The following is a 127,370-nucleotide window of genomic DNA, read 5'->3' as shown; positions in this document are numbered from 1 at the left end:
TCTGAACCCTGGATATCCGTATCCCTTCTCAGTTCCCAAATAATAGAGGTCAAGTCTTTTTTTGCAAAGTCCACTTGTACTTTATTTGTCAGCTGTGGAACTGGCAAACTTATTTTCAATACAAAATTTTAAAAGTTTCCAACTAGCCCTGCAGCAAGCTAGTCAGATTGATTGTCTTCAGTAAATACAGTAGTTGAGTTTTCATTCAATTACAGATTGCCGTAATTCTTCAAATCATAATACACAGGATAAAATAACTAAGTAATTTAAACAAAAGAAAGATGGTGAATAGCAAAAGCAAGCAGCAAAGGAAATAGGTTCCAGAAAATAGATGAGGTGATCCCAGGATGAGCTTTCCATCCCGGTAAGTGCTCTTAAGGAGATTATTATCTTAAGGTCTAGCCTTCTTTTTACTTCTGATTGGCTTTAACTAATTTATAATTTACTCAATTCGGCCAAAATGACTGTCCATCAATTTAAGAGATATATGTATTTAAATGTATTGGTGCAAATTTCCCAGTTCATTGCTTGCCTATTGTCCAAATTATCCACACCTGCATCTAACATTAATTAGAAAAACACAGTTTTCGTTAAGACATTATCACCCTAGACTGGCTGTTACGATAGAAACGGGACTACCCATACTGGGACAGCAGTACCAGTTCTTACACTGCAATGGGGCCTTTTAGCTAGTTGATGCCACTGACCTTGCAGCCTCAAGCAACTTGCAGATGTGAAACCTAAGTTTAAGAAAGAAATTAAAGTATATGATCTTGATTAACCCTTAGTGGATTCCCAGCTCTTGGCGCACTCAAGTAACGCTTAATATGATTATAGTTAATTATTCTTAATGAGTTCACATTTAACCCTTTTACCTCTATCATCTTCCCTTACTCTCATGGTTATAGCTAACCCTAGAAAAGTCAATTTCTATCAATAGGTTTAAAATGGACATTGGCACTAAATCTGTTTGAGAGCTAGATTCTGCTATACTTGTATTTTTATCAGCACATGGAAAACTGAGCACAGAACTTAATGGGATGACTGAAATGTTTACATAGACACTTGTGTAAATTATTTGAGCTGCTAGCCGATGAGAGTAGAGGCGGTATAGATGACAATAGTTAATTATGTAAACCCCAACATCATGCATGTTAATCTAATAGCATTATCAAAAAGGTGTTTTCATTTTTATTTATGTACATGAAAGGATACTCGCTCTGGGATACAAAATATCTGTCAGTAGGCAGATCTAAGGGGAAAACTTAAAATTAAATAACTCAGTGGAGGAGCACTGAATTATTCTGAATTGTTTTGTGAATTAAAATCTGAAGATTATAGTTTTATTGCAAAACAATTTAGAAACTATATTGTCATGTTTAGGCATGTAGGTATGTCTATCCAGAGTGCCACTACAATCTGTACGAAAGAAACAATGTATTGTTCAACAGCACATGATGAGACCTGGGAAAATATACTGGATTCTGTGATGTAATCGTCAGCATTTAAGTCTAAAAGTGGAGTTATTTCAAAATTCTGGGACCCATAATAAACTTGGTGGCATTAGGTGTTTGTGCAAAAAACAGAAACATTATAAATGAAATAAATGCTGAATTAGATGAAGGAAAATCCATCCAAATTCATGTCAGAGAGAAAGGCCTGAGTGAATGATGTAAAAGAAGCCACGGAGAGAACTAGGAAAACATGAATCAAGCTAAATGCAGACAAATGCATTGAAAAGGTGACAAAATGGCAATTCTTCAAAATGGTGAACGGAATCAAGCCTGGTTCAAAAATAAAGTCACAGCTATCACGGAGATGGAAGTTCCAAGAGACAAGAAAGAGCTGAGAAGTTTCCTTGGCTTAATTCAATCCAAGAGTTATTTCATACCTCACATGTCAGGAAGCAAAACAAGCCTATAAGAACTGATGAGAGCAGGTGCTGTGACCCAGTGGTCAGAATCACATGAGAGGAGCTATAACAAACTCCAATAATTAGTTGGCAAGGAAATTAATCTGACATTCTACAACGGGGAAATTTTTTTAATTTGCAAGTAAATTCTTCTAAAGTAGGACTGGGAGCAGCACTGGTATAAGAGGGAAAATCATTAGCATTCACATCAAAGGCTTTAACATCAACTGAGACCAGAATCACAGACAAATATAGTGCAGAAGAGGCCCTGTGATCCATTGAGTCCGCACCACCACATGAACAGTACCCGATCTGCCAATCCTAATCCTATTTGCCAGCACTTGGCCCATAGCCTCAAATGTTAAGACGTGCAAAGTGCTCATCCAGGTACTTTTTAAAGGATGTGAGGCAACCTGCCTCTACCACCCACCCAGGTAGTGCATTCCAGACCGTCACCATCCTCTGGGTAAAAATGATTTTGCTCAAAACCCCCTGAACCTCCCGCCCCTCACCTTGAACATGTGTCCCTCATAATCGACCCTTAAACATTGAAAGAGAGCTTTTGGAAATAGTGTATGGATTTGAAAAATTCTACACATCTGAATGTGAGAAAATTCATAGTGGAGAGTGATCATCATCCATGAAAGAAAATCTGTCCAAAGCACCAGCGAGAAGACAGAAATTACACTTGAGGTTTCAGAGTTATGATTTCACTCTTGAAATGCAAGGCAGGACATGAAATGGTGCTGGGAACAGTACTTAATAAACTAAATTGGGGAGACGATATTAAGTAAACTAATGGGATTAAAGCTTTGGGACTTGATGGGTTTGGTGGCCTGCACTCCAGGGTATTAAGGGAAGTGGCAGCAGAGATAGTGAATGCATTGGTTATGATATTTCAGAATTCCCTGGATTCTGGAAGGGTCCCAGTGGATTGGAAACATAGGCTAATGTGACGCCCCTATTCAAAAAGGGAGAGAGGCAAAAAGTAGGAAACTATAGACCGGTTAGCTTGACATCTGTGGTGGGGAAGTTGCTTAAATCAAACATTAAGGAGGAGATGACTGAACATTTGTCCACCATTGGACAATCTCATCCTTCAGTAGGGTTGAATTGCCTAATTCTGCTCCTAATTCCTATGCCTCTGTGGCAGATGCCCTTCCTCATGTGTTACCACAAGAGAAACATGAGCAAAATGATCGAGGTGCAAAAATCCTTCACATGATGAATGAAGCACCCAGGAAAACTAAGTCAAGTTAGAGATGGGACCAGTTAAAATGGAAAGTTAAGATGCTTTCTCAGCAATGATTCAGGAATGGCAGACACAGCCAGCAATATGGCATTATTTATTTTTTCTTTATTTGTTCATGGGATTGGATTGGATTGGATTGGATTTTTTTATTGTCATGTGTACCGAGGTACAGTGAAAAGTATATTTCTACAAGCAGCTCAACAGATCATTCAGTACATGGAAGAAAAGGGAATTAAGCAAAATTCAAGAAAATACAGGAAAATACATAATTGGGCAACACAAGATATACAATGTAACTACATAAGCATTGGCATCGGATGAAGCATACAGGGTGTTAATGAGGTCAGTCAATAAGAGGGTCATTTAGGAGTTTGGTAAGGAGTCTGGTTAGGAGTCTAGGGATGTAGGCATCACTGGCCCTGCCTGCATTTGTTGCCCATCCTTGAGGGCATTTAATAGTCAACCACGTCTCTATGGGTCTGGAGTCACATGTAGGCCAGACCAGGTAAGAATGACAGATTCCCTTCGCTAAGGACATAAGTGAACCAGGTGGGTTTTTACAACAATCAACATGGTCGCCATTTGACATCTCATTCCAGATTTGTATTGAATTCAAATGTCACCATCTGCAGTGGCGGGATTTGAACCTGGGTCCCCAGAGCATGTCTCTAGATTATTAGTCCAGTGACAATACCACTATGCCACTGCCTCGCCAATTATTGGTCTATCAGAGATGCCATCTCACTAGAAATTGGTACTCAGCTGGCTGGATGCAGAATAATAATTCCCAAAATAATGTAGAGAATTTCTCTGGAAGATACATGAAGCTCCCTTGGAAATGGCGAAGTGTAAGCACAGAGCCAGATCAACTGTGTAGTGGATAGTTATCTACAACGACATTGAAAGAATGGTGTCTCCATGCAGTGTTTGCCAGTAATACAGAAATATATAGCAGAAAGAGAAGATAGCTAGTGAAGTTGCACCCAGACTTTGGCATACTGCGGGAGCGATTTGTTTATGTACAATCAAGAATAGTATTTCCCAGTAGCTGTCTATTTAAAGTTCCCATTCATCCACAAGATAAGAACTAAGAACATAAGAACTAAGAGCAGAAGTAGACCGTCCGGCCCTTCGAGCCTGCTCCGCCATTCTATAAGATCATGGCTGATCTTTTCGTGGTCTCAGAACCACTTACCCGCATTCTCGCCATATCCCGTAATTCCTTTATTTTTCAAAAAAACATCTACCCTATCTTTAAATATATTCAATGAAGTAGCGTCTACTACTCCTTTCGGTAGGGAATTCCATACTTTAACCACTCTCTGAGTGAAGAAGTTCCTCCTTAATTCAGTCCTAAATCTGCTCCCCCTAATCCTGAGGCTATGCCCTCTTGTCCTACTTTCACCTACCAGTGGAAACATCCTTCTTCTATCCATTCCCTTCAAAATTTTATATGCTTCTATTAGATCCCCTCTCAACCTTCTGAATTCCAGTGAATATAATCCCAATCTACTCAGCCTCTCCTCATACGATAACCCCCTCAACTCCGGAATCAGCCTAGTGAACTTCCTCTGCACCCCTCTAGTGCTAGCACATCCTTTCTCAAGTGTGGAGACCAAAACTGCACACAGTACTCCAGGTGTGGCCTCACCAGCACTTTGTACAACTGCAACATTACCTCTCTACTTTTAAACTCAATCCCCTTCGCAATGAAGGACAAAATTCCATTTGCCTTCCTAATTACTTGTTGCACCTGCAGACCAACCTTCTGTGACTCATGCACAAGTACACCCAGGTCCCTCTGCATAGCAGCATGCTGCAGCTTTTTACCATTTAAGTAATAATCTGTTCTATTGTTACTCCTACAAAAATGCATGACTTCACACTTATTGACATTATACTCCATCTGCCAGACCTTTGCCCACTCACTCAATGTGTCAATGTTCCTCTGTAAGGTTTTACAGTCCTCAGTACACTTTGCTTTGCCACACACCTTCGTGTCATCTGCAAACTTGGATACCTTACACGTAGTTCCCAACTCCAAATTGTCTATATAAATTGTAAGTAATTGTGGTCCCAACACTGATCCCTGAGGCACACCACTCGTCACTGATTGCCAGCCAGAATAGCACTCATTTATTCCCACTCTTTGTTTCCTGTTAGACAACCAGTCCCCTATGATGTGAAAGCTACAGCAACCACCCACAGCAGTACAAGTAACAGTTAATGAACAAGGGAATTCAGAAAGGCTAATATGTGATAATGGAGCCCAATTTACCTCCAGAGAATTTAAGGAATTTGCTGAACAGTAAAGGTTCAACATCATCACCTCATCAACATTGTACCCAAGGGAACCTGTTTTCACAGAAAGGCATATCCAAGAAGACCTCAGAAAGTGCCGAGAGACAAAAGAAGATCCAAACCTCACCTTATTGTCACTCTAAGTTACACCCCCCAATTCTGACATGAAATATTCTGCAGAGCTTCTCAATGGCAGAAAGTAGAAGACAAGTTTGCCAAGGAGGACATTCTCCAAATAATCAGGAGAAAGTCAGACAACACCTCTCTGATGCATAGGTAGAATAAAGTCTATACTTTAACATGCATGCCAAATCCTTTCCTAAATTATTGACAAACTGTGCATGTATAGGATTCACGTATATGAAAACCTAGAAACCAGCAAAGGGGTGAAGCTGGGACTCCATGATCGCACGTCATTACGACTGAAACTGGTAAGCAGAAAGGAAAGAACAGAGTCCATATTCGACATACACTAGATCTGTTCAAGCAGAAAAGGTAATCTACAACACTAGCAACATCATCAACATCACCAACAAGCGAGACAACAGCAACAGCAACAAGCGGTACAACATCAACATAATTAGCAAGTGACACAGCAATAGCAATATCAAACACAACTCCTACAATGCACCACATTGTCAGTACAACATGCCAACAACTCATTGCTGATCCACGAGATGGAGGCACAACATTGTAATACCTGAGCAATAAGGTGAAGAAAACAAAAAATAATTTAAAGTTCAGAAATACACATTTAATTATAAAAATTGATTGTAAATTTTCTTTAGGTTAGATGCATACTTGTTAAGGATTGAAGGGTTTTGTTGATATGAAGAGGCAATATATTTTTTTAAAGATGAATGCTATTTTGTTACATTATAAATTCCTAAAATAATTTAGCAACTATATTGTCATGTGGAGGTGTATATGTATATTCAAAGTGCCAATTACGCACGGTTGCATTACGGTGGATATTTGAAAGCACCAATATATTCTCCTGCACGCACATGGTGAGATCTAGAAAAATACATTCATTGTAAATCCCAGGAATTGTGTCTAAAAGTATGATTATTTCAGCTTCTGGGAACCTCAAACACAACATATAGAAAAAAAGAGCTAAGTAAAACATTTACGTTAAACCTTGCTACAAAATAAAAGTGGTGTCAGCACAAGGGAAGCGGCTGCTTAGTGAGTAGCTGGTGAGAATGTATCTAAGTCTTAAGTTTATTTTTGTTAAGCCAGTTAATAGTCTAATAAATAGTCTCATAATGGCAGGACATCTTGGTTCTGTGCAGTGCACATCGTGTCTCATGTGGGAACTCTAGAACATAGAACATAGTACATACAGTGCAGAAGGAGGCCATTCAGCCCATCGAGTCTGCACCGACACACTTAAGCCCTCACTTCCACCCTATTCCCAGAACCCAATAACCCTTCCTAACCTTTTTGGTCATTAAGGGCAATATATCATGGCCAATCCACCTAACCCGCATGTCTTTGGACTGTGGGAGGAAACCAGAGCACCAGGAGGAAACCCACACAGACACGGGGGGATGTGCAGACTCCGCACAGACAGTGACCCAGCGGGTAATCGAACATGGAACCCTGGAGCAGTGAAGTCACAGTGCTATCCACTTGTGCTACCGTGCTGCCCCATAACTCTTGGACATTTCCTGCACACAATGCATAGGGGATTTACCAGAATTGTTCCATGGATGAGGATTTTAGCCATAAGGTTAGGTTGGAAAATCTGAGGTTGTTCTCCTTGGAGCAAAGGAGATTGAGGGGAGTAAAAATGGAAAATGTTGGAAAAACTCAACAGATCTGGCAGCATCTTTGGAGAGAGAAACTGAGTTAATATTTTGAATGCCTGTGACTCTTCTTCAGAGTTACAGAGCTATACAAGAAAATCCCACCCATAGACTACAAAAGGTGCTAATAGTGGCATAAAGGTAAGATAGCCGAATCTTTGTCAGAGCTCTGTGAAAGCAAAATTTAAGAACAAGATGGCCCTGTGGAGTGGGGGGGGGGGGGGGGGGGGGGGGTTTGGTGTTGGGACAAAAAATTGAATTAAAAAAGGGTGTCAAGATGGAGGAGAGTGCTCATCATCTGAAGTTATTGACCTCAATGTTAAGTCCAGAAGGTTGTAAAGTGCATAATTGGAAGATGAGGTGCTGTTCCTACAGTTTGTATTGGTCTTCAACGTAATATTGTAACAGGCCAAGGACAGAAATGTGGGTGTGATCACCACCACAAGGATCAAGGGGAAACCATCATAACCTCCCCATGGGACTCACAGAATATAAACTTAGCAGAAAGGGAGCAGAGGCCACTCACCCAGAACTCTTTATGAACTATGATAAAAGCTTGACTAAAGCAGGGCCTGTTGTGGTTAGTTCTCCCAGAAAGGCCTTTACTGTCTAGAGCAGAACTTTGTAAGTAGTTAAATAAAACTATGTTAATTTACTGCCAGCTTTCTCTGAATTACTAAAGTGGTGACGAGGATTAAAGGAAACTCCAGACTCACTCGGAGATCCGCCGAGTTGCTGGATGTTTGCTGTGCAGGATGTAGCATTGTAAAAATTTAAGATGCCATTATTTGGAAAGTTCGAAGCCTTTGAAGAAGGCCTGGAAGACGGGAACCAGTATGCGGAGCGCATGAAGTATTTTTTCCAGGCAAACGGGATTTTGGGGGAAGACCGACAGAAAGTCCTCCTTCTGACCAACTGCGGGGCCCATAAGTTTGGGATCATAAAGAATATGAATTACATGGCGGCACTGGACTCCAAATTCTGTGATGAACTGGTCGATTTGGTTTTGGAACACTATGACCCCAAGCGTTCCAAAATTATGCAATGGTATCCTTTTAATATGGTGCTGCGGTCTCCTGGTGACACAGTCATGGACTTCTTGACCCATCTGCAATGTCTGGGTGAACACTGCAAGTTCAGGCCATTCCTCTCCAAGATGTTGAGGGATTGATTCTTGTGTTGCATTAAAAATATGGACATACAGAGGAACCTGTTGGTGGAAACCACCCTTGATTTGAAATGGGCCTTGAACTTCCCTATCTCGAGAGCACGCAAAGGAAGGTATGCAGGAGTCCATGTAGCGTCTGTAGTTTGGTTCCTTTTTAACTCACTCTATATCATGAGATGGTGCCGGTCTGGCCAGACTTCCTCAGAAAGGGCAGCCCGGAGACAAGTCTGCAGCAAAGTTCGAATCTCGGATGCTACCGCTGACCGGTGGGATACCTCTCTCAGGGAAGAAGGGGAGAACCGGCCGCATTGCCACCTGTGTATCTGCAAACTCATGATGGTCAGGGCCGCCAATTTCAGCACAGTGAACACCGTTTGCGCTAACCTCCAAGGTCGGGTGGCATGGTTGCGCAGTGGTTAACACTGCTGCTTCACAGCTCCAGGGATCCAGGTTTGATTCCCGGCTTGGGTTACTGTCTCTGCGAAGTCTGCACATTCTGCACATGTTTGTATGTGTTTCCTCCGGGTCCTCCGGTTTCCTCCCACAAGTCCCGAAAGGCATGATGTTAGGTAATTTGGACATTCTGAATTCTTCCGACTAGCCTCCTTCTGCACTGTATGTACTATGTTCTAGAGTTCCCACATGAGACACGATGTGCGCTGCACAGAACCAAGATGTCCTGCCATTATGAGACTATTTATTAGACTATTAACTGGCACCCGAACAGGCACCGGAGTGTGGGGACTAGGGGCTTTTTACAGTAACTTCATTGCAGTGTTAATGTATGCCTACTTGTGACACTAATAAAGATTATTATTATTAAAAATGTGGTGTGAAAATTAGTTTTGGTAAGCACTTAGTCATAGAGTCATACAGTACTAACAAATCAACACTAATCCCACTTTCCAGCACTTGGCCCACGGCCTTGAATGTAATGACATTTCAAGTGCTCACCCACATACTTTTTTAAAGCTTGTGAGGTTTCCTGCCTTTACTACCCTCCCAGGTAGCATATTCCAGATTCCCACCACCCTCTGGGTGAAACTCTTTTCCTTAAATCCCTCTAGACCTTCTGCCCTGCACCTTAAAATTGTGCCCCCTCAGTTTTGACCCTTCAAGTAAGGGAAACAGCTGCTTCCCACCCTGCCCATAAGCCTCATAATCTATACGTCTCAATTAAGTCACTCCCCCCCCCCCCCCTCCCCCAACCTTCTCTGGGGTGTATGTGCACAACACATTGAAAATGGCAGGGCAGATTGAGAAAGTGTTTAATAAGGCACACAGAATCTTGGACTTTATGAATAGAAGCATAGAGTACAAAAGCAAGGAAGTTATGTGAACTTTTATAAAACAATGGTTCAGCCTGAATTGGATAATTTTATTCACCACACATGAGGAAGATGCAAAGGCATTAGAGAGCGTGCAGAAAAGATTGACGAGAATGGCTCTAGGGATGAGGGACTTCAGTTATATGGATAGTTTGGAGAAGCGAGAACTGTTCTCCTTAACGAAAGTTTAGAGGAGGGTTTCTTGGATTTGCTGCACAGTGAAAGTCTTGTCTGTGGAGTTTCCCGATGGGTGAATACTGTACTGCAACTTTGGAAGGAGCTCTTTGCCTGGAAGTGATTGAGGAGGATACTTTCGGTGATCTTCCCTATGGCAGACAACAGGGACATTCCTTTGTAGTTCCCGCAATCTAACTTGTCTCCCTTCTTGAATAGGAGTTACGATCACAGTATCCCTGAGATCCACCGACAGGTCCAGATGAGGGATTATGGGTTGTACAGCTCTGCCAGGAATGTATTTCTGCTGCGTCTCAGAATTTCAGCAAAGGCTTTCTTGGTTTTCAGCTATAGAATGGCTTTTGCAACTTTGCTCCGGACTGGGGTGCCGCCAGTGTTGAGCCGAATAGGGTATTGAGGAATGGAGTTAAAGGCATTCAAATTGAAGACGAAGTGTAAGTTAAGGAGTTCCCCTCCATGCTTGGCTCTCCGTATGGTGGGACCTTGGATGCTTGGACAAAGTTAGCTTTACAGCGCTGAAGAAGCTGTTATTAGTGTACCCGAGTTGTTGCATCTCCCGTACTCTTTCGACCCACCACTTGTACTTGATGTCACTGGTTTTATGCTGTCTCATGCCGCCAGATACGTGTAGAACTACTGTTTTTCTCGGGAGGTGTGGTGAAGTTTCCAATCCGCAGAAGCTTTGCGCTTAGGCTCAATCAGGTTTTGTACCTCGGTCATTTTCGCCAAACCAGTCACATTGTTTCCTGGTAGTGAGGTCCATGCTAATGTTTCACAGCACAGCCTGGCTTCCAATCGGCTTGGAACCCCTTGCCGTTTGACCAGGTCCCCGTTCTGTTGATACCGTGTGGTAGATGTACAGTGTTTTAAAAGAAAATCACGCACAGGCATCTTCTCCTTGTCCAAATGAAGTTAGGGATCTGAAATCTGACAAGCCCATCAGTGATCACCCTGAGCACCGTACTGTCATCATAGGTCAGGAACCCAGGCGCCTCGACATCGACATTGTCACCCTAAGTGAGACACAATGTGCAGGAGAAGGCTAACTTCAGAAGCAAGGTGACTCCAGAAGAGAATGAAACTGCCACAGCATGGGCTTCCGTATCAAAAGCAAGCTTGTTTGGCACCTCAGTAACTTCCTCTGTGGTTTAGAGTGCTTCATGACTGCCCCGCTCACCCTAATGAGGAACATAATGCAACTGCCATTAGCACACACAATTCTACACCTGAGACAACAGATGAGGTCAAGGAGAGCTTCTACACCTACCTTTAGCAATCTCAGTACGAGCCCCAGCAGGGAGAAACGGATCCTTGTCGGAAATTTCAATGCCAAAGTCGGGAAGCACGTAAGTCCCTGCAAGGGTGTGATTGGCATAGATGAATTAGGGAAATCGAACTCCAGTTGAGTCTTCCTCTTGACAAATGTCGAACATGACCTTGTCATAACCAACAACCTATTCCAGCAGCACAAGATCCCATGCCAACTCTCACAGTTCAAATACTAGCAACTGCTCAACTGTTTCATTGTCTGAGCAAGGGACCGTGGCGATGTCCACATCACCCTGCACCATGACAGGTAACTATGACAGTTGTGCCAACCACCACCTTATCTGACCTACCATCTCCATCAGCCTGGCCCCCGCCGAAAAACGGAAGCAACAGAAGCAATGCTGCAAGCAAATTAACATCGAAGGCTTCAAAGATCCCACCAAGGTGGTCCTTCTGAGTCAGCACCTCACTGCTGACCTCGCAACTTCAGCCACCAGGAGCTACAGTGTGGCCATGGTGTACAATATTACACGAGACAGCAGCCAACTTTCCGGTCTGAAATTCAGAATTGACAATGTGCTCACAATCCTGACACAACCCAGTTCAATGGCCAGTCTTGGGACAAGTGAAGGGTGGGATAATAAACGTGACCCCCCCCCCCCCCACCACCTCACTGTGGAAGTTGAGGCCGGTTATGAAAGGAGAGAAAAAACACATTCCAGGCACATTCCATTGACTATGGCCCAAAGTAACCAGATGGCGAAAAAGGAAAATGCGAGAATGAAAACGTTGAGGTTTGCCAGGTCCTGAGGAAACATGTCGGAGGCGGGCTATTTGAGACTGAGGTGCTGATTGAATAGACAGCGCGTGTGTGTGTGTGTGGGGGGAGGGGTCCTCCCGCCTGGCCGGGGGGAGGGGGGGGGGGGGGGGGGGGTACTTCCCGCCTGGCCGCCTCTGAACCACTGAGCGGCCGCCGACTGGCCACGTGGAGAGCCGGTTGCCCGGCGACGCTAAACATCAACATTCCAGAGGAGGGGAGCCAGATTCCGGGCTGCGAGGGCTGACCTGTCCATTCAAACCGTCTCAAAGTGAATGCGGGATGGCGGGGTTGGTTCAACCCTTAACGCCCGTCTACACCGGGAGGTTTACCGATCTGGATCCCCGGCTGGATACAGTGTGTACCGCGCATCCTTCACCCCCTGCCTAACTTGTGCTCAATGTCAACCCGTGTTGACAATGCTTGCCCGTGTCAACCGCGGTGTAACTGCTGTCTATTTACTTCTGCAACTATTCACCGAAACATACCGGTCTTTATTTTGTTTGTTTGCCGCGAATGGAGAACGGAACCCAAAGATGGTGATGCTGTAGCCCGGTTGGTAACGAATGTTTCTTTTGCAGGCGGGGAAACTCGTACCGATTACTGGAAGCGCTGGGGAATGCCTGACAGAAATCCAGCCCAGGGTATGTAAACACGCTGCAACCGCGCCATTTCAGCAATACAGAAAGAATACTGACCTTTGTGTTTGCTAGACAGAAACATATTTATCCGCCAACATTCAAAAGTGTAGCAGGATTTAGAGTGTTCACGCGTACCAAATTAGTTAACGCTAGTTTAATCAAGAGCTTAAAAAATGTGATGGCTCCAAAAGCCAGATATCAAAAAAACAGATAGTTACAGAGGATTCGGTTACTAGTTTTTTGAGGGAATAAGGAAAACGTGACGGTTTTTACAGGTTTTAATGTCTGTTGAAAGGGGAAAACGAATCAATTTTTCTCCGAGGGGGAAAAAGTGGATTTCGTAATATTAAAGATGACCCATTGTGCTTTATAGCACAGACTTGACAATTAATCGATTTTTAGAGGAAAAACAAATTAATATTTAAATTTTCAACAAACCAAATGTTACCTCAACAACTATTCTTCCATTCCAAACATCCCACCATTCCAATTCACAAAGCACCTCCTCCAGACCAAGGTCATAGATAGACTTCTCTCCAGCCTTCCAAATTCAAGCTGGCATTCTTCACTGATGTTCACTTGTCAATTAAAGTTGGCACTGTTCATTCCCTGCAGTTTAGATAAACTGGTGTTCTTCCCTCCACTCCACCATTTCATTTATCCTTGTATCCCAGGAGCAGCAAACCTGTAGGCTTATCCCTTTACAGGCTGACTTCCCCAGGTTCAAGAAGTCATAGATGAAACATTGTGCTCCTCTGGAGGGGAATCCCCAAAATTAATATTCTATTCTACATATTGTTTGAGAACAAAGGAACAGGCCATCTTGGACTGGGTGTACTGCAATGAGAAAGGATTAGTTGGCAATCTATTTGTGAGAGAACCCTTGGGGATGAGTGACCATAATATGATAGAATTATTTGTCAAGGTGGATAGTGAGGTAGTTGATTCTGAGACCAGGATCCTGAATCTCAATAAAGGTAACTATGATGATATGAGACATGAGTTGGCTATGATGGACGGGAAACATTACTGAAAGATAGGACAGTGGACAGGCAATGGCAGTGTGGTGAATGTAATTTAGTAATTCACACTGTATTTACCAATACCATTGTAAGCGCAGTAGCATTATCCGACCACTAGGGGGAGTAGCTCTGGGAATGCTCAGGAGTTTGTACAGGGCTCCACCCTTGGCTCTGCCCACGACTCCTCCCCCTGGACTACTGTATAAATACCCTTGTCCAGAGCCAGCCTGCAGTTCATCGAGAGTTCAATGGGTAACAGGCTGGCTCCGTAGTAAGTAGATTAAAACCACTGTTCATATCTTAAAGCACGTGTCTAGTGAATTGATGGTTCCATCAATTTAATCTACTTGAGAACAGTCAGGATCGATCATGGAATCAGCCCTCAAGCCTGGACGCCTGGAACTCGACCCACAGGATGCAGAGGCAAAAGAAACCTTCTCCCACTGGCTGCGGTGCTTTAAAGCCTACCTGGCAGAAGCGAGCACAGCCGAAACAAGAGAGGGACAGAAGTTAAGTCTACTGCACGTGAGGGTGAGCCACAGAATCTCTACGCAACTAACCTCGACCGGTTCATATACTGCAGCGCTAGCAATACTCGATAAGATGTGTGTAAGGCCCATTAACAAAGTTTACGCACGCCACGTGTTCACGACTTGCCGGCAGCAGCCTACAGAATCACTCGCTGAATTTTTAAGAGAGCTCAATAATCTATCAAATGACTGTAACTATCAAGCGGTTACCGCGGCTGAACATAGAGAACTTGCTGTACGCGATGTTTTTGTAGCGGGCCTCAGGTTAATTATGTGCGCCAACGACTGCTGGAAAAGGGGGCCCAAGACTTAGAAACAACTGCGGAAATTGCTACCACGATGGAGGCCTCCTTCCGTAGCCTCACCTCGTTCCCCGCGGACCCCACGATCCAATCATGGGCCCCCCGATCAGCGACTCCCCCAGGCCTGTGCCACGCGGCCGCCCAGACACCATGCTGCCCCAGCCAGCCACAATGCTGCTCCAGCCAGCCAGTATGCTGCTCCAGCCTGCCATTTCTGCGGCCAGAATCAGCACCCGCGGTAGCACTGCCCGGCTCGCAATGCGACCTGCAGAAACTGCGGGCGGAAAGGCCACTACGTGAGAGTGTGCCTCGCAAAAAGAGCCCCAGTTTCCAACTCCCCAGTGGCACAAAGTAATCGCTCCCCACACCTGCAGGCCCACGGGGCCCGAAATGCTGCAGCCTATGCCCCGACCCCGCCCCCTCCCGCCACGTGCGATCCATGGGGGCCGCCATCTTGGCAAACCTCCACCACGCGACCGGCCACGTGCGACTCATGCGGGCCGCCATCTTGGACGCTATCTTCCTAGCCGCTCGCCATGTGCGATCCACGTGCCCGACCTGCATCTCCACGCTCAGACAACTCATCGGAAGAGTACGACCTCCCCGGGCGCTTGTCACGTGGCCCGCAACTCGGCGCAGTCACCTTGGATCAATCATGCCCGAAGCATCTGCGAAATTCGATGGCAGAGGTTCAAATCAGCGGGTACAACACACCATGCCTTTTTGACTCCGGGAGCACTGAGAGTTTCATACACCCAGACCTGGTAAGACGCTGTTCGCTCCCTGTTTTCCCCGTGCGGCAAACTATCTTGCTCGCTTCAGGCTCCCATTCTGTCCAGATCCAGGGGCGCACCGCCGCGACACTCACAATCCGAGGCGTTAGCTACTCAAAATTTCAACTCTACGTTTTGCCCGACCTCTGCGCGCCACTCTTATTATGCCTAGATTTTCAGTGTAACCTTAAGAGCCTCACCCTCAGCTTCGGCGAGCCCCTGCCCCCACTCACTATCTGCAGCCTCGCTACGCTGCGAATCTCCCCCCCCTCCTCTCTTCGCCAATCTCACAAAGGACTGTAAACCCGTAGCCACTCGTAGCAGGCGATACAGCCTACAGGATAGGGTATTTATCAGATCAGAGGTCCGAAGGCTTCTCAGTGAGGGGATTATAAAGGCCAGCAATAGTCCCTGGAGAGCTTAGGTGGTGGTCGTTAAGCCCGGGGAAAAATTCCGCATGGTTGTCGACTATAGTCAGACCATAAATAGATTTACGCTCCTCGACGCGTATTCCCTCCCCAGGATTGCAGACATGGTAAATCAGATCGCTCAGTATTGGCTCTTTTCCACGGTGGATCTGAAGTCTGCATACCACCAGCTCCCAATCCACCCGAAGGACTGCCACTACACGGCATTCGAGGCCGATGGCCGCCTCTTCCATTTCCTCCGGGTCCCCTTCGGCGTCACTAATGGGCTCTCGGTGTTCCAACGAGCAATGGACCGAATGGTGGACCAGTACGGGCTGCGGGCCACGTTTCCGTATTTGGACAATGTCACCATCTGCGGCTATGACCAGCAGGACCATGACGCCAACCTCCACCATTTTTTCCAGACGGCACAGAAATTAAACATCACCTACAACAAAGAGAAATGCGTTTTCTGCACAAACAGACTGGCCACCCTCAGCTACGTCGTGGAAAACGGAGTCCTGGGCCCAGACCTGGACCGTATGCGCCCCCTCTTAGAACTCCCCCTCCCTCATTGTCCCAAGGCCCTCAAGCGGTGCTTGGGCTTCTTCTCCTACTATGCCCAGTGGGCCCCTCAATATGCGGACAAAGCCCGCTCATTCTTTAAGGCCACACGATTTCCCCTGTCAGCTGAGGCACGCCAGGCCTTCAACTGCATCAAGGAGGATTTCGCCAAAGCGGCCATGCGGGCGGTGGATGAATCCACTCCATTCCAGGTTGAGAGCGACGCCTCAGAGGTAGCTCTAGCAGCCACACTAAATCAGGCAGGGAGACCAGTCGCATTTTTCTCCCGTACCCTCTCCGCTTCAGAACTCCCGTACACTCCTCAGCCGAGAAAGAAGCACAAGCCATTGTGGAGGCTATTCGTTACTGGAGGCACTACCACGCAGGTAGGAGGTTCACCCTCATCACCGACCAAAGATCGGTTGCCTTTATGTTTGACAACTCGCAAAGGGGCAAAATAAAAAATGATAAAATTCTTCGGTGGAGGATCGAACTCTCCACCTATAGCTACGATATTAAGTATCGACCCGGGAAGCTCAATGAGCCTCCGGATGCCCTATCCCGTGGGACATGCGCCAGCGCGCAGATTGACCGACTGAAAGTCATCCACAACGACCTCTGCCACCCGGGGGTCACCCGGCTCGCCCACTACATCAGAGCCCGAAACCTGCCTTTCTCCAACGAGGAGGTAAAAGCGGTCACCAGGGACTGCCTGATCTGTGCGGAGTGGAAACCATACTTCTATAGACCAGACAGGGCCCATCTGGTCAAGGCTTCTAGGCCCTTTGAACACCTCGCGATTGATTTTCAAAGGGCCACTCCCCTCAACTAACAAGAACGTTTACTTTCTAAACGTCGTAGATGAGTTCTCCCGTTTCCCATTTGCTATCCGTGCCCCGACATGACCTCCCACACATTCATTAGGGCCCTGCATAGCATCTTCACCCTGTTTGGTTTCCCCAGCTACGTGCACAGCGACCGGGGTTCGTCCTTCATGAGCGACGAGCTGCGTCAGTACCTGCTCGACAAGGGCATTGCCTTGAGCAGGACTACCAGCTACAACACCGGGGGAACGGGCAGGTGGAGAGGGAGAACGCGACGGTCTGGAAGACCGTCCTACTGACCCTCCGGTCTAGAAAGCTCCAAGTCTCCCAGTGGCAGGAAGTCCTCCCAGACGCGCTCCACGCTATTAGGTCCCTCTTATGCACAGCGACCAATCAGACACCTCACAAGAGTCTCTTCATTTTTTCCAGGGGCACTACCACGGGGGTCTCACTTCCGGCATGGTTGAGGACACCGGGCCCGGTACCCCTGAGGAAACACGTCAGGGCATACAAAACCGACCCACTTGTTGAGAAGGTGCGTCTGCTCCACTCCAACCCCCAGTACGCCTTCGTCGAGTTCCCTGACGGCCGTCAGGACACAATATCCCTCCGGGATCTGGCACCCCTCAGAAGGACCCCTCACCCTACACCTCATGCTGCCGCCCCCTCACACTTCCGAGCCCACAAGCTCGCTCCACCAGTTCCGTGCACCCGCACCGGCCAGCCCCCAGCGCCCCCAGTCCCCGGTCGAACCAGAAGAGTGTGAAGCTCGGACACAGCCCTCCCTGGAGTCCGCCATCGTACCCCAGCACACAACACCCATCCAGCCACCGCAAGAGGCTGCAACCCCGGTGCTCCGCAGATCACCGCGGACAGTTCGACCACCGGACAGACTTACTTTGTAGACCACCACCCCCGCTGGACTTGATTTTTTTGCAGGGGGCGAATGTGGTGAATGTAACTTAGTAATTCACACTGTATTTACCAATACCATTGTAAGCGCAGTAGCGTTATCCGACCACTAGGGGGAGTAGCTCTGGGAATGCTCAGGAGTTTGTACAGGGCTCTACCCTTGGCTCTGCCCATGACTCCTCCTCCTGGACTACTGTCTAAATACCCTTGTCCAGAGCCAGCCTGCAGTTCATCGAGAGTTCGACGGGTAACAGGCTGGCTCTGTAGTAAGTAGATTAAAACCACTGTTCATATCTTAAAGCACATGTCTAGTGAATTGATGGTTCCATCAGGCAGGCATTCAAGAAATGAATAGTTGAACTTCAAAAGTTGTTTATTCCTTATTGGTGTAAGAGTATAAAGGGGACTGTGGCCAAAATGGCTTAGAAGGGAAATTAGAGATAGTATTAGATTTAACGAAGAGGTATACAAATCAGCAAGAAAAAGCAATCCATCTGAGGATTGGGATCCGTTTAAAATTCAGTGAAGGCGGAATGGGATTGATTAAGAATAAGAAACTACAACATGAAAGTAAGCTAGCGGGGAACATAAAAATTGACTGTAAAGGTTTCTATAGGTATGTAAAGTCAGAAATGGGGGAATTCTTAACGGGGAATAAAGAAATGGCTGAGGAACTAAATTCATACTTTGCTTCTGTCTTCACATGAAGACATGAGTAATGTACTGGAAGTTCTGAGAAACACAAGATTTAGTGAGGAGCTGAAGCAAATTGTATTAGTAGAGAAATGGTTTTGGAGAAAATAATGTGATTGAAGGCGGATAAATCTCCAGGGTCTGATAATCTTCATTCCAGGGTACTTAAGGAAGTAACCCTAAAAATAGTAGATTCATAGGATTTTCCAAAATTCTTTGAACTCGAGAATGGTTCCTACAGATTGGAGGGTAGCTAATATAACCCCACTATTCGAAAAGGGAGGGAGAGAAAACTGGGAGCTATAGACCAGTGAGCCTAATGCTGGTAGTAGGGAAGTTGCTAGAGACCATTATCAAGGATTTTATAGCACAGTATTTGGAAAGCAGTGGTATAATCAGACAAAGTCTGCATGGATTAACAAAAAGGAAATCATGCTTGACAAATCTACTAGAACTCTTGGAAGATGTAACTAGTAGAATGACCAGGGAGACTGGTAGATGTGGTCTATTTAGACTTTTAGAAAGTTTACGACAAGGTCTCACTTGGCAAATTACTTTGTAAATTTAAAGCACATGGGATTGTGGGTAGTGTCTTGAGATGGATAGAAATCTGGTTAGGAGACAGGAAGTAAAACATTGGATTAATTGGGCCTTTTCCGATTGGCAGGCAGTGACTAATGGGACAGCGCAGGAATCTGTGCTAGGACCACAACTGTTCACATTATATATTAATCATATGGACGAGGGAACTAAATGTATTATCTCCAAATTTGCAGATGGATGGGAGGTTGAGTGAGTGAGCATATGCATGACAGATGCAATATAATGTGGATAAATGTGAGATTATCCACTTCAGTAGAAAAAATAGAAGGCAGATTATTATTTGAATAGGTGTAAATTGAGAGAGGTGTAAGCGAGTATACATACCAAATGGTATGTTGGCCTTCTTAGGAAGAGGATTTGAGTTCAAAATAGGGATATTTTACTGCAATTGTATCGAGCATTGTTGAGGTGAGGCCACATCTGGAGTATTGTGTGCAGTTTTGGTGTCCTTATATGAAGAAGGATGTTCTTGCTATGGAGGGAGTGCAGCAAAGGTTTACCAGGCTGATTCCTGGGATGGTAAGATTGTCATATGAGGAGAGACTAAATCGGTTAGGATTATATTCATTGGAGTTAGAAGAGTGAGGGGAGATCTCATAGAAACTTACAACATTTTAACAGGATTAGACAGGGTAGATTCAGAAAGAATGTTCCCGATAATGGGAGTCCAGAACAAGGGGTCATAGTTTGAATATAAGGGGTAAACCTTTTAGGACTGAGGTGAGTAGAAATATCTTCATCCAGAGAGTGTTGAATCTGTAGAATTCACTTCCACAGAAAGTAGTTGAAGCCAAAACATTGTATAATTTCAAGAAGTGATTCGGTATAGCTCTTGGGGCTAAAGCGATCAAGGGATATGGGGGGAAGGCTGAATTAGAGTATTGAACTTTATGATCAGCCACGATCATAATGAATGGCGGAGCAGGTCCGAAAGGCCGATGGCCTCCTTCTGCTTCTATTTTCTATGTCATGGTCTAGTTACTAGGGGGCCTTGGCACTCAGGCACCAACAGAGAGAAACAACTGTTGGAACTGAATCTAAATACTTTAACGTACTTATACTGTATGACATAATTTAATCCCTCTGTGGTGAATGTATTCACCATAATGCATGCATGATACCATAACCTGTGACCTGGGAGTGGTGATATGAACTACTTCCAGGTACTGTACTGTAACCCCGGTATGGCTCCGCCCACACCGGGGCCATATATAGGCCAGCCTCTTGTGGGCGGCATTCATCTGTACTACTGACTCTGGCTAGGCAAGTTCATGACTAATAAAGCCTACTGTTCACGCTCTCTCTGCCGCACTGTGAATTGAAGGTATATCACCTTCCTTCTTGACCATCCACTGTAGTGAAACATGCCATTGATATCTAAAGCAACTTCATTACAGCTCCCTTGCACAGCCATTATACCCACCATCAAAGCCTTATCTCTTCTACTCACTCCAGATGCCAGTGTCAGCAAACCTAATACAAAGATCATGGCCGGGATTCTCCGGTCGGCGACACCGAAATCGCGTTCGGCAATCGGCTGGAGAGTCCCCGTTTGCGCCAAAGCCGGGGGGGGGGGGGGGGGGGGGGGGGGGGCGGTGCCGCTTTTGCGATGCTCCACCCCCTCAAAAACGGCGTACTTGAACAGTACGCCACATGCTGTATGGTCGGCCTCAGGACATCACCTGAGGCCCTTCTCCTTTTGCGCCGTTGTTTCTGGCGTCAGCACTTAGTCTTCAAATCGGAGAATCTAATCTCATGACATTAAGTGAAACAACTTTAAGTGAATCATAGGCTCCCATTGGAATCAATGTTAATGCCAGAGTTAAGTTCTTTCGGATATTTCCTGCCCAGAAAAACAGTGTACAATTTGAAAGACTGTGCGATACATGTACAGCACTGTGCATTCCTAGATGAAGTAATTTGTAAAATAAATGCATCATGGAATATTAAATAAATAAAATGCTACATATAATATTTCAAAAAGTGTACTCACCTATAGTACTTTTAGTTTCACCAAGCTCCATCTAGTGGCAGATGTTGGTTGATGCAGATAACAGCTGATGTTCCAGGACTACCTGCACCCACCAACCTCTGTTACTAGATGAAGCCCAGGACTTCAATATGAGTTCAGAACTGGAGCCCGGAGCAACTGAAGGACAGAATCAGAAGACTAGGGTAAGAGCAGAGGGCAGGAGGCAAGACTAGGCGTGGATGGAGTGTAATACTAGGTTTAGATAGGGGAAGCAAGACCAGGGATGGATGGGGGAGGTGAGGCTGGGGGTTGATGGAGGAGGTGAGGCTAGGGGATGATGGGGGAGGCTCGGCTCGGCTCGGGATGAATGTGGGAGGCAAGGACGAGGTGGGGGAGGCAAGGCCAAGGAGGTGGAGGGGGCAGACACTGTCTGGATATAAGGGAAGAGCAGAAGTGAAAATAATATTGACAGAGGGCAGGATGAGAAGCACTTCGGAAAAGGTTGTGTGAGCAGGCGTGTCACAGAAGAGAAAGCATGTGGCAAACAACATTAAAGTGAAACTGGCAACGTTAAACATATTTATCGACACACTGCTTCTGGCTTGGGAAAGATAAATGTAAAATCCTGGCCAATGTCTGCTAAAATAGCAAACAAAATCATGCTATATGAATGTGGTAAATATTGTTCTCTCTCTATTATTGCCGGCTATAATTTCCGGTGTTATCACAGAATGTTCCAATGTTCACTTAACTATCGGTTAATTTATTTAAATTTAAATCAGGCATCATATCCTGATAAGTATCAGATCAGGTGCTACAGTTTTCTTATTGCTTATTTTCACAGGCTGTTACCCCACCCGTGGTAAAGAAGTTTTTGAATAGTAGCAGTCCCAAACCTGGGAAAGCTACGATATTCCATGGCAAAGCAGCTGATCCTGATATTGCATCACAATTGGAGCATGGGCTTCCTAGCAAAATTTCTACATCTGTAAGTACTAATTGAAATGTAGCATTATTACTTTGGTTTCATTATTAATAGATACTGTACTCTTTTTCTATCCCTGTTACACATTTATGTTTTTAGATATAAGCAATTGAAAATGTAGTAAATTAAGGTACTGGCACATAGTGGCTATTTTACTGGATGAGTAATCCAGAAGTTTTAACTAATGATCTGGAGACATGAGTTTAAATCCCATCATGGCATCTGGAGAATTTAAATTCAATTTGTTAACTAAACCTGGAATAAAAAGTAATGTAGACCATGAAATATTGGATTGTTATAAAAAAACTATCTGCTTCATCAATATCCTCAAGGAAAGAAAATTTGCCATGTTTACCTGGTCTGGCCCATATGTGACTTCACACCTAAGCAATGTGGTTGACATTTAAACTGCCTTCCGAAATGGTCTAGCAAGACTACCAGAAGACCTTGATATCAAAATTGCCAGTTTCCAGTGATTCATTATCAGACAGTGGCAAAAACACCAGTACCCATTATGGTACATCAGCAAAATGGACAAAACACCCATGAACTTCGATTTCCATGCAACCAAACTATAGAGTGGAAAGGTTCAAAAGTAGTTCTAATGAAAATCACAGGACGTGGGAAGACACGGTTTGAAGTGGTACTAGCTTGCATGGTTAATGGGATGAATTTAAAACCAATGGTAATTTTCAAATGTTAGGTAATTTAGACATTCTGAATTCTCCTTCTATGTACCCAAACAGGTGCCGGAATGCGGCGACTAGGGGCTTTTCACAGTAACTTCATTGCAGTGTTAATGTAAGCCTACTTGTGACAATAAAGATTATTATTATATTATTATAATCATTCTAAAAAATGAAGTTCCCTGCAGGAGGTTTTGTTCATGTCCATAACAGTAGTTAGATGGACGAGGATGGAGTAAAGCTGTGGATCAATAGTGTGTGGAATAGGTGTCCGCTGGCTTACGCAAAGACCATGGCTAATTAATGTAGGACATGTTCATATCAAGAGGTATTTGCAAAGAATGTACACTCAAATTGCAGTTGTACCAGGGATCTCACATCCGTAGTTCAACCTTTGGAAGCATGCCTAACCAAGCCTTCAAGGATCATGTTGCACCAACTAGAATAGGTGGATGGTTGATGGAGAAAAAACCTTTACAAAAGAGTGGAAATATGCATGCTTCTCCACTTGGAGTTGGAGCAACTAGACAGATGGGATGGTGGTGTTGTGCTGAGAGAATGAGTTTGATATGTGACCCCCCCCTTCCCCACGACTGAATGTGTGACAGCAGTGAAGAGAGATGACCATCACCATACCCTTTGCAGCCCAGTACAGGTACCGCTGCATCCAGGGACATCAACTGGAAAACACTAAGCTGGATATTTTTCTTTTGAAGCACACAGCCCATGACCTTCCCTGCAGCGGTGGTACACTGTGCTTCCAACAATTGCTTCTGCTGCATGCCCGCTGCTCTTCTGTACTGTCTCCTTTATATGCCTGAAGACTGAGGTCCAGATGGTCCGGGATTGCCTATCATCTATGACTTATAGAATAGAATCATAGAATCCCTACAGTGCAGAAGGAGGCCATTCAGTCTATTGAGTCTGCATCAACCCTTCTTGTGAGCACTCTATCCTTGCACACTCCCCCCCGCACCGATCCCCATAACCACATAACCTAGCCTGCACATCCCTGGACATTAAGGGGCAATTTAGCATGGCCAATCCACCTAACATGCACATCTTTGGATTGTGGGAGGAAACCAGAGCACCCGGGGGAAACCCACGCAGACACGGGAAAAATGTGCAAACTCCACACAGTCACCCAAGGCCGGAATTGAACCCACGACCCTGGCAGTTGGGAGGCAGCAGTGCCAACCACTGTGCCACCGTGCACCCCTATTTTCCTTTCCATTTTGCAGCAGGAATGTCTGCACTTTGTGATTCCTGCCTGCCAGTACCTGAACGTAAACAGGAGCCTTGAGATTGTTCCCATTTCTAAAGAGGACTTTGGACAACAGTGACGTTCACAAAGCACTGACACCCCAAACTGTTTAATGTATGCCACAGTAGCAGGCACCAATCCCATAATATGAGTCTGCATATATCTCCTTCCAGTAATACGTGTGCTATCCCTTAGATCCCTTTGTTTGTCAGAGTTTCATGCAGCCTGGTCAGGGTCAGGCTTCTCTCCCACTTCCATTGATTCTCTTCTTCATCCACCTCCTGGCCCTTCTGCATGATTTTGTGAACCCTTGCCCTTAACCCACTTACTCCTTGCACAGTCCTCCTTCTACACTGCTCCCTAGTGTTTGCCTTTCCACCTCCTCTTTGCCCCGGTTGAACTTCGGACCTTTGCTGTGGTGGTGAGCTGCGGGCTGTCTTGTGCACACCACTCTTTGGCAAGCGGGTTTGATGCACGCATAATTTCCCACTAGCAAAATTAGAAGGCCTGATGGGATTCCGACAGGCTGCTGTTTTAATGAGCACTCATGAGATGCAAATGGCGTTCGCACCACCTGCGTGGGGGAAGACTAGCCTGACATTGGGAGAATTGTTACGCGATTTTAGGCCTATGGGATTTTCTGCATCCATCTGCCACCAAAACCACCCCTAAGGTTACAGAGATCTCATAAGTCGATGGTTTGTGTAGCTTCAGGCTGAGCTCAGTGGCCCCTCAAGATCCAGAGTTGAGGCAGTTTAAAGATGTTGGTGGTCGATTTATCTTTTCTTTCGGAAACAGCAGCTGCTGGGGTTGACTTCTTTAAAAAAATCTCTGCCTGCAGCAGGTGCACAGTCAAACAACTGACAGGGCTCAAAATTGCAAGTTGGATGGGGAGAGCGAGGGAGGCCCACACAGAGATCTTCCACTTCAGAGTCTTTTCTGCCACTGTCTCTGTTCAGGAGAAAACCATTTCTTAAAAAAAAACAAAGATTATCTGGTTTGTGACAGGTTCCTCTTAGATCTGGCACTGTCAGATGCTAGTGACCTGAATTTGGTCATGGCTGGTGAATTCAAATAATAATAATCTTTATTATTGTCACAAGTAGGCTTACATTAACACTGCAATGAAGTTACTGTGAAAATCCCCTAGTCGCTACACTCCGTCGCGTGTTCGGGTACACAGAGGGAGAATTCAGAATGTCCAAATTACAATGGTTTCAACTTGATTAGATTGCGGCTGGATGAATTTCTCTCTCAACCAGAGTCCTTTGTCTGAAGTGACACTCAGCTGAGTCTGGATGTTCTGCAAATGGCTCAGGAAATGTGGTTCATTCACATTCTTCTCGGATGATTATCTTTGATGGGATCCCGCAGACAGGTTGGCACCATGTAATGGCTTTGGAATTTGTCATGTAGAGTGATGCAAATGAAACTGTCTGACTGGAATGTTGCTTCTGTCTTTTCAAAATTCAATCTGTGATTTGCATACAGTAAATACACAAAGTCATTTTTGACATAAGCATGGCTTCACAACAATTTGCAGAGTTTTTATTTTCACATTTCAAAATGCTGACGAATTGCATCAACACTGGTGTGTAGGTTGACTCCCATTTTTGGAAGGACTTCTCAAGGCATCAAAAGTTGACTTATACCAATAGTTTTGTTTTCCTGCTTTCAGGTACAAAGGCAGCAATTGTCAGTATGGTGATCGAAAACTGGTGAAGGTGAAAATGTGAAATGTACATTCTTGCTCATTTTTAACCTCAATCTGCAAATGAAAAACAAATAGGGTGTGTGCCAAGCAGAAGAAGAATTATTGGAATATTGTGGTAGCTAATTGGATAGTGTCAAAATCAGACACAGGGATTGCAATTTGGGGTTAACCTGTTAAACCTGTTGAATGCAATGCTGGCAAAATGACAAATACATGCTGCCTATTCATTTAATCATCACTGTCCAACCATCTCTAACCACCTTTCTGATTGTTGGACACATAAACAGGAGGCCAGTATCATGAGGGCCAACACCACATTAAAACAAGTCTGTACTGCTTAACACTCGCCTGCACCCTTTTAAGAGGGAGTGCTTTGTGGTTGGAGCAGGTACGGGGAGTTGGGATTGAAGAGGGAATGGCAAAACAGGGGAGCTACAGGTTTAAGGATCTTGACACTGCACTGGGGGTCTTGGTAAAGGAGATTAGATGAATTTATCTACTGGGGAGAAGAAAATGAAGGAAAGGCAGTGGAAGTGGATCACTGCAGGTCAGTGCCAGCAGTCTAGGACTGAAAGTTAGCATCACCAAGAAGTTCAAGTACCTCACACAAGTGGTCAAGGCCAGTAAATTAATCTTCAAATACTATATCCTGCCAACCGTACTGTAGCTTCAGATCGCCACACTCTCACACTCTCATCACCCACCTGTCAAACAATCTCTGTTAATCAGCACAGATATCTAATATTCATATGCTTCACTTCACTCTCACATATTTAGCACTGCTGCAAGCCTCAAACCTCCATCTCACAGCTTGCACACTCTTCCACCAATTCAACCATGATGGCCACAAGAGCCAAACGGATAACGTGAAGCTCACTGACAAACTTCTTCATCTTTGTAAGCATATGGTGACACACAGTTGGAGACAACAGGCATTAACCGGGGATGGAGTGGATGGGTTGGCAGGAAGTTGAGGTGGAAATCAGGTGCACCTACATGCCAGATCTGTTGGAGTTGCTGCTGGCTTGGCCTGGCCAGAGGAGGGACTCAAAGCATCAAGGTGATGATATTCACTATATGATCCTCCTCACATTCCAATTTTCCCTCATCTCACCCTCCATTGATGATATAAAAATTCACCTCTCACATTCCCTCTACAGCCTCCCCCTCGCCAGACCACAGATATAACCTTATGTTTTTTCCTTTCAGAGATACAACCTGCCTAGTAGAGCAACGCCTAATTGAGGCGAAGAATGAAGACACACTATCATTTGATTTAGCACTCGCAACTAGCATGTGGGTGGGGATGCACAGGCTTAGGAACTATGAGTTGCAAATACTCCACATCACATCTCATTAAGGTGCTAGTGTACACTATTTATGCAAGTGTTGTAACATTGACAATCATGGTGCACCATACAACTATATATGAAATTATAGCTTCTTAATCTTGCATTCCCTACCACTTCTTCCAGGTGCTTCCCCAACAGCTGCAGCAGTGATGGAGGCAGCTTGCTGACCATTTTGCCCTGTTGTCTTGGATGACCTTGGCAGGTGTCGTCTAGAGACCTGAGGCGTGCAGGGCCTTGGCTTGCTTTGGCTGTCCTGCGGTGGCAGAGGAAGAAGCTGAAGGGGTCACAGGCATGGGGGATTCTGAAGGGTTGGACACCCTCAAAGAATGTGAATGGAGGTCCTAGGTTCTCCACAACATCTACCAACCTCTCCTTGGAGACCTCCATGCATGCATAGTTCGGAATCACTTCATCAGAGAGCAGGCAGATGGACTCCTCCGTCTCATGTGCCACTCTGTTGAGGGCCTCTGTCACCTCTGCCTGATGGCTCCCTGGCTCTTGTTGCATCTCCAGCATCTCGTGCAAGGCTGAACCCAGAGGCTTATCATCTGACTTGGACTCTGCAGATGCCTCTTCTCAGCAGTCTTCCAGGTGCTAATGACCTCTCTGACCTTGCCTCCTCCTTCTAAGGACACGTCTCCATGTATTGACCACCAAAATGTTATACCCTGCCTGAAGTAGATCTAGTATCCACTGAGGTGAAGTGTGTATCTCTGTGCTGGTGGATGGTGTAGGTGACTGCTGTGACACCTACAGGTGCACTTTCTTCCTCCTTCCCCATCTCTTTGGTCCTCTGTGAGCTGGAGGACGTGCTGGACAGGGCTTCCTCTTCTGGTCTTGCCCACTTTCTGCTGGCACCTTTGAGTGAGCGAGGAGAGAGTGAATGACTGCCTGAGCTGTCTCCAACATGGAGGAATGATTGACCTTTGGGTTTCCATGTGACTACTTTAAGCATGGGTCGGTACTGGATGGAGGCCGCCCGCTGATCTCTCCACCTGCACAAGTGCATCCGGTTCCTCCCCTGCCAGCTTGGCTGCCCCTTCCTTAAATTCTTGAGGTCATAACTCCTGTCTTCTCGCTCTCTCCTGATGTGCCTTAACATTTCCTGCACAAAAAGAGAAGATGGGGTTGAGAGCAATTGGGTTTCATATATCTTTCCCGAGCTCCCAGTCTTAAAAATAACTCACTGGATTGTGTGTCATGTGATTGAAGCAAATGCAGGTTGTTCTTAAGAGTTCTGGGGCAGCACCCTCCAGAGCGGTGAGCCTATGCAGATATAAGGATAAGGTTCAGAGAGGCGTGTCATTAGCGGTGCTTGTTGGTGCCCTCAATGCCTGAGCCCAATCCCTCCCCTGACAGATAGCATCTGTATTCTTTGTGTGGAAAGGGTCAGGGACCCACAGTAGCCTCTCCACTTTCAGAGTAGCTGGACTACAGTGCGCTATGAGACATCACCGTGCCACATTGAATAGCTCCTCTATGCAAGAGCTGCATAGATGGTGCCTTTATCACTGAGGCCCATGTACTCCTTACCATTCGGTGAGCAGAGTGTGAGCAGTTGAGTGTCCCTTACCTTGGCGGCGGGGATGAGGTCATTTATCCATTCCTGTCATTGCAGGGCATTTCTCCAATGGAAGCCATAGGCACTGACCACACTGAAGACATCCTCCCTTGCAGGCATCTAACCTCTAGGTACAGCATACTTCTCCAGGGCTAAATTGCCTGCTTTGAAAGCAGACCAAGGCAGGCCAGCAGCACGGTTCAATTCCCATAACAGCCTCTTCGAACAGGCACCGGAATGTGGCGACTAGGGGCTTTTCACAGTAACTTCATTTGAAGCCTACTTGTGACAATAAGCAATTTTCATTTTTCATTTCCTGACCTTCACTTCATTGAGCAGCACATCACAGGAAGCAACACTGAATCTGGGGACTGAAGCTCTCAGGGATTCATTTGCTTTACCTCGTCCTTTAATGGGGGGTTTGTTACAAAGAAGTTTATGTGGCACCCAGATATGACAGAATGGCATGTGCCATCTAACTTGTCCTGCTGCGCAATACGCCATGAAATCCCCAAATGCATAATTATTAGGCCAGCATCATGCGATTTGGCACAAATTCCTACCAGGCTCGGCAGTGAGAAACATTCCCAGTTCCTGCCCCCCTCCGCGGGATGTAGGCCAGGAATGGAAAATCTCAGGCTATATAACCTCTTTGTGGGAACACAGAATGAGGGCTGTGCCTGCATGCAGCTGAGAATCAGAATACATTTTACTAAAGTAGGGCAGGAAAAAAATCAAAAAGCTAATTAAATAATAGTTAACTTCAATGAAACCTAATAATACTTGAAAAACACTTTTCAAGACTGGGCAGGAAGGAATATTAAAGATGAACTTGTGGGGAAACTTTTACTTGAAGTGGGGCAATACGTCATGTTAAGAGTTAACTAAGCTGAAAATCTTATTTAAATGGCGGCACGGGTGGCAGAGTGATTAACACAGCTGCCTCACACCGCCATGGACCCTGGTTCGATTCCAACCTTGGGTCACAGTCTGTATGGAGTTATCACATACTCTCGTGTCTGCGTAGGTTTCCTCTGGGTGCTCTGGTTTCTTCCCACAGTCCAAAGATGTGCAGGTCAGGTTGATTGGCCATGATAATTGCCCCTTAGTGTCCAAACGATAAGGTCAGGTTAAGGGAATAGGGTGTGGTGTGGGTGTGTGTAAGATGCTCTTTCAGAGGGTCGATGTAGACTCGATGGGCTGAATGGCTTCCTTCTGCACTGTAAGGATTCTATAAATATTTGCCTCACGTGGTAGTAACTAACATGGTAATATTCAAAGCTGAGAAAAGGGGGAGTAAGGGCTCTTTCAACTTCATTGACAAGAAATATCAGTTATGGTGAGCAGGTCCACTGCCGCCTGTTTAATGCACTGTTGATCTTGGAAGTTTGGCTCAAGGATTTAATACCACTTCTATTATAGGCATTAGAGGAGAAGTAACAGAGTTCTGAAGGTGAACAATTTAAAAGATTGTAAGCAGAGTACACCTTTGCCCCTATAGAAATGCCTCATCACTGTAACTGAGCAAATGGAGTTAGCAGCAAAATAAAGTTTTCCAGGCAGTATTTCACTATTCAGATCAAAGTCTGCTTTGCACAGCAAGCATTTTTAAAAAGTATTTTTATTCAAAATTTTTAACCGTTAAACATTTTTAACATTTAAAGCACACAACTGTACAAAATAAAACAAACACACCCCCCCCCCCCCCCCCCCCCCCAACCCTGCCACCAGCTGACGGCAACCAGCTCCTTGAAATGTAGTATAAACAAACCCCACCTCTTATGGAACCCCTCACTCCCTCCCCCCCAGAGCAAATTTCACCTTTTCCAAGTGCAAGAACTCCATTAATTCCCCCAGCCATACTGAGGCACAGAGTGGAGAAACTGACCTCCACCCCAACAGGACCCACCTGCGAGTGGTGAATGAAGTGAAGGCTGAAACATCTGCCCCGCTCCCGTCTGCAACTCTGGCAAGTCTGACACCCATGTATGACCCCCACGGGACTGGGCTCTAAGCCCACATGCACTATTGTGCGACATGGTGCTGAAGAATGGCCTCCAACATTCCAACATTTCTCCAACTTCGGGCAGGACCAGAACATGTGTACGTGATTGGCTGGGCCCCTTCCACACCGCTCACAAATATCCTCCACTGTCTCGTACAACTGGTTCATCATCAACTTCATCAGATGCGCCCTATGTACTAACTTTAGCTGTATCAACCCCAGCCTTGCGCACGAGTTTGAGGCATTCAACCTCCACAACACCCCACACCACAACCCCACCTCCAGTGCCATCCTCAACTCCTCCTCCCACTTGGCCTGAACCCCCTCCAGAGATGCCATATCTTCCCCGAAATCCTCCCATAGATCTCCGAGATGACCCCCCTCCAGCCCTGTCATTGACTGTATCCCCCCAACAATGAGGAGGGCGGTACCAACTGAAAAGTCGGAAAATCCTTTTTTGCGAAATCCTGCACCTGGATTTACCTGAAAGCCTCCCCCCGTGGGATCTCACATTTCCCCCCCTAGCTCCTCCAAACTCGCAAAGCGCCCTTCTAAAGCAAGCCCTTCATTTCCATTATCCCTCTCTATTCCCATCCCCAAAACCTAGCATTCATCCTTGTTGGCTTAAACCCATGGTTCTCTCGGATCGGCATAAACTTCAACACCGCTCCCAACCTAAAGTGCTGCAGAAATTGCCTCCATATTATTAGCATGGCCATCACCACCAGACTCCCCGAGTACTTCCCTGGGGCAAACTGGAGCGGTGCCGTCGCCAGCGCCCGCTACCCCGTCCTCTTACAAGAGCTTGCCTCCATCCTCACCCATAAAGCCTCTGTCTCCCTACTTTAGCCCTGCATCTTCTCAGCGTTCGCCAGCCAATAATAGTACAGCAGGTTTGGAAGGGCCAGGCCCCCTGACTGGCACACTCGCTGAAGTACCGTCCTCCTAATCCTTGCCACCTTACCTGCCACATAAACAATGAGACCAACCTATCCACCCCCATTAAAAACAATTTTGGCAAAAAGACCGGTAGCCACTGAAATGAAATTTAAAAATGCAGCAAAATGTTAATCTTAACCGCCTGCACCTGGTTTGCCAACAATAGCGGAAAGCTATCCCGCCTCAGTAAATCTGCCTTGACCTCACCCACCGGACAAGTGACTTTCAATGTACGGAGCTGAGCTCAGTCCCCAGCCACCTGCAAGCCCAGATACCTAAAATGGGTTGTTGCCACCCGAAATGGCAACCTCCCGCCTGACACCCACCCCTGGAGAAGCCACCACAAAACTCTCACTTGTTCCCAGATTTAACTTGTAGCTTGAAAAAGCCCCAAATATCCAAAGCAGTCCCATTATATCCCCCACTGAAGAGCCCGGGTTGGAGATGTACATCAACAAATCATCAGCATAGAGGGACATCCTATGCTCCATTCCCTCCCCCCTCCACTATCCCCCTCCATTTATCCGTGCACCTCAGCGCTATGGCCAAAGGCTCTATTGCCAGGACAAACAGAAGGAGGGACACCCCTGCTTCATACCTCTAACAGAAGGAATCCTGAATTAATCTCATTTGTGCGCACACACATTATCGGATCCTGAGACACCAATTTCACCCACGCCACAAATTTAGGCCCAATCCCAAAACTCTCCAGCACTGCAAACAAATAGCTCCACTCTACACGATCTAATGCCTTCTCCGCATCCAGTCCCACCACCACCTCCAACTCCCTCCCTTCTGCCAGAGAAAGCACAACATTCAACAGATGCCGCAATTTTGGTGACAACTGTCCTTTATGAACCCCGCCTGATCCTCCCCAATCACCTTCGGAAGGCCAACCTGAGCACTAGCATCTTCACCAAAATCTTGGCATCCGCATTCAATAGAGATATTTGCCTAAACGACCCATACTCCACTGAACCCTTGTCCTTTATAAGCTGCAATGAAATGGATTCCTGTCCCATTGTCTCTGGCAGTGCCCTTTTAGCCAATGTGTCCTCAAAACATCTCTGCCAACTTATCCAGAAACCTTTTCTTAAAACTCCACTGGGAAACCAATAAGCCCCGGTGTCTTGCTCGTCTGCATCTTCCCTATCGGCACCCGCACTTCCTCCACCCACACTGGCTACGCCAACCTTACCCTTTCCTACTTCGGGACATCCCAAAATTCCTGAAAACTCTCTCATGTCTGACTCATCTTCTGGAAGCTCTAACTTACACAAATTCTCATAGAACACATCAAATGTCTTGTTCACCTGCTCCGGTGCCACCACCAGCACCCCTGTCCCATTCTGGACCCAAACAATGTCTCTTGCTGCCACCTTCTGGCGGAGCTGGTCTGCCAAAAAGCAGCTGACCTTCTCCCCGTACTCGTGCACGGACCTCCTCGAGCACCTCAATTGCCTGTAATTCCTTCCTCCTCACCAGAAGATCGGGAGTCGGATCCTCTGCATACCCTCTATCCAACTCCAAAATCTCCTCTACCAGCCACTGCCGCTCCTCTCTTGCCCATCCTTCCACTTCAGTCTTAAAGGAGATGACCTCGCCCCTCACCACTGCTTTCACGCCTCCCAGGCCACTGACTCTGGTACCTCCCCATTTCTATTAAACCTTACATAATCCTCAATTAACCCATTCTCCAAGATCACATCTATAGGGCAGCACGGTAGCATTGTGGATAGCACATTGGCTTCACAGCTCCAGGGTCCCAGGTTCGATTCCGGCTTGGGTCACTGTCTGTGTGGAGTCTGCACATCCTCCCCGTGTCTGCGTGGGTTTCCTCCGGGTGCTCCGGTTTCCTCCCACAGTCCAAAGATGTGCAGGTTAGGTGGATTGGCCATGATAAATTGCCCTTAGTGTCCAAAATTGCCCTTAGTGCTGGGTGGGGTTACTAGGTTATGGGGATAGGGTGGAGGTGTTGACCTTGGGTAGGGTGCTCTTTCCAAGAGCCGGTGCAGACTCGATGGGCCGAATGGCCTCCTTCTACACTGTAAATTCTATGATCTATTCTATAATCTATCGAATGTGAAGTGTGGCCTGAGATAAGAATCGCAGAATCGTCCCAATTCAGGGTATATATTTTAACAAGCACCACCAACCTCCTCTCCAAAGCACCTGCTGCTATTACGTACCTACCCCCCTGGTCAGCCAGCACCATATCCATCTGGAACCTCACCCTCTACAGCAAGCATTTTTAAAGAACATCCAATATCTTAACAACCCAGTGATTAATAATTAGCTGAATGGGTGGGAAGAGGCAAGCAATATCCTCACAGTCTGAAAAATTGCTTCTTATTTCAGACTTGGCAGAAAGCCTATTGGAGTTTTTGCCAGGCATGAAATTCCTTTAATGCCTCTGACAATCAGGCAGTTAGCTCATTTCAATTATTATCCAACACTCTACCCACACGGTATCAAGACAAAGCTTTCTGTGTTGTTGCTGAGTTAAAATCAACATGTAAAGATGTAATACAATAGTGCTCTAGAATGATAATGTCAATCAAAATGGGCAGCACGGTAGCATTGTGGATAGCACAACTGCTTCACAGCTCCAGGGTCCCAGGTTCGATTCCCGGCTTGGGTCACTGTCTGTGCGGAGTCTGCACATCCTCCCCGTGTGTGCGTGGGTTTCCTCCGGGTGCTCTGATTTCCTCCCACAGTCCAAAGATGTGCAGGTTAGGTGGATTGGCCATGATAAATTTCCCTTAGTGTCCAAAATTGCCCTTAGTGCTGGGTGGGGTTACTGGGTTATGGGGATAGGGTGGAGGTGTTGACCTTGGGTAGGGTGCTCTTTCCAGGAGCCGGTGCAGACTCAAAGGGCCGAATGGCCTCCTTCTGCACTATAACTTCTATGGCCAACCCAATAAGATTTATTTTCAGAATTGTCTATGATTATCAGAAAACACATCAGATACAGAGTAAAATACATCAATCTTCTAACCCTCGGTTATATTCAATTCATGTTCAATAACAGCCCAATCTACTATTTATATCCAACTTTTAAAAAATGTTCATGGGATGAGGGCATCACTGGCTGGGCTAGCTTTTATTGCCCATCCCTAATTGCCCTTGAACAGAGTTGCTTGCTTGGCCATTTCAGAGAGCGTTTAAGAGTCAACCACATGGCTGTGGATCTGGAGTCACATGTTGGCCAGACCAAGTAAGGGTGGCAGATTTCCTTCCCTGAAGGACATTAGTGAACCAGATGGGTTTTTATGACAATCCACAATAGTTTCATGGTCATCATTAGACTTTTCAATTCCAGATTTTGATTGAATTCAAATCTCACCATCTGTTGTGGTGGGATTCAATACAGGTCCCCAGATCATTACCATGGGTCTCTGGATTACTAGTTCATGACAATACCATTATGCCACTGTCGCCCCATAAACTTAAGGAGAAAATGGAGGGGATTTCCAAGGGTCTACTAGCCAGGTCTACTAGATGAAGAAAAGTTTGAAAATTGAGCAGGCCAAAGTGCACTCCTGTTGAGAAACCTGTCTGATTTTCCTTCTATTAATTGAAGTATCTTGCTAGAACACAAATGCAACATGTGTTTCGGCAGTATTTGTTGAACAGCCTGTGAGCACTAGAGACAGCAGGATTGCGAGTTTTACTGTCATAGTAAAAGTGTGTTTTGACATACCTTGGCTGAGCTTTGCAGTGACCTGCAGAAAGCACTTCATTAATTACCAGTGTGAATTTTGCAACTGCAAACCAATCAAAAGTGGGCATGTGATTACTTTGAAGTAGATGTATTAGTGCAAATGTCTTAAACATGCCTAAACTTGCTGTTAGGCTGTGGAGCTGTTCTATGTGTGATCTGAAGATGAGAGTAATGAATTACATTCAAAGCAAAGCTCAGAAGTAAACCTTTATTTGGAAACCTTGTTTATTACTGATGTTTCATGAAACCATGCATGATTTAGGCAAACCTAAAAGGTCAGGAGGCATGTGTTGGAACTAATGACATAGGTAGAAATAGTGTTGATGTTATTAGGCAACCCTGTGCCGGGCCAGAGAATCGCCGTAACCGCGCCACGCCGCCCTGACGCCGGCACACGATTCTCCGAGGTGCGGAGAATCGGCGGCATTTGTGCCTGCGCGTTTGGTGCGGCGCCGGTCACGGGCCGCTGTCCGCAACCGGGCTGCCGATTCTCCGGGCCGGATGGGCTGAGTGGCTGCGTGGATATGGCAGAGTCCCACCGGCGCTGTTCACACCTTGTCGCTGCCGGAGGGAACTCTGCTTGATGGGTTGGGGGGTTGCCTGTGGGGCGGGAAAAAGCGCTCATTCACCTGGGAGGGCCTCCGATGGGGTTTGGCTCGCGATCGGGGCCCACCGATAGGCGGGTCGGCCTCGCCACCCCCCCCCCCCCCCCCCCCCCCCCCCGGGGCCTACCTTGTTGTGCAGCCGGCCCCTGAACTCCCACACCATGTTGCGTCGGGACCAGCGCACTGAAGAAGTCGCCCACGCATGCGCGGGTTGGCGCGACCCAACTGCGCATGCAGGCAGGATGTAAGGCTGGAGTGGCGTGAACCTCTGCAGCACCATGCTGGCACCCTGTGGGAGCCTGAATCCCTACTGCCCGCACCCATTTTGCGCCATCGCAAAATGCGACGACATTCACGACGGCACAGACACTTAATCCTGCGATCAGTGAATCGCGCCCAGGACCTCAATGGTGGTAATCTTCCAGTGTCACTACTTTTAGTGAGTTTAGAATAGGGAGTATTTCAGATTGTTGGAACATTGGGGCCTCTTCTGGCGATGTGGCATCTGTATATGATTGATGATTGCACCCAAATGGAGCCAGGACCAATGTTCTCACTGAGAGGTTAGAAATATAGAAAATAGGTGCAGGAGTAGGCTATTCGGCCCTTCGAGCCTGCACCATCATTCAGTATGATCATAGTTGATCATGCAAATTCAGTATCCCACTCCTGCTTTCTCTCCATACCCTTTGATCCCTTTAGCTGCAAGTGTCACGTCCAGCTCTCTTGAATGTATCCAACAAACTCGCCCCAACAGCTTCCTGTGGCTGAGAATTCCACAAGTTCAAAACACTGAGAAGAGTGTTATGTTTCTTAAATGAATGCTAGAAGTCGTTCAGTAGTTGAAAGATGGTTTATTGTGCTCCACAGTAAATGACTTTGTTAGCTTTTACTTACAGAATAGCACTTGTAAAGATACTGCTTTTCTATGCTCTGCAACTAGGCCTGACCACACTCGCAGCCCTGAGCTCAACTTCCGTCCCTGTCCTGCTCCACCGTCTCTCTAGCCAAAGTGAGCAAGGGCGGGCCTTCGGCATCACTCTTATATGTCCCGGTGCTGCCCCCTGGTGGTACTTCAATTTCCCATCAGCCCCTTCTGTACACACTCAGGCGAGGATCACTACATCCTCCTTTTCCACTTTTTTTTTCTTAGTTGCAGAGCTGTAACTAAACACAAATTCAAACACAGTTAGGTTTATATACAAAGACAAGGCAGAGCAATGATATTGTCAGTCCATGTTCATAAGTTCAGACGGTTGGGTGCACGTCTGATCCGGGTAGACCTCCTGAGTGGGCATGGAGATCCAGAGTCTTTTACGTCCATTTGGACACCTGCTGCTGGAGTGCCAGGATGTTGCATGACAGCATCCCGCAGATCTAGTGTTGGAAATACCTGTCGACGGGGTGTAACTTTTAGAAGGTCTCGACGATTTCGTCAAAACAGTGTTCCATCGTCAGACTGCACAACGTAGGATCGTGGCGATATTTGGCGGAGAACCGTCGCCATGTTAGATCAGCCCCCAGCCGGGTGTCGCAACCTCACTGTGTCGTTGATTGCCAACGGATGCAGTACGTTTGCCTGCTGGTCATAGTGCTGCTTTTGCACCTGACGTTGGTGACGCATCTTATCCAGGACAGGCGAGTGATCGGGATTGGTGGATTGTAGTGCCGGTAATGTTGTCCGCACATCTCTGTTGAAGAGCATTTGAGCCGGTGATAGTCCAGAGCTCAAAGGTGACGAACGGTATGACAAGAGGGCCAAGTGTATGTCGGACTTTGAGTTCACAGCCTTGCTGATTAGTTGTTTAATAATGTGGACACCTACCTGTTTATTGGCGGGAGGTTTGCGGGCCTGGGGGAACTGGAAGATAAATTTGGCCTTCCCCAAGGGAACATGTTCAGATACTTGCAGGTAAAGGCGTTTGCTAGGCGACAGGTAGAGGGATTCCCTCTGCTGCCGTCGCGGGGGACGATGGACAGAGTGCTTTCGGGGGTGTGGGTCGGAGAGGGGAAGGTGTCTGACATCTATAAGGTAATGCAGGAGGTGGAGGAGTCGTCAGTGGAGGAGCTGAAGGCGAAATGGGAGGAGGAACTTGGGGAGCAGATAGAGGACGGGACTTGGGCGGATGCCTTGGAGAGTCAACTCTTCCTCCTCATGTGCGAGGCTTAGTCTCATCCAATTTAAGATGCTGCACCGGGCCCACATGTCCGGGACTAGGATGAGTAGGTTCTTTGGGGGTGAGGACAGGTGCACCAGGTGTTCGGGGAGTCCAGCGAATCATGCCCATATATTTTGGGCATGCCCGGCACTGGAAGAATTCTGGGCGGGGACGGTGTCGAGGGTGGTTGGATCCAGGGTCAAACCAGGGTGGGGACTCGCGATTTTTGGAGTTGCGGTAGAGCCGGGAGTGCAGGAGGCGAAAGAGGCCGGTGTCCTGGCCTTTGCGTCCCTAATAGCCCGACGAAGGATTCTGCTACAGTGGAAGGATGCAAGGCCCCCAAGTGTGGAGACCTGGATCAGTGACATGGCGGGATTTATAAAATTGTAACGGGTCAAATTTGCCCTGAGAGGATCAATACAAGGGTTCTATAAACGATGGCAGCCTTTTCTGGACTTCCTGGCTCAAAGATAGGTAACTTGGTCAATAGCAGCAGCAACCCGGGGGGGGGGGGGGGGGGGGGGGGTTCCTTATTGTAGTGTCTATTCTGTAACTTTATATTGTGTTAATTTGCGTTGTTGTTAAAATGCTGTGTTGTTCATGGAGGTGGGGCGAATGTTTATGATTGTTAATATTATTGTTATTTTTGGTATTTTACTATGGTGCGTTATTGTTGTATAAATTCAAAAATTTTCAATAAAATTTATTTCAAAAATAAATAAATAATGTGGACACCTTTCTCCACCCTGCCATTCGATTGCGGAAAGTGTGGACTCGACGTCACATGCTTGAAGTTGTAGTGCTTGGCGAAGTCCATCCATTCCCAGCTGGCAAAGCAAGGACCATTGTCGGACATGACCGTCCGTGGGATGCCATGCCTGGAGAAGGTTTCTTTGCAGGCCTTGATGACTGATGCCGCTGTGAGATCCGGGTGTCTCAGTTGATGAGCAGAACATAGTTGCGGCCCATGGCGTGGAACAAGTCAATGCCAAATTTGTCCCACGGTGACGTGGCCATCTCATGCTGCTGCAGTGACTCCTTGCATTGTGCCGGTCGATGACTTTGACACGTGTCACAGGTGAGCACCGTGTTCGTTATGTCCTCGTTTATCCCTGGCCAGTAAACGGATTGGCGTGCTCTCCTTTTGCACTTTTCGGCACCAAGGTGCCCCTCGTGAATCCTGCAGAGCATGTCCGCCCGGAGTGCCAGTGGGATGACAATTCTGTCATTCCATAGTATTATGCCATCCACCACGGACAGTTCAGTCCTGACATTTTGGAACTGTGGGCTCCGCCCTTTTGGCCAGCCATGCTGAAGGTTGTGCATGACTTAAAGGAGGGTGGCATCCTCCTGTGTCGCCTGACGAATTTGCTGCAGCCTCTCGTCCGTTGCTGGGAGTGTCTCCTTGCACCACTGTACATGAGCTTCCACATCATTGATGGAAGCCAGTGGCGGGTTGTCAGCATCCATGACTCGTGATAATGTGTCAGCTATTACAAGGTCTTTGCCAGGGGTGTAGACTAGCGTGAAGTCATACCTCCGCAACTTCATCATCATGCGTTGTAGGCGCGGTGTCATATCATTTAGATCTTTGTCGATGATGTTTACCAGCGGCCTATAATCAGTTTCCACGAGAAACATGGGGAGACCGTACACATAGTGGTGGAACTTGGTCATGCCTGTGATCAGCCCTAGGCACTCCTTCTCTATCTGTGCGTACCTGCACTCTGTGGCGGTCATCGCTCGTGAAGCGTAAGCCACTGGGACCCAGTCCGACTGTTGCAGTAGCACAGCACCAATTCCATGTTGACTGGCGTCGGTGGAGATCTTTGTAGGTTTTGCCGGGTCAAAAAATGCCAGCGTTGGAGCTGCCATCAATTGGTGTCTCAGATCATCCCATTCATCTTGGTGATGTTGGGTCCAGGCAAACTCCGTGTCCTTCCTTATCACTTTCCTTAATGCCGTCGTCCGTGAGCACTGCTTTCTTGTCATGTGGTCTCTGCATGTTCGGAATTGCGGCGATCTTCTCAGCGTCCGGCTTCACCCCGTGCTCTGATATTGTGTCACCCAGGAAGGTCAGAGAGGACCGTGCAAAGGTGCACTTGGCCCGGTTGAGCTTCAGTACAAATTGGTGGATCCTTTGGAAGACTTGCTTCAACCTCGCAATGTGGTCTTCCTCTGTCGTTGACCATATTATGATATCATCAACATAGACACGGACGCCTTCAATGCCTTCTGGCATCTGCTCCATTATTCTGTGAAATATTTCGGTTGCAGATATGATGCCGAAGGGCATCCGATTATAACAGTACCTTCCAAACGGCGTGTTGAAGGTGCACAGCAGGCGGCTGGACTCATCGAGCTGCATTTGCCAGAAGCCCTGTGAGGCATCAAGTTTTGTAAATATGCGAGCTTGTGTCATTTTGCTCGTTATCTCCTCTCGCTTGGGGATAGGGTAGTAGTGTTCCATGCAAATGTTCTTGTTCAAATCCTTGGGATCTAAACAGATCCTGAGTTCACCAGACGGCTTCTTAACACACACCAGCGAGCTGACCCAGTCAGTCAGCTGTGTGACTCGTGTGCCTTTAGATTGGAGACATTGGAGTTCAGCTTTTAGCTTGTCCCGCAATGGAGCCGGCACCCTCCGTGGGGCATGAACGACCGGTATAGCATCCTTTTTGAGCAGGATTTTGTATTTGTAGGGTAGCGTACCCATGCCAGAGAAGACGTTGGGATACTCGCTGAGTAGCAGCTGTATGTCATCGGCCATGCGTGATGAGTCAGCCGCGTGCATGAAGATCCTTTGAATTAGCCGCAATTCCTTGCAGGCTTGAGCACCAAGCAGTGAAGTTCTTTTGTCGTCTACAATTTCAAATCGTAGTCCTGTTGTGACTGTCTTGTTGGCAACTTGTAGGTGGCAGGATACCTTTGAGGTGATCTGGTTTCCATTGTAATCAGTTAACTTGCATGCGGCAGGTAACATCTCGTGCGTCCCTGGTACGGATGCGAGATCTTTGCTCGTCATCAAGTTTGCGGACGCTCCCGTGTCCAGCTTGAACGTGATGGGGAAGTCATTGACTTGCACCGTAGCACTCCATTCGCTTGTGGAGTCGATGGCATGCAAGTGTCGAGGCTTTGTTGTCAGCTCCTGTGGTTCCGCTGTGGCGTTTATGCTTCCAGTGCCGTACGTGTTCTCCCAGGAGTGGAATTCTTCGTGGTCGGGGAAATTTTCTTCGGGTGCAGGAGTGTCCATTACATCAACTGTGCGCACTTTAAAGTTTCCATGCCTTTGCATTGTGGAGTAATATTTGGCTGTGGACTGACATTGGGAGGCATAATGGTTCATTTTGGAGCATTTTCTGCACCTTTTTCCTTGTGCAGGACATTGCCCTTTTAAATGGGCGGAGCCACAGCGATGACGTCATGCGTATGTTGCGTACTTGCATGCGCAGCGCGACTTTCAGTCTGGGGCCGGTCTTGCGAGAAGTGCGCATGCGCGTACCGAGTACTTCCGGGGTCGCGTCTTTCGGGATGGCGCGCATGCGCAGACGGGCCGGCGACCGGAAATTCTTCGGCTGTGACCCCTAGTTCTGGAGTTCCCAATATTGGGAACATTCTTCCCGCATCTAGCCTGTCCAGCAGTCCCATCAGAATTTTAAATGTTTCTATGAGATCCCCTCTCATTCGTCTAAACTCCAGTGAGTACAAGCCCAGTCGATCCAGTCTTTCTTCATATGTCAGTCCTGCCATCCCGGGAATTAGTCTGGTGAACCTTCGCTGGACACCCTCCATAGCAAGAATGTCCTTCCTCAAACAAGGAGGCCAAAGCTGCACACAATGCTCAAGGTGTGGCCTCACAAGGCCCTGTATAACTGCAGCAGGACATCCCTACTCCTATACTCAAATCCGTTCGCTATGAAGGCCAGCAGGCCATTAGCTTTCCTCACTGCCTGCTGTACCTGCATGCCAACCTTCAGCGACTGTTCCACCATGACACCCAGATCTCGTTGCATTTCCTATTTTCCTAAACTACCACCATTCTGATAATGTTCTGCCTTCCTGTTTTTGCCACCAAATTTGATAATATCACATCTACCCACATTATACTCCATTTGCCAAGTAATTGCCCATTCAGCCAGCCTGTCCAAGTCACCCTGCAACCTCTTTGCATCCTCCTCACAGCACACACTGCCACCCAGCTTAGTGTCGTCTGCAAATTTGGAGATATTGCGTGCAATTCCTTCATCTAAATAATTAATGTATATTGTGAACAGCTGGTGTCCCAGCTCTGAATCGTGCGGTACCCCAGTAGTCACTGCCTGCTGCTCTGAAAAGGACCTGTTTATTCCCACTCTATGCTTCCTGTCTGCCAACCAGTTCTCTTTTCACTTCAATACATTACCCCCAATACCATGAGCTTTAATTTTGCTCACTAATCACTTGTGTGGGACCTTGTCAAAAGACTTTTGAAAGTCCATATTCACAACATCCACTGGTTTACCCTTGTCCACTTTACTGGTCACATCCTCAAAATCCTCCAGAAGATCAATACCATTGGGAAAGGTTTAAACTAATTTGGAAGGGAGTCAGGAAATTGCAGAAAGGAGCCACAATTAGGTCAGAGGACAGAGATACATACAGCAGTAAGATTTGAAATATCTCAAAATTTTCAGAAACAAGACTGACTAAAGTAACAAAAGTGACAAAGGAGACATCAAATTACATATACGCCAGTGTCCACAATGTAAGTGAGCTGCAGGAACATCGGCTTATGATATGTTTGATTTGCCTGAGACATGGTTCAAAAAAGCCTAACTATGGATTCTTAATATTCCTGGTTACAAAGAAATTATACAGAAGAGAAAAGAGTAAGGTTGGGGGCATGGCAGTATTGATTATGAATATTACAATTCCAAGTGGAAAAAATATACGAGATGGTTCGAGGAGTGAATCAATTTGGCTTGTGTTAAGTGGGCAGTGTTACACAGATGAGCAAATTTGTTGATAAGTATAACAAAAATATAGTGTTAGCAGACTCCAGGTAGCCTAATATTGACTGGAAAAACATATTGCTAAGGTTAAGGAAGGCATGTATACAGGAGAACTTTCTTGATCAATTTGACTTCAGCTTAACAAGAAGGATCTGGTTCTGGAAACTTAATTCTGGAAAGGGGAGGATGGTACAATAGATCATTTAGCTAACAGTGATCACAACATAATTCAGTTTAGAGTAATTATGGGAAGAGACTGAAAAATATACAATGTAAAAATGTTGAACTGGTGAAATACTAATTTCAGGATCTAAGAAGGGGCTAGTCTGCATAGAATAAAAGGTAACGGTCAGATAAAGCTGCAATGGAGCAGTGGAAAGCATTCAAAGAAGAAATAATTGGTACAAACCAAGCATATTCCTTTGAAGGGAAAAGACAGAGCATCTAGTGCCCTGGATAACAAAAGAAGTAAAGGTTAAAATAAAGCAAAACCTTGGGCTGGATTCTCCACCGACGGGATGCTCCATTTTGCCGGCAGCCCGGGGGTTTCCTGACGGCATGGGGCTGCCGCACAATGGGAAACCTAATTTACCGGCTGGCGTAATGGAGCATCCCGCTGGCAGGGTGAAATAGAAATGTAGCGCGACGAGGCGCAGAATTCAGCCCCAATGTTTTGATTCATTCAAGAGATAAGGGCTTCGCTGGCAAGGCCAACATTCATTGCCCATCCCTAATCTCCCTTGAGAAGGTGGTGGTGCGCTGCTTTCTTGAACTACTTCAGTCAATGTGGTGTAGACACACCATGCTGCTGTTGGGGAGAGAGTTCCAGGATCTTAATCAGGTGACAGTGAAGGAATGGCGATGCATTTCCGAAGCCTGGATGGTGAGTGGCTTGGAGGGGAACTCCAGGTGGCGGTATTCCCATGTAATAGCTGCCCTTGTCCTTCTAGATGGTAGTGATCGTGGGTTTGGAAGGTGTATCTAAGGGCCTTGATGAATTCCTGTGGTACATCTTGCAGATGATACACGCTGCTGCCACAGTGCATTGGTACTGGAGGGAGTGAATGCTTGTGGATGGGGAGCCAATCAAGTGGACTGCTTTGTCTTGGATTGTGTCAAGCTTCTTGAGTGTTGTTTGAGCTGCACTCATCCAGGAGAACATTCCATCACACCTCTGACTTGTACCTTTGTGAAGTCGAGAAGTAAGTTATTCACCACAGGAGTCCTAGCCTTTGACCTGCTCTTGCAGCTACAGCATTTATATGGCTAGCCCAGTTATGTTTCTGGTCAATGGTAACCTCCAGATTACCAGAGTGGGAGATTCAGCTTAGGCAATGCCATTGAATGTCAAGGGGTGATGGTTAGATTCTCTCTCATTGGAGATGGTCACTCCCTGGCACTTTTGTGACGCAAATGTTACTTGCCACTTGTTGATCCAAGCCTAGATATTGTAAAGGTCCTGCTGCATTTGGACATGGACTGCTTCAGTATCTGAGGAGTTGGGAAAGGTACTGTGCAAATCATTGGCGACATTCATTTCTGACCTTATGATGGAAGAAAGCAGCTGAAATGGTTGGGCCTAAGACACTCCCCTGAGGAACTCTTGCAGTGATGTCCTGGAGCTGAGATGACTGAACTCCAACAACCACAACTGTCTTGCTTTGTGCCAGGTGTCACTCCAGCCAGCAGAGTTATCAGCTGATTCCCATTGACTCCAGCTTTGTTCGGGCTCCTTGATGCCACATTCGGTCAAATGTGGCCTTGATGTGAACTCTGGAGTTCAGTTATTTTCTCCATGTTTGAACTAAAGCTATGATGAGGTCAGGAGTTGAGTGACCCTGGTAGAGCCCAAACCGAGTGTCAGTGAGCAGGTTCCTGCTAAGCAAGTGACGATTGATAGCACCGCAAAAGACAGATGACAGGTGCAGGATTTAATCAGTGAATTAATAATTACTAAAGAGGAGAAATCTGAGATACTGGATGGGATAAAAATTAATAAAGAGGAAGACTGGTTGAACTTTAAGTGGATTAGTCACCAGGCACATGTGAGGTGCATGTGAGGATACTGAGGGGAATAAGGGTGGCAATTGTGGAGGCATTGGTCCAAATTTTCCAATCCTTCTTTCATATGGGGTTGGTTCCAGAAGACTAGAGAATTACACAACTTTGTTCAAAATAGGATGTAATGATAAACCCAGCAATACAGGTTTGGTCATTTTTCAGTCCAGGTTGCTGGGTGGGTACAGATCCTGCTGACCTCGGAAACAGATTATAGATGACTACTGCGGGCAGGCAGTTTCTTAGGTGGGCTGGTTAAAAAACTTCAAACCATGACACTTAAACAGACCTTATCTGTCCTTCACAAGCATTTTTATGTATTCCATTAAGTTGTAACTGCCACACTGTAGGCTAATGCCTTAAATGGAGTCTGTTTGAACTTGCTGAATTCATGTTTCCCTCAGGTGTGAATCACATCCACCCCCCCCCCCCTTACAGGCAAAAATGAGACCCCCCCCTCTACAGGCAAAAATGAGATCTGCCAGAAATGCAATGGGCCGTCGGCATTTGGGTCTTGTCCACCATTTTAAAACATCCACTCCTTAGTTTATGAACTCAAGGAAATTATGTCAAATCTTTATGAAGCATTGGTTCGGACAGAACCAGAGTGTTGCTGCCAATCCTGAGCACCACACTTTCGGAAAGGTCTGAAGGCTTTATACAGGGTGATCTACAAAAGATGAGATGAGGGTTTTCAGTTTTGCGATTATTTTGGAGAAGCTGGAGTTCATTCCTTGGAGAAAAGAAAGTTCAGAGGTGATTTAATAGAGATGTTTGAAGTTGTGAGGACATAGAACATACAGTGCAGAAGGAGGCCATTCGGCCCATCGAGTTTGCACCAACCCACTTAAGACCTCACTTCCACCCTATCCCCGTAACCTCTCCTCACCTTTTTGGTCACTAAGGACAATTTATCATGGCCAATCCACCTAACCTCATATCTTTGGACTGTGGGAGGAAACCAGCACACCCAGAGGAAACCCACACAGACATGGGGAAAACGTGCAAACTCCGCACAGACAGTGGGGAATCGAACCTGGGACCCTGGCGCTGTAAAGCCACAGTGCTATCCATTTGTGCTACCTTGCTGCCTGGACCAAGTCGATGAAGAGAAACTATTCTGATTGGCAGAAGAGTCCAGAACAGTTAGGAGCTGCAACATACTGCCTGAGAGAGTGCTGTGGTCATATTCAATTTCAAAAGGGAATTGGATAAGTTGCTGAAAGGGGACAAAAACTGTAGGGCAAGGAAGCGTGACTGGCTAAATTGCTCTTGCAGAGAGCCAGCACAGGCATGATGGGCTGAAAGGCCTTTTTCTGTGCTTCATCTATTCTATGCTTACCATGGGGACGATTATCCAATATTGGGCCCAAGAGTTCACGCCGTTGTGAATGCCGTCGCGTTTCATGACAGCGCAAACCGGGCCGGGTTACGTACGATTCTGGCCCCCATAGGGGGCCAGCACCCCGACCAACATGGGGTCGGTGTTCAGGGGCCGGCCGTGCCAGGAAGTAGGCCCCGGGGGGGGGGGGGGGGGGGTGGGGGGAGAGGCCGCCGGCCGATCGGTGGGCCCCGATTGCTGGCCAGACACCATCAGAGGACGCCCCCGGTGTAGGAGCCCCCCGACCGTTCCTGCCGGCAACGACCAGGGGTGAACGGTGCTGGCGGGACTCTATTGTATCGGCGCGGCCGATCGGCCCATCTGGGCCAGAGAATCGGCTGCCCCACCGATTCGAGCGGCCCTCGGCCGGCACCGCGCCAAATGCGCCGGCGCAAATGGCGCCGAATCACCGCACCTCAGAGAATTGCGCGCCACGTTGGGGCGTCGTGCGCGGTTGCGGCGATTCTCCGGCCCGGCACGGGGCTCGGGGAATCGCCCCCCCATATTTCCTTCTCTGTTTTATCTATATTTCTGCACATTTTAAGGGTCTTGTAAATTGCAGAAATATTTATGCCACGAAGTTGAGATGACCAACATTGTGTGAATTCAGAGATGATATTTGATTGTGGGACGCACCTGTATATTGCAATATTCAAAACACATTTCGAACAGTTCATTGTTGGACTATAGTAATGACTGCAGTTTAAAATCATGGTCAGTGAACACCAACATTGGGCCACGAGCAACAATAAGTAATTCTTTCCGATTGAGCAAAAACTGAAATAGACCAGGCATGAAAATACTGTGACTAAAAGAACAGGTGAAAGGCTTCGAATTCTCTGGCAAGTAACTCTCTCCTGACTCCCCAAATCATTTATAAAAACAAATTTAGAATACCCAATTAATTTTTTCCAATTAAGGGGCAATTTAGTGTGGCCAATCCACCTAGCCTGCACATCTTTGGATTGTGGGGGTGAAACCCACGCAGACACGGGGGTGAATGCGCAAACTCCACACGGAGAGTGAGCCAGAGCCGGGATCGAACCTGGGACCTCGATGCAGTGAGACAGCAGTGCTAACCACTGCACCACTGTGCTGCCTGCCAAATTATGTTTACCACTCACAAAGCACAAGTCAGAGGTGTCATGGAATACTCTCCACTTGTCTGGATTAATGCAGCTGCAACAACGCTCAAGAAGCTTGACTCCATAAAGGACAAAGCGGCCCGGTTGATTCACACCTCATCCGCCACCTTAACATTCATTCCTTTTAGCCCCTGGCCATGGCGTTGAGGGAGTCAGGGAACTGGAGGGGCCTGGTGCGGGGTGGGGAGGAGCATTGAGTGTCGCTTTATGCGGATGACCTGTTGCTGTATGTGGCAGACCCGGTGGGGGGGGATGCCGGAGGTGATGAGGATTCTTAGTGAATTCGGGGGCTTCTCTGGGTATAAGCTGAATCTGGGCAAGAGTGAGTTGTTCGTGGTGCACCCGGGGGGATCAGGAGGAGGGGATTGGTAGGCTCCCACTAAAGCAGGCAGGGAAGAGCTTCAGGTACCTAGGAGTCCAGGTGGCTGGGAGCTGGGGGGCCCTGCACAAGCTCAATCTCACAAGGTTGGTGGGGCAGATGGAAGAGGAGTTCAAAAGGTGGGCTATGTTACCGCTGTCACTGGCGGGGAGGGTGCAGTCCGTTAAGATGACGATGCTCCCGAGGTTTTTGTTCCTGTTCCAGTGCCTCCCCATCCTTATCCCGAAGGCCTTTTTTAGGAGGGTCAACAGGAGTATTACGGGATTTGTGTGGGCGCATGGGACTCGGAGGGTGAGAAGAGTGTTCCTGGAACGGGGCAGGGATAGGGGGGGGCTGGCGTTGCCCAAACTCTGTGGGTACTATTGGGCTGCCAACGCAGCGATGGTGCGTAAGTGGGTAATGGACGGGGAAGGGGCAGCATGGAAGAGGATGGAGGTGACGTCCTGTGTGGGCATGAGCCTGGAGGCGCTGGTAACGGCGCCATTGCCGCTCCCTCCAACGAAGTATACCACGAGCCCGGTGGTGGCGGCTACCCTCAAAATTTGGGGGCAATGGAGACGGCATAGGGGGGAGGTGGGGGGCTCAATGGAGGCCCCGATATGGGGTAACCATTGGTTTGTCCCAAGGAGCATTGATGCCGGATTTCTGGGCTGGCACAGGGTAGGGGTTAGGAGGTTGAGGGACCTGTTTGTGGAGGGGAGGTTCGCGAGCTTGGGGCAGTTAGAGGGGAAGTTTGGGCTCCCCCTGGGGAACATGTTTAGGTACATGCAGGTGAGGGCGTTTGCCAGGCGGCAGGTGGAGGGGTTCCCCTTGCTGCCCCCACGTGGGGTGCGGGACAGGGTGCTCTCGGGGGTGTGGGTTGGAGGAGGGAGAATTTCGGACACATACCGGGTAATGCAGGAGGTAGACGAGGCCTCGGTGGAGGGACTGAAGGGGAAATGGGAAGAGGAGCTGGGCGAGGAGATTGAGGAGGGGACGTGGGCGGATGCCCCGGAGAGAGTGAATTCCTCCTCTTCCTGTGCGAGGCTTAGCCTCATACAGTTCAAGGTGCTGCATAGGGCCCACATGACTGGGACGAGGATGAGTAGGTTTATCGAGGGCGAAGACAGGTGTGCTAGGTGCTCGGGGAGCCCAGCGAACCACGCCCATATATTTTGGGCGTGCCCAGCGCTGGGGGAGTTTTGGAAGGGGGTAGCAAGGATGGTGTCGAGGGTGGTGGGATCCAGGGTCAAGCCAGGCTGGGGACTCGCAATATTTGGTGTTGCAGTGGAGCTGGGAGTGCAGGAGGCGAAAGAGGCCGGTGTTCTGGCCTTTGCGTCCCTAGTAGCCCGGCGGAGGATCTTGCTCCAATGGAAGAATGCGAGGCCCCCAAGCGTGGAGGCCTGGATCAATGATATGGCGGGGTTCATTAAATTGGAGAAGGTGAAATTTGCCCTGAGGGGAAAAGTACAAGGGTTCTTTAGGCGGTGGCAGCCTTTCCTGGACTTCCTGCCGGAACGGTAGGGAAATAGGCCGGCAGCAGCAGCAACCCAGGGGGAGGGGGGGAGGGGGAGTGGGGGTGGGGGGGGGGGGGTTTGGTTCGGTGTGAGGGAGAACTGTGTACATGGGTTTGTGGGATGTGGCGGGTGATATCTCTTTCCCTTTTGTTGTTTGGGTGTTTTTTGGTTTTTTCTTTTGTTTGCAGTTGCTTTTGAAGTTGGGTGGGTGTTGTTCTTGGGTTTTTACCGCGGTTGTTCTGTTAATATTGTTGTGATGTTTATATTTTGTAAAAATCTTAATTAAAAATTATTTTTAAAAAACCCAAAACATTCATTCCTTTTACCACCAACGCATAGTGGCAACTCACCAAGGCTCCTTGCACAGAACCTTCCAAGCCCATGAAGGATAAGGGCAGCAGAAACTCGAGAAAATTACCACCTGCAAATTGCCCTGCAGGCCACTGTCCATCCTGACTTAGGACCACATCGCCAGTGCTTCACTGTCGCTGGGTCAAAATCCTGGACCTCTGTTACCAACAGCATGTGGTGTGTATTCCCACAACATGGGACTGCAGGGGTTCAAGAATGTGGTACACTATCACCTTCTCGAGGATAGTTAGAGGTGGGTAATAAATGCTGACTTAGCCATTAATGCCTACATGGCATCAAAGAATTAAAAAAAACAATAAATCTGTTTTTGGATACCAACTGAGGGAAAATTGTTGGTAACAACACCGGGAAACTCACTGGCCTCAATTATTATTATTATTATTATTATCATGCAATGTTTATTGTCCATCAAGACAAGCAAGTGAGACCTCAAATTTGGAACAGTACTCCGCCTGATGCAACAGACCCCCACAATACAGCATCGAATGTCAACCTCGGTTATGTGCTGATGTTCCCGGGTAGTCTGAAATCGATAACCGTTGGCTCAAAAATAAGTGTGCTAGCAACTGAGCCAAGTTGCAAGTGGAACCCCGGAGTGCAAACCCTGCATCCAACGAGGTTAAGAATTGGGAATAAATAAGGAGATTATGAATTAAAATTAAGTATATTATAAAATGTGTTGTTTCACTTTGGCATTTAGGCAGCATCACTGTTAAATCCACCATTGAGGACTCGGGTTCAGCAAATATTCTTTGACAAGATTAATGCAACATATCCAAGCAACCAGCGAGCTCCATTGGGAAAGTCTCATGATCAAGCGCCAGGATTACCCAAAGGGATGGACATATATAAGACCACGTTTGGTAAAAAAGGAGTCCAAGGTACTAATAATTAGAATAAAGAAGGAGTACACGGACAGAAATATTAGGCAAGCTACAATTACTGGTGGAATTTTATGGCGGGAATTTCCAGTCCTACCGAAGTCGATGGACTTTTGAATGGCTTGCCTCATTTTCCAAGCCCATTGGTGTGGGAAGGAGAGATTTACAAAACTGGTACCAGGGATGTGGCACTTGTGCTCTCTTCAGTTGCTGAGTTTCCTGAGTCATGGAAAACCCGACCTGCAGCTGTTAAATCCAAATTGATGTCAAAAGCTGAAGCATTTAACCACATTTAAATATAATAATTGTTAACCCGACTATCGAGTCCCCATTACGGGCTGGTGAGGATTAAAATTACTCTTTGTTGGAGCACTGTGCCATGAGTGATTGGTATCCTCCAGTACTTGTCCAGTTTGCCATTATTATTCTACACATGTCATGACAGTTAGATGTCATTTGCGTAGTCAACGCAGCCAAGTATGATTCTCCGCATGGATCACAGGGTGTATTCAAATGCAACAACCCTGGAAGATATCTTTCCCCTTCCTTAAATCAGAAACACTAGGGCCACTGATAGCGACATAACACAAATCTGCCTGACATCAATACAAAGAACAAAGAAAAATACAGCACAGGAACAGGCATCCCTGCTTCCACCACCTCCTCTGGCAGCGCGTTCCAGGCACCCACTACCCTCTGTGTAAAAAACTTGCCTTGTACATCTACTCTAAACCTTGCCCCTCGCACCTTAAACCTATGCCCTCTAATAATTGACCCTTCTCCCTTGGGGAAAAGCCTCTGACTATCCACTCTGTCTATACCCCTCATAATTTTGTAGACCTATATCAGGCCGCCCCTCAACCTCCGTCGTTCCAGTGAGAACAAACCAAGTTTATTCAACCGCTCCTCATAGCTAATGCCCTCCATACCAGGCAACATCGTGGTAAATCTCTTCTGCATCCTCTCTAAAGCCTCCACATCCTTCTGGTAGTGTGGCGACCAGAATTGAACACTATATTCCAAGTGTGGCCTAACTAAGATTCTATACAGCTGTAACATGACTTGCCAATTCTTATACTCAATGCCCCGGCCAATGAAGGCAAGCATGCCGTATGCCTTCTTGACTACCTGCTCCAGCTCTGTTGCCCCTTTCAGTGACCTGTGGACCTGTACACAATGAACCTGGGATAGCCCTGGTTTGTATAGCTCAGCAGCTCACTCAATAAATATGCTGAATATCTGGAGGAAGCACCTTATCTGAGCGTTTAAGGAAACTATTTAATATTGGTTTGACCCAATTTTAAAAATATCAAGAATCCATTGGAATAATTTATTGTTGGCTGCTAATTCCTCATTCCTACTTGAAAACTCTTACTTAACATCAGTGCAGAATGAATGCTTATAGAAGAGTCTTTATATTAATGAGAAAAGGACCACCCACTCCTCAACAAAGAACTTTGGCCCTTCCTCTCCTTGTGAACATGAAATAATTGAGCATTTGGAAAGCAGGGACATGATCAATCCAAGTCAGCATGTATTCACTAAAGGGAAATCATGCTCAACAAATCTTCTGGAATTTTTTGAGTTTGTGACCAATAGAGTGGACAAGGGTGAACCAGTGGATGTTGTGAATATGGACAAGATCCCACACAAAAGGTTGGTGAGCAAGATTAAAACTCATGGTATTGGGGGTATTGTATTGACGTGGACAGAGAAATGGTTGGCAGACAGGAAGCAGAGAGTGGGAATAAACAGGTCATTTTCAGAGTGACAGGCAGTGACCCGTGGGGTACTGCAGGGCTTAGTGCTGGGACTCCAGCTGTTCACAATATACATTAATGATTTGGACGAAGGAATTGCATGCAATTTCTCCAAATTTGCAGACGACACTGAGCTGGGTGGCAGTGTGTGCTGTGAGGAGGATGCAAAGAGGCTGCAGGGTGACATAGACAAGCTGGATGAGTAGGCAAATACTTGGCAAATGCAATATAATGTGGGTAAATGTGATGTTATAAACGCAGATCATTATCTGAATGGTGGCAGTTTAGGAAAAGGGGAAGTGCAACAAGACCTGGGTGTCATGGTGGAACAGTTGCTGAAGGTTGGCAGCAGGTACAGCAGGCAGTGAGGAAAGCTAATGGCATGCTGGCCTTCATAGCAAACGGATTTGAGTATAGGAGTAGGGATGTCTTGCTGCAGTTATACAGGGCCTTGGTGAGGCCACAACTTGAGCACTGTGTGCAGTTTTGGTCTCCTAGTTTGAGGAAGGACATTCTTGCAATGGAGGGTGTCCAGCGAAGGTTCACCACACTCATTTCTGGGATGGCATTGATGTGACCATCAATTCACTCGAGACACGATAGGAAGTAAACTGTGGCTTTAATAGACTTACAACTGAGCCTGCCTGCGACCAGAAGAACTGAGGGAAGACTCATAAGGCTGCAGCATGTTATACATCCGGTAGTGGGAGTGGCCATGGGCGGAGCCAAGGGTGGAGTCCTGTACAAGCTCCTCATCTCCCCCTGTGGGCAAAGCCGCGCAACTGCTCACAGACAGAGCCCACAAGGACACAATACTATACAGTGTGAATTACGCAATGTACATTCACCACATTCACCCCCTGTAAAAAAATCAAGTCCGGCAGGGGCGACGGGTCTACAGGTTGAGCCGGTCTGGTGGCCGAGTCGTCCTTTGGGATAGGCGGAGTACTGGGGTTGCAGCCTCTTTGGATGGCTGAGTGGTGACGGGCGGTGTGGATCTGAGGGTGGACTCCAGGGGTGGTTCGTTCAGAGCTTCGTTCCTGACCGGTGCGACGGGCAAAGGGGGGCGCAGGAAACCTGTAGGCGTGGGGGCGCAGGGCGTGGGGGTTCGGGTGGGGTGTAGTGTGAGGGGTACCTCGGTGGTGGTGGTGGTGGTGGATCCTGTGGGCACCAGGTCCCGGAGGGAAACGGTGTCCTGACGGCCGTCGGGGTGTTCTATAAAGGCGTAGTGTGGGTTTGAGTGTAGCAGTAGTACCCTTTCTACTAGTGGGTCCGTTTTATGTGTCCGGTGTCCGCAACTAAGATGGGAGCGAACCCCCCTGGTAGTGCCCCCAGGGAAAACAAATAATCGCTCATGAGGGGTCTGGTTAGTGGCAGTGCACAGGAAGGACCTAACTGCATGGAGGGCGTCGGGGAGGACCTCCTGCCAGTGGGAGGTCGGGAGATTCCTGGACCGTAGGGTCAGTAGGACGGTCTTCCAGACCGTCGCGTTCTCCCTCTCCACCTGCCCGTTTCCCCTGGGGTTATAGCTGGTAGTCTTGCTTGAGGCGATGCTCTTGTCGAGCTGGTACTGACGCAGCTCGTCGCTCATGAAGGATGAACCCCAGTCGCTGTGTACGTAGCTGGGGAAGCCGAACAGGGTGAAGACACTGTGCAGGGCTCTGATGACTGTGTGGGAGGTCATATCGGGCCATGGGGTAGCAAACGGAAAGTGGGAGAATTCGTCTATGACGTTGAGGAAGTACACATTTCGATTGGTCGAGGGGAGTGGCCCTTTGAAATCGATGCTCAGGCGTTCAAAGGGCCGGGAAGCCTTTACCAAGTGGGCCTTGTCTGGTCTATAGAAGTGCGGTTTGCACTCCGCGCAGATCAGGCAATCCCTGGTGATGGCTTTTACCTCCTCGGTAGAGAAAGGCAGATTTCGGGCTTTGATGTAGTGGGCGAGCCGGCTGAACCCCGGGTGGCAGAGGTCGTTGTGGATAGCCTGTAATCGGTCGTCTTGTGCGCTGGCGCATGTGCCGCGAGACAGGGCAACTGGGGGCTCGTTGAGCTTCCCTGGCCGATATATGTTGTCATAATTATAGGTGGAGAGTTCGATCCTCCACCACAAGATTTTATCGTTTTTTATTTTGCCCCTTTGCGAGTTATCGAACATGAAGGCAACCGATCTCTGGTCGGTGATGAGGGTAAACCTCCTATCTGCGAGGTAGTGCCTCCAATGCCGTATGGCTTCCACAATGGCTTGAGCTTCTTTTTCGACTGAGGAGTGTCGAAGTTCTGAAGCGGAGAGGGTTCGGGAGAAGAAAGCTACTGGTCTCCCTGCCTGGTTCAGAGTGGCGGCGAGAGCGACCTCTGAGGCATCGCTCCCCACCTGGAAGGGGAGGGATTCATCCACCGCCCGCATGGCGGCTTTGGCGATGTCCTCCTTGATGCAGTTGAAGGCCTGGCGGGCCTCTGCTGACAGTGGGAAGAGTGTGGCCTTAAATAGTGGGCGGGCTTTGTCTGCATACTGGGGGACCCACTGGGTGTAATAGGAGAAGAATCCCAAGCACCTCTTGAGGGCCCTGGGACAATGAGGGAGAGGGAGCTGTAGGAGGGGGCGCATACTATCCGGGTCGGGGCCAAGGACTCCGTTTTCCACGACATAGCCGAGGATGGCTAGTCTGGTAGTGCAGAAAACGCATTTCTCCTTATTGTGGGTGAGATTGAGTTTCTGGGCGGTTTGGAGAAATCAGTGGAGGTTGGCATCGTGGTTTGCTGGTCATGGCCGCAGATGGTGACGTTAGTCAGGTACCATGGTCGGCGCAGGCTTGGAGAGCTGAAGGGCCTGTTCCTGTGCTGTATTGTTCTTTGTTCTTCTTTGTTCTCTCAGAGAGCTGTGAACTTGTGGAATTCTCCACCACAGAAAGCTGTTGGGGCCAGTTTGTTGGATATTTTCAAGAGGGAGCTGGACATGGCCCTTGCGGCTAAAGGGATTAAGGGGTATGGCGAGAAAGTGGGAGTGGGATACTGAATTTACATGATCAGCCATGATCATATTGAATGGTGATGCAGGTTCGAAGGGCTGAATGACATACTAAGGGCTGACTGGCAAACTGCTGCACCAATTTTCTATGTTTCTATGTCCAGTCTCATATTCCTAACAGATATCACTTTCCGTGATGTTGGCACTCAAGCCCATGCCCATCGCTTCCCCAACTCCTCTTTAAATTTTCTCCCTTTTGCAGTTTGGTGAGACCATGTGTGAAATACCTTGGGTTATTTTTATAAGTGAAATGTGATATGTAAATACAAGTTATTGTTAAAAGGTAGTAACTTCAAAAATTGCAACACCTTTTCAAGGTCAATTATGAATAAATGCTGGCTTAGTCAGTAATATCCACAAACTGTGAAAGAATTAAGAAAGCGCTTCTTCAACACTGTCAGAAGGTGTTAGCCGAGTGTGATGTTCTCAAGTCCTGGAGCTTGAGCAGTCTTCTGTCTCACAGCACTGTTGCCAACTGCAAAAACTGACACTTACTTTGATGTTATAAACGTTTGGAGTGTTAAGCATGTGCAGCAGTGGTGTTGTGGTAACATCGCTGGGCAAGTAATCCAGAGGCGCAGGCTGATGCTGTGGGGACATGGGTTCAAAATGCCCCAAAGCAGCTGGTGGAATTTACATTCCATTTAAAAAACCTACTCTTATTCATGGTGCACATGGAACTATCAATTGTCATAAAAACCCATCTGGGAAGGGAAAACTGACCTCCTTACCCAGACCTGCTTTCTTGAGACTCCAGACCTACCTCAATGGGGTTGATTCTTAACTGCCCTCTGAAATGGCCCAGCAAGCTACTCAGTTCAAAGTCAATTAGGGATGGGCAACAGATCCTGGCCTTGCCACCGGACACCCACATACCATGAACAAAAGTAAGGAAAAAAGCGTTATTACCTCTTAGAATTTGATTACTTAAGTCTACTTATTGAAATTTTATTTCAGATATCACTGCTGGAGAGCTTATAAATCCACCAAAGACTCGACAACAAGTTTATGAAGAATCAATGCAAGGACATCCACTCTATGTGGTAACACATAATGATTATAATGTTGGTAAGGAAACACGGGGCTGAATTCTGACCCCCAAAAATGGGGTTGTAGAAGCTGTGTCAAAGGTTAAAATCTGTAAACAACTGTGGCAGAATTTTGTGTTCCCTGCTGGTAGGTTTGTAGGTGGGGTTCGGCTATCATGACCTTCCCACTGGGCTCTCGCCCGGCCAAACCTCTCCACAATTTATTAGAGGGACCAGTGAGGCCTAGGCTGACATCCCTGCACTTGTGCCACTTGAGGACCTTAAATGGCCAATTAGTCCACCCAGCTTCAATTCTTAGGCTGGCAGGAGGGCAGCGGTGAAGCACGAAAGGTGATCCAGATCAGGCCTTGGGTGTGAAGATCACACCTCCACTATCAGGCTTCTTTAAACATCAGGCCTCCCCACTTCTAAATGGTCAGGCCTCTGCAGATGCTTCCCTGTTGCTTGGCCTCTGTACCAACCTCCCTAAAAAGTAAGGTTAATGGGGGGGGTTGTTGGGTTACGGGTATAGGGTGGATACGTGGGTTTGAGTAGGGTGATCATGGCTCGGCACAACATTGAGGGCCGAAGGGCCTGTTCTGTGCTGTTATGTTCTATGTTCTTTCTGCTCCCGCTACAGTACAGAAGGAGGCCATTTAGCCCAACGAGGCTGCACAGCCCCTTCGAAAAACCACCCTACAGAGACACCCAAGCAGACACAAGGAGAATATGAAAACTCCACACAGAGTCACCTGAGTTTGGAATCGAACGCGGGTCCCTGGCGCTGTGAGGCAGCTGTGCTAAGCACTGTGCCAACATGTCACCCTGCCCTAAAGGTAGGCTTCCTTTTAAAAAATAATTTAGGGTATCCAATTTTTTTTCCCAATTAACTGGCAATTTAGCGTGGCCAATTCACCTACATCTTTTTGGGTTGTGGGGGTGAGATCCACGCAGGCACGGGGAAAATGTGCAAACTCCACACAGTGACGGGGGGCCGGGATCGAACCCGGATCCTCAGCGCCGTGAGGCAGCAGTGCTCCAGTGTGCCACCGTGCCGCCCAAAGGTAGGCTTCCTGCCCTAAAGGCCTCCTGCTTGGTACGCGGGCTGACTGAACAGGAGCCCCACGTTAGTGGCTGCAGAGGAGTCCAAACGAGAGGCAGAAAGAAAACTGGTTTATTGCAAGTGAACTATTTACACAGTAGACTTCAGGTCCTAGCGGGAATTACACATGCTTGCTTCGCATCTGGTCTGGCTTTAATATCCTTTAACTCCACTGATGTTGTTCCCCCCCCATCCCCAAGCGGGGAAGTTCGTATTCCACGATGCTCACGGGGAGGCTAATTGGTCCATCCCCATAGTTCTTGTGTGGGTTACTACACCCCCCCCCCCCCCCCCCCCCCCCCACAAAATCTGAAGATCCATCAGAGGAAGGTGTAGAAGGAGGGAGTCTTCTTTTTCGCCATGGTTGCGTGCCCCATGGTTGCGTGTCTTGCCCCTGCAGAGCTGGGTCAGGAAGCATATGTCTGGAAGGCGAATGTCGTTTCCTTGCTGATCGCCACGATGGAGCCACTACTGGTGGCTGCTCTCTGGTGTTTCACCATCAGAAACCTCCGATACATGGGTCTCCATATCTGAGTCCGAGTCCTTGACCTCCCCTATCTCTGCATTGGGTTCCCCAGGAGGAAAGACTCTCGGAATCTTTGGTGCCGTGGCTGTCTGACTTGAATTTGGTACTTCCGGAGGAGCTTCGCGTTGATTCGATCTCTTGCATCTGAGTTGGTCGATGTTCATCACTTGATCTTGAGCATGAACATGCTTTGAAACTGGCCCTGTTTGTCGAACTATCGTTTCTGGAACCCACTTTATGCCATCACTGAAGTTTTAAAAGTAAACTTCGTCACCTGGTCCAAACTGTCTGGTTTGCTTAAATCTGTCTGGGCAACAACCTTGCTGTTCCTGACTGTGGCATACTTTCCCGCCAATATCTGGGAATGTGAGGCTGAGGTGGTTCTGGAGTCTTCTGCCATTAAAAGCTCAGCTGGCGCTGTGCAGTCGCTGCATGTAGGGTGGTATGGTAATAGAATAAAAATCTGGCCAGTCGAGTGTTGGGAGACCCTGAGGTCTGCTTCTTCAAGCCTCTTTTAAAAGTTTGCATTCTCCCTTCGGCCAGCCCAATTGAAGCCCAGTGGTATGGGTCCGTGCAGATGTGTCCACCCTGTTTGCCTTCATAAAACCGCTGAACACTTTGCTAGTAAAAAGCGTGGCACTGTCAGTGACCAACAACTCCAGGATCTCGTGTGTTTGGTGCTGTCGGTGACCTACATCTCCAGGACCAAGAGTGTATGGCGCTGTCGATGCCCAATATCTCCAGGATCCCGTGTGTATGGCGCTGTCGGTGACCAATATCTCCAGGATCCTGTGTGTATGGCACTGTCGGTGACCAACATCTGCAGGATCCTGTGTGTATTGAATGTGAGTTGCAGATTTTTAATTGTTGCCTTCGAAGTAGTGGACGACATCCTGTGGACCTCTAGACACTTTGACTGGGCATCCATATCAACATAAATCATGGAAAGGACCAGCAAAGTTGACATGAAACCATACCCAAGACCGACCTGGCCATGCCATTCCCATGGATGAAGAGGTGCGGCGGGCAGAGGCTCCTGGTAAATGCTGCACTGCTGAGCCAGTCCTATCTCCACATCCAGACCTGGTCACCAGTCGTTGCTCCGGGCAAGCATTTTCATTTTTGACATGCCTGGGTAGCCATTGCGCAGGTCATGCAATATAAAGTCCTATTCATTGTGCAGGACCATGAAGTGAGTCCCCATAAAAGGATGGCGTCTTCCATGCTAAACTCAGATATTTTCACCGTAAAAGCCGTTAACTCACTTGGCAGTTTCCAATGTTGACCACTGTATTGCACAATAGGGCAGACTTTTGAAAAAATGGATCTGATTGTGTCCATTCACATATTAGGGCCACCGTAACTGACAACGTACCCATAAAGTTTACTGTGGCTCCCACTTTGTCGGTTCTGGGGGTGGGCAGGGAGGGGGGGGCAGGGGGGAGTCGGAGATCGTGTCGGCAGTGGAAGTCTACTCAGTGTATCTGCATTCGCCATCTGTGTGCCCGGTCGGTGCTCAAATGCATATTCATACGCTACCAATAAAAGGGCCCGTGTCTGGATACGAGCAGACGCAATGGGCGGGATAGCATTATCCTCCTTGTATTATAAAGCAACACCCAAACACATATTGATGGAACCTTTTGACTGTGAAAAACAGGCAATTCTTCATTCTCAATTTGACTGTAGTTCCTCTCTCGCCAAGGCCGGTGTCCTGGAGGCAAACGCAATTGGCCGCTCCCTACCATCGTCCATACGGTGTGACAAGACGTCACCAATGCCACACACTAGGGGCTGGTTTTGCACAGGGCTAAAGACCTGGCTTTTAAACCAGACCGGCAGGCCAGCAGCGTGGGTTCAATTCCCATACCAGCCTCCCCAAACAGGCGCCGGAATGTGGCGACTAGGGGCTTTTCACAGTAACTTCATTTGAAGCCTACTTGTGACAATAAGTGATTTTCTTTGCATTTCATTTCATTTTCATGTGATCACATGTGGTTTGACGGGATCGTAGTGCGTGAGCAGGCTAGATGAAGTCAGTTTTGTCTTTACTAGAGTAATCACCTCTTCGTGTGGCGCTCTTCACGCCCATGGCTGGTTTTTCTTTAGTAGGACGTGCAGGGAGGCGAGCAAGGTAGTGAGTCCAGGGATGAATTTTCCGCAGTAATTCACGAGCCCAAGGAATGAGCACAGCTCAGCTGTGTTTTCTGGAGTGGGAGCCTGTTGGATCTCTCGAGGTCTGTGCGGTAGCCTAAATAAATGACCTTCCTGGTGAGGAAAAAGCACTTCTCTCTTTTTAGATTAATGCCTGACTCTGAAAAACCGCAGAGCGCATTGTCCAGATTGTTCAAGTGTTTTCGCTCTGTTGTACTAGTGGCCAATATGTCATCCAAATAAACTACCACAAGCGGTAGGCCCCTCAAAATGTTTTCCATGACGCCCTGGAAAAATTCTCTTGTCCTGCTGCAGTAAATGGGAGATTTGGCTGAGCGCCAAATTCTCCATCCTCTCTAGCAACAGTAGCAGGGCAGATTCACAAAGAAGAATCCCGGCCATGGTCTCACCAATAGGCTATACAACTGAAGCGTAACCTACCTACTTTTGTATTCCATACCCCCTCCCAATAAACAATAACTTTCTATTAGCTCTATAAAAGATCGACAAAATAATGAGGAGCATGAGTAGATAGTCAACATCTTTTCCCAATGTTAGAGGAGTCTAGTACTAGAGGGCATAGGTTTAAGGTGAGAGGAGAGAGATACAAAAGAGACCAGAGAGGAAATTTCATCACACAGAGGGTGGTGAGCATCAGGAACGGGCTGCCAGAGGCAATGGTAGAGGTGGGTACAATTATGTCCTTTAAAAAGGAGCTGGTTTAGCACAGTGGGCTAAACAGCTGGCTTGTTATGCAGAACAAGGCAGCAGCATGGGTTCAATTCCCGTACCGGCCTCCCCGAACTGCCGCCAGAATGTGGTGACTAGGGGCTTTTCACAGTAACTTCATTGAAGCCTACCTGTGACAATAAGTGATTATTATTATTAAAAGCAGTTAGACAGTTACATGGGCAGTGTGGGTATAGAGGGATAAGGGCCAAATGCAGGCAAGTGGGACTAACATAGTGATAGAAACTGGGCGGAATGGACCAGCTGGACCGAAGGGCCTGTTTCCATGCTGTAAATATCTATAACTCTCCTAATTACTTCCATATGAGCCTTTTGCTGATTGTTTAATGATTCCACTGCATAAGCAGCAAGCTTTTATTTACAATCCTTGACAGTTCTGTGGAGGTTGAAATGCTGTCAATGGCAACAATCAGTACAGTACTCCTTCTTGAGGGGTTGCAGACAGTGTAGGTAGAAGGTAAAATATTAAAAAGATTAGGTATTTTTTAATTCCATGTTTTTAGTTTTAGTTTTTGATTAGTTTTTGAGTCATATATGTTGTAGTGGCATATTTTTAAGGATTATTATACAAATTATCAAACAACAGGAATAGAATTCTGTTTTCATAGAATTTACTGTGCACAAGGAGGCCATTCGGCCCATTGAGTCTGCACCGGCCCATGGAAAGAGCACCCTTGCCAAGCCTCCCCCCCCCCCCCCCCCCTCCCTCACTCCCTCCGTAATCCAGTAACCCCACTCAACCTTTTTGAACACTAAGGGCAATTGATCATGGCCAATCCACCTAACCTGCACATCATTGGACTGTGGGAGGAAACCCATGCAGACACGGGAAGAACGTGCAGATTCTGCACAAACAGTGACCCAAGCCAGGACTCGGACCTGGGACCCTGGAGCTGTGAAGCAGCTGTGCTAACTACTATGCTACCGTGCTGCTCTAGTTGCACAAGTTGATGCTGGTAAAACCATGAAGCTGCTGGTTAGCTGCAGTAGAGGCATTTGTCGTGAGTTTTCTTCTGTATAATAAATGTTATTGTATCCAATCGTCCTGAAGGATGGTTGTAGTAGCCTAGCTAGAGCACTTCAGTATACCGATCTGACTCTCAAATTCCACTCCAATCATATGCAGGCCTGCTAATGTTAACAGCTGAACAAATTTAATCAGCCTGCTTATACAAATAAATCCATTCTCTAGATTAAATGACAGCAGAACAGTTTCACTCCGTGTAAGCTATTTCTGAGGTGTTCTCTGAGGAATCCAAATTGACCCATAAATTTCAACTCAACAGGAAGCAGGCATTGCCCAAGCCTAACCACCCCCCCCCCCCCCCCCCCCCCCCCAATACATTGATACTGAGGATAGGGTACCCCTGTTTCTCCAGCACAAAATTAGTGTTTGTACCATTTGGCCTTGTGTATACTTTTACTGTTTTAATAAAAAGATATGGTTGCTTTGATACAAAGGGAGTTTAAGAGAAGATCCTAAGGGATCCATGAGGACACTGGACCTCTGCCTGTCTTATCAGATATGATTGAACTTTACAGTTGACTTACTGGGTTTCAGGAGAAGAGAGCATGGACATCGAGCAGTGTAGAAATGTGGATAAAGATGAACGATGTGGGATAGGGAGCAAGAACGTTTAACAGTCATAATGTATCAGTGAATAAGGTCCCCTCATATGCATGAAGACACTGAAAGGCTTTCCTCCTGGCCACGGTATCTAAAACAGAGGTGAGAAGACTCAGGATGAGGAGCCAATCACAGAGCTGAGATGAAGGGAAACCTTTTCACTCAAAGGATTGTTAATCTTTGGAATTGTCAAAGGCAGGGGGTTCTTAATTCTGTATCGTTGAGCATGTTCAAGACTGAGATTGAAAGTATTTGAATCAAGGGGGAGCAGGCAGGAAGGATGAAGTAAAAGTTCAACCTTTTAAAAATAAATGTAGAGTACCCAATTCATTTTTCCAATTAAAGGGTAATTTAGCGTGGCCAGTCCATCTACCCTGCACATCTTTGTGTTGGGGTGAAACCCACGCAAACACGGGGAGAATGTGCAAATTCCACACGGGCAGTGACCCAGAGCCGGGATCGAACCTGGGACCTCAGTGCCGTGAGGCAGCAGTGCTAACCACTGTGCCACTGTGTTGCCCCCATAGAAGATCAACCATGATCGTGCTGAATGACAAAGCAGGCTTGAAGAATTGAATGATCTCTCTTGCTCCTGTTTCTTCTGTTCTTCTTTTTTTTGTTGCATATTGTTAAAACCATATTTTATCAATATTCAGAAGTGATCTCCTGCAAAGGAAAATTGGAAGATTTGAATTTCCATGCCGATTTTACAGCTGTACATTTACCTGTCCAAGCCATTTGCTTTTATTATGTTTGTCAGTAAAATCTTAGGTAAGCCCACTATCTAACTATACATAGCTGAACGAGAAACAGAATACATAAGAATGTAGGAAATAGGAGCAGAAATTGGCCATTCAACCCCTCAAGCCAGCTGCATTAAATGAAATCATGGCTGATCCTCTACCTCCACGTCATTTTCCCACATTATCCTCACATCCCTTGTGGTTATAATATTGAGAAATCTATTCCACAGAATCCTTACAGTGCATAAGGAAGCTATTTAGCCTATTTAGTCTGATCCAACCCTCCAAAAGAGCACTCAACCTAGGCCCATTCCCCCGCCCTATCCCCATAATGCCACGCATTGATCATGGCCAATCCACCTTTGGACTGTGGGAGGAAGCTGGAACGCTCGGAGGAAACCCACGCAGACACAGGGAGAATGCCCAAACTCCAGTCATCCAACGTCAGAATAAAACCCCGGTCCCTGGTGCTGTGAGGCAGCAGTGCTAACCACTGTGCCGCTGTGCCGCCTATTTACCTCTGTTTAGAACATACTCAACGACTGAGCCACCATAGCCCCCTGGGGTAGATAATTCCAAATATTTACCACCCCCTGAGTGAAGAAAGTCTTGGTCCTAAATACCCTGTTCCTTATTCTGAGATTGTATTCCGTGGTTGTAGACCTCCCTCCCCTGCCGACCCCTCCACCCCTGTGCAACCACCCATCCACCTCCTAACAGGGGAAGCTGCCTTTCTGCATCAACCCTATCAAGAATTTTCTGTGTTTCTATGAGATTACCTGTCATTTTTCTAAAATTTAGAGAATATAGGCACTGTCTCATCAATCTCTCCTCATAGGGCAATTCAGCATCTCAGGAATCAATCTGGTAATCCTTTGTTGCATTCCCTCTATGCAAGCATATCCTTCCTTAGGTAAGGAGACTGAAACTGCACACAATACTCCCAAGCGCGGTCTCACCACGGCTCTATACAGTTGCGCAAACAGAGTTTCAATTGAGGTTTTAAGAGGCAGTACGCAGATCACATCAAAGTGCAGTGTGCTGTTACCTGCCTGTTTCTGGAGAATTAAATTAAGTCCACTGCAGTAAAGTAACACTGTGCAAACATTTTTTCCTTTACATTCCTTAATTAGGCCATTTAAATTTCTTACGGAGAGGAGCAGGGGTGGGGGGTGCATAATTTAGACAGCACTTCTTTCTCTCATCACCAATTACAGAAAGGTGTGTTGATTTACTTCTTCCTTTATAAGTGCTGGCGCTTTTCCCAACCCCTCTATTTTGGAGTCATCGAATTTCTATTAATAACCTCACGGCAAACTTGAGATAGGATGAACTCAGAGGGTTCGTTTATTTGCAGTCACTCAAAGCGCTGGCTCACCTTTGCATTCCTACAGTAAGAGAGATAGTTCACTGATTGCAGTACAAAGACCAGGGAGAAAAAAAATGGTGTTTGACCTGGGTTCCAGAGTCCAGAATCAATTTCCTATGAGGTGTTCCTTCACGGAGGTATATAAGCTCAAAACCAATGCTAGTTAATTCATTTTTCCAATGGTTTTAACTTCACATGATAAGATAGACAGAGATGAATCAATCCTTTAGACAATGGTACAGAAGTTCCATCAGAAACAATGAGGATGTGGCCAGATATTCAATCTGGGCAGAGCTTCTATCTGTGTGGCTGCTGGTAAGATGGGAAAATGGCATACCAAGGTTTTGCAGTACAAAGACAATATTATTGGTTACGCAAGTTAGAGATCCATATCACAAGACTCCTACCTCTTCACAGTGTCTTTGACAAAGGTTGTGTAATCCCCGTCTGGATCCTGAGAAGGTTAAATGCCTCAAGAATTGAGATGTCTTAAGAAATGTCTTAAGAATTGAGAGGAAAGTGGCAGGGGCCCCTTTGTCCTAGCAGACGATCCGACTCTGGTTGGCCAACCCGAGTTATGAAATACAGATGGCCTTTTATAGTTCTCTTTGAATTTTGTCTGTGCAACCACAATGTATCATAAGTGTCTCTTCAGAGATAATGTGTAAATTTCTTGAAACTTCCAGATAGCTTCTTTTGTTCAGGGGGTCACAGACATACATTGATCCAGCTATTTTAAAAGGTTTTGGACCAGTTTTTGAGGCGAAACATTTTATAAAAAGGTCATAGACCCCCCCTCACAGATTGTAGCCAATTCATTTAGTATAAAATATGGAGGATGAACTATAGTTAAAGGGTGAGAAAGATCAGAAACAGTGGTCAACGTAAAAATATAAATTGAGCCATATATGTCCAAAGCTATGTTGTTCAATTATACATCTGCTCATATTATTTTCAAAACAATTTTTTTTGTGATTGTTTGGGATATCCTTTTATTTTATTAGCTAAAGGTAGTTCCTGAATTATTATAATCTGACTTATGAATGTACCAGGGGCTGGTTTAGCTCACTGGGCTAAATTGCTGGCTTTTAAAGCAGACCAAGCAGGCCAGCAGCACGGTTCGATTCCTGTACCAGCCTCCCCGGACAGGCGCCGGAATGTGGCGACTAGGGGCTTTTCACAGTAACTTGATTGAAGCCTACTCGTGACAATAAGCGATTTTCATTTCATTACATTTTCATACACCAACCTGTTTGACATTGGTTGAATGACTGTTTTAGAATGTGAGCAATTATAGCTGACACATAATAGCGGCCAAAATGATAATATAGGTGACAAGATTTAAACAGATTTTTTGAACTATTTCCACAGGGGAGCAGAAGGACAGAAAATATGACTGGTCAAGACACAGCAAATATAGCACATTTGGAATAGAGACGCCTTATTTTAATGATGGAAGATTAACAGCAAAATCATTAAATTGGATAACTGAAATGCAACAGTGAGTGTTTGTCCTAATGACTAGTTGCAGCAACACCTTGTTTTTCTTCTGTTGAATGAAAGTAAAGCCCTGCCAATAAAACATTAAGGGAATGCTTTACAAATTCAAAATTTAGTGCCAGACTTTTCATACGGCAATGATTTCAAAAATAGGCACTGATCTCTATTACACAATCTCTAAGTTTAATAAAAGACTGTAATGATGTTTAGAACCTTTTTTGGTACCTATCCCACACATCTTCATTGACCTCTGTTTGATATTCCACATCTTTTGGCCTTAGTGAGGTAAAAAATAATTTCAGATGAATCAGAAAACTGACATACTAAATGTGCCTGTCAAATTTGTCACTTCATTATTGACCACACTTTCAAGAAAACCCTATACAATGCAACAGCCACAAAAATGAAGCTCTTGTCATGAAAATCACACCAGGCCTTTTAAAAATAATGATATTGTATCAGTCAAGGGAACTGTACATTGCCAATCAATATTAGATAACTTTGTCATAAATAGGCACACAGTTGGTATTCATGTTGGCCTCTGATGCTTTTCTGAGTGTGGTACAGGCTTGACAGACCGGCTAATAGAACATAGAACAGTACAGCACAGAACAGGCCCTTCGGCCCTCGATGTTGTGCCGAGCAATGATCACCCTACTCAAACCCACGTATCCACCCTATACCCGTAACCCAACAACCCCCCCCCACCCCCCCCCCCACCCACCCCCACCCCACCCCCCCCCCCACCCCCCCCACCCCCAGCCCACCCCCCCACCCCCCCCCCACCCCCCCACCCCCCCCACCCCCCCCCACCCCCAGCCCACCCCCCCCCCCCCACCCCCCTTAACCTTACTTTTTAGGACACTACGGGCAATTTAGCATGGCCAATCCACCTAACCCGCACATCTTTGGACTGTGGGAGGAAACCGGAGCACCCGGAGGAAACCCACGCACACACGGGGAGGACGTGCAGACTCCGCACAGACAGTGACCCAGCCGGGAATCGAACCTGGGACCCTGGAGCTGTGAAGCATTTATGCTAACCACCATGCTACCGTGCTGCCCCCCATGCTACCTTGCTGCCCCCATGCTACCGTGCTGCCCCTAATCTTCCTGAGCTGCTCATTGTTGAATGTTTGTGTGTTCTTAACTTGTGATACTTCTTTCCTATGTTTTGTTCAAATGAGGCATCTCCTATTAAAATAATCACAATTACTATTTCTTCTTTTCAATATAGGAAAAAGTCTGCAAAGATCATATCAAAAAAAGTTGATGACTTAAGAGAAAAAACACAAAATCAAGTTGGAAAGGTCCTTGATCCGTAAGTCCAAATTAAACCTTGGAAGAAAAGTTTCAATATAAATCAGAAATTTAAATGTTCCAAGGACTCAAATATTTAGGACAAATACCACCCACCTGCCGCCCGAACCCTAACACAAATACAAATAAATCCAGCGAAATTTCAGAACTGAAACAATAATAGCAGTCTTTTTGTCTTCTGTCTTGGACTTAGAACATAGAACAGTACAGCACAGAACAGGCCCTTCGGCCCTCGATGTTGTGCCGAACAATGATCACCCCACTTAAACCCACGTAACCCGTATACCCGTAACCCAACAATCCCCCCATTAACCTTACACTACGGGCAATTTAGCATGGCCAATCCACCTAACCCGCACATCTTTGGACTGTGGGAGGAAGCCGGAGCACCCGGAGGAAACCCACGCGCACACGGGGAGGCCGTGCAGACTCCACACTGACAGTGACCCAGCCGGGAATCGAACCTGGGACCCTGGAGCTGTGAAGCATTGATGCTAACCACCATGCTACCGTGAGGCCCTTGATAGTTGATCATAGAGGGTCCTGAGAAATAAAGACGAGGGAGTTATTTCAAAAACTCAGCTCATCCATCCATGAAAAACCTTTGGGTTTCTTTTTGTGGAGGGGCTACCAAATCTCGGAGTTACATTTTCCACCTGTTGGTGATAAATGGGTACTACATCTCACGATACTATATAAGCCTCTTTTACCTTGGAGACTATTTCAAGTGAAATTTGGGGACTAACGACAGAAAAATAACCACAAGAAGGATTGTTATAGAAGTTCAACTAGTTCAGCCTGCCGATTCGATCTAGTGATAGCGGGCGGCACGGTAGCACAGTGGTTAGCACTGTTGCTTCACAGCTCCAGGGTTCTGTTGTGTTATGTTATTGCGAGTAACATAAGCTGCTACTTGATTTAGACTCTGCTGAAAGATGCTTCAGACTCGGAGATAAGTTTAACAAATTTATTGAGTGATTAACAATGTTCTTAAATGAGTTCGACACTCTACTAATCTGCCTCTAATAACTCAGGGCGCGATTCTCCGCTCTCACGCCGGTTTGGAGAATGGCGGGCTGTGCCAGTTTTCACGGCGACGCCGGTCCGACGCCCTCCCGCTATTCTCCGAACCCCGCACAAACTACACGTCGGCATTCCTGGCAAAGGCCTCGACAGACCCCCTGACACGACCGGAAGCCCGACTTTTTGGCCCCCCGCTATTCTCCGGCCCGGATGGGCCGAAGTCCCGACGTCATCACGTAATGTTTTCACGCCGGCCAACACACCTGCTTTTCAAGTTCGTCAACCAGTCGTGCTGGCTGACGAGAGCATCGAGGAGGTGAGCGCACTGCTCAGCGCACAGCTCAGCGCACTGCTGGAGTCTGGCCACAACGGGGAAAGCATCCCCGAGAACGGGAGGGGGGTCCAGAGCGGGGGTGGTGGAAGACTGAGGTGAGGAGTGTGGGAGACTGAGGGGGGAGTGTGGGAGAAGGAAGGGGGGAGTGTGGGAGACGGAGGGGGGGAGTGTGGGAGACGGAGAGGGGGTGTGGGAGACTGAGGGGGGGAGTGTGGGAGACTGAGGGGGGGGGAGTGTGGGAGACGGAGGGGGGGAGTGTGGGAGACGGAGGGGGGCGTGTGGGAGAAGGAGGGGGGGAGTGTGGGAGACGGAGGGGGGGTGGAGTGTGGGAGACGGAGTGGGGGTGTGGGAGACTGAGGGGGGGAGTGTGGGAGACGGAGGGGGGAGTGTGGGAGACGGAGGGGGGAGTGTGGGAGACGGAGGGGGGGAGTGGGAGACTGAGGGGGGAGTGTGGGAGACGGAGGGGGGGTGTGGGAGATGGAGGGGGGAGTGGGGGAGACTGAGGGTGGGAGTGGGGGAGATTGAGGGGGGAGTGGGGGAGACTGAGGGGGGAGTGGGAGACTGAGGGGGAGTGTGGGAGACGGAGGGGGGAGTGTAGGAGATGGAGGGGGGAGTGTGGGAGACGGAGGGGGAGTGGGGGAGACTGAGGGGGGAGTGGGAGACTGAGGGGGGGAAGTGGGAGTGGGGGGGGGTGTAGGGAGAGAGTGAGCGAGTGACCCGTCCAACCCCGGTTACAAAATGTCTGCCACCATGCCATGGCGTGCCGGTCACGAGGACACGGCGGCTGGTTGCCGTGTGGCTTACAGCCACAGGCCACTGACGCACCGGTGAAGAGGACGTAGTTAACTGCCCGTTGGATGCAGAAAGTGACCAGGGGTTAGGCTGCCCACGTGTCAGCAGCGTGGCCAGGCCACCGGGACACAGAGGTATCCCGTGGCAGGCGGCTGTCAAGGTGTTGACTAACCTCCGTCCAACATGTCCCGTTTCTCTGCCCCCCACCACCCTTCTGTAGGTTAGCACATTGTCTGCGAACAGAACGGCTATGTTCAGCGCAGTGGTTGGGGCCGCTGCACTGCATTTAGAGATGGAGCAGCATCCACAGCCACAACCCACAGTGGATGCAGGGCCAGCTGCAGCAGCAGAGGGAAGAGCCGAGGAGTTGCCAGTTGTCGAGCAGCATGGGGGGAGGAGGAGGAGGGGGGGGGGGGGGGGGGAGGAGAGAGTGAGGGTGCAGCCACAGTGCCAGAGGCGACGACCAAGGCCGAGGGTGTACCGTGCCCGGATCTCTTTCCTAACAATTACGGATATCACCTGCAGGAGGAGACTCCGGCTGAGTAGGCAGACGGTGATACATATCTGTCACCTCGTGGCGCACTTCGCCCCATGTGGAACGGGGGGCGGACACGCGATCCCGGTTGCCATCAAGGTGACAGTCGTTCTTAACTTCTATGCGACCGGCTCCTTCCAGTCTCCGAGCAGGGACCTCTCCGGGATCTCCCAGTCATCGGTGCACAGGTGCATCCGGGATGTGACCGACGCCCTCTATGCCATCGGCGATCGCTACGTCACCTTTCCCGAGGACCGAGCAAGTCAAGATTCACAAGCTCGTGGATTTGCCAGCGTGGCCGGGATACCGATGGTGCAGGGGGCAATCGATTGTGTTCACGTCCCCATGCGCCCGCCTGCAGGGGACAGGGAGGTCTTCACAAACAGGAGGGGGTCATACTCCATGAATATCTAGGTGGTATGCTACCCCCACATGAGGTTCATGAACGTCTGTGCAAGGTTCCCAGGGAGTGTGCATGACTCCTACATACTGGCGCAGTCGTACATCCCTGCGATGTTTGAGGGACATCCCCCCCTGGCTGAGGGGCTGGTTGCTGGGCGACAGGGGTTATCCACTGAGGTCTTGGCTGATGACGCCTATACGGAGGCCTTAGACCAATGTGGAAACCCGATACAACGAGGCCCATGCAGCAACCAGGGGTGTGGTGGAGTGCTGCCTTGGGCTCCTGAAGAATGAGATTCAGGTGCCTGGACCGTTCCGGAGGGGCCCTGCAGTACCAGCCCGACAAGGTCGCTCGCATTGTTGTGGTCTGCTGTGCGCTGCACAACATCGCGATGCAGAGGGGAGATGACCTGCTGCAGGAGGCGGAGGGAGAAGCCAGTGGCAGTGGTGCCAGCACAGAGAAGGAGGAGGAGGAGGAGGAGGCTGGCGGAGTGGCGGGCGCAACACGCAGACACGACCCAGGTGCTGGTGATGCCCAGGAGGCGGCACGACGGACCCGGCGAGGATGGCGGGCACGCGACGCCTTGGTGGCAGCACGGTTCACGCGTCGCATGCGACGTCCCTGCTGAACACCAAACCACCACCTGCATTGCCAGTCGTGCAGAGGGTCAACACACAACTGCCACCACCACAACCACCCCTCCCTCCGTACCCCCTCTCCGTGTACACTGCTCCACGTCGACATCACCCTTACCACTGCGGCACAACGGTATGGCACAACATTGATGGCTGTGTCAGCGGGTGTGATCAGTGCCATGTGGAATGATGACAGCCCGCTCTGCGATGAGCTGTGAGCTCAGAATCGTTAGAGAGAGTCTGACCCATGGCAATAGCTGAACCATCCACCTTGGTGGCTGCTGAGTTCGTCACGGACACTCCATCACGTGCCCGCGTGGGATAGCTGTGGGAGGGGATGGGGGGGGGGGGGGGGGGGGGAGAACTACACACCCAGCACCAAAGTTTCACCGCTCGTCAACCCCAGCGACACTCGGTCACCATCACGATTCCTGTGGCTGTGGAACAATCACACGGTATTACAAGTAAGGTGGAACAGTGCGTTTAATGGTAACAATAATTTACAGATGCCCTAGCCCCTACAACTAAACTGTGCCCTTCACCCGTGCCAACTTACTCTGTGTCTCTCTTTGTTGCCTTACGGGCCCTACCACTACGTCTCAGTGATTCCCCAGATGATACAGCAGGAGTGGAGGAGGACTGCTGTGAATCGCCCCCTTCAACCAGTTTCTCCTTCGGCAAGCGTTTCCTGGGGCAACCCGGCCTTGATGGGCCAGGCTGCTCTGCGGGCGTCTCGGGTGACGTTGTGCCACCCTGCTCTGCCTGCTGCCCACCCGATGCACCAGGGATGGGACGGGGGGAGGCCGAGCATTCCGGGACGTCCCGTGATGGAGTTAATGGGACGGGCCCCGAAACCTCCTCCTCCCTCGGGGAGCCCGGTGGCCCCCGGGCTTCACTGTGGGACAGAGGTGTGAGCGGGGAGGTGCCCCGTCGCGCCACCGATACCTGATGCTGCCAGTCCTGGAGGCCTGCAACGGTCTCCACCAGGATCCGAAAGTTTGCAGAGACGGAGTCCAGGGAGTAGACATTCCCGCCAGGGACTGTGCGATCTCAACCTGTGAGAGCACGATGCCATCCAGCACGTGTGTCAGGCGGTTGATGCTCTCCGCGACTGACTGCTGGGACTGTGCCATCGACTGCTGTGACTGTGCCATAGCGTGCTGCGACTGGGCCATGACCTGCTGAGACTCGGCCAAGACCCGCAGCGCGCCGGCAATGTCGTGTTGGCTCTGGCGCATTGCTGCCTGTGAGAGGGCAACCCTGTCCAGGGCCGAGGATGACGCGTGCACATTAAGCCCAACGTCTTGCATAACCTGACCCGTTGCCTCCACCGCGGATGCCACCCATGCGGTGTCGGTCTGGGTTGCTGCCATGAGCGGCACCACTCCCTGCTCGTGGACGCGGTTCGACTCCTCTAACTGCGTCTGCAGATGCTGGAAGACAGCCCTCATCCCGTCATTGTGTCCCTGGGTTTCTTGACGCATCGGCTGTGCGGGTGGTTGAGAAACTCCAGGAACTCGGAAAACGTCTGGGAACCAGCTGGATGCTGGGCCTGGCCTGCCCTCCGCCAGTCCAGGCCCTCGGCTGCTCCGACCTCCACTTGCTGTACCTGCTCAGCTGTGATGTGCGACCCAGACTGTGACCCAGGAGCCTCATCACTAAATAGCGCAACCGGGGTGAGTGTCTCTGGGATGGTGGATGGTGTGGGAGATAGCTGTGCCGCAAGCTCGAGGTCGTCTTGGGTGCACGCCTCCTCTATGTCATCGACCCACTGAGAGGCCGCAGGGCGTTTGCGGGCCATTTGTCACTCTCCCTCTCTCGCCGCCCTCTGGGTGTCCTGCTCCACAGATTCGGTGGGGGAGGATGGGACTCCCCGCTGATCGGGCACCCTCTGTCGTGCGGCCCTGGGTGCGGTGGGGGCAGATGCCTGTCTCCGCCTGGAGGCAGACGGCCCTGGTCATACAGCATCACGTCCTAGGGATGAGAATGAAACTGGTTATTTAGAGACACTCGACCGGGCGCTGGACGGTCCCAGTGGGCAGAGTGTGAAGGGACAGAGGATGGGGGAGGTATCCCAGTGGGCAGGGTATGAAGGGACAGAGGATGGGGGAGGCGTCCCAGTTGGCAGAGTGTGAAGGGACAGAGGATGGGGGAGAGGTGTGTGTTTGTCAAGGAGGGTTGTCTCACTTGGTGCAGCTCCGCCAACCTCGCATTGCGCGACCTCCCGGGTGGCAGATCCCCCAACAAGGTCCAGTGCCCTCTGCTCGAACGTGGTGAGGGGGTGTAGAATGGGGGAACCCCCTCCAGTCTTGTTCCGCTCACGGTTGTTGTGAGCGGTCGTGTCCTGTTGGGGGAGGGGGCATAGGTAGATCATTACAATACGGCAGGTATCAGCAGGCCGTTCAGATACTGGCACAGGTTGGGGGTCAAGTTGTAACAAGACCATTGCATCTCTCCAGGGGGGGGCCAGAGCGCTGGGTCTGTGACTACTTAGTGATCCACCCTCCACTCACTCTGCCCCAATCCCCCTCCACCTCCCGTGCCAGGGGGGGTGGTGGGTGATTAAGTAAAGGGGGGGAGGATGGTTGTGACCCGGGGGCACCCTCTTGGCACTTACCCTGGCAGCCCTGGTGAGGTCATAGAACATAGAACAGTACAGCACAGAACAGGCCCTTCGGCCCTCGATGTTGTGCCGAGCCATGATCACCCTACACAAACCCACGTATCCACCCTATACCCCCAACAACCCCCCCCCCCCCCCCCTTAAAGTAACTTTTTAGGACACTACGGGCAATTTAGCATGGCCAATCCACCTAACCCGCACATCTTTGGACTCGTGCAGCTTTTTGCGAGGGGTCTGCCCCACAGCACTCACAGCCGCAGCCACCTCTCGCCAGGCCTGGCGCACCACGCTTGCAGGGTGGTGATGCCCTCTTCTCGGGCAGATGATGCCCCTCCTCTGCTCCACCTCATCGAGGAGCGTTTCTATGTCGGCCTCAGCAAACCTCGGCGCTGCCCTCCGTGGCTCCGACATGTTTCTCGTCCCGTTCCTGTGCTCGCCTGCGCCTTTTTACGACGTCGGCGGCATCACGTGGGCGTGTTCGTGGCGTCGCCGTGTTCTGACGTCATCTGGAACGTAATTGCCGCTGCCCCGTTCCTAGCCCATTTCCCGGGCGTGAATACCTCGGGAACGGGGCCGTGTCGGGCCGTCGGCGAAGTCGGCCGTGAATTTTCCGCGGGTGCGGAGAATCGCGCCCTCAGCCTATTCTGCTAACTATACAAGCTTGCTCTCGACCATTTGCTAGGGTGTGATGTTGCTGATAATCAACCCTGTCCTGCTCTCTTGGTTTCTGCCGGTGGAAGAGGCAGAGACTGTGTGCCTTGTCCTTTTTATATGGGTCGTGTAGTGCCCCCTTTTGGTAATGCCACCTCTGGGTGTCCTGATTACCCATTAGTTGTGTCCTGTTCTAATGACCCATTAGTTGTGTGTCTGCATGTCATGACATCTCTGGTGTTCCCTCTAGTGGTTACTTAGTTGTAGTGTATTTACATTAACCGCTTGTGTGTATACAGTGATGCATATCACGACAGGTCTCAGGTTCGATTCTTGGCTTGGGTCACTGTCTGTGCGGAGTCTGCACGTTCTCCCCGTGTCTGCGTGGGTTTCCTCCGGGTGCTCCGGTTTCCTCCCACAGTCCAAAGATGTGCGGGTTAGGTGGATTGGCCATGATAAATTGCCCTTAATGTCCAAATTAAAAGGTTAGGTAGGATTACAGGAAAAGGGTGGGGGTGTGGGGATATGGTGGAGGCGTGGGCTTAAGTGGGGTGCTCTTTCCAAGGGCCGGTGCAGACTCGATTGTCCAAATGGCCTCCTATGGCACTGTAAATTCTAAGATAATCTATGACTTCTATTCACATTACGTAGCCGATTGCTAATGCACTCTGAAATGTCCTAACAAGACACCTGGTTGTAAACAATCACTACAAAGTTCAGCAACAGGAAAATCGGACAGACCAGTTGGCAGTAGGCAAACAGAGATGGTCTTCTGGCCATGTGGTCTTCTCCTGCCTCTATTTCATATGTTCTTACATACCCATAGTGTTGAAAATTACTTTGAGGGAGAGAAACAAAGCACAGAATATACTCTGGTGACAAACTTCATTGTTCATCACCAAGAATGGCTGTGTTGTAATGGCACTGTGTTGAAGTGCCCTTCATTAACAGGAAGGGGTTCCACTTTCTGAATGTCCAACCTCTATGCAACCACCACCTGAAGATCATGCACGTGTGTGTACACTTCCCCGGGAAAGTGCACAATAGCTACATCCTGGGGCAGTTGCTGATCCTCGGCGTTTTCGAGGCGCACCCCAGGATGACCGGTTGGCTCTTGGGGGTTAAGGGGCAGCCACTGAGGTCCTGGCTAATGACGCCAGTATGGAGACTGGAGACTGATGCACAGGTCCGATCTAACGAGGCCCATGTGGCCATCCAGGCTGTCATAGAGCGGTGCATCGGACCACTTAAAATGCGGTTCCGGTATCGCGCCCACACTGGTGGTGCACTGCAGTACACCCCTCAGAGGGCCGCTCATTTTGTGCTGCGCTGCTGTGTCCTCCACAGCCTGGCACAGCAGCGGGGCCGACGTGGTGGAGGAGGAGCAAAATGAGGAGGATGAGGAAGATTCAGACCAGGTGGGCCTGGAGGATGAGCCCGGGGTGGAGTTGCGGGACCGGACGGACGATGGAGGACATGTGGCGGCAGCGAGGATCTGGCAAGTCTGCAGAGGTCCTAATCTCATCCTCTTCTCATAGGCCGTGGCTTGGTCCATCATCTCTCCCCCTCTACCCACCCATGGTGACCCTTCCCTACCCTGTTCAGAGGCTCGGTGTCTGACTGGGAACCACCCCAGAATGGCTGGCACAGTTGGATGAATTTAACTTTGCGATCTGGCACCCTTAAAAAGTGGCACACCGATCTCTGAGGATCCAGTCTTGCCGTTGTCTTTAGTTCCCCAGTCCAGAAAAAATAGTGGGATAATTCAGTGAGAATCTCCTGAAGCTTCAAAACAATGATGAAGTGTGGGTGAATTGCGATGGGTATCATGCTGTAACAGCCAGCATGATTCTCACTGGTTTCACCTCCAGAAATGACACCAATTTTTGGGAGAATTTCACCCCTAATCTCTTGCATGGGTTGACGCAGCTACAACAACACACAAAAATCAATTAGGACAGGGAAAATTGCTTAATTGTTGGCGCTTCCGCTAGATATATTTTGCCTATTTACCACTGGATGATACTTAGCTCCTTTACCATTGGTGCACAGTGGCTGCAGCGTACAATGTACAGACTCCACCACAGAATCTCATCAAAATTACTTGAATGCCACATTTTGCCCCCAATGAGAACAAGAGAAGCAGCAATGTCATGGTAACACTACGAATTTTCAATTTCTTATCCAAGTTACGTGCCACTCTGAATTAGGGGCGGCACGGTGGCACAGTGGTTAGCACCGGTACCTCACAGCTCCAGGTTCAATCCCAGCCTCGGGTGACTGTGTGGAGTTTTCACTTTCTACCCATGTCTGCCCTGGTCAAATTCAACCTGACACCACACTGAAGGAAAGTATTTAAGTGAGGGGTTTTTTTTGGGCGGGAAGAAAAAAAATATTAAGAGGCAGTTCCCTGTAAAGGGCTGGCTGACTTTGTGCGTGTGTGCGTTGGGGGGGGGGGGGGGGGGGGGGGGGGAGAGTAGAGAGAGAGAGAGATTGGAAGGGGAGCTGATTGGCAAGCCGCAGTGAATGCATTCTCCTCGAAACGCTTCGATTGGTTTCCTTGGTGACGGCTGCTTGAGGACAGGACCCTGAGCAGAAGCTCCGCCCCCTCTGATCTCCACCCTGCACACTCTACAGTGCATGCATGTCATGTGATCCTCGCGCGGAATCTATTGGGAAAGGTTGGCAGCTCTGGCTGTATCAAAATCCAGTAATTCTTTTAGCAGTAAAATGTTTTTAGGTGTAACTGATTAGGGACCAAAATTGAGAGCCGTTGGCTGAGGTGCAGGATATTAAATTAATTCTTTCCACTCGCATTTGCTAAGGAAGAGGACTTTGTCAAAGTTACAGTGAACAAAGAGGTTGCCAGGACATTGGATAATATCCAAACAATTGAAGAAGATGTACTGGAAAACTGGCAGTACTTAAAATGGATAAAACATCCAGTCTGGGTGGGATACATCCTAGATTGCTGAGGGAAGTGAGGGTGTGAATTATGCAGGTACTGGTCATAATTTTCCATTCCTCCTTAAATACAGGGATGGTGCCAAAAGAGTGAAGTATTGCAAATATTACAAGTTTGTTCAATTGGGAGAAGGATAAATACAAGTAATTCCAGACCAGTTAGTTTAATGTCTGTGGTGGGGAAGCTTCTAGAAATAATTGGAAAAAAATTAACCTTTATTTGGACACTGTAAAATGTCTTACAACACCAGGTTAAAGTCCAACAGGTTTATTTCAAATCAGTAGCTTTCGGAGCACAGCTCCTTCCTCAGGTGAATGAAGAGGTAGGACAAGCATAGACCGATAAAGGAGAGCTAGCATTGTTTTGTGAAGGACGAGTCATGTTTGACTAATTTGATTTGAGATTTTCAATGAGGTTAAGGTGAGGGTGGATGCGAGTGGTGGAAATGGATTTCAAAAACTGTTTGGTAAAACTACCGGCTGGATTCTCCGTTCCTGAGTCTAAGTGTTGACATTGGCACAGGATTCATGGAGTTCCACGACAGCATAACTGGCGGTGCACCTGGACCGATTCAGCGACTGTTGAGAGGTTAGCACCGGCATCACATGGAACACAATAGATTCTAGTGAGAAACGGTACAGGATTCGCCGGATTTGCGATTGACACTCAGGAGGCTGACAAGTTGCAGCCACATATACACACTGCACTCCCCACACACACCATTCCAGCCAACAAGTTGGCAGCGAGGAGCGGACACCCTGTTTCACGGGGCCAAGCCGGAGCCCCTCCTGGATGCAGTGGAGGAGAGGCAGGCCGCCCTGTACCCCGGCCTAGAAGGAGGCTGCCAGCCGCTGCCGTTGATGCCTGGGTAGAGATGGTCACCACCCACAGCAAAAATGCCCTGACTGGCCAGCAGTGCCGGGAGAAACTGCACAACCTCCTCAAGGCGGCCTGGGTGAATGGGCAACGCTGTGCTCCCAGCACTAACCCCATCCCACACACCCGTAAACCAAACGACCCCCTGCCCTCCCACCCGGAGGGCGGGCGAACGCCCACCCATCCGGCACCCATTACCAGCCACCGTTGCCGGGTGCTCTGGCCATTGAGACCACCAGCTACCCACTCTGGGCTGCATGCGTCGTACTGTCCAACAGAATCGTTTTCTGGCTCCCCCCACCTCCCGCAGGAGAAGGCTGGCCATAACTGCCGGGAGAAAACTGGAGGGGGACCGCCGGACCTGTGGTGCTTCACCACGGCTGATCAGAGGGCTCTGAACGTGGTCGGTGGCCCAGAAGAAAGGAGTGGAGATCGGCTGCTGCCGAGGAAGTGAGACCCCGCTTAGTTGCAGTTCCCCACTGCAAGGGTGCAGGGTTAGAGAGGGTGCAGAAGAAATTGACCAGGAATTTGCCTGGTATGGAGGGCATTAGCTATGAGGAGCGGTTGAATAAACTCGGTTTGTTCTCACTGGAATGACAGAGGTTGAGGGGCGACCTGATAGAGGTCTACAAAATTATGAGGGGCATAGACAGAGTGGATAGTCAGAGGCTTTTTCCCAGGGTAGAGGGGTCAATTACTAGTGGGCATATGTTTAAGGTGAGAGGGGCAAGGTTCAGAAAAGATGTACGAGGCACGTTTTTTACACAGAGGGTAGTGGGTGCCTGGAACACGCTGCTGGAGTTTAAGGGGACATTTAAGGGGCATCTTGACAAATACATGAATAGGTGGGAATAGAGGGATACGAACCCAGGAATTGTAAAAGATTTTAGTTTAGACAGGCAGCATGGTCGGCACAGGCTTGGAGGGCCGAAGGGCCTGTTCCTGTGCTGTACTTTTCTTTGTTCTTTGAAAAGAAAAGGAAATAAAAGAAAATACATAATAGGGCAACACAAGGTAAACAATGTAACTACATAACACTGGCATTGGGTGAAGCATACAGGGGTGTAGTGTTAATGAGGTCAGTCCATAAGAGGATGTTTAGGAGTCTGGTAACAGCGGGGAAGAAGCTGTTTTTGAGTTTGTTTGTCCGTGTTCTCAGACTTTTGTATCTCTTGCCCGATGGAAGAAGTTGGAAGAGTGAGTAAGCCAGGTGGGAGGGGTCTTTGATTATGCTGCCCACTTTGCCCAGGCAGCAGGAGGTGTAGATGGAATCAATGGATGGGAGGCAGGTTTGTGTGATGGACTGGGCTGTGTTCACGACTCTCTGAAATTTCTTGCGGTCTTGGGCCAAGCAGTTGCCATACCAGGTTGTGATGCAGCCAGATAGGATGCTTTCTATGGTGCATCTGTCAAAGTTGGTAAGAGTTAATGTGGACATGCTGAATTTCCTTAGCTTCATGAGGAAGTATAGGCGCTGTTGTGCTTTCTTGGTGGTAGCGTCGAAGTGGGTGGACTAGGTCAGATGTTTTGGAGATGTGTACCCCTAGGAATTTGAAACTGCTAACCATCTCCCTGTTGATGCTGACAGGGGTGTGTACAGAACTATGCTTTCTGAAGTCAATGATCAGCTCTTTAGTTTTCCTGGCATTGAGGGAGAGATTGTTGTCGCTGCACCACTCCACTACGTTCTAAATCTCCCTCCTGAATTCTGACTCGTCGTTATTCGAAATCCGGCCCATTATGATCGTATCATCAGCAAACTTGTAGATGGAGCTGGAACCAAATTTTCTCATGCAGTCGTATGCGCACAGGGAGTACAGTCGGGGGATAAATACGCAGCCTTGCATGCTCTGGTATTGAGTACTATTGTGGAGGAGGTGTTGTTTATTCTTACTGATTGTGGTCAGTGGGTTAGAAAGTTGAGGATTCAGTTGCAGAGTGAGGAGCCAAGTCCGTGAGGCGCGATTCTCCACACCCCATGCCGGGTGGGAGAATCGCGGGAGGGCCGGGCGAATCACGCCACACCGCGCTGGCAGCTCCCGCGATTCACCCACCCCCCCAAAAATGGCGTGTCGCGTTTTTTCGACAAGCCGCTCTGAGAATCGCCGCTCGCCGTTTCTTATGGCGACCGGCGATTCTCCGGCCCGGATGGGCCTAGCGGCCTGCTGTACCCGACCGGTTCAGGCCAGCGTCAACCACACCTGGTCACTGCCGGCGTGAACAGCGCACGACCGATGAGTGTGGGGCCTGTGGGGGGGGGGCGGAGGGAGGATCGAGCACCATGGGCGTGCTCAGCAGATGTCTGGCCCGCGATCGGTGCCCACCGATCGTAGGGCTGGCGTCTCTAAACGACGCACGCTTTTCCCTCCGCTGCCCCGCAAGATCAAGCCGCCATGTCTTGTGGGGCAGCGGAGGGGAAGACGGCAACCGCGCATGCGTGGGTTGGTGCCGGCCAACCTGTGCATGCGCGGTTGACGTCACTTTGGCGCCGCCGGTCGCGTCATTCCCAGCGCGCCGCTTTGACGCAAGCGTCAAGGCAGGGCACTCGGAATTCACGCGCCGCCGCTCCTAGCCCCCCCGTGGGGGGAGAATAGGGGGCGAGGAGCGGCCTCCGACCCCGGAGGGCAACACTCCGGGTTTCACTCCGGCGTTGGCACTCAGTCTCCCGTTGGGAGAATCGCGCCCTAAGTTTTGGAGCTTTGATATGACCTTGGCTGGGATTATGGGGTTGAAGGCGGAGCTGTAGTGAATAAATAGGAGTCTGATGTAGGAGCACTTGTTGGCGAGATTCTCTTGGGATGAATGTAGGGCCAGGGAGATGCCGTCTGCTGTGGTCCGGTTGCGGCGGTATGCGAATTGCAGTGGATCAAGGCGTTCTGGGAGTATGGGGGTGACGCGCTTCATGACCAACCTCTCGAAGCACTTATCAAGAGACCCAAGATACTCTGAAGGTCGAGTCAGGAGATGACACAAATTTCCTGTCAGAGCTATTTCCAACACCCTCCACCAGTCCACAGAGACACTCACCTCGGATGGGCACTTTCGTGAAGAGGCTCCTGGGGCACTCTCTGTGCGCACCCGTACAGTTGCTCTGGTACATCAGGTAGGAACAGTCAAATGGGCAAAAGGTCGAGGGCGGGCTGACCCCAGGGTCTAGCTGCCGTCCAGACGTCCCATCAATTGTGGAGATGCAGTCACAGAGCCAGGGACTACATGAGGGGTTGTTGGTGAGCATCCAGCACCTGCAGGTGCAGTTGGAGGAGTCCAACAGTGTGCAGAAGCAGGGGTGGTGCCAAACATGCGTGCCACTCAGGTCAACACTTCACGGGGGTTTTGGCTATGGTTGGGATGGAGGGGCAGTTGGAGTGAGCTGCAGAGGCCTCTGAGTCGTCTGGCTATGCCAGTCCTGGTGGCTCCCCATTGAATGCACCATGATGTTGACACCTTCAGCGATGCTCCTCAGTGACTGGGCCATTCTCAGAAGTGCCTCGGCAATAACCACCTGCATATGGAACATGTCCCTTAGTGACTGGGACATGATGTTGAGGCCCTTAGCTATGGTCGTCACAGACTGAGCCATGCTTTGGACACCAAGCTGCGGACATTGTGATCCATGCTTTCTACTGCAGTTGCATCCCTAGTAGTGTTGGCCTCAGTGCATTGCTGGTACCATTTCCTGTGCCTGAAATCTTTGGGAGATCTCTAATCGACAATGTAGTCACTGGAATGTCTCTGACATCGCCTCCTGAATGTCAAGGCTGTGTTCTATCATCTGCATCAACTCTTTGAGAACGTCTGCATCTGATTGGGACCCAGCTGAGTCCTGGGATCCGGCAGACCTGCGACTGCTGTTTCCCTTGGGTGTACCTGCTTCCACCTGGATCAGTAACGGTGTGGTGCTCACCAGATTATGCCCCAGAAGCCTTTCCACTAATATCACCCACAGGGGTATGTGTTTCTGTGCTGGGGGGAGATGCGGGTGATAGCTGTGCTGCCTTGTCTTTGGTCTTTTCGGAGATCTCCTCCGAGGTGGTCTCTTGGGTGGCGGGGAGAGGGGGTGGGAGAAAGACTCCAGATGGCCTGGCTTCATCAGATGGAAATCCTGCGAGACAGTGAACATGTGGTCAGTGAGAGAGAAGGATAATTTTTTCTGACATGAACAACTCACTTGAGACGGGTTATCTGGGTGAAGAGGGAGTGACTGCTCTCGCTTCTGTCAACATCATGATCTCCAGGGCCTGTTCCTCAGAGGAGATGAGGACTTGGATCTCTGGCATCCCACACCCTCTGCTTGGCACTTTCCTGCTTATTATGGGCTATCTTCTGCGGGGACAAAGAGAGGGCATTGTGAGCCACCGCTCGATGGGCCATGGGGATTTATAGCAGGTGGCATGTGTGGGCACTGCACCTTGACATGAAGGGGTTGTGCTGGTGGGTGTGAGCTGTGGCGTTTCAAGTGCTCCTCTAAATGCTTTTTAAATGTTCTGCAAAGTTAGTTGTCCTGAGTGAAGGCACTGGCATAATCATATACGAAAACTGCCATGCCTCTAAAGCATGGGTAAATGATGTGTCTTGTTTGATGTGCTTCTGGTTGCAAGTGTACTCACATTTCCTACTTCCGATTTGGGGACTTGGGAAGCCTAATGTTTAGGCCATGGAGCCAAATTTTACTTTATGATTACATTTTTTTTCAAAATTAATTTTGTCCTTAATAACTTGCTTGGATTTTTACTGCAGTTTTTTTGGGTTCTTTCAGAAATGCAGATACCCGGAAGATCCCCCCTGATCACACATTTGGTGTTTTATTGCATCCTGATGAATATGGTAATGATTTAAATATAAACTGAAATTTCTCGTGGAATTAACTTTAGTTTAACATCTGACAATTATCTAGACTTATTGTGGCTGAAAGCTGATAGTGTAATTTCAAATGTTTTAATAGCACTTCCATTGTACTAGTGTTGTATTTATTTCCCCATTGATGTTGTTTAGCACTTGTAATTCAACATCCCTCCTTTGGAACTGGGGGCCACAAAGTGTGGCTGTTTTGCCTCCAAAATGGCACCCGCACTGCACACATATATTTCGAGTTGTGCCAGAACCTACTAAATTGAAGGGCAAAGTCCCAGTAATCTCATCAAGTTGAATGTGCATTCAACAGCAGGAACAAACCACCACACCACACCACCTCTCACCCAACCTCTTTAAATGATTTGTGACTACTTTCAGGTATTGCTGATTAATTTTTTACTTACTTTTGCTGTTGTTGTGATTGTAGAAGTATTTGGTGGTATCTGGAATTGTTTGAAGTTGTTCAAGTCTACAGGGAGTCGTGCGGCTGTCTACAACAATTCTTCACAAACCCCTTACTTCCATACCTGGCTGCAGTAGATTGCATCTGTCTTGGACTACAGCATTACAGGGAGAATCAATATAGGTGAAAGAGAAGGAAGATGTGCTGGAAAAGGGAGAAGGAGGAAGTGGAGAAGGGTTCTCAAGGAGACCATATCCGTCCAAAGTATTCAGGGAGAAACTCTCCCACCTGAGCATTTGTGAAGAACAGTGGGCAGGATTCTCTGACTATCTGCACCGGAATCGCACCGGGCGTGGGGGAGTAGAATAGCCGTTCACGCCGGAAATCTGAAACAGGTCGCCACGGTGATTCTCTGCGGTCAATGGCCGAGTTCCGACGTAGTTCACATCTGGTACCACCCAGCGGGAGCTCAGACCCATGGCCACGGTGGCGGTCCTGGTGGGAGGCGGGGGGAATCTGATTCAGGCGGGCCTCAGCGGTGGCTAGGCCCGCGAGCGGGGGCCATCAATTGGCGGGCCATCTCAATCTGGGAGGGACCTACCTTGCTCCGCGCGGGCCCGCTTTGTGGCTCCGTCATGTCTGCCTTATGGTCGCTGCACGCATGTGCAGTCGCACGGTCTGGACAGCAGGGCCCCAGAGCTGCGGGATGCACGGCGGGGCCCTGCTAGCCCCCTGGAAAACGGGGAATCATCCCGGACTTTCGAGGAAAAAGTCCAGAGTGATTCTCTCCCGTTTTCCGGCGGGTGTGGGGACTAAGTCCTCAAAAGGGAGAATCCTGCCCACTGTGTCAGAGATCTTCACTTCACGGAGGAGTCCTCACAGAGGTTTACCACCTTCTGCTGCCAAAGCTGCAGTCTCAGAGTAGGCTGTGAAAGGTATTGCCATTGGCTGTGGACCTAATCTTAGAAGTGAACTTTCATGTGGCAGTTTGTTTCCAGCCTAGAGAAGGTAATATTTGCCCTATCCCTGTAACCCCACATCTTTGGACACTAAGGGGCAATTTATCATGACCAATCTGTCATAATATCCACTCATGTATATCATGAGATGCAGACAGGCAGTGATTGACACACAGGATAACCAATGAACACACACGACACAGAACAACCAATCATCAGACAGGACACCACCACTATAAAGCCCACAGGGCATTAAGGCTCTCCCTCTCTCACAGTCCACAGGCCAATGAACATCATCACCATGTGATAGAGAGCTAGTCTGGTCAAGCCAGTAGGAGATTATCAGTTAGGTTAATAGAGTGTCAACCCACAGCAGATTATGTACAGCAATCAACAGGTTCAATAAAACAGTGTTGGACCATCTCCTGTGTCGGAAGCCTGTTTCTCGTTTTATTGCATCCAGTTGCAGTCGATGTTAGACCAACACAGATAACACATCATGGTACCAGAGAGCTATTAACTCTAACGAACCTACCTCAAGTGAATCTGCAATGACCAGCACGCAGCCATCCAGCGGCATGGAAAAGATCCAACCTCCTCCGCAACTCCGGATCTCCGGCAACCTCGGTGCCAACTGGAAAGTCTTCAAACAGAAGTTCCTCCTGTATATCAAGGCCTCCAACCTTGAGGCAGCATCGGATGCCCGAAAGATCGAGCTGTTCCTGTCGACTGCGGGGGACCATGCCATCCACATCTATAACTCGCTCACGTTTGCCGATGGCGAAGACAAGACGAATTTCAAGACGGTCCTGCTGAAATTCGTCAACCAATGCGACATTGAGGTGAATGAGAGCTTTGAACGGTACATCTTCCAACAGAGGCTGCAGGGTAAGGATAAACCTTTTCAGTCCTTCTTGACCCATCTCCGCATCCTAGCGCAGTCATGTAATTATGACTCGACGGCTGATTCCATCATCTGGGATCAGATTGTTTTTGGGGTCCAGTCTGACCTCCTGCGGGAGCAACTCCTCAAAATCAAACAGTTGACCCTCTCCGTCGCCATTGAAATGTGCGTTGTCCATGAGCATGCCAGGAATCGTTACTCCAGCATCAGGGCGGCAGATAATGCAAAACTGTCTCCCACGAGGCAGAAAGGGTGCAGGCCATCGCAAAAATGCAAGGCCTGAACATCAAGGAGAGTGGCCGTTTCACGCGCTTTTCCCAGGTTCCTACGCATGGCGTGCCACGACCGGGTGGACGACGTGGCCGAAGACCCCGATGCGCATGTGCGAAAGTCAGCCAACCGCACTGCGCATGCGCGATGGCGCACGGAACGCGCTGACGTCAGCGTCATGACGTGTCCAAACTGTGGCATTGCCCATTTAAGCAGCGATGTCCAGCCAAAGGAAGGCAATATCTACAGTGTGGAAAGCCTGGGCATTATGTGGCCTTATGCAGGTCCGCTCTACTGACAAACAGCCAGCAATCCCAGCTGCAGCGCAAACGTGTCCGCTGCGTACAACAAGGCATGCAGGATTCGGATCCCGACAGCCCAACGGACCCCGATGCTGACTGCCTCGATTCTCCATACTGGGTGGGCATAATGACCACGCACGAGCTGGCCTCCACCGTGTCTGCAAACCACCTTTCGATCCTTACTGTGGATCCTGACCACGAGTGGTGTGCTGTCGTCACGGTTAACCAGTCTCGCATCCGATTTAATTTGGACACTGGCGCATCTGCAAACCTCATATCACAGTCGGACCTTGACAGCATCCGAGACCAACCTAGCATTCTTCCACCAGCCTGCCAGCTCCTTGACTACAATGGCAATGCCATAGCTGTCAGTGGATCATGTCAGCTAGGGGTATCTCACAAGACAGTCAAAGTGACGTTACAATTCGAGATCATCCGGCCTGACAAAGCATCCATGCTCACTGCTCGCGCATGCAAACTCCTAATGCTGGTCTAGAGTGTCCATGCCATGTCCTCGACACCGGCGACTGCCTCGCCCAATGTAAATCTCCAGGCTGAGACAGACGACATTCTCACGCAATACCACAACATGTTTGATGGAATGGGCATGCTCCCATATCGTTACAAGATATTGCTTAAACCGAATGCCACCCCAGTCATCCATGCACCGCGCCGGGTGCCGGCCCCTCTCAAGGATCGTCTGTAATCGCAGCCACGAGAGCTCCAAGACCAGGGTATCATCTCAAAGGTCATGGAACCAACAGACTGGGTCAACTCCATGGTCTGCGTCATGAAGCCCTCTGGTGAACTCCGCATTTGCATTGATCCCAAAGACCTGAATCGCAACATCATGCGTGACCCGATCACAAAGCGTGAAGAGTTAACCTGTGAGATGGCTCATGCCAAATTCTTTACCAAGCTGGACGCCTCCCGTGGATTCTGGCAGATACAGCTGGACGAGCCCAGACGGAAGCTGTGCCATTTAACACTCCGTTCGGCAGGTATTGCTACAACCGCATGCCTTTTGGTATCATCTCAGCTTCCAAAGTATTTCATCGCATTATGGAGCAAATGATGCAGGGCAATGAGGGGGTGCGAGTCTATGTGGACGACGTGATCATCTGGTCCACGATACCCGAGGATCACATCGCTCGCCTCAAACACGTTTTCCAGCGGATTCATGAAAATGGCCTCCAGCTCAATAGGGCCAAATGCTCATTTGGTAGGTCTGCTATCAAGTTTCTGGGTGACCACATTTCACAGCAGGGTGTACAACCCGACACTGACAAGGTGCTGGCAATCAATGCCATGAAGACCCCAGAGGACAAAAAGGCGGTCCTCCGTTTCCTCGGGATGGTGAATTTTCTCGGGAAATTCATTCCCAACATGGCCTCCCACACCACAGCCCTCCGGCATCCCGTAAAAAAGTCGACAGTATTCCAGTGTCTTCCCGCACATCAAGCGGAATGGCTGAAGCTCACCACAGCCCCATTACTGGCATTCTTTGACCCAACCAAGGATACCAAGATATCCACAGACACTAACCAGGACAGCATTGGCGCGGTGCTCCTCCAGCGAGATGACTCCTCGTCCTGGGCTCCAATGCCATACGCCTCCAGGGCCATGACTCCTACCGAACAACGGTATGCCCAGATCGAAATGGAGTGCTTGGGTCTCCTGACAGGAATAGTCAAGTTTCATGACTACGTATACGGCCTGCCAAAGTTCACGGTGGAAACGGACTACAGACATTTAGTCCACATAATCCAAAAGGATTTAAATGATGTGACACCTCGGCTGCAGCGAATTCTTCTTTGTCTCCGCCGATATGACTTTGAACTTGTCTACACACCGGGTAAGGAGCTGATCGTCACGGATGCCCTATCCCGATCCGTCACCATGCCATGTGAACAGGGCGACCTCATTCGCCACATTGAAACAGAGGTGCAGCTGTGTGCCAGCAACCTCCCAACCACTGATGAACGAGTTATACAAATACGCGAAGAAGCTGCCAAAGATCCCCATGCACCTTGCCCATGGCTGGCAAAAGGGGCAGTGCCCCCAGTTCTTCAACGTTAAGGATGAGCTGACGGTTGTTGAGGGGATCCTTCTTAAACTAGATAGAATCGTCATTCCCCAAAGCATGCAAAATATGGTGCTCAGCCAGATCCATGAGGGTCACCTGGGGGTCGAGAAATGTCGACGCAGAGCTCGGCAGGCAGTTTACTGGCCTGGCATCAGCCAGGACATTGCCAACACAGTCCTCAACTGCACAACATGCCAAAAGTTTCAACCAGCTCAGCCCAAAGAAACGCTGCAAGAGCACGAGATCGTGACCTCTCCGTGGTCCAAGGTGTCGACTGGTTTGCCTCCTGCGCAGTTGTTCATGAACCGCAACCTGTGGACGACTGTTCCAGCCATCCATGTTCCAGACCTTGACCACCTCACGGTGCTGCAGAAGGTGCAGTGATCCAGGGACCATCAAAAGATCACGTATGATGCTCATGCCACGGATCTACCTCTGCTGGCTCCAGACGATGTTGTTCGTGTTCAGCTGCCTGAGGGAGGTTGGTCAGCCCCAGCTGTTGTCGTCAGACAGGCGGCTCCCAGGTCTTCCGTTGTCCAAATGGCTGATGGCTCCATTTTACGGCGCAACAGGAGGGCGCTGCATAAAGTTCCCTGCCCATCACCCGACTGCACTTCTCCGCATATCATCATGCCTCCTCCGGACGTCTTGCACCACGAGGCCACCGATCTGGCAGCGATTCCACCTATCCACAAGGCCACCGAGATGGCAGCCATCCCGCCTGTCCAGGTGCCGGCATCCCCCCCTCCACCTCTGCGGTGATCGACGAGAATTCCGCGCCCACCACAAAGACTGAATCTTGTAAATTTTGTTCAGTTTTCTCTGTATCTGCATGATAGACACCTTCCCTTGTACATATGTTCATTCATTCCTCACTTGTACATAGTTATGCATGCATATACAGCCACGTTCCAAAATTTATTTTAAAAGGGTGAGATGTCATAATATCCACTCATGTAAATCATGAGATGCAGACAGGCAGTGATTGACACACAGGATAACCAATGAACACACACAACACAGAACAACCAATCACCAGACAGGACACCACCACTATAAAGCCGACAGGGCTTTACGGCTCTCCCCCTCTCACAGGATACGGCCAGGGAGATAGTCGCAGTGCACAGGCCAATGAACATCATGACCATGTCATAGAGAGCTAGTCTGGTCAAGCCAGTAGGAGGTTATCAGTTAGGTTAATAGAGTGTCAACCCACAGCAGATTATGTACAGCAATCAACAGGTTCAATAAAACAGTGTTGGACCATCTCCTGTGTCGGAAGCCTGTTTCTCGTTTTACTGCATCCAGTTGCAGTCGATGTTAGACCAACACAGATAACACATCACAATCCACCTAACCTGCACATTTTTGTTCAGTGGGCGGAAACCAGAGCACTTGGAGGAAACCCACACAGACACGGGGAGAACGTGCAAACTCCACACATTCACCCAAGGCCGGAATCAAACTCGGATCCCTGGCACTGTGAGGGAGCAGTGCTAACCACTGTGCCAACTGACCGGCAACAGTTAGAACATTGACAGAATGGCAGGAGTGAGATGACAAAAGCTGTGAGCCTGAGAGATGACAAAGGTTCATGCTCTACAGAGCCATGCCATCTACTAGGGCGATGCCTCAGCAATCGTTTTATTAAAAAATATTTTTATCTAAACCAAAGTATACAAATCACATCGGGCTGGATTCTCCGTTTGGGAGGTATGGGGCTGAATTCTCCGCTGTCGGAATTATCTGTTTTGCTGGCAGCCCGGAGCTTTGCCAATGGCATGGGACTGCAATGGGAAACCTTACTGACCAGCTGGCGCATCTGAGAATCCCGACGGCGTGCCACAAATTCTGGTGCAGCGGGATGGAGAAACACACCCATGTTCTCCTGCCGGAGCTGAATTACACCAGTTTTGCGATCTCCTTGTGGTTGTAAAGCAGGATGCAATTCACTGTTCCACTCCACCCAAATTTATGCATGACGTGAAATGCGAGGGATTCCCAGTGAATCTCAATATTGTGCTGCCATCTTGAGAAGGGGTTCCGCAGCCGGCCATACACCCCTCCCCGCCTTGCACCGCAAATTGACCTGAACCCCCCTCTACCCCACACGAGTCAGCCTCGATCCCCCAGCCCCACATTTCCTGGGTGCCCTCCCCACACCAAGTATGGGGGTAACCTGAACCTCCCTCCCCCACCCCAAGGCTCCTGGGACCCTTGTAATAGCGGATCCCCCATAGATCCCTGTAATAGGGTGATCCTACACAGGGACCCCTCTAACCTCCCACAGGCATCCTTGTAAAAGGGGAACCCCCCAAAGACCCCTGTAATAGGGAAACCCCTGTAATAGGGGGACCACCCACAGGGGCCTCTGTAATAGGGAGGCCTCCCTCCTCCCCATGGACCACTGTAATACGGGACCCCTCAGAGACCCCTATAATAGGGGGACCTCCCTCATGCACCTCTGCTTAAAGGAACCCCTCCAAAGATCCCCCCACACACAGACCGCCCCCCCCCCCCCCCCACACACACACACTCCTCCCCCCCCAAAAAAAAACAAAAGGGAAGTTAGAGAGCAGTCCAACAGGGGTTATGGGAAGCATTATACCTGTAATACTTCATGTGTTCATTCCTCCAGGGAGAGCAGCTGGGCCTGCTTCTGGTTCCTACAGATCCATTATCGACAAGCCATTCATAGCTTTCCAGTAGTGGTCTCTGATTGGCAGCTTGTAAAAACCATCTGCAGCTTTGACCCATTCATATCCTTTCACGCTTCAGTGGCCTAAGTGGTGAAACCACTTAAATATTGTAAACATTGACCACATTAAACAGGTGTAAGTGCATTCCAAGCACTAAGTGCATTCCAAGCATTAAGTGCATTTCAGTCACTCAAGCCTGTGATGTCACTGCACTTACCTATTTTTGAGGGTTCCAAGCTCTGCACTAAGCCCTGTGCAATTTTGTGCTTGGCTTCTCCATGCTCCTTGACAATGACTGTAGGCTTTCTGGCAGGCTTGCCAATGCACCAAGCAGTTCATTGCACAGACACTTCGGAATTTTTCAATAGGCTGCCTCAGCTGAGTTTCCTGCAGGAGGAATTATGTGTGTCCTTGCTTTTTGGTGAGCTGGGATTTGAGCAACCCTTGTTTCCCTACCTTGGTTAAAGGTCACTTATGCCAAGTGGCTCATCATGTGCAGTCGCAGTCTCTAAACTATCTTCTAAAGCATGTACAGTGTCATAACTGTGCCAATTGTCGTTCTTCATCACCCTTCTTCACCTTTCAGTTCTTGCTCCTCCAACACTGCTGGCCATATTTGAGCTCTTCGGTATTCAAAAAGAGAAAAGCAGAAGGATTGGGTTGTGTGGGAAGAAGCAAGAAGTGCAAGCTTACACCACCTGAGCTCATAAATAGGAAGAGATTGTGGGATGACAGTTACGGATATAAGAAGGAGGATTATGATACAGTGTGCTATCGTCTTTAATTGTTTCAGCCTCGCCGCTAACCATGGCTACTATGGTGGCTGCTGCAATGATGGAAATCACTGTCTCCTCCATCGGAGTTAGGTGCTGCATCCATGCCCATCCCTTGATAATTAAGTGCTGCTGGCTCTGGTTGTGCATCACCTTGTCCTGCAATACAGGGAAATGTGGTAGTGAGTGTGGTGTAATGTGTTTGAATAGCTGACAGTGTGCAAGCTGCAAGATGTTGGTGTGAGGCTTGCAGCAGTGTTAAATATGCAAAGGTGAGGTGAAGCTTCATAGTATTTCCACCTGGTTTTATTCTTTGCATCCAATGTAATGCTTTTGTTGTTGCTAACTATGCTGCCATCCTAACTAGGCCTCTTGGTCAGATATGCCGTTTAGTTGACTTTTGATATAAAGTTAGCCTATTAATAATGCCTGATCTCCATCGTTACAATAATTTCAGTTCCAGATATTGCTTTGATTTTCACCTTGAAATAAATGAGGATCGACTGTAGCGATTAAAAGTATGTTTTACTACTTTAGAGATGAAAACCTTGAGCTACTACATTAAAATATGCAGTTGTGTATTTGGCTATGCCACCTGCAAACACATTCATAATCATATGAAAGAATTTGCACCTTGATGTATAAATAAATTCTGAACGGTATAGTTTTGTAGAGATAAACCACATCGCACTGCTCACCCAATGGATATTCAGAAATCTTTAAAAAGCCCCATCTCAATGAATGTATTATTTTTCAGGTGTTGGGGACCTTATTTACTATAGGAATCCTACCAAATTCCTCCGAGGGAATGACAGGGATCAGGGGATCTTCAATACTCTCCGCCAGCATTTGATGAAAACTAACTTCCATAATTTCAAATCGCTTCTTCAAGCTTTTCGTCATTATGACAAGGTAAATGATTTTAGTGCTATTATTATTTGATGTCTTAACAATACAACAGTTGCACATCGATGGCTGGATTTTTCCAATGGAGAAGGGAAAGAGGAGTAACGTCTGCTCTTGTTTCAGAAACCTGCCTCTGATGGTTTCCTGACGGTGTTTTGGATTTTCCTCGGGGTGAATCCTTAATTTTCTGTCAATTTAAAGCTTGTGGAGCAGGAACGGAGACGGGTTTGAGACACCAATGGAAGCCTGAGGCTGCTGATAGGCAGAGTTTGTGCCAAAGCCTGCTACTGCACCACAGCGACCCCAAATGGCACTTGGGACCTGTAACCCTGGCACCCATGAGGGAGATTAAGAGATCTTCTTTCCTGAGGGTAGCAGGAGAATGCCACATCATGATGCAGCATAGGAACATAGGAACGGGAGCAGTCCATTCAGCCCCTCAAGCCTGTCCCGTCGCCATTCAGTGAGATCGTGGCTGATCTATGACCTAACTCTTTTGGCCCATATCCCTTTTTTTGCTTCATCAAAACTTATCTATTCATAATCATATGAAATCATATCAAATCTATCTATTTTATGTTACAATTATATAGAACATTGATTAGGCCACATTTGGAATACTCTGTCCAATTCTGGTCACCACACTACCAGAAGGACGTGGAGGCTTTGGAGAGAGTACAGAAAAGGTTTACCAGGATGTTGCCTGGTACGGAGGGTATTAGCTATGAGGAGAGATTGAATAAACTGGGATTGTTTTCCCTAGAGTGACGGAGGTTGAGGGGGCGACTTGATAGAAGTTTATAAAATTATTAGGAGTATAGATAGGATGAACAGTTGGAGGCTTTTACCCAGGGTGGAAATGACAATTACAAGGGGGCACAAGTTCAAGGTGAGGGGGAAAGGTTCAGTGGAGGTGTGCGGGATAAGTTTTCTTACACAGAGGGTGGTGGTGGCCTGGAATGCACTGCATTGTGAGGTGGTTGAAGCAGATACGTTAGCGACCTTGAAGACTTATCTGGCACATGAACAGACGGGGTATAGAAGGGTACAGGTGGTTGGTCTAGATAGGACACGTGATCGGAGCAGGCTTGTAAGGCCGAAGGGCCTGTTCCTGTGCTGTATTGTCCTTTGTTCTTTGTTCTATCTCAGATTTAAAATTAACAACTGATCTAGCTTCTGTTTGTGGGAGAGAGTTCCATACCTCTACCACCCTTTGAATGAAGTTCTTCCTAACATCTCTCCTGAATGGTCTAGCCCAAATTTTTAGACTATGCCCCCTAGTTTTAGAATCTCAAACCAGTGGAAAAGTTTATCTTTATCTACCTTCTCTTTCCTTGTTAATATTTTGATCACCCCTTAACCTTCTAAATTCTAGTTAAAACAGGTCTAATTTGAGTAAGTAGGGATAACTCTCTGTTCAGCGTCATCTCCCTGCAGTACCATCATTCTGATCCAGCATCGCCAAAGAGAGCACCAGTCATCTAGGCATGCATGGGTGTTCAACCATCTGTGAGATGCCCTGGTGGTCCACAGCTGATGAGGACACAGATGTTTGTGACCATCTGGCTCGAGAGTTGAAGTATCCTTTGCCATTGAACCTCAGTCATCTACAAGTCTTTTTGCCTCTGCCTGTAGATCCTGTAGACCGCATGCTCAATGTGGTGTCTCCTTTTGCTTTGTGCCCTTGTTCCTCTCCTCTGGCCTCCTGATACCTGACATTTTGCCCTTCCTGCCCAGTCTGCTGTTCGAGCCTCGATTTTGGAGGATGCAGCACCCATTTCCAGGTGCAGCGTTCCTGGTGGTTAGTCCAAACAGCCTTGCCACTTCCCTGAATGAACAGAATTTTTATCACTGGTTCCTCCCCTGAGCTGCAGCGGAACTTTAACTACAAAGACTACAAAAACTTCCAAAATCCTTTGTACTTGACCCACAACACTGTCTCCCCTTAGTTATCTGATTGCAATAAGTAGCAGTTATATTTTCCATTTTTATTTCAAGATTACACTAGTAGTTGTGACCATTGAAGCAGAGTGACCCAGAATGATAATTTTACAGCATTTTGTTATGAGGATAGAGTTTGGGGAAAATTTTGAATCCGCACTTTATTCATGAGAAAATCGACACAATCTCAAAGTCCAGAGAGAATCGAAAAATGTGATTTTCTCTGAAGTGATTTGCAATTTTACCCCCACCCCCTCCGGTGGAGTAGTGCGAATCGCACTGCGGAAACTGGTCAACCTCATTTCAATACTTGTCTTTCGTGAGGACTCTCTCCAGACTTTCCCCCCACATGGAGTATTTACCAGACACACTGGCTTCATTTACAGCAGGTCTACAAAAACGTGAACCTGGTGGCCTCACCTCTGAGGGTCTTCACTGCTCAGAGTGCACCGGAGAGGGCGTTGGAGCCACAGTTAAGTTCAATACGAGGCCGGGGGTCCATTGTGCCAATCAAATCTACATAGCTAAAGTTCATTACCACTGATTGAAGTCCCAAGTATTGAACTCCAATGCTCATACAAGAGTCCCTGTCACACAGGATACACTGATGTGAATCCCAATGCAAGGCTTCATGGTGAAGGCTTATCATCATTACTCACCCCATTATAGGCCATAACATTTTTGAGGTGCCCTGTGAGGATGCAAACATGAGTAGATGCGTCCACTTAATAGCCCTGTCACGTAGTGCAAGAATGGAGGAGTGAAGAGGCCTTAATAAGGGGAAAGCGCATCGCTGGAGTTCCCAGATGAGTGGAGGCTGAGGGCCAGGGCTTTCTCAGGAATCCTCACGGCTCACTTTGGTGTTATTCTCTTTTCAGTGCATGAGAAGAATGGGATTCCAGGAGTAGGAGCAAATAGGTCAGATTCAGATCAGAAAAATGGAGGTCGAGCATTAGCTAGTGATGCAGAAGATGTAGTAATAGACTTGGAATTACAGGAGAAGCAAAGTTTAAAATGTGTGCAGCAAGGGAAATTGATGGGGTTAAACTGTTTATACTTCAATGCAAGGAGTATTACTAACAAGATAGATGAGTTCAGGGTGCAGGTCGACACATGGCAGCAGGATGCCATTGCTATAATGGAAAGCTGGCTAAAGGAGGAGAAAAATTGGCAGCTCAATATCCCTGGATATAAAGTTTTCAGATACGATAGAGTGGGAGATAAAGAATCAATTCCAGTTGCGAAAAGGGATGGTATACCAAGCAGGTCGACAAACAAGACTTTATGGGTTGAGCTTAGAAATAAAAAAAGGGGCAGTCACACTACTGAGAGCACAGACCCCCAATTAATGAAAGGGAGAAAGCAGAGCAAATATATATGCAAATTTCTGCCTGTAAGAAAAAGAGGGCAATAATAGTAGGAGACGTTAACCATCCCAGTATCAAATGGGATTCAAACAATATAAGAGGCACTGAGGGAGCAAAATTCATGCAGTGTGTCCAGGTAACCTTTTCAACCAATTATTGTTAATGATAGGAGATGTAATTTTAAACTAATTTTGGGGAATGAAGAAGGGCAATTGGGTGAAGTGTTGGTTGGCATCTATGTCGAGGATAGCGAACACAATTCAATTGCATTTAGTATTACATGGAAAAGGACAAAGATAAAGCAGGAGTAAAAGTTTTGAACTGAGGGTAGACAAATTTTGCAGGAATGTAAAGGGACTTCCCTGAGGTGGACTGGATAGCACTGCTAGAGGACAAATCAGTGGAAAACCAGTAGGAAGCACTAAAAAGTGAGATCCTAAATGTACAAAGTAGACATGTCCCCTCTAAAAATAAGAGTGGTACTGCAAAATCTAGAGCCCTCTGGTTGTTTAGAGGAATATAGGGGAAGATCAATTAAAAAGAAAACATACAATAGGCACACAATAGCCTAGACGAGTATAGGAAGTGCAGGGGCAAAGTCAAAAAGGAAATAAGGAAATCAAAGAGCGGGCATGAAAAAAGATTTGCAAATGAAGTTGAAGAAATCCCAAAGCTGTTTTACCAATATATTAATATCAAAAGGTTAGTTAAGGAAAAAGTGGGACCTGTCATGATCTCTGTATGTGCACGTACATAAGGGGTTAATGTGTAATCAGTAGCATCAGATTATCACTAGAGGGCAGTACCAACAGGGATATAAAAGCAACCGCATTGTGCCTCTCTCCCTCTCTTTTGGGTGTACTGTGACGAGAGAACAGGAGTATAGATTAGCTCAGAGTGATTAGTGTAGTTAAACATAGCTACTCTATTTAGATCTTGTTAACCTTACTACTAGTATTAATATTAAAGTAAAGAACTCACAAAATAATTGTTTTAGTTACTCAGTAAACCTTTCATTACGACTGGACGACTTCGAGTCTTTTTCACCAAGATTCAGACAACCTCATCAGCAACAGGATTGAGTAGCGTATATTACATTCAGTAGTATAACCAAACATACTACAGAAGAATAGTAAACCAGGACCTATCAGAATTGAACTTCTGTGTGGTTGCAGAGGTTATGGGAATGGTTTTAAATGAATATTCTGTCTCCGTGTTTACAAAGGCAAGCGATGATGCAGATATAGAACAAAGAACAAAGAAAATTACAGCACAGGAACAGGCCCTTCGGCCCTCCCAGCCTGCGCCGATCCAGATCCTTTATCTAAACCTGTCGCTTATTTCCCAAGGATCTACTTCCCTCTGTTCCCTGCCCGTTCATATATCTGTCTAGATGCATCTTAAATGTTGCTATCGTGCCCGCCTCTACCACCTCCGCTGGCAAAGCGTTCCAGGCACCCACCACCCTCTGCGTAAAAAACTTTCCACGCACATCTCCCTTAAACTTTCCCCCTCTCACCTTGAAATCGTGACTCCTTGTAATTGACACCCCCACTCTTGGAAAAAGCTTGTTGCTATCCACCCTGTCCATACCTCTCATAATTTTGTAGACCACAATCAGGTCCCCCCTCAACCTCCGCTTTTCCAACAAAAACAATCCTAATCTACTCAACCTATCTTCATAACTAGCACCCTCCATACCAGGCAACATCCTGGTGAACCTCCTCTGCACCCTCTCTAAAGTATCCACATTCTTCTGGCAATGTGGCGACCAGAACTGCACGCAGTATTCCAAATGTGGCCTAACCAAAGTCCTATACAACTGTAACATGACCCCGTCCTGGATGATTGCTGTGAGATATTGGGCGTTATAATCACAAAGAGAGAGGAAGTACTCGAAGGATTGGAACCCTTGAAAGTTGATAAGTCACCAGGGCCAGATGGATTGTTTCTGAGAATGCTGAAGGGAGGTCAGGGTGAAGATAGTAAATGCTCTGAGGATGATTTTGAATTATTATTTTGAACTCGATACAGGGGAGTTACTGGAGGACTGGAGAAATGCAAACATGGTTTAAAATGGGATCAAAGGAAAATGCGAAACAATTAAAGGCCAGTTAGTCTTAGGTCAGTAGTGAGCAAATTAGTAGAATAAATCTTGAGAGACTAGTCAGGAATGATCAACATAGTTTGGTAAACCACCTCACAAGGGCAAGGATGGACCGTCTCTCTGAGGGGGTATAAGATGTGTGTGAACATTGCCGGGGGTGGGGGGGGGGGGGGGGGGAGAGCCCGCAAACCACATTCATATGTTTCGGTCCTGGAGGATTACTGGAAGGAGGTTTTAAGGGTAATCTCTAAATTGGTGCACGTGAAACTGGACCCGGGCGCTTGGGATGTCATATTCGGGGTGTCAGACTAACCGGGGTTGGAATGTGGTGCGGAGGCAGATGTTGTAGTCTTCGCATCATTGATCGCCCGAAGGTGGATCCTGTTGGGATGGAGATCAACCTCTCCAGCCTGTGCCCTGGCATGGTGGGGGGACCTGCTGGAATTCCTGACTCTTGAGAAGGTCAAATGTGAACTGAGGGGAAGGATAGAGGGGTTCTACAATTCATGGACGTTATTCATAATGCACTTTCGAGAATTGGGTTACATCGAACATTAGGGGGGAGGTGTTGGGAGGGTTGGGGGGGGCTGTATGTGGTAATGGTGACTATGGGTGATTCCTGTTTCCTCTTTGTTATTTGTTTATGTTAACATGCGGGCTGCTGTTTGGGGGTTGGTGGGAGGATGAGATTGTTGTTGATATGGGGATTGACATTGCATTCGTTACTGATTATTGTTTATTGTTGGTTTGTGTAAAATTTGGGAGAAAATGTAAAAAAGGAGAATAAAAATATATTTTAAAAATCATGGTTTAGTAAAGGAAGGTCTCGCCTCACAAATTTGATTGAATTCTTTGAGGAATTGTCAGGAAGGGTTGATGAAGGTAGAGCAGTGGATGTTGTGTACATGGGTTTTAGCAAGGCGTTTGACACATGACAAATTAGTCAAAATAGTAAAAGCACATGGGATACAGGGTAATGTGGCAAACTGGATACAAAGTTGGATCAGTGACAGGAAACAAAGGGTAATGGTCGATCGATGCCTTTGCAAATGGAAAGTTGATGTTGGTGGTGTTCCACTGGGCTCGGTATTGTGTTATATATTAATGATGTGGACATGAACATGGGGTGCACAATTAGGAAATTTGCAGTCAACACAAAGAATGGCCGAATGGTGGAGAGTGTTGAGGACAGCTATACTCTCCAAAATGATATAGATGGGTTGGTGGAGTGGGCGGTAAAGTTGCAGGTGGATTTTAATGCAGAAAAGTGTGAGGTCATGCATTTGGGAAGGTCAACAGATATAGCGAGTATAAATGGGAATATACTGAGAAGGATAGATGAAGTGAGAGATCTTCACAGATCCCTAAAGGTAGAAGTTCAAGCAGACAAGGTTGTAAAGAAGGCATATGGATGCTCTGCTTCATTGGCAGAGGTATAGAATATAGAAGTAAGGATATAATGTTGGAATTAAACTTGGTGAGGCCACAACTGGAGCATTGTGTGCAGTTCTGGTCACCACATTAAAGGAAGGATGTAATTGCTCTGGGGAAAGTGCAGAGGAGGTTTACAAGAATGTTGCCAGGGCTAGAAAAGCAAAGATACGAGGAGAAATTGGATAGGTCGGGGTTATTTTTGTTGGAACAAAGGAGGCTGAGAGATGTCTGATTGAGCCAGAGAATTCTAGAACTATGGAACATAGCTTGAAGATAAATGGCAGAAGGTATTATTGGGGACATGGGGAAGAATATTTTTACGCAGAGGGTAGTGGGTGTCTGGAAATAGCTGCCCGATCAGTGTTCTGCAGAGGAGAGGGAGGCTGAGCCCATTGTTGTTCCGGGAGCAGCATTACAAATGGTGGAGCCCCGTTGGAGAGAGTATCGGCCAAGGATATTCCAACGGCTACAGATGTCCGAGACACAATGCTGTAGATTACTGTCCAGGTTGGACAGTGCACCGCCTTTGCCACTTCCTGCAAGAGCTGGCACCACATGGAATAGGACACCCACTGCCCATGGCCTTTGAAGTAACGGCCGCTCTGAACTTCGAGAGGCTTATTTCAGGGTAGCACTGGTGATTTGTGTGACATCATAGAATGAAAATGAAATGAAATGAAAATCGCTTATTGTCACAAGTAGGCTTCAAATGAAGTTACTGTGAAACGCCCCTAGTCGCCACATTCTGGCGCCTGTTCAGGGAGGCTGGTACGGGAATTGAACCTGCGCTGCTGGCCTGCTTTAAAAGCTAGCTATTTAGCCCTATGCTAAACCAGCCCCAGAATCATGGAGTTTACAGTACTGAAGGAGGCTATTAGGCCCATCAAGTCTGCACCGGCCCTTGGAAAGGGCACCCTAATTAAGTTCGTACCTCCATCGTATCCCCATAACCCAGTGAGCCCACCTAACCTTTTTTGGACACTAAGGGCAATTTAGCATGGTCAATCCACCTAATCTGCACATCTTTGAACTGTGAGAGGAAACCCACGCACACACGGGGAGTATGTGCAGACTCCACACAGACATTGACCCAAGGTGGGAATCGAACCTGGGACTCTGGAGCTGTGAAGCAACTGTGCTAAGCACTGTGCTACCGTGCAGCCCTAATCAGCTGCACACAAATGCATTAGGGAGGTTACAGATGTCCTTCATGCTCGGGCCCACATGTATATGAACCTTGACCGGGACTAGGAGCGCCAAGACGCCAGGGCGATGGGCTTCGCCCATTTAGCTGCCATATCCCAGGTGCAGGGTGTGATAGAATACACCCACTTGGCCTTGCAGTCTCCATGGCATCATGTGGCGCCATTAATGAACTGCAAGGGATTCCACTCCCTCAGCTTCTGGATCGTAGAATCATAGAAGATGGACTATAGAATCATGCGTATCGACTTCCAGTGACGGGGATGTGCTGAGAAGTCGCACATCAGATGGCTCTCCTCAACGCACTTTAAAAATAGACTCATTTCGCCCGAAATAGCCTGTTAATACCAAGGAAAAAGCACCCCACACCACGACCAACAACATGATGAGAGAAAAATGCCAATTAGCAGCCATTCCAGAAGCTGTGTGGGAACCAGAAGTGGGGAAATGCCTTGAAAAATAAATGACCGAGCTGGTCGACACACGGGGCGATGAAACCCGGGCCTCGCCAGAGCGATAGAGACTGACCCACCGCACATGGTGCCCCCCCCCCCCCCCCCCCCCCCCCCCCACACCAGGGGACGGGTGGAGGATGTTTCTCTCAAGTGAATTAAGAACATAAGAACATAAGAACTAGGAGCAGGAGTAGGCCATCTGGCCCCTCGAGCCTGCTCCGCCATTCAATTAGATCATGGCTGATCTTTTGTGGACTCAGCTCCACTTTCCGGCCCGAACACCATAACCCTTAATCCCTTTATTCTTCAAAAAACTATCTATCTTTACCTTAAAAACATGTAATGAAGGAGCCTCAACTGCTTCACTGGGCAAGGAATTCCATAGATTCACAACCCTTTGGGTGAAGAAGTTCCTCCTAAACTCAGTCCTAAATCTACTTCCCCTTATTTTGAGGCTATGCCCCCTAGTTCTGCTGTCACCCGCCAGTGGAAACAACCTGCCCGCATCTATCCTATCTATTCCCTTCATAATTTTAAATGTTTCTATAAGATCCCCCCTCATCCTTCTAAATTCCAACGAGTACAGTCCCAGTCTACTCAACCTCTCCTCATAATCCAACCCCTTCAGCTCTGGGATTAACCTAGTGAATCTCCTCTGCACACCCTCCAGTGCCAGTACATCCTTTCTCAAGTAAGGAGACCAAAACTGAACACAATACTCCAGGTGTGGCCGCACTAACACCTTATACAATTGCAACATAACCTCCCTAGTCTTAAACTCCATCCCTCTAGCAATGAAGGACAAAATTCCATTTGCCTTCTTAATCACCTGTTGCACTTGTAAACCAACCTTCTGTGACTCATGCACTAGCACACCCAAGTCTCTCTGAACACGTGGCCGAGAGGAGTTGAACACGTGGCTGAGAGGAGTTGAACACGTGGCTGAGAGGAGTTGAACACGTGGCTGAGAGGAGTTGAACACGTGGCTGAGAGGAGTTGAACACGTGGCTACAGGGATGGTGCAGGAGGGAGGGTTTTGGTTTCCTGGATAATTGGGGCTCATTCTGGGGTAGGTGGGACCTCTACAAACAGGATGGTCTTCACCTGAACCAGAGGGGTACCAATATCCTGGGAGGGAGATTTGCTAGTGCTCTTCGGGGGGGTTTAAACTAATTCAGCAGGGGGATGGGAACCTAAATTGTAGTCCCAGTGTACAGGATGTTGAGAGTAGTGAGGTCAGGGATAGGGTTAAAAGTTCGAAAGAGGGCACCGGCAAGCAGGACGCTGGTTTGAAGTGTGTCTACTTCAACGCCAGAAGCATCCGGAATAAGGTGGGTGAGCTTGCAGCATGGGTTGGTACCTGGGATCTCGATGTTGTGGCGATTTCGGAGACATGGGTAGAGCAGGGACAGGAATGGTTGTTGCAGGTTCCAGGATTTAGATGTTTCTGTAAGAACAGAGAAGATGGTAAAAGAGGGGGGGGTGTGGCATTGTTAATCAAGGAAAGTATTACGGCGGTAGAAAGGACGCTTGAGGACTCGTCTACTGAGGCAGTATGGGCCGAGGTTAGGAACAGTAGAGGAGAGGTCACCCTGTTGGGAGTTGTCTATAGACCTCCGAATAGTCCCAGAGATGTAGAGGAAAGGATTGCAAAGATGATTCTTGACAGGAGCGAGAGTAACAGGGTAGTTGTTATGGGGGACTTTAACTTTCCAAATATTGACTGGAAATACTATAGTTCGAGTACTATAGATGGGTCAGTTTTTGTGCAGTGTGTGCAGGAGGGTTTTCTGACACAGTATGTAGACAGGCCAACAAGGGGCGAGGCCACATTGGATTTGGTACTGGGTAATGAACCCGGCCAGGTGTTAGATTTAGATGTAGGTGAGCACTTTGGTGATAGTGATCACAACTCGGTTATGTTTACTTTAGCAATGGGCAGGGATAGGTATATACCGCAAGGCAAGAATTATAGCTGGGGGAAAGGCAATTATGATGCTATTCGGCAAGATTTAGGAGGTATAGGATGGGGAAGGAAACTGCAGGGGATGGGTACAATCGAAATGTGGAGCTTTTTCAAGGAACAGCTACTGCGTGTCCTTGATAAGTATGTACCAGTCAGGCAGGGAGGAAGTTGTCGAGCAAGGGAGCCGTGGTTTACTAAGGAAGTTGAAGCACTTGTCAAGAGGAAGAAGAAGGCTTATGTTAGGATGAGACATGAAGGCTCAGTTAGGGCACTTGAGAGTTACAAGTTAGCCAGGAAGGACCTAAAGGGAGAGTTAAGAAGAGCGAGGAGAGGACACGAAAAGTCGTTGGCGGATAGGATCAAGGAAAACCCTAAGGCTTTCTATAGGTATATCAGGAACAAAAGAATGACTCGAGTAAGATTAGGGCCAATCAAGGATAGTAGTGGAAAGTTGTGTGTGGAATCAGAGGAGATAGGGGAAGCATTAAATGGATATTTTTCGTCAGTGTTTACACTGGAGAAAGACAATGTTGTCGAGGAGAACACTCAGGTTCAGTCGACCAGGCTAGATGGAATTGAGGTTCAAAAGGAGGAGGTGTTAGCAATTTTAGAAAATGTCAAAATAGATAAGTCCCCTGGGCCAGATGGGATTTATCCTAGGATTCTCTGGGAAGCCAGGGAGGAGATTGCTGAGCCTTTGTCCTTGATCTTTATGTCGTCTTTGTCGACAGGAATAGTGCCGGAAGACTGGAGGATAGCAAATGTTGTCCCCTTGTTCAAGAAGGGGAGTAGAGACAACCCTGGTAATTATAGACCTGTGAGCCTTACTTCGGTTGTGGGTAAAATGTTGGAAAAGGTTATAAGAGATAGGGTTTATAATCATCTTGAAAAGAACAAGTTGATTAGCGATACTCAACACGGTTTTGTGAGGGGTAGGTCATGTCTCACAAACCTTATTGAGTTTTTTGAGAAGGTGACCAAACAGGTGGATCAGGGTAAAGCTGTTGATGTGGTGTATATGGATTTTAGTAAGGCGTTTGATAAGGTTCCCCACGGTAGGCTATTGCAGAAAATAAGGAAGTATGGAATTGAAGGTGATTTAGCGGTTTGGATCAGTAATTGGCTAGCTGAAAGAAGACAGAGGGTGGTGGTTGATGGCAAATGTTCATCCTGGAGTTCAGTTACTAGTGGTGTACCGCAAGGATCTGTTTTGGGGCCACTGCTGTTTGTCATTTTTATAAATGACCTGGAAGAGGGTGTAGAAGGATGGGTTAGTAAATTTGCAGATGACACGAAGGTCGGTGGAGTTGTGGATAGTGCTGAAGGATGTTATAGGATACAGAGGGACATAGATAAGCTGCAGAGCTGGGCTGAGAGGTGGCAGATGGAGTTTAATGCGGAAAAGTGTGAGGTGGTTCACTTTGGAAGGAGTAACAGGAATGCAGAGTACTGGGCTAATGGCAAGATTCTTGGTAGTGTAGATGAACAGAGAGATCTCGGCATCCAGGTACATAAATCCCTGAAAGTTGCCACCCAGGTTAATAGGGCTGTTAAGAAGGCATATGGTGTGCTAGCCTTTATAAGCAGGGGGATTGAGTTTCGGAACCACAAGGTCATGCTGCAGCTGTACATAACTCTGGTGCGGCCACACCTGGAGTACTGCGTGCAGTTCTGGTCACCACATTATAGGAAGGATGTGGAAGCTTTGGAAAGGGTTCAGAGGAGATTTACTAGGATGTTGCCTGGTATGGAGGGAAGGTCTTACGAGGAAAGGCTCAGGGAATTGAGGTTGTTTTCGTTAGAGAGGAGAAGGCTGAGAGGTGACTTAATAGAGACATATAAGATAGTCAGAGGGTTAGATAGGGTGGACAGTGAGAGTCTTTTTCCTCGGATGGTGATGACCAACACGAGGGGACATAGCTTTAAATTGAGGGGTGAGAGATATAGGACAGATGTCAGAGGCAGTTTCTTTACTCAGAGAGTAGTAGGGGTGTGGAACGCCCTGCCTGCAATAGTAGTAGACTCGCCAACTTTAAGGGTATTTAAGTGGTCACTGGATAGACATATGGATGAATATGGAATAGTGTAGGTCAGATAGGCTTCAGATGGTTTCACAGGTCGGCGCAACATCGAGGGCCGAAGGGCCCGTACTGCGCTGTAGTGTTCTATGTTCTATGTTCTATAACAGCGGCATGCTTTAATATTTTATCGTTTAAATAATAATCCCGTTTGCTGTTATTCCTACCAAAATGGATAACCTCACATTTGTCAACATTGTATTCCATCTCCCAGACCCGAGCCCATTCACTTAACCTATCCAAATCCCTCTGCAGACTTCCAGTATCCTCTGCACTTTTCGCTTTACCACTCATCTTAGTGTCATCTGCAAACTTGGACACATTGCCCTTGGTCCCCAACTCCAAATCATCAATGTAAATTGTGAACAATTGTGGGCCCAACACGGATCCCTGAGGGACACCACTAGCTACTGATTGCCAACCAGAGAAACACCCATTTATCCCAACTCTTTGCTTTCTATTAATTAACCAATCCTCTATCCATGCTACTACTTTACCCTTAATGCCATGCATCTTTATCTTATGCAGCAACCTTTGTGTGGCACCTTGTCAAAGGCTTTCTGGAAATTGAGAGAGACAAAATCAGTATCCAAGCTGCGGTCAAGGGTGCGCTTACTGAAGCTCTGGCAACCATGCAGGTGGCCCTAGACAAGGTGGAGAAGTGACTGGTAGCCCAGGAAAATACAATTACACAACTGGAAAGCCCCACAACAGACCAGGGTGACCGGATTGTTTACCTATAGAAAGAGGTGGCAAGGCTGGTTGGGGCAGAGGTGAATTTGAAGGGGAAAATGGAAGACCAAGAGAACTGGTCGAGGTGTCAAAACCTACGGATCATGGGCCTGCCGGAAGGGATTGAAGGTAGGAACCCCACGGACTATGTGGCCAAAATGCTGGGCAACCTGGTGGGAAGGGTTACCTTCCCCAGCCCACCAGAAATCAAGAAAGCGCACCGGTCACTTCGAGCAAAGCCCAAAGCCGGGTAACAGCCGAGGGCGATAATCGCCAAAATGCACTGGTACCAGGACCGGGATCGAATCCTGCACTGGGTGAGACAAACTAAGAACTGTAACTGGGGAGGTCACCGGATTCGGATCTGCCAGGACATTGGGGCTGACCTGGGCAAGCGCGGGCAGAATTTAATAGGCCGTGCTGTACAAAAACGACGTAAAATTTGGGATGCTGTACCCAAGGAAGGGAACACGTCTTCACGGCCCCTGCAGATGCTGACAAGTTTGTCTCGGAGATCGAACTGGAGAAGCATCCGCAGGGACAGTGATGAAGAGCTCATAGAAAGAGACTTTTATTTTTTACTTTCTACTTTCTGAATTGCCAACTGTGAACCACCATGTCGACTGCTTTGCTTGGGATTGTAGTGCCTCTGTGTGAGCACGGAGACAAAGCCAGCCGCCTTCTGGCCCACCAACTGAGAATGCAGGCAGCCACAAGGGAAACAGCCTAGATTAGGGACAGCAAAGGCATCTTAGTGGCAGAGCCAAAAAAGGTCAAAGAAGCATTCAAGACCTTCTACTGGGCGCTGTACATTTCTGAGCCCCCAGGGACCTGAGGATGAAGCAGTTCCTTGATGAACTAGACATGCCAGCCGTGGGGGAGGATAGAAGAAGGGACCTGGAAGCACCACTAGGACTGGCAGAGGTCATGGAGAGTATCAGCTCCATGCAGGCGGGAAAGCGCCCGGACCAGAAGCTTTACCGATGGACTTGCAACGGCACTGGCCTCGTCCCTGCGGGAGATCTTCATAGATTCACTGGCGAGGGAAACCGTGCCGCCTACGCTAGCTCAAACTAACCTCATGTTTTTTCATGCATATGGCATATAAGTTGATCTCCTTTTTGCCGACATCTATGGAATGTGTTTCTGATAGTCACAAAAGCAATATTGTAAAATGAGCAAGATTTGTTACTCAATTATTTTCAGCAATCACACCAGGCCCCTGAATAGTGCATGAAGCCTATAATATCGTAGCCCACATCTTATTATTAATGTGACTAGATACTGTGCGGAGTAATCCAAGTCATTTGTATTGTATTTTATTAAATTACAGTTGTACCCTTTCAAAACATAAACCATTGTACTGTTTGTTTTCAGTTCTGTTTGTTTCTTTCCAGAATGGTGATGGCAAAATTGACAGAGAAGAACTACGAGATGTCTGTTTACAGTTTAACTTGAAACTAGACCCCAAATTGATTGACCAATTAATTGAGTACTGTGATATCGAAGGGGATGGCACGATTAACTTCTTGGAGTTCGCAAATTTTCTGAATTGGAAAGATAAAATGCCTTTGGGAGAAATAGAAGAAAAAATTATTACAAAAGGTGCAAGATGTTTGTTCTACCTGATGAAAGTTTTTAACAACCTTATGCCCTTTTATTAAACAAAGCCTTATTTTATTAAACATAAGCTCCTTTCCCTCCAGACGATGGTTACATGCTAGTCGCACCGGAAGATGTTGTACCATTAGATATTGGAAGCTCAGCTAAGACACTCAGAACTATAATTAAAAAAGAAGATAGGTCTAATGGTCACTATTGGAAAACCTCTTCATTGATCAATGCAGTCGTTGGGAGTTACTCACCAGCTGGTAAGTGCATCCAAGTCCATCTTTTCATTTACCTTGAAAATATTTTTTTTAAATAGTTTTGCGTTTTTATATGGAGTATATGATTACATGGTGAATTTGTATTGCCTGTAATCTGCAATTTTGAATAAAAATGTGTCTTGTACAGTGGCAAAAATAAGCAATATTGGATTGGTAACTTGTAATATGCAGCACCTGATATTCAGTTGCATCGGAACCAATGGAATTAAATACCAGGTACTGCGCTTAAAGGGTAGCTGAGGTGATACCACCCATTTTGTGCTATCAACTGAAATTAATTTCTACCCCTTTAAATCAAAATTTTGGTTTAGGTAGTTAAAAATTGACTAAGTATTAGATATTCCACATATAATTTAAAAATTCAATAAAGATTGTTATAATCCAAAAAACCAGATGGTGAAGGATAGAACTAGAGCCAATCTTTACACTTACAAGCATTTATTCATTGAGCTTAACATTACAAGCATACACTGCTACCTTTCAGTGTGTGTCTATTAATAGGGGCTGAAGTAAATCCTTGGTTAATACCATGACCTACATTCTCCCCATGTCTGTGTGGGTTTCCTCCGGGTGTTCCGGTTTCCTCCCACAGTCCAAAGATGTGCAGGTTAAGTGGATTGGCCATGCTAAATTGCCCTTAGTGTCCAAAAGTGCCCTTAGTGTTGGGTGGGGTTACTGGGTTATGGGGATAGGGTGGAGGTGTGGGGTTGGGTAGAGTGCTCTTTCAGGGAGCCGGTGCGGACTCGATGGGCCGAATGGCCTCCTTCTGCATTGTAAATTCTAAAAATTAAACACAGTTAATCCACAACTCGCAAAAATACTCCTGGAAATAATTTGTTACTGGGCGACATGGTAGTGTACGGCTTATAATGGGATTGATTTTGACGGACATGGACTCCATTAACAGGCAGAAATGATCTCAAAATGGGGCAAATCGTTTTACCGCATCTTTAATACTGTTGATGCAACGATCTCCATTTGTAATGGGGAAAACTGCCAGTTGACCAAAGCACCCTCTTTTTTACTGGAGTTAAACTCAGTACTGTTCCTTACTTACCTGGTTATTCCTCAGTCTGCTGCTGCAGTCTTCTGGCAAGACACTCATCTTAAAGCCTGCATTCCAATTTCCAAATGCTGCAGTAGATTAAATCCGATTTTCCGCCACTCAACACTCCAATCAATATGGATATGCAAATTCAGGAAACACCTGTGCCCCTGTGTCAATTCTTTCCCATACTGCCGACAGTCAAAATCTTCATTAGCAGTGACCGTTATACAATTCACCTAATGGAAGTTCACCTCTAGTAAGCTTTGTTTTATGTTATGCAACTGATTTCTTCTATAGTGAACACCTCGAGGTGGTTTAAAAAAAAATATACCTAATTTTCGTGATGGCTCCAGTTAGGGGAAGGTAGACTGTTCTTGAATGCAACTGACAATTTAAAAATTGATGTATGCAATTTCTGTTGCGCGGGCATTAAAATGTCTTCTTTTATTTCAATGAGCCAAAAAACAAAGGAGGCACATTTCTGATCAGTACTTGTGGCATCCAGAAGGCATAGACTAATTATTTTTACATCATAAGAATGTGTTGCCACTAAGTGACTGATGAAGCAGAATTGGTTTCTCCTTTTAAGGAGGAATTAGTTTGACTCTTGAAGAAAAATATTAAAGCAAAGTATCAGGAATAGGGATAAACATAGTTACCTCTGATGTGAAGCCAGCTGTGACAAGCTGGACCAACAGCTGATTCTGTGCTGAGATTCTTGCTTTTGGTAAGGTGGTAATGTATTCATGTTTGTTACTGAATCAGCAAAACACAGTCCGCAGCCATCAATCGGTTCTCAATTCTTGGGCGGGATTCTCCGACCCCACGCAGGGTCCGAGAATTGGCGGGAAGCGGCGTTATTTCCGCTCCCGCAGGTTTTCGAATTCTCCCGCCGGTAAAAAACCGGCGTTGTGCAAATCCCGCCGGCAGCCTGTGAAAACAGCTGGCGCCGGCGGGATTTCATTTTATTTGCACTGACCGTAAATCTCCGGCCCGGATGGGCCGAAGTCCCGCCGACGTGGCCACGGGTCACGTCGGCGCAAATCAAAGTTGGTTTAAAACGGCGTCAACCATTGATGATGGTTGACGCCGTTCAGTGTCGGGGGTGGGTTGCGGCATGGGGGGGGGGGGGGGTGGGTTGCGGCATGGGGGGGGGGTTGCGGCATGGGGGGGGTGGGTTGCGGCCATCGGGGGGGGGGGGTGGGTTGCGGCCATCGGGGGGGTGGGTTGCGGCCATCGGGGGGGTTGCGGCCATCGGGGGAGTGGGTTGCGGCCATCGGGGGAGTGGGTTGCGGCCATCGGGGGGGTTGCGGCCATCGGGGGGTTGCGGCCATCGGGGGGGTTGCGGCCATCGGAGGGGTTGCGGCCATCGGGGGGGTTGCGGCCATCGGGGGGTTGCGGCCATCGGGGGGGTTGCGGCCATCGGGGGGTTGCGGCCATCGGGGGGTGGGTTGCGGCATCGGGGGGGTTTGGGGGCAGCGGCGGGCAGAGAGGGGGGGGGGCGACGGATGCCCGGGGCCAACGCACCGTCGCCCCCCCCCTGTACGCCGCTGCCCCCTACCCTAACCACCCCCCCTCACCACCCCTACCTCCCTCCAACGCCCCTACCCCCCTCCCCACCACCCCTACCGCCCTCCAACGCCGCCCCCCATCTCTCGCAACGCCGCAACCCCCCCCCCCTCAACGCCGGGTCCCCCCCCCCCCTCAACGCCGGGTCCCCCCCCCTCAACGCCGGGTCCCCCCCCCTCAACGCCGCAACCCCCCACCCTCAACGCCGCAACCCCCCACCCCGTCCCCCTCCCTCTGAAGGCCGGTACCCACACCCCCCCTCTCTCCTCCTCCCCCCTTCCTTCCTCCTCCCCCCTTCCTTCCTCCTCCCCCCCTTCCTTCCTCCTCCCCCCTTCCTTCCTCCGTTAGTGGGGGGGGGGGGGGTGCGGCGTTAGTGGGGGGGTGGGTGCGGCGTTGGAGTGGGGTAGGGGTGGTGAAGGGGGTAGGGGTGGTGAGGGGAGGGGGTTGGGGTAGGGGCAGCGGCGTGCAGAGGAGGGGGGCGACGGATGCCCGAGGCCAACGCACCGTCGCCCCCCCTCTGCACGCAGCTGCCCCTACCCCAACCCCCTCCCTTCACCACCCCTACCCCCTTCACCACCCCTACCCCCCTCCAACGCCGCACCCCCACACCCCCACTAACGCCGCACCCCCCCCCCCACTAACAGAGGAAGGAAAGGGGGGGAGGAGGAGAGAGGGGGGGAGGAGGAGGAGAGAGGGGGGAGGAGGAGGAGAGAGGGGGGGAGGAGGAGGAGAGAGGGGGGAGGAGGAGAGGGGGGGAGGAGGAGAGAGGGGGGGAGGAGGAGAGAGGGGGGGAGGAGGAGAGAGGGGGGAAGGAGGAGAGAGGGGGGGAGGAGGAGAGGGGGGGGGAGGAGGAGAGAGGGTGGGGTGTGGGTACCAGCCTTCAGAGGGAGCGGGACGGGGTGTGGGTACCGGCATTGAGGGGGGGGGGGGACCCGGCGTTGAGGGGGGGACCCGGCGTTGAGGGGGGGGGGACCCGGCGTTGAGGGGGGGGGGAGACCCGGCGTTGAGTGGGGGGGGAGACCCGGCGTTGAGGGGGGGGGGAGACCCGGCGTTGAGGGGGGGGGGGAGACCCGGCGTTGGGGGGGGGGGGGGGAGACCCGGCGTTGAGGGGGGGGGGGCCCAGGCGTGAGGGGGGGGGCGGACCCGGCGTTGAGGGGGGGGGGAGAACCCGGCGGTTTTGAGGGGGGGGCGGAGACCCGACGGTTGGAGGGGAGGGGGAGATCCCGACTTGGAGGGGGGTAGGTGTGGTTTGGGAGGAGGTAGGGGTGGTGGGGAGGGAGGTAGGGGTGGTGGGGAGGGAGGAGGTAGGGGTGGATGAGGGGGGGTTGAGGTAGGGTTCGGTGCGGGGGGGTGTTTGAGGTAGGGGTGGTGGCTGGGGGGTGAGGTTGATGGGTAGGGTTGTTGGTGGGGGGGTTTGAGGTTAGGGGTGTGGGGGGGGTTGGGCGTGGGTAGGGGGCAAGCGGCGGACAGGGGGGGGCGCCGGTGCGTTGGCCCCGGGCATCCGTCGGCCACCACTCTCTGCCCGACCGCTGCCCCCAAACCCCCCCCCCCCAAATGCCGGAACACCCACACCCCCCCCCCCCCCACCAAATGCCGGGAACAACCTCCCCAAATGCCGGAACACACCCCCCCCCCCAAATGCCAGAACACACCCCCCCCCCCCCCCCAAAGGCCGTAACACCCCCCCCCCCCCCCAATGCCGGAACACACCCCCCCCCCCAATGCCGGAACACACACCCCCCCCCCCAATGCCGGAACACCCCCCCCCCCCCAATGCCGGAACACACCCCCCCCCCCCCCCAAATGCCGGAACACACCCCCCCCCCCAAATGCCGGAACACCCCCCCCCCCCAAATGCCGGAACACACCCCCCCCCCCCCCCAAATGCCGGAACACACCCCCCCCCCCCCAAATGCCGGAACACACCCCCCCCCCCCCCCCCCAAATGCCGGAACACACACCCCCCCCCTGTCTCTCTCCTCCTTATCCTCCAAAAAACGCCGGGTCTCACCACTTCCGCAGCTGGTGAAACTGACGCGTATCGCGTCAGTCAGCTGCTAGCCCCTCCGGGAACGGAGAATAGCGGCCTTAAAGAAGGCCCCGGCGCCGGAGTGATTAACACCGATTTTTTTCGCAGGCAACCCGCGTTACGAAGGGCTACGGAGAATCCCGCCCCTTGTGTGTCTAATTGACAAACAATCTCAGATCCAAATTCTCCATGCCCATAAAAATCCCGATCAGGTTTCAACATTACCCTTCACTTCTCCCGAGAGAATAGACCCTATCCGTTAATTTTAATAAGGAGCAGTGCTCTGAAAGCTAGTGATTCGAAACAAACCTGTTGGACTTTAACCTGGTGTTGTAAGACTTCTTACTGTGCTCACCCCAGTCCAACGCCGGCACCTCCACATCATTAATTTTAATGAGTGGGAAATTGTGGAGCTGTACATCTGGATTTCTGATATAGGCTCCCAGAGTACAAAATGCATTACTGGGAATGCTGAAGGTGGAAATTTATCCGATAAGACTATGGGCATGATTCTCCGCCCTCGGTATGCTCACGCTCAAGCAAAACGAGGCCGGTGAATAGTGGGAGAGGCCGAAAATGAGAACCGCGGCAGGCGGCAAACAGTTTGCGATCAACCGGCCCGCTCTCTTAGGCAAAATCGGGATCTCACTGTAGCATGGCAAGAAACCAATTATCACCACTTAAGCCCTATTTCCATACAATTAATGGGAGCCACCACTTATCGAACGGCCTCCCGTCATTCATCGGCCTCCCCAGCAAGTAGTCACATTGGCACCGATTAGTACTCCTTGTTTAAAACGTGTACGGTGATATGCCTATGCACAGTTATGCATATAGTTAATAATGTGACCTCCAACCAGCTGGTGATGATAGAGATCTATCACGTGGCTCAAGACACTTGCCAATTGGTAGTAAGACGTATTAGAAAACAGTCGCACTTAGAGTAGCTCCAGGAGAATTCACTGAATTCATTTAGTAGCCATCATCTGTATAGTACTTCCTTAGTTATCTTTTCCACATGTTTGTTAACAAATCATCTTTATGGTTAATCAACTATATGTTCTGTGCACATCATTACAATGGTTATATCACAGAACACAACAACGTGAACCTGGCAAAAGGGCATCTGTGGGGAGCCGAGGAGGTGAGTAGCCATCTTTTCTCACAGGCAAAGAGCCCTGGGTGCTGGGCTTGCCACCCCAGTGCTGGGCAGGGGATGGGGCTGGGGATGGCGGCCCCTCCTCAGGATGGGTCACCATGGGAAGGTTTGGGGGAGACATGGGGGGGAGGGGCAACCAGGGTGCAACTGCACACGGCACCACCATGCCAACCCCTGGATCATGTGTACCCGTTTCAGGGGCAACCATTGTCCCTGCCTGTCTGCCCCACTGACCATCCATAACCCCCACCAACTGCTGAGGCTTATGACCGTGCAGCTGAAAGCTATTGCTAATTGGGAATGATCAATTGTGGTTAAGTGAGCACTTCATAGAACCCAAGTGGATACCATTTTAAAAATAAATTTAGAGTACCCAATTCAATTTTTCCAATTAAAGAGCAATTTAGCGTGGCCAATCCACCTAACCTGCACATCTTTTTAGGTTGCAGGGGCGAAACCCACGCAAACACGGGGAGGATGTGCAAACTCCACACAGACAGTGACAAGGGCAGCACGGTAGCATTGTGGATAGCACAATTGCTTCACAGCTCCAGGGTCCCAGGTTCGATTCCGGCTTGGGTCACTGTCTGTGTGGAGTCTGCACACCCTCCCCGTGTGTGCGTGGGTTTCCTCCAGGTGCTCCGGTTTCCTCCCACAGTCCAAAGATGTGCAAGTTAGGTGGATTGGCCATGATAAATTGCCCTTAGTGTCCAAAATTGCCCTTAGTGTTGGGTGGGGTTACTGGGTTATGGGGATAGGGTGGAGGTGTTGACCTTGAGTGAGGTGCTCTTTCCAAGAGCCGGTGCAGGCTCGATGGGCCGAATGGCCTCCTTCTGCACTGTACATTCTATGACTCTATGTGACCCAGAGCCGAGATCGAACTTGGGACCTCGGCGCTGTGAGGCAGCAGTGCTATCCACTGTGCCACCGTGCTGCCCTCCCAAGTGGATACCTGCGGGTGGGCGGGCCATGTAGCATGTGGGAGCCATTGCCTAGCATCCCAGTCAGACCGTGATGCCTGAACACTGCGGGAGGCAACACCACACATGCAGCAGCCAATATCCCAACACATAGGGGATGAGACACAGTTCCGGGGACATGTCCATGGCCGGAAGGTGGGTGAGTGCCATGGGGAGGGGACCAGCATCTAGTCCAGATGACGTTATGAGCAGGCGTCTGGGGTACAGGGTCTGGGATCTCGTGAGGGGAGCCCGCTGCGGCCAGGAGTGCACGTGCAGGGCATTCCAGGTTGGGGGGGGGTATCAATGGGGGAAGGAGGGTCCCGGGTGAGAGCAACCGCTGTTTTTCAGTTTAATACTCTCTCCCAATGTTTTACAGATATTGAATGCTATGGCTGGGATTTTGGACCCAGCAGAACTTGCCCTAATGGTTCTACTGATAGGCCGGGCGGCCAGACGACAGAGGCGGCGAATGCTGCAGCATCTGCAGATACTCGGGGTGGTGGACCTTGTGCCAGACGTCGCCCCACACCCTGAGGATCCGGCCGCCCATTAGACCAGGAGGGACCCAGAGGGAGAATCCTGCGACGGCCCAGGATGTACAGGAATTGCTGGTTCTTTGAACAGATGTCAGACAGCATGTGCCGCAGGAGGCTCTACCTCAACAAGGAGATGATGTGGCATCTGTGCCAAGTCCTCACGGACTTTGAACCACATGGAAGAGGAGGACACCACTCCCGGTGCTGGTCAAGATCACTGCAGCCCTGAACTTTTAGGCCTCAGGATTCTTCCAGGGTTCTAACGGAGATCTGTGTGGCACTTTGCAGGCCACAGCCCACAGGTGACACGTCATGGATGCCCTGTTTGCCGGGCGGAAAACTACATTAGCTTTGACATGCACCAAGCCCAACAAGGTGTCTGGGCAGTAAGTTTCTCTGCCATCGCCGGAATGTCCCAGGTCCAGGGGGTAGTGGGTGGCACACATGTTGCCCCGCAGTCACTGAGCCATCTGGGAGTACCCTACATTAACAGGAAGGGGTTCCACTCCATGAACACACAGCTTGTGTGTGACCACCACATGACGGTCATGCACATGTGGCCACACTTCCCTTGGAGTGTCCACGACAGCTACATCCTAGGGCAGTCGGTCACCCCGGCCTCTTCGAGGGCCAACCCAGGATGGTCGGCTAGCTCTTGGGATTAAGGGGCACCTGCTGGGGACGTGGCTAATGACGCAAGTACGGAGCCGGAGACCAAAGCAGAGACCCTGTACAGAGTGGCCCATGTGGTCATCTGAGCTGTTATAGAGCGGTGCATTGGACTCCTCAATATCCGGTCCTGATGCCTCGACTGCTCTGGTGGTGCACCACCTGGAGGGTCACCTGTTTTGTGGTGGTCTGCTGTGTCCTCCACAACCTGGCGCAGCAGAGGGGCGAAGAGATAGGAGGTTGGGGATGAGGAACATGTGGCCACTTCCGAGGAGGAGGATGAGGATGATGAGGCCGTGCCGCACCAACAGTGGCTGGAGTAGGAGCCGAGAGAAACTGGAGAACTAGCCGGAGGCTGCAGGACAGGCAACAGCAGCGAGTGTCCAGCAAGCCAGAGGGCCAGGGAGGATCTCATACTCGCCTGATTCACGTAGAACGTGGTCTGGTCCGAATGCTGTCTAGCCTGGGGGTTCCTGCCACCACCTGATTTATATCAGCAGCTGTGTGGTGCTCACCAGATTGTGCCCCAGAAGGTGGTTCCTCACCTCTGCGGCGTCCGCCAACCTCCACTTGGGTGACCACCTTGTCCTCGGCCACCCCAGTCACCTCAAGGGCCCGCTCCTTGAAGGAGGTGAGGATTTTTAAGTCTGGCACTGCACTGCCAGTCTGGGCTCTCCCGGTGATTGCGGGAAAGCTTTTTCTCAGGAGACACAGAGAGGGCATCATTAACCACATGCATGGTTCACAATGTTGCGACGAGGAGTGTGCTGGGGGGGGTTGAAGGGAGAGAGGGAGTGAAGAAGAGGCCGAGGATGACCGACTGCCCTAGGATGTAGCTGTCATGGACACTCCAAGGGAAGCATGGCCACACGTGCATGACCTTCATGTGGTGGTCGCACATGAGCTGTATGTTCAGGGAGTGAAGAGAGGGTTGGGAGGTTGAAGGGAGGGGGGTGATGGGAGGGTCAGGGTCGCATGGAGAGTTGGGGGGCGGAACGGGGGGGCGTTGGTGTCTGCTCACTTGTGCTGCTCAGAGTAGGTCGTTGACCTTTCTCCGGCCAAACCTCCTGGTCACACTCCTGGAGCTTATAACTTCCATTACCTCGTCCCAGGTGGCACTGACCCTCCGGTACCCTCGGGGGAACAGGACATCTCTCTTGGCCTCCACTGCATCTAGGAGCCCCCCCCGGTCTGCATCCCAGAATATTGGGGCGGGTCTCCTGGGCGGCATTGTTGTGAGCTGGTTGGTATTGGCTGAGGAAGTGCTGCTTAAGTGCTGCACGACCTAGTTAGCGGGAGGCTGGTTAGTGTGGTCCCGGCAAATCAGCTGGTGAACCTTCATTTGAGGCGAGAAGCCCATAGGGACTTGTTGAGTGGACCAATTGACGTTTAATAACGCTGCCACCCTTGCTGGGTCGAGGGCCGGGAAGCTCGTAGCAGTTCCCGCTCGCTACCACACTTAGAAATCTTTCAGGAGAATTGCGCCCTATGGCTAGTGACAATTAAGAAAATAAAAAGGGTTTTTTTTCAGAAAAATTATTATTTTGAACTTAATAGCTATAATTATGAATTGTTCTCTTCCAGGTCTTTGAAAAGCAAACCCATGTAATACTTCTATTTATGAATAATGCATTTTTCAACTTTTGGTGTGAACTGCCTCATTGTTTTGATGGATGAAGCTAAAGCTTTTTGCTTAAATACAAACAGAAAATGCTGGAAATACTCAGCAGATCTGACAATATCTGTGGGGCGAGAAGCATGCTGAGTTAACTATGTTTCAGTTTAATGATCTTTCTTTGCAACTACTGCAGAATATTTCCAGCATTTTCTGTTTTCTTTCAAATTTCCAGCACCCTTAGTATTTCGCTATTGTTTTTTAAAGTCTTGCACTGTAATAACCTAAAACTGCTTAAAATGTTGCATCTGAAAGTTATGAATTAATAACCAATATTCCTATAATGGAAAAAAGAATTACAATATATTTTGAGTTACATGATCCGATCGCAGTTCCTCTTACCAGACGGTCGCTCTTGAGATTATCCATGAATGTCCTGACACTCCAAGTTGCATAAGAGTTTTATTTCTTGAATCATGAAGATGGTGATCTCTCAAAATGTGGAGCGGGATTTTCCGGTCACATTCGCCCGGCGACCAGAGAATCCTGACCGAGGTCAATGAATTTTTCCATTCCACTTAACAAGTCCGCACAGGCTCGCCCGTGGTGTTATTGTGGCAGGACACACCCAACCCGTTCCTTCCCCAACCAGGAGAAAGTGGAACAAGCTATTTTTAGGGCACCTTTTCTAGTCCCTTCCTTTTTTGAGGTGAGCAGATTGGAAGAAGAGGATTGTTCAATCACAGATGCTGCTGTCCAAAGATATCTCTGTCCTAACACCATGTCCAATGCTCTTCATGCATCTGTTGCCTGTGTGGAGATTCTTGACCAGGGACTCCCAGATTCACAGCCCTGTCTCCGTCACAGTTTCCATGACCACGAGACCCGGCAAATGGGCCCTGATAAAAGCCTGTATGTGACTTTCTTTGAGATGGGGACCTTTGGCGTGAAATTGTCCACACCAACTTGAAGGGTTGGTGGTCAGATTTCAGTGACGTATCGAGCCATGATAACTGGGACCACCTTGCCACTGCAACATTCTTTCATCTTTGTAGTCAGCGAGACATCTTCCTTTGTTTATTGTGCTATTTTAGAAGTTTTGGAGCGCACTGTATCTTCCCCCTTTCCCCCAAGGACAGCCTACACTGAGCAAGAAAACAAGCCTCTCACCATCCTGAGAGTGTGGTGGAGGCAGTTTCAATTGAGGCATTCGCAAGGGAATTAGATGATGATTTGAAAAGAGACAATGCGCAGAGTATGGGGAGAAGACAAAATAATTGAAATTGATGAAATGCTCATTCGGAGAGCCAGTGCAGACATGATGGGCTGAATGGCCTCCCTCTGCGCTGGGCGAATTTTGTGATTCTGATTCTGTGAAAGTATGTATTAAAAGCGAGCTTTGCTTAAAATTATCTTGGCCTTATTATGAAATATTTTATTCTGAACAGATTATCCAACCTATGGTGTACCTACTATACGTACTGACTTGGCAGCCCCTCGCTTTCGTCGTATCAGTGATACGATTAACTACGGTGATGAAGCAACTGCTTCTGCCTTGCTAAACCCTTCAATCTTTGCCCAGAGAAATGTTTATGAGAGAGACATGTTCATAAACAGGTGCAAAGAAGAGGTAAGTCATTGACAAAGATTTAGCTCTTCTGGGATCCAAGACCTATACGAGAATAAAACACTAACGATAGAAGTGCTTTATCATTTTCTGCATTGATCAGAATATAAGATCTGGGGTTCACTATAACTCTAATTGTAATACTTAAGTCAATTTCAATTGTTAGAATGGGTTGGGAGAGCTGACTTAAAGTGAACCAGCGGTTCGGACTATCTACAGACCACTCTGGGTATGAGTATGTTGTCACAGGTTTCACAAAAGACTTATGGTGGTGGCCATGGAGTGAGCGGTCGCATATTTGGCAGCTCCTGTTCATGGTGGTCATTTTGTGGCCTTTACCCCGGTTTGTAGCAGGAACTTTGGAGGAAAAAGGTGTAGGAGTGACAGCAGAATAGAATGACCCCTAGTTTATGAAGCTGCGGACCAGAAGTGCCCATAAAAAAGCAAACCAGTTGGTTGAGGCGAGTGAGGAGTGGGCAACGCATGTGGAGATGGCGGATGAGCAGGGGCAGGTAACTTTAAAATTTTCAAAAGAGTTCAAAAAGCACACAGCTCAATTGCAAAGTTATTTCAACATAAAATCTTACGAAGTATAAAAAAACGTGTTAAATCTGAGGTAACAAGGTAAACGTATGCTACTAAATGATGCTTATTCATAAGGAATAAAATTCATAAGAATTACAGAATTACAAAAACTGATTCAAGAATCTAATTCCAAAGTCGGCAGGTCCAGGTCCTCCGTCAGCTCATCTAAGATCGCGAGTCTGTCCTCTTTGTAAATGTCCCTAACCGCTAGCATCCCCCGTACCCGCCTCCATTTTTAAAGATGGCGTCAAGCATGGCTGGAGTGAATTTGTGGTTACCACAGATGGGGCCATGGAGGACATCTTGGTTAGACCGAAATGCTGCCTCATTTGGTTCCACATCTTCAGTGTGCCTACCACCACTAGGCTGGATGTGTTTGTAGATGGGGGGGATGGGAGTGCTGCCATGGAAAGGGCTCGGAGGGTCATTCCCTTGCAGGAGGACTCTTCCAGCCTCACCCATTCCGTGTTTGGTTCTCGTAACCATCCCGTCACCCTTTTGGCTGTGGCTGCCCAGTGGTAGTATTGTAGATTCGGCAGGGCCAGACAACCCATGTTTTTCCTCTTTCGCAGTGTCGATTTAGGGATCCTTGGGTTCTTACACCCCTCACACAAATGCCATAATCATTTGTCTACGTTGTGGAAATAGGCCTTGGTGATGAAGATCGGTATGGATCTCAACGGGAAGAAGAACCTCGACAGTACGTTCATTTTGATCATGTGCACTTTCCCCACCAAGGAAGATCGGGAGTGCATCCCATCTCTGTATGTCCTTTTTCACTTTTTCCACTGGACTGGTCAGATTCCACTTGTGGATCCGTGTCCAGTCATAGGTTATTTGGATCCCCAGGTAGAGGAATTTGTTTTGGGCTAGTTTGAATGGTAGTCCCTCCAGCTCTGTCCTTCCCCTGTCTGGGTTCACCGGGAATACCTCGCTCTTGCCCAGGTTGTGTTTGTAGCCCGAGAAGGCTCCGACCTCTCTCAGAAGGTGCATGATTGCTTTTAGGCCGTTCTGTGGATCCAAGATGTAGAGTCACAGATCATTCGCATAGAGCAACGCTCTCTGCCCCCTCTTTGGATACCCTTCCAGCTTTTCGTATCTCACAGATCCATCGCCAGGGGTTTGATTGCCAGGGTGAACAAGAGTGGGGACAGTGGACATACCTGCCTTGTGCAAAGGCTGGTCAGCATCTGTTTCTAATTCAAAAACTGAAAGGGTTTGAAGTGAGGCATGATGTTTTGGAGAAGCTATACAAAAGTCTGGTAGAGAGTACTTGAACATTCAACATGACTCTGGACAGCCTACTTCGAGGCGATGTCCAAGTTTGTAGGGGTGAGGGTGGAGTCGTGCCCACGAGTGGCAGTCTTCACGGTATCGGACAAGCCTGATCTTCATATGGGGAAGAGGGCTGACGCCCTGGCTTTTGTTTCCCTAATCGCAGGCCGGAGAATCCTGCTCGGTTGGCGATCGGCAGCACCACCCATAGCTGCGGAATTTCTCCACTTGGAGAAGATCAAGTACACCATCCAAGGGTCGGACGAGGGCTTCCACAAAGCATGAGGGCCATTCATCAGCCTTTTCCAAGACTTGTTTGAAGCCAACAGCGATTAGGAAGAGAGTGAGGGAGGAAGTCAAGGGAAGGCACACACAAGAGAAAGGGGTGGGGGGGGGGGAGGAGAGGGAATCTGAGCGAAGCACGGTGCAAAGGAAGGGTGGTGGGCCCACACAAACCCCTCCCCTCCCCCCAACAGAAAAAAGCAGAGCACAGTACATGGTGCCCAGGGCAGATGGCAGCACTAAGAGGGAAACTAAACTATCAACATGGGAAGAGGAGGGGGGGGGGGGGACCTCATTTAAAAATCATTGTAAATAAGAACAAACCTGTTTGTATATACCAGAGACACTTGAACTGTTACTCTGGAAAAACTGGAAAATGACAATAAAAATATTTTTTAAAAATACTGTCGATATTCCCTGTGAAGCTCAGTTTCTGGTCTATATATATTCCCAGGTACTTGAAACATTCAGCAAACCTCTACCAGTTGATCATTAAGATACAGAGGTTCACACGTATGCATTGCTATATCGAAGCAGCTCTTTGGATTTATGTACATTGATCTGCACACGACTGCTACTATTATTATTGTCATTTAGAACTGAGACACAGAGCAATTTCTTAACCTCAATGATTGCGAATCAATGAAATTGCCTAACCCCCAATGAGTGGGGATGCTCCATCATTGAGTAAACTAAAGACTGAGATGGATAGATTTTTGATCTGTCAGGAATCAAGGGAGGGTGTATCAGTAATGTGGAGTTGAGACGGAAGATCAGCCATGATTACATTGAATGGTGGAGCTTGTTTGATGGGTGGAATGGTCTATTGCTCCGCATTCTTATGTTCCCCCTTTATTCCATTTTTGTTTAATGCAGCAGCCAGAATTTTCACTATACACCTTGGGTGGCTGTCTATCTATTTCTACCTCACTCCACCTCTACCTCACCACGTCGATGGCACAGTGGTTATCACTGGCGCCTTACAGCGCCTGGGCCCTGATGATTGTGTGGAGTTTGCATGTTCTGTCCATGTCTGCGAGGTTTCCTCTGGGTATTCCTCCCACAGGCCAATCAAGAACAATGCGAACATTTAATGCAGTTCTTTATACTGAAAGCAAATACAATGGGTTTGTAGTTCATTCAGACTTTAGCCAAGTCAACTTCTGAATAATTGGAAGCTCCTTAGCTGTTGTAAGGGGCTGATTTCTTGACTAGTTTGATGAACACAATTGGGGTCTCTATTTAAAATATTAGATAAGTTACATGTGTCCTACTTATTTTGTTGAATGAATGTCTTAATCTAGCGTGAATATAAATTTGTACTTCTCATCTGATTGTTAGAATTACACAAAGTACCCTCTGATTCACATATTCCTTTTGATAACTAAGTCATTTTTATAGATTATTACATTTTAAATCATGTATATAATGTCAATTATTTCTATGGCAGTAATTTGAACTAAAATATGGACTTAAATTGCATTTACATTAAATTTTCCTATCTTCATTTATATTTGTTCAGATTAAGAAACTATTTTGTACGGTTGGAGTGGACATGTCCAATGAAACGTTTGAGGAGGTCTGGAAGCAAGCTGCCATGAAACATCCAAAGGGGGAAGTTAGTGTGGAGACTTTCCGGAATGTTCTGGATGAAATTCAGACATCACAGACTCTAATTTGTTGAGCGATTATACTTGTTTCATAGAATTTCAGGTATTTTTTATTAAAACACGGAGCTTTGGAACTGTGTACACAAACCAGAAGAGGTCTTAAAGTTATAATTATAATTTTAGACTCAAGAATGAGGTGCAATTTATATCCCCGTTTTGAGTCATCTTATTACTTAGACACAAATGAGATACCAAACTTTCTTATGAATATCTCATTGCATCTTAGTGTTTGGAGCATTGCACTCAATGTAGACTTCTGATTGTAATCATTTGGACCTGTCAGGTTTTGTGCAGCTTGTTTAAGGTCTTGTAAACGTTTTAATGCTTTGTCATCTTCTTTATAGCCAGTTTTGTTTTAAGTCTGAAAAATGATGATGGATATTTGCATAAAACTTTAATAACACATCCTTGTGACTATTGTCTCGAGTTTTTCTTTAAAAAATTCTTTGCAATTTTCCAAGTTTTCAACAATAGTTGTCATAAATCCACATTTCACCTCAGAATTCACTGTGCACAATATTTCAAATCAAACTTGCTCTTTTATCAAATATATTAGAAAATATGCTTTTCCTTCATGGTAATAAGCATGCACTTTTCACAGGCGTAATCGTATCGTCTGTGATAACTTTTAAAAAATATATACTTTTATTCTCCTTTTTCACATTTTCTCCCAAAGTTACACCCACCACCAATAAACAATAATCAGTAATGAATGCAATGTCAATCCCCATATCAATAACAACGATCCCATCCTACCACCAAACCCCCAAACAGCAGTCCGCTTGTTAACATAAACAAATAACAAAAAGGAAACAGGAATCACCCATAGTTACCATTAACACAGACAGACCTCCTCCCCCAACCCTCCCAACTACACCCCCCCTCCATGTTCGACGTAATTCAATTCTTGAAAGTGCATAATGAATAATGCCCATGAATTGTAGAACCCCTCCATCCTTCCCCTCAGTTCAACTTAACTTTCTCAAGAGTTAAGAATTCCAGAAGGTCCCCTGCCACACTAGGGCACAGGGTGGAGAGGTTGACCTCCATCCCAACAGGATCCGCCTTCGGGCGATCAATGAGGTGAAGGCTACAACATCTGCCTCCGCACCTGTTTCCAACCCCGGCTGGTCTGACACCCCGAATATGGCCTCCTGAGGGCCCGCGTCCAGTTTCACGTGCATCACTTTAGAGGTTATCCTAATAACCTCCCTCCAGTAATCCTCCAGCTTTGGGCAGGACCAAAACATATGAGCATGGTTTGCGGGCCCCCCACAACGTTCTTGTGGTGATTCACACTATGTATAGTTGCCAATATCACTCCATGTATATATGTTCGTTATCTACCCGTTGTAAGATCAATGCTGTATATAGTTGCCAATATAACTCCGTGTATATATGTTCACTATCCACCATTGTAAGTGCAGTTGCACTATCCGACCAACAGGGGGAGTCGCTCTGGGAGTACGCGAGTGTTTGTACTGGGCTCTTCCCTTGGCTCCGCCCAGGACTCCTCCCCCGGGACCGATGTATAAAGATCAGTGCCTTAGAGCCAGCCTGCCAGTTCATCTGAAGTTCAATGATGAATAGGCTGGCTCTGTTGTAAGTGTATTAAAGCCTCTGTTCAGATCCAACTACACGTGTTGGCTGAATTGATGGTTCCATCAATTTAATACACTTAAGAATCTGCCGAAGTAAAGCATGGAATCCGCTCTAAAACCAGGACGTCTAGAACTCGATCTGCAGATTGCAGAAGCGAAAGAAACCTTCTGCAACTGGCTGAAATGTTTTAAGGCCTACCTGGCAGAAATCAGCACCGCTGAAACTACGGAAGAACAAAAGCTCAGCCTACTGCACGCGAGGGTAAGCCACAGAATTTCAACACAACTAAATCCAGCCGTTTCCTACACCGCAGCGCTGGTGATTTTGGACAAATGTATATTAGGTCCATGAACAAGGTCTTTGCCCGCCATGTGTTCACGACTCGCCGACAACGGGCTACTGAAACTTTTGCTGAATTTGCACGCGAGTTGAACAATCTCTCAAATGAATGCAATTACCAAGCCGTAACCGCGGCCGAACATAGGGAGCTTGCTGTGCGGGATGTTTTTGTAGCCGGCCTTCGATCTAGCTATGTACGCCAGAGACTATTAGAAAATGGGGCCCAGGGCTTAGAGACTACCATAGAGGCTGCTATCACAATGGAAGTTTCCTTCCGCAGCCTCAACTCGTTTCCTGCGGACCCTGCTAACCCCGCATGGGCCCCCGACCTGAGGACCCCCCAAGCCTGTGCCGCAAGGCCCCCCAGCTATCGCGCTGCCACAGCCGGCCGCTCTACTGTCCCAGTCAACTACTCAAACTATCAAGCTGCTCCAGCTAATTACTCAGCTCCCCAGCCAGCTACTCAGCTCGCCAAACCAGTTATTCAACTGCTCCAGCCTGCCACGATTCAGCTCCCCAAACCAGTTATTCAACTGCTCCAGCCTGCCACGATTCAGCTCCCCAAACCAGTTATTCAACTGCTCCAGCCTGCCACTTCTGTGGACAAAGCCAGCACCCGCGGCAGCACTGCTCAGCCCGATCCGCGACCTGCAGCAGCTGCGGGAAGAAAGGCCACTATGCTAAAGTGTGCCTCGGCAGAAGGGCCCCAGCCCTCAACACCCCAACAGTCCAAAAACATCGCCCCCAGCACCAGCAGGCCCGCGGGGCCCGAAACGCTGCGGCCTATGCTCAGTCTCCGCCCACTCCCGCCACGTGCGATCCATGGGGGTCGCCATCTTGGCAAACCTCCACCATGCGGCCGGCCACGTGCGATTCATGGGGGCCGCCATCTTGGATGCCATCTTCATCACCACCCTCCACGTGCGATCCACGGGCCCTAGCTGCATCCCCAGACTCAAACAGCTCATCGGAGAAGTACGACCTCCCTGGGCAGTCACCACATGGCCCGCAGACTCAGCGCAGTGTTCCTGCATCAAGCTCGCCAGAACGCAGCGCCATCTACTCGACAGGACGCCCGATCGGAAGAATTCGACTCCCCGGGCACCCACCACGCGGCCCGCAACTCAACACGGTCACCCTCGACCAATCTCGCCCCAAGCATCTGAGAAATTCGATGACGGAGGTCCAGATCAACGGGTACAACGCGTCGTGCCTCTTCGACTCCGGGAGCACAGAGAGCTTCATACACCCAGAGCTGGTAAGACGCTGTTCCCTCCCTATTTATCCCGTCAACCAAACTATCGCCCTTGCTTCGGGTTCCCATTCAATCCAAATCCAAGGCCACACTACAGCAACGCTAACGGTTCGAGGCGCTAGCTATTCCAAATTTAAACTGTATGTCTTGCCCGACCTCTGCGCGTCACTCCTCTTAGGCTTTGATTTCCAATGTAATCTCAAGAGTCTCACCCTCAGCTTCGGCGGGCCCCTGCCTCCACTCACTATCTGCAGCCTCGCCACGCTGCGCATCGCCCCCCCTCCTCTCTTCGCCAACCTCACCCCGGATTGCAAACCGGTAGCCACCCGCAGCAGGTGGTACAGCCTGCAGGATAGGGTATTTATCAGAACGGAGGTCCGAAGGCTGTTCAGTGAGGGGATCATAGAGGCCAGTAACAGTCCCTGGAGAGCTCAGGTGGTGATCGTCAAGACCGGGGAAAAATTCCGCATGGTCGTTGATTATAGCCAGACCATCAGTCGCTTTATGCTCCTAGATGCGTATCCCCTCCCCAGAATTGCAGACATGGTAAACCAGATCACCCAATATCGGGTATTTTCCACGGTGGATCTGAAGTCTGCATACCACCAGCTCCCAATCCGCCCGGAGGACCGCCACTACATTGCGTTCGAGGCCGATGGCCGCCTCTTCCAGTTCCTCCGGGTTCCCTTCGGCGTCACTAACGGGGTTTCGGTGTTCCAACGAGCAATGGACCGAATGGTAGACCAGTATGGGCTGCGGGCCACGTTTCCGTATCTGGATAATGTTACCATCTGCGGCCATGACCAGCAGGACCACGACGCCAACCTCCACCGTTTTCTCCAGACGGCCCAAAAACTAAACATAGAACAGTACAGCACAGAACAGGCCCTTTGGCCCTCGATGTTGTGCCGAGCAATGATCACCCTACTCAAACCCACGTATCCACCCTATACCCGTAACCCAACAACCTCCCCCCCCCCCCCCCCTAACCTTACTTTTTAGGGCACTACGGGCAATTTAGCATGGCCAATCCACCTAACCCGCACATCTTTGGACTGTGGGAGGAAACCGGAGCACCCAGAGGAAACC

The 127,370-nt window shown here is 48.6% G+C and overlaps 1 protein-coding gene across 2 annotated transcripts; it reads left to right on the top strand.

The window, feature by feature from the left end:
* Positions 1–12,260: 12,260 nt before the first annotated feature.
* On the top strand, positions 12,261–123,491 carry efhb (EF-hand domain family, member B). Of its 2 annotated transcripts, XM_038797844.1 has the most exons (13): positions 12,261–12,410; positions 12,635–12,697; positions 22,141–22,284; positions 50,813–50,993; positions 56,736–56,846; positions 66,449–66,578; positions 67,815–67,898; positions 83,491–83,558; positions 92,739–92,893; positions 107,568–107,775; positions 107,877–108,041; positions 119,095–119,276; positions 122,938–123,491. In XM_038797844.1, the coding sequence occupies exons 1-13, from the start codon at positions 12,336–12,338 to the stop codon at positions 123,097–123,099; spliced, it is 1,728 nt and encodes a 575-aa protein (XP_038653772.1). In that variant the 5' UTR covers positions 12,261–12,335; the 3' UTR covers positions 123,100–123,491. The 2 variants fall into 2 exon arrangements, with proteins under 2 accessions (XP_038653772.1, XP_038653773.1); XM_038797845.1 differs by lacking the exon at positions 119,095–119,276 and having other exon boundaries at positions 122,938–123,054.
* The last annotated feature ends 3,879 nt before the right edge of the window (positions 123,492–127,370 follow it).

This window comes from Scyliorhinus canicula, chromosome 5, assembly GCF_902713615.1.
Source record: "Scyliorhinus canicula chromosome 5, sScyCan1.1, whole genome shotgun sequence".
NCBI lineage: Eukaryota > Metazoa > Chordata > Chondrichthyes > Carcharhiniformes > Scyliorhinidae > Scyliorhinus > Scyliorhinus canicula.
This window is presented reverse-complemented; position numbering and strand designations above follow the sequence as displayed.

What these genes read in the sequence shown, in the direction of transcription:
- efhb (XM_038797844.1), top strand. Translation starts at nt 12,336, where the DNA reads ATGGCGGGGTTGGTTCAACCCTTAACGCCCGTCTACACCGGGAGGTTT. An exon ending in ACATAATGATTATAATGTTG is followed by an intron (nt 56,847 to 66,448) that starts GTAAGGAAACAC and finishes CTATTTCCACAG; the next exon opens with GGGAGCAGAAGGACAGAAAA. An exon ending in TAAACAGGTGCAAAGAAGAG is followed by an intron (nt 119,277 to 122,937) that starts GTAAGTCATTGA and finishes ATATTTGTTCAG; the next exon opens with ATTAAGAAACTATTTTGTAC.